Source organism: Lycium barbarum, chromosome 1 (assembly GCF_019175385.1).
Source record: "Lycium barbarum isolate Lr01 chromosome 1, ASM1917538v2, whole genome shotgun sequence".
Taxonomy (NCBI): Eukaryota; Viridiplantae; Streptophyta; class Magnoliopsida; order Solanales; family Solanaceae; genus Lycium; species Lycium barbarum.
Genome location: NC_083337.1, coordinates 989,113 through 1,123,444, shown reverse-complemented (window position 1 = coordinate 1,123,444; position 134,332 = coordinate 989,113). Strand labels below are relative to the sequence as shown.

At 34.7% G+C, this 134,332-nt stretch overlaps 12 protein-coding genes, 1 long non-coding RNA gene and 5 other non-coding genes across 20 annotated transcripts; 2 read left to right on the top strand and 16 right to left on the bottom strand.

Annotated features, from left to right (window-relative positions):
* Positions 1-18,171: 18,171 nt before the first annotated feature.
* On the bottom strand, positions 18,172-25,214 carry LOC132628253 (26S proteasome regulatory subunit 8 homolog A). The gene is made up of 9 exons (XM_060344024.1): positions 24,916-25,214; positions 23,052-23,149; positions 21,261-21,485; positions 21,091-21,153; positions 20,814-20,977; positions 19,708-19,864; positions 19,504-19,602; positions 18,903-19,013; positions 18,172-18,679 (listed from the first exon to the last, which is right to left on the bottom strand). The coding sequence occupies exons 1-9, from the start codon at positions 25,112-25,114 to the stop codon at positions 18,539-18,541; spliced, it is 1,257 nt and encodes a 418-aa protein (XP_060200007.1). The 5' UTR covers positions 25,115-25,214; the 3' UTR covers positions 18,172-18,538.
* Positions 25,215-29,339: 4,125 nt separating this feature from the next.
* Positions 29,340-32,515, bottom strand: LOC132628244 (protein LHCP TRANSLOCATION DEFECT). Its single transcript, XM_060344014.1, has 2 exons — positions 32,183-32,515; positions 29,340-29,809 (listed from the first exon to the last, which is right to left on the bottom strand). The coding sequence occupies exons 1-2, from the start codon at positions 32,444-32,446 to the stop codon at positions 29,552-29,554; spliced, it is 522 nt and encodes a 173-aa protein (XP_060199997.1). The 5' UTR covers positions 32,447-32,515; the 3' UTR covers positions 29,340-29,551.
* A 5,878-nt stretch (positions 32,516-38,393) lies between these two features.
* Positions 38,394-38,882, bottom strand: LOC132626930 (uncharacterized). Its single transcript, XM_060341972.1, has one exon. It carries the CDS (start codon positions 38,880-38,882, stop codon positions 38,394-38,396), a length of 489 nt encoding a protein of 162 aa, XP_060197955.1.
* Positions 38,883-48,492: 9,610 nt separating this feature from the next.
* On the top strand, positions 48,493-59,760 carry LOC132628225 (microtubule-associated protein TORTIFOLIA1-like). Its single transcript, XM_060343991.1, has 8 exons — positions 48,493-49,119; positions 51,131-51,452; positions 54,830-55,021; positions 55,861-55,963; positions 56,046-56,102; positions 56,199-56,644; positions 56,724-57,536; positions 59,102-59,760. The coding sequence occupies exons 1-8, from the start codon at positions 48,752-48,754 to the stop codon at positions 59,297-59,299; spliced, it is 2,499 nt and encodes an 832-aa protein (XP_060199974.1). The 5' UTR covers positions 48,493-48,751; the 3' UTR covers positions 59,300-59,760.
* A 191-nt stretch (positions 59,761-59,951) lies between these two features.
* Positions 59,952-63,698, bottom strand: LOC132628234 (probable serine/threonine-protein kinase PBL23). The gene is made up of 5 exons (XM_060344002.1): positions 63,177-63,698; positions 62,316-62,497; positions 61,752-61,941; positions 61,036-61,427; positions 59,952-60,391 (listed from the first exon to the last, which is right to left on the bottom strand). The coding sequence occupies exons 1-5, from the start codon at positions 63,337-63,339 to the stop codon at positions 60,086-60,088; spliced, it is 1,233 nt and encodes a 410-aa protein (XP_060199985.1). The 5' UTR covers positions 63,340-63,698; the 3' UTR covers positions 59,952-60,085.
* A 989-nt stretch (positions 63,699-64,687) lies between these two features.
* On the bottom strand, positions 64,688-68,220 carry LOC132628216 (protein PLASTID MOVEMENT IMPAIRED 1). Its single transcript, XM_060343979.1, has 2 exons — positions 66,432-68,220; positions 64,688-66,008 (listed from the first exon to the last, which is right to left on the bottom strand). Exons 1-2 carry the CDS (start codon positions 68,008-68,010, stop codon positions 64,927-64,929), a joined length of 2,661 nt encoding a protein of 886 aa, XP_060199962.1. The 5' UTR covers positions 68,011-68,220; the 3' UTR covers positions 64,688-64,926.
* A 3,229-nt stretch (positions 68,221-71,449) lies between these two features.
* Positions 71,450-71,529, bottom strand: LOC132619380 (small nucleolar RNA R21). Its single transcript, XR_009574707.1, has one exon. It is a non-coding gene; the product is annotated as a small nucleolar RNA R21 (small nucleolar RNA).
* A 259-nt stretch (positions 71,530-71,788) lies between these two features.
* On the bottom strand, positions 71,789-71,868 carry LOC132619371 (small nucleolar RNA R21). The gene has a single exon (XR_009574705.1). It is a non-coding gene; the product is annotated as a small nucleolar RNA R21 (small nucleolar RNA).
* Positions 71,869-72,408: 540 nt separating this feature from the next.
* LOC132619391 (small nucleolar RNA R21) lies at positions 72,409-72,491 on the bottom strand. Its single transcript, XR_009574709.1, has one exon. It is a non-coding gene; the product is annotated as a small nucleolar RNA R21 (small nucleolar RNA).
* A 255-nt stretch (positions 72,492-72,746) lies between these two features.
* Positions 72,747-72,826, bottom strand: LOC132619374 (small nucleolar RNA R21). The gene has a single exon (XR_009574706.1). It is a non-coding gene; the product is annotated as a small nucleolar RNA R21 (small nucleolar RNA).
* A 204-nt stretch (positions 72,827-73,030) lies between these two features.
* LOC132619385 (small nucleolar RNA R21) lies at positions 73,031-73,113 on the bottom strand. The gene has a single exon (XR_009574708.1). It is a non-coding gene; the product is annotated as a small nucleolar RNA R21 (small nucleolar RNA).
* A 5,754-nt stretch (positions 73,114-78,867) lies between these two features.
* LOC132628204 (vacuolar protein sorting-associated protein 22 homolog 1) lies at positions 78,868-84,056 on the top strand. The gene is made up of 7 exons (XM_060343961.1): positions 78,868-79,026; positions 79,125-79,235; positions 80,861-80,996; positions 81,296-81,450; positions 81,993-82,100; positions 83,331-83,420; positions 83,578-84,056. The coding sequence occupies exons 1-7, from the start codon at positions 78,976-78,978 to the stop codon at positions 83,680-83,682; spliced, it is 756 nt and encodes a 251-aa protein (XP_060199944.1). The 5' UTR covers positions 78,868-78,975; the 3' UTR covers positions 83,683-84,056.
* A 517-nt stretch (positions 84,057-84,573) lies between these two features.
* Positions 84,574-88,744, bottom strand: LOC132628208 (protein FATTY ACID EXPORT 5-like). The gene is made up of 3 exons (XM_060343968.1): positions 88,411-88,744; positions 86,537-86,624; positions 84,574-84,815 (listed from the first exon to the last, which is right to left on the bottom strand). Exons 1-3 carry the CDS (start codon positions 88,607-88,609, stop codon positions 84,743-84,745), a joined length of 360 nt encoding a protein of 119 aa, XP_060199951.1. The 5' UTR covers positions 88,610-88,744; the 3' UTR covers positions 84,574-84,742.
* Positions 88,745-97,154: 8,410 nt separating this feature from the next.
* On the bottom strand, positions 97,155-104,507 carry LOC132628197 (purple acid phosphatase 18-like). Its single transcript, XM_060343951.1, has 5 exons — positions 104,196-104,507; positions 99,761-100,429; positions 98,684-98,872; positions 98,525-98,613; positions 97,155-97,653 (listed from the first exon to the last, which is right to left on the bottom strand). Exons 1-5 carry the CDS (start codon positions 104,331-104,333, stop codon positions 97,434-97,436), a joined length of 1,305 nt encoding a protein of 434 aa, XP_060199934.1. The 5' UTR covers positions 104,334-104,507; the 3' UTR covers positions 97,155-97,433.
* A 3,923-nt stretch (positions 104,508-108,430) lies between these two features.
* Positions 108,431-114,197, bottom strand: LOC132628178 (reactive Intermediate Deaminase A, chloroplastic-like). Of its 3 annotated transcripts, XM_060343933.1 has the most exons (7): positions 114,125-114,197; positions 113,279-113,473; positions 111,559-111,674; positions 111,415-111,459; positions 109,689-109,762; positions 109,540-109,589; positions 108,728-109,289 (listed from the first exon to the last, which is right to left on the bottom strand). In XM_060343933.1, the coding sequence occupies exons 2-7, from the start codon at positions 113,457-113,459 to the stop codon at positions 109,183-109,185; spliced, it is 573 nt and encodes a 190-aa protein (XP_060199916.1). In that variant the 5' UTR covers positions 113,460-113,473; positions 114,125-114,197; the 3' UTR covers positions 108,728-109,182. The 3 variants fall into 3 exon arrangements, with proteins under 3 accessions (XP_060199924.1, XP_060199916.1, XP_060199909.1); XM_060343941.1 differs by lacking the exon at positions 114,125-114,197 and having other exon boundaries at positions 108,431-108,762; positions 113,279-113,539; XM_060343926.1 differs by lacking the exon at positions 114,125-114,197 and having other exon boundaries at positions 113,279-113,541.
* Positions 114,198-116,237: 2,040 nt separating this feature from the next.
* LOC132626921 (protein translation factor SUI1 homolog 2-like) lies at positions 116,238-123,474 on the bottom strand. The gene is made up of 4 exons (XM_060341964.1): positions 123,449-123,474; positions 122,380-122,517; positions 118,228-118,301; positions 116,238-116,734 (listed from the first exon to the last, which is right to left on the bottom strand). The coding sequence occupies exons 1-4, from the start codon at positions 123,472-123,474 to the stop codon at positions 116,349-116,351; spliced, it is 624 nt and encodes a 207-aa protein (XP_060197947.1). The 3' UTR covers positions 116,238-116,348.
* A 4,094-nt stretch (positions 123,475-127,568) lies between these two features.
* On the bottom strand, positions 127,569-128,129 carry LOC132626917 (protein S40-6-like). The gene has a single exon (XM_060341951.1). It carries the CDS (start codon positions 128,127-128,129, stop codon positions 127,569-127,571), a length of 561 nt encoding a protein of 186 aa, XP_060197934.1.
* A 309-nt stretch (positions 128,130-128,438) lies between these two features.
* LOC132628172 (uncharacterized) lies at positions 128,439-130,973 on the bottom strand. The gene is made up of 3 exons (XR_009578042.1): positions 130,223-130,973; positions 130,040-130,101; positions 128,439-128,502 (listed from the first exon to the last, which is right to left on the bottom strand). It is a non-coding gene; the product is annotated as an uncharacterized LOC132628172 (long non-coding RNA).
* Between the last annotated feature and the right edge of the window lie 3,359 nt (positions 130,974-134,332).

Below are 134,332 nucleotides of genomic sequence, written 5' to 3'. Positions count from 1 at the left end.
TTTGATGTTCGTTTTGTGATATAACAACAGAATGTAAACACATACAGTCAGACCTCTCTATAACGACATCCGCGTATAGCAGCACCTCTTTATGACTATAACAACTAAGATTTTTCGGAATCAAATTTTTACGTTATATTTTACTTCTCTATAACAACATTTTACCTATCACAGCAACATCCAACTTTATAGCAGTACACTCTTTGTAAAATCACCCCCCATATAACAGCTATCTGCTTTTTTTGGTAATATAATTATTAACAATCTTTATAAAAATAGAATATCTATGATTACCAATAATAAGCAGTATAGATTTTGACCAAATATTTAATTTGATACCTTAATATACTATATTTATGACAGAATATTATATATAATACATATGTGGAGTTTGATGCAACACTTCCGATCATTGAAGCTTTCATTGATGAAGATATTGTTGCCCATGTCATCGGAATGGGAGAACAAGCTCAGGAATATGGAAGTCTAAGTCGACAATGAAAGTGCTGACGAAGAACCTCAACCTATTGTTACTTGACTGGAATAGAAGATTCAATGGTTCAACTCTTAGATTTCCTTCAAGGGAAAGCAATTGGATACCCGTTTGCTGAAAATTTAGACGCAAATCTTCGTAAATTCAAGCATTTTATCACCTCTAAAGATTGGATTCTACGAGATAAGCTACAATAAAATTTCTCCCGTCAATCTTGAAAGAATTTAATTTTCAAGTATTGTGGATTTAAAATGTGTGCCTTGGAGCTTAAAACTATATACATTCAGTTATGAATTTATTGAAATTGTATTAACTTTCTTTAATGTTTAGTTAGTGAAGCATTTTTATCTTTGAGATTTAAGATTTAAATAATTTGTTATTTTTTTTTTCACAACATTAAAAAATAAAAAATAGATTTTATGCATATATTTTTGCCTATAACAACTAACTATTATTTAAATGGCAAACGCTGTTATAGGTATATAACAACAATTCTCTATAACAACTAAAAAAATTCGGACCCAACGATGCTGTTATAGAGAGATTTGACTGTATTACTATCTTTCTACACAAGTAAGTTTCTTAATATGTCAAAATTTATTTGGTTGGCATAAATTTATGTTTATGGTAAGCACCAACTTTGATGCTCGAGATCAATACCTAGGCATAGAGAAAAAGAGGAAACAACAAGTAATGGCATTTATTTATGTGTTTTTCCAAAAGAAACAAAGCACTAATGATGATGTGAAGTTGCTTTGGACATTACCCAAAAATGTGTGGGGGCAGTAAATATCTCTCTATTCTTAATCGTAGATCTCAGGGGTATGCATATTTGTCGAATGACGACAAAATCATACTCGCCGGCTTTCTTGTTTCGATGTAGCTTGAGTGCTAGGTCAATTCACATAATTCTACCTAAATTTTGTATTACATGATAAGAAAATATTTGTGTCACGATGTTATCATTTTTTAGTAAGAAGACAAGAAAAAAATAGAGACCTCGATTTTGTTCCTATTGAGCATATGATACCCGCGTTAGGGTTCGAGTAATTCAAATTCTAGTTAGTTAAGGCTTATTAAAGGGAAAAGTGCTCCCTACAAGATTTTTTTTCATTTTTAAAGCTCGAACTTGAGATCTCTAATTAAGAGTCGAGAGAACTTAATCTCACCACAATGTTAGTGATGTAATATTGTGTTTCAAGCATAGAATCATGGGCAATTCGCAGAATTGCCCTTCTTTTGGGGTGGTCTTTAAATTTTGCCCCTCATATTTGAAATCTTTAAATTTTGCCCTTCAGCTAAAACCCATGGGTTCCAGGTTCGAACCCCCACTCAGTCAAAATTTTTAAAAAAATTCGCAAGACAAAGTTTAAATTTCGTTATGCCCCCACCGGCATACACTTGTTAAGGAATTACCAAAGTTATGCCAGACTCGGCATACTTATGCCTTATAGGCAGACTTGGCATAAGTATGCCGGGTCCGGCATAACTTTGGTAATTCCTTCACAAGTTTATGCCGGGGCCGGCATACTTATGGGCAAATTTTTAATGGGCAAACTTTTAGTTAAGCCTTAACTAAAAGTCTTTTCCTAGTTATGCCTTATGGGGCAGACTTTTAGTTAAGGCGTAACTAAAAGTATGCCCCATAAGGCATAACTTTTCCTTAAGACATAGACTTTGTCTTATAAGACAAATTTTTAGTTATGCCTTAAGGAAAAGTTCCGCCTTATGGGGCATACTTTTAGTTATGCCTTATGGGGCATACTTTTAGTTGTGCCTTAACTAAAAGTCTGCCTCATAAGGCATAACTAGGAATTTTTTTTTAGTTAAGGCTTAACTAAAAGTTTACCCATTAAAAGTTTGCCCATAAGTATGCCCCCACTGGCATGAACTTGTTAAGGAATTACCAAAGTTATGTCGGACCCGGCATACTTATGCCAAGTTTGCCCATAAGGCATGAGTATGTCGGGTCCGACATAACTTTGGTAATTCTTTAAAAAGTTTATGCCGGTGGGGGCATACACGCGACCCAAAGCTTGCCTTGCAATTTTTTTTTTTTTAATTTATGCTTGAGCGGGGGTTCGAACCCAGAACCTCATGATTTCTGCGTGAACGCTCAGGGTTGCAATGAGAAGGGCAAAAATTAAAGACCAGTAATATGAGGAGCATAATTTAAAGACCGCAAATATGAAGGGCAAAATTTAAAGACCACCCCAAAAGAAGGGCAATCCGCGCAAAAAAATGTAGAATCATTATATTATATATTATTAAAAGTGGGAAGCTCCTTAGTTGAAAGTTAGATTACAATAATACCCTTTAAATGTTAAATGACCAATTTGCCCTTTACCAAAAAGTAAATTACCTCTTATTAAAAAAGACTAATTAATGATATCCTAAGTTCATTACTAATTAAAATCCCATTAAATGATAAATTATGACCTCAGCCTTTAGTGCATGTGCCAAACTGCCAATTAATCACAATTCAAAACTTCTCCCCTTCTAAGCTAAAGTGTCCACGTTCAGTAAATTATTCATTTTCCTTTAATACTCCATTACTCTAATTTATTTTCACGTTATTTTCCTTTAATTCCCGCTTTTATATTACAGATTGTAGATATACAAACATATAGAGCAAACGTTCACAAGTAAATGTAAAATCATTTTTCCGACAGTTACTGCTTTTTACCCTTTCGTTTGACCAAAATCATTAATTATTTGGTTCTTTTCCCCTTCCTCCCTAATCCCAATTTAAGTCTCTATTTAAAATCTTTAATTGTCAAGAAATTAATAAGCTTTTAGTAAATTTCAAGGGTCAGACTGATCTTTTTGATAGTTATATTATATAAGGAGACTTATCATTTGTTAACATAGCGATAGAAAGACAACAAATCTGTTTAACGTAATTCATTGGAGATATGATAGTCTACTTGATCTCTTCCAAATTTATTTTTTGATGTCTTCTTCACGAATGTCTTTCCGTGGTGCTTTTGTGCCTTAACTGATATTGTATGGAATATCTTTTTCTTCGCTACTCATACTGGTATATTTCTTCTTGATCCTCCAAATATAGGGGTTTTGGTGATACATTAATTCATTTCACGTACTACCAGATCTTTTTCTCCCCACATGTTTATTACTTGATAATATTGATGTTCTTTAATTGACATAGAATTTGAAATTAATGAATCAACTCCTTATAAATGATCTTCATCTTGATATTGGATTGAATTCTATGGGTGAATTTCTTGCTGAAGTATTCTTTATTTATCTATTGTGCTTTTTACTGTCATTTTTTTTATCTACGTATTATTGCAAAGTGTCGATGTAGATTTTGGAAAGGCCAAATAGATGGACTTAGGCCTGACTTCATATGCTTATTCATTTATTTTTATTAATATGTTTTACGTATTATATATGGAGTTCATAGTTTAAATAATTTTGATTGGACAAAACTGTAATTATTTGCAAGTTCACAATTTTTTTTTACTTTAATTTGTTGACAAACTACAAAGTCATATGTAGCTTGCACAATTAAGCTTTTTCTTCTGAATGTACAATATGAGGTGTAGAGTTTAAGTTCAAAGTATATCTTAAGATTTAGATTTTCTTTTGACAATTTTGTTGCATGGGTCATTTCATGACCATAATTATAAACTGTATTTCTCTTTTAAAAAAACAAACTATTTACATCTCCTTTATGTTTATTTCTTTTTCTTTTTTTTAATTATTTTATTTTTATTTTTATGTACATTCTTGAAATTTAAGGATTTACATGAGTTTTCCTCATGATACTAAAATTAGGAGAAAAGTTACTTTTTCAATATGATTTACTTGTAGGTAGATATGATTCCTAATGGAAGAAACAAACTGCAATGTTATTATTTCATAATGTTTCTTGTATAGGCATATTGATCATTAGACTTTTAAAGATTCGTTAACTTAAAAAAATATTTCAATAATTGTTAACTATGTTTATCATAAATTACTATCGCTTGTTTGCATATTTACATTATGAACTTAACAATAATCTACTAAACATCCTAAGGAAACCTTAGATATATTTCATCGAACTTTTGCACAGTTCGCTGTAACAAAAATAAATGAGCTATAATTTCTTAAAGATAAGGTAGAATGTGAGTATTTTAATCATAGCCAACATTAATCCCATATTCAAATTAAAATAGTGAGTTGTTGACCAAAAAAATAAATAATCGTCAAACTGAATATTTGGAAGAACGATCAAATAGAGAAATTGTTCAAATATTACTTTATTGCATTAATTTATAATAAAATGAGCAACATGAATAAAACAACACATGATGGTAAACAAAAAGGTGGGTTTCAAACAAATGAAACACAGGTTATGCCAATTTTAATCTACAATAAAAGATGAGAAAATTTGACGTGTGCACAACTACATGCTATAACTGCGAATGAAGCAGAAGATGTACTATAGAAGCTTTTCCCCAAAAATTCAACTATCACAAATTTGGATGCGAAGGATATGCTTTTGCATTCGGCCAAAAGTAATTTTCAATATGTGTTTGCTTTATGATGATAATAAATATTATATAATATTATTTTAAAACGTTTATATTAATTATCATGGAATGCACGTGCAACACACGTATCCAGATACTAGTTTATTTTTAAAAGTAGAAACTCCAATTGTGTTTCAATTTGGGAGAGTTTATTAAATGTGTTTTTCACTAATTCTTTTCTTTAGACTAGTTTATTCGGCACGTGCATTGCACATGTATGCCAAATCATTCCTTTTGATGGTGGAGATAACTCCAGATTCATAATAGTGGGGATTAATTTATGCTCAATCAGAGGAGATACACATCACAACAAACATGGAAGCAGAAGTAGTGGCTATAAGGCAAGCATTATTATTTTGCAGGGCACAACAATACACAAAATTTCATATTGAAACAGATTCAAAGGTGCTACAACAGATAATTCAGAAACAATGGAAGCCACCATGGGAATTCATATAAATCATTGAAGCTATTCAAAGGGACATAGAGGTGTGTCAAGCTCAAATCACTCACATATTCAGAGAGGGGAATCAATTAGCTGATTTTCTAGCTAATTTTGCACTGGAAAACACTGGGAAATTCCAAGCAACCCGATTTGCGGACCTGCCAATAGATGCCAAGAAGATTATTAACATGGTTAAATCAAAAGTACCATATCTACAACTACGACCCAAAAGAATCCATGTTTGAATGAAGAATAACAAAAATGAAAATCGTAATCGATTAGGGATCTGGTATTATGCAGAACACTTGAAAATCAATGAAGTAAGATGGAAAGAAGATGGAAACAACAAAGATCTGTTTATAATTAGGAAAGATTACCACAGAGATGCAGATTGTGGCAAAATCAGTCATGGAAACCCATATCTACAATGGCTAAAAGCGCAGCAGCATGACGAAGCTCAAATGAGGTGGAATCACAAGGAAGGCGATGATATGGAAGACTTGATGATGAATATCATACAAAGATTGAGTGAAAATTGTCATTTTGGGGATGGTTGGATGAGTCTAGGAGCCTATTTGGATGGGCTTATGCTTATAAGCTGCAAACAGCTTATAAGCTAAAAAAATAAGTTGGGTAGTCTAACTTATTTTTTTTGACTTATAAGCTGTTTTCGGCTTATAATCTGCTTTAGATAAGCTAAGTCAAATGGGCTCAATTATTTTTTTGAGTTTATTTTAAGCACAAAATGACTTTAAGCTGGCCAGCCAAACACTCAAAAAAGCTGAAAACAGCTTATAAGCAACTTATAAGCAATCCAAACGGGCTCTAGATCTCCAACTCCTTATTTTTGGCTTTATTTTTTGCACTTCCTTTATTTCCGTTTTGTTGTCTTTTTGAACACCTTTTTTGTTTTGTCTTTATTTATCATAAATAAAATCCTCCAGTAACTAATGCTTAGTGGTAATTTATTTTAAAAAAATAATTTATTTAGGCTTCCTGAAATTGAAACTCGATTAACTTTTTCCGGCAATGAGTTCTGGTCAGAAAAGCTGCGTGACTCTTTGGAGGAGAACTTATTAAAGATAATGTGATATTTAGTTAATTAAGTGTAATAAATGTAGAGTATCCAATAAAAAATGACATGTATCCATATTAATCAGATTTTAACTTATTTTTCGCCTCACACATGCCTCCAACAGAGTGAACACACTCTTTGTGCCACCTCAACACCTAAGTGGGGCGATTTTTTCTACTAAAATTGGGGCACGTGCACACATGGTCTCTCCAAAAAACTAGATATTTTCTAAAGTTAGTGTAATATTATCTGTAGGAATCCATACTACAAGAGACTAAATGGTGCACTTTGTTAAAGATTGAGTTATTTACCTAAAGGACTCGGGATCAAGTCTCACTTAATACATTTTTTCCTTCTTTTTTAAGTGGTGAACCCATGTTCCAGAAATCCTAGATTCGCCTCTGCACCTGAGGGTGTATTAAATCCACTTTAAAATAGTTCAGGGGGTAACATGACCCCGTAAAGGAAAGGTGTGTACTTGGAGCTTCGGTCATATGGGGGGGAGGGGGGGAGGGGTGTACTTATGCCCTTTTGCAAATCTTATCTTAAAACTAAGAAATTATATGATTCTGCATACACGTGTAACGCACGAGCAGAAAAAACTAGTTTACCTAAAAATTTTATTACACGATAAAAAATATTGGTGTCACGATGTTATCGTTCTTTAGTAAGAAGACAAGAAAAAATAGAAAAAGTTGTTGTTTTCATTTGGTGTTCAGTACCCACTTCGAGGAGAAAATATTTGTGTCATGATGTTATCATTTTTAAGTAAGAAGACAAGAAAAAAAATAGAGAACTCGATTTTGTTCCTATTGAGTATCTGATATTCGCTTCGGGGTTCGAATATTTTTTTCCACGTGTACTGCCACTTGGAAGTCTTTGGAGTAGCTTTTGGAGTGTGATATTCACATAGCATATCATATTCTTCAATTCAAATTCTCGTCAGATAAGGCTTATTAAAGGGAAAAGTGCACCCTGCAAGAATTCTTTTCATTTTTAAAGCTCGAACTTGAGACCTCTAATTTAGAGTCGAGAGAACTTAATATCGTGTTTCAAGCATTGAATTTTTTTTAAAATTAGAAACTCAAATTGTGTTCCAATTTAGGAGAATTTATTAAATATGTTTTTCACTAATTCTTTTCTTTAGACTAGTTTTTTTGGCACGTGCATTGCATGTGTATGTCAAATCATTCCTTTTGATGGTTGCGATAACTCCAGATTCATTATTTATTTCGGCCTTTTGAAATTGAAACTCGGTTTGCTTTTTACGGCGAGGAGTTCTATCAGAAAAGTTGTGTGTCTTTGGAGGAGAAATAGTTAAAGATAATGTGATATTTAGTTAAGTGTAATTAACTGTAGAGTTTCCCATAAAAAAATGACATGTATCCATATTAATCAGATTTTAACTTATTTTTCACCTCACACATGCCTCCAAGAGAGTGAACATGTTCTCTGTGCCGCCTCTGAACATGTTCTCTGTGCCACCTCAATACCTAAATGTGTATTAATTCCACTTTAAAATAGTTCAGGGGGTAATTGGACCACCGAAAAGGAAAGGCGTGTAATTGGAACTTCGGTCACATGTGGGAGGGGGGCGTACTTCTGCCTTTTCCCAAATCTTATCTTAAAAAATAAGAAATAATATGATTCTGCACACACGTGCAACGCACGTGTAGAAAAATAGTTTACCTAAAATTTGTATTACCCGATAAGAAAGTAATATAGCCTGGATGACTGCAAGTATAACACACATCTGAACCCAAACGACACTGTCTGGCGTGCAACTTACCACACTGAGCGCATCGTGGAAGATATGGTCTCATCTGACCGGAATCACCCCTAAACTGGGAACCGGAAGCCCTGTAACTATGGCCTGACCCAGAATAGGTGGGTCCATCAAACCTCGGTCCTGGAAATTGTGAAGGCGCACTAGCCGCTAAATAGGCTGGATGCCTAGAAAACTGCTGTCTATGACCACCCAGGAACTCTTCAAAGGAACCAGAAGATCTTCCTCTCTTACTCTAGCCCCTATCAAGCTCTCAATCAGCTCGCTACTGCTGCTGCTGCTTCTGCTTCTGCTTCTCTAGGACCTAAGTATATGCCTGAATACGAGAGATATCCACACTCTCATGAAGTGAGGTCGTCATGCAATCATTAATCCCATGCGGCCCAAGTCCAATCACAAACTAGTGTACCCGATCCTCCATCTCCGCTACAATCGTAGGAGCATATCTGCCTAGGAGGTAAAGCAAAGATTGTACTCCCGAACGCTCATATTCCCCTGGTGTAGATTCAAAAATCTGTCAACTCGAGCCCGTCGAGTCTCCGCTGGCAGATAGTGTCAAAGAAAGGCCTCGGTGAACTCCTGCCATACAGCTGGAGGTGCATTAGTCCCTCTGGAACCCTCCCAAGTCTCATACCACTGGATGGCAACATCCCGTATACGGTAGAAAGCCAACTCTATTGAATCAGTGTCAGAAGTATGCATTACCCTCAATGTCCTCTACATCCGATCTATAAAATTTTGCGGGTCCTCATCTCGTTTCAATCCTGTAAATACAGGAAGGTCCAAATTGATGAAGTCTCGAACCCTGGCACGAACAACTCTGTCAGCATAACCATTACCCATACCCTGACGCTGGCCTGAGCAGCCACTAGCTGACTCAATAACCGAATAGCATCTCGCATATCCTAGTCGGGTGTATCATGTGGAGGAACTAGGGGTGCTGTATCTGCAGCCCCTCTGGGCTCCTCTGGAAGGGAAGGGTTCTGAGAAGACTAAGATGGGGCCTCACTTTGGGACTCACCTTGGCCCACATCTACCCGTAGCATCGGACTGGTACCCTCATCTATCACAGCCTAGCCTCTCTGGCTAACTGAAGCTCTCCTCGTCACAGGCATCACTGAAATCTGAACATGTTATTAGAAAAAACATCTTGATGATACGGCTCTAACGCACGATCTAAGATAAGAAAGAAGGACAATCATCCTCATGCCTTGTAGTCTCCTGTTTATAAGTGTTGTGCACAACACACCATAAACAAGACTCTGCTAGACACAACTTGTAGACAACCCTAAGACATAACTGCTATAATACCAAGTTTTTCACGATCCAATCTGGTAGGCCATGACGGACCCAAGCCCTACCTGCCGAGCACCGCTAAAACATGATTTCATAGCGTAATCGTACACAAGGGCGGATCACGAGTGTAATTAGATGGAAACCTGCTCGATTATAAGAGAACTATACTAAAAAGGGATGAGCCCGAAAGGACATATGTATATAACCATATTGGGCATAGCTGTACGGGCCGACAAGGCTATCATAGACACCTATACAACAAAATATAGGCCGAGTGCGCCATACAATATCTAACTGTACCACAACTGTCTACAAGCCTCTACTAGAGTACATGATATAATAAGGTTGGGACAGGGCCCCGCCATACCCATATGCACAACAAAAATATAACGTACCAAAACACGACAGCAACTCCGGAACAAGTGGAGTGCTCCAATATCAGCTGAACGACAACCTATTGATGCGCATCGTCAACCTGTCTATCTGAGCCTGCGGGCATGAAACGCAGCGTCCCCCAGGCGAAAATGTACAAAGTATGTAAGGCATGAAAGTAACATAAAAGAGACATAAAAGTACATGGGATTAAATGAATGCAACCTGTATATTTGAACTGCCTCTGAGGGTCAATGATATGCATAAGTACTGTATATAGACGTATATAACGCCTGCTTATATCTCTCTCTCTCTCTCTCTCTCTCTCTCTCTCTTTATATATATATATATATATATATATATATATATATATACGTATATAATGTTTGTCAAGCCTTTGTGGGCATCCCATCGGCCTCTGTGGGCATCCCATCGGCCTCTGTGGGCATAGTCATCATCATATGACCAGCTAATTAGGTGGTAGTGCGTATATAATGCCATAACCTTCCCCATAATCCATATAGATATAATATAATATTTGCGTATATAATTCCTGTGGGGTCATAATATATATATATAAAATGCATGAGTATGATAAGAGTACATCCTGAATCTGTCAGAGTGACGTAAGGTCGTTACAGCTCCAAACATCGTTATGAGATAGCATTTCCATCAACAAGTAACTCTATGAAGCACACTAAATCTAAAGAGGAGCTTGCTAAGAACAACATTACCAGGACATGAATCAACATAGAACATCTCTAGCTGCTAAGAATAGAATCATTATGGAGTAGCGTTACGTTTACGTTTTGTTCATATGGATCATGCCAAAAGGAGGAAATTTAGCCTTAACATACCTCAAGTCGCCAACACAATCCCACAATGAATCCACCGAACTAGTACTCCAATCCTATAACAAAGGAAGGTATTTACAAGCTTGGATGGTACTAGTGTATCATATATACCCAATGATAAATTGATTAAAAAACAAAACGGCCAGCTTTTCCCCTATTTCTTAACTATTACACTCATCCAACAGCCAACGATCAACACAGCAACCTCACATGATCCTCTTTAAACTCATATCAACAACATTTAGAGATATACAATAGAATAACCCGATATACGCTTTGCGTAAGACACCTATAGACCTCCTTCTTCTAAATATACCAAGCATAACAACCCCAACACAATCTCAACATCCACTACTACCGATACAATAATTTTGGCTCAACATAGGTTACAACTCAACATAAACTTAAGTTTATATTTGACCTTTCCTCCAACTTCTTTCCCTCCAAACCTATCATAACCATCACATAAACTCATAAACATAGAAATAAGATGGAATCTTACCTCAAGAACTCAAGAGCACTTCAATTCTAAGATTACTTCACCTAGAAGTATCCTCCAAAGCTACTACAAGGAGGAGAAACAAGCTTCAACAACACTTTGGAAACTTTAGGCACTTGATCTTCTCTTTTAATCCTTGATTTCACCTAGGGATTGATTAGTTATGTTGGAGAGGTTTCTAGAAGTGTTAGAGGTCTGGGCAATGAAGGAAAAATGAGATAAAATGAGGGGGTACGAAATATATAAAAAAGAAAGCTGGCACCGACTTAAATTTGCAGTCCACATTTACGGACCGTAAAAATTATATTGTCCGTATAATTGGACCGTAAAAAGCCAAAAATGGCTCACCATGCACCGTTATCATTTTACGGTGGGGGTCAACTAAATTCACGGTCCGTAAAAATTATACGGTCCGTATATCCAACCGTAAAACAAAACGTTTTTCGAAACACATTCTCGTCGATTTGTTTAACCTCTAACCCTTCCATCTCATATTAAGCATGAACTTAAACCCTCATATACTTAATATGAACAAATCTAATCTTATAAAACCTCGAAGATAATTTCGTATCCCAAATCTATAACAACCAACTCACGAAGAAACTTAACGTATAAAAGTACGAGGTGTAACAGAGAGGGGTGTTGGATTATGGATCATGGGCCGCTCCATGTGGGTTGACCTGATCCGGCTAGGAAAGATAAGTAATAGTGATTTAAAGAAGTTACTATATCCCTAAATTTCCTCTAGAACTGAACTTGGAAAGAGGGGGGGGGGGGGGGGGGGGGGGGTTACTTATGCTTTTTCCCAAATCTTATCTTAAAAAATAAGAAATTATATGATTCTGCATACACGTGCAAAGCACGTGCAGAAAAAACTAGCTTTACCTAGCATTTGTATTACACGATAAGAAAATATTCGTGTCACAATCTTATCATTTTTTTAGTAAGAAGACAAGAAAAAAAAATCTATTTTTGTTTTTATTCGGTGTTCGGTATACACTTCAAAGAGAAAATATTTGTGTCATGATGTTATCGTTTTTAGTAAGAAGACAGGAAAGAAGATAGACAGCACAATTTCAATCACGTTCTTCTCCTGACGGTTTCCCACTTAGAAAAAGACACAAATTAGTGCATGAATTTAGTTTGTAAAGATTTACTTTGTTTTCCAGTGAAATATTGTTTGGGTTGGAGCAATTCTTCAACAAAGGTATAACGATTTTTCCGCTGCACTAATAGGTAAACAATGTTGTTCTTACCCCATAATTTTTCCTAACAGGGGTGACCTGTATAATCGTCGAATGACGAAAAAGTCCTACTAGCCGGCTTTCTACGTTTCGATGTTACTTGATAGTTGATACCATAATGGAAAGGGAAATTGGAATTGCAAAAATTTTGCTTGTATCTCTTTCCGTGCATATACAAAATAAAGAATATTCTCTAACTTCCTAATATGTACACTTGTAATAATTCTAATAGCTATCCTATAACTAATTAAAATAACTTTGTAAAATAAAGAACAAAGAAAATAACAAAAATAATTGTCACATACACATGGCATTTGAAAGCTAATAGAATCATTTCCTTTTATGTTATATATGTACGGTTGAGATTGAAAGTTGATATAAACTCATCAATGGTGGAGATCTTTTGTGATGTTTGGGATAAGAGACTTTATTGAGTTCGATGAAGTCGATGTTGAACTGGTTTCATATGTGCAAACCATTTCTATCAGTTCTTTCTTAAGCCATTTCTATGAGTTCTTTTTTCTTCATTTCATTGTTGTGTTGATCTGTGAAATGGGAATTCATATTCCCAACAGGTATTTTGGTCAATTCAGTGATAATTCTACCTAAATTTTGTATAACATAATAAGAAAATATTAGTGTCATGATGCTATTGTATTTTTTACAAAGAAGACAAGAATTTTTTTTTAGAGAAAGCTATGTTTTTGTTTTTATTTGGTGTCAGGTAACGGTCTTGGGATTTGAGTGATTCAAATTCTCGTCAGGTAAGACTTATTAAAGACAAAAGACCTTCAAACTAGAAATTTTATCATCTTCAGGGTTCAAAAATGAGATCTATAATTAAGAATCGAAGGATCTTATTCATCTATCGACAATCGTTGTTGATTTAATATTGTGTTTAAAGCATAAAGTGTATTTTAAAAGTAGAAAATGTCTATTGTGTTCCAATTTAAGAGAATATATTAAATATGTTTTTCACTAATTCTCGCTTCTTTTTAGATTCGTGCTTAGATTGTTACAACCAAATTTAGTAATTTTAGTTAATTATAATAAAATTACTTTTGATAGTCCTATATCTTCTAGTTTGATGTTCGTTTTGTGATATAACAAAAGAATGTAAACACATATTAATTTCTAACAAAGTAAGTTTCTTAATATATCAAAATTCAATTGGTTGGCACAAATATATGTTATGTGTAAGTATCAACTTTAATGCTCGAGATCAATACCTAGAAATAGAGAAAAAGTGGAAACAACATGTATATGGCATTTATTTATGTGTTTTTCCAAAAGAAACAAATCACTAATGATGATGTGAAGTTGCTTTGGACATTACCCAAAAATGTGTCGGGGCGGTAAATATCTCTCTATTCTTAATCTTAGATCTCGGGGGTATGCTTATTTGTCGAATGACGAAAAAATCCTACTCGCCGATTTTCTTGTTTTGATGTAGCTTGGGTATTAGATCAATTCACATAATTCTTCCTAAAATTTGTATTACAAGATAAGAAAATATTTGTGTCATGATATTATCGTTGTTTTAGTAAGAAGACAAGAAGAAAAAAATAGAGAACTCGTTTTTGTTCAGTGTCCGAGACCCACTTTAGTGTTCGAGTAATTCAAATTCCATTAGGTAAGGCTTATTAAAGCGAAAAGCGCTCCCTGCCAGAATCCTTTTCATTTTTAAAGCTCGAAGTTGAGACTTTTAATTAAGATTCGAGAGAACTTATTTCAAAACAATGTTACTGATTTAGGTTTCAAGCATAGAATTTATTTAAAAGTAGAAACTCCAATAGTGTCCCAATTTAGGAGAATTTATTAAATGTGTTTCTCACTAATTCTTGTTTTCTTTGAACTAGTTCTCGGCACGTGCATTGCACGTGTATGCTAAATCACTCCTTTTGATGGATAACTCCAGATTCATCATTTATTTAGGCTTTCTGAAATTGAAACTCGATTTGCTTTTTCCGACGAGGAGTTCTGGTCAGAAAAGTTGTGTGACTCTTTGGAGGAGAACGAGTAAAGGATAATGTGATATTTAGTTAATTAAGTGTAATTAACTGTAAAATGTCCAATTAAAAAATGACTTGTATCCATATTAATTAGATTTTAACTTATTTGTCGCCTCACACGGTGTATGAGTTACTACAATTACTTCAGTGGAGCTGCTGTCGGTTTTTAAAAAGGTGGCGCGAAATCCATCGTTGGCAAAACATATTATAACCTCCAAATAGAACTTGCGTGGATCAAATACTTTTGAGACACTTCTAGTAATACGATCAATAGGTGTATGAGTTACTATAATTACGTCAGCGGGAGCTGTTGCCGGTTTTGAAAAGTGGCGCGAAATCCATCTTTGGCAAAACAATCAGAACCTCCCAATAAAATTTTGAGACACTACTAGTAATACGATCAATAGGTGCATGAGTTACAACAATTACGATTTTAAAAAGTCGCATGAAATCCATCGTTGACAAAACAATCAGAACTTCCAAATAGAGTTTTGAGAGGGGGTTGCTTATGCCTTTTCCCAAATCGTATCTTAAAAAGTAAGAACTTACATTATTCTGCATACAAGTTTAACGCACGTGCAGAAAAAACTAGTTTACCTAAAATTTGTATTATGTAATAGTGATTTGGAGAAGTTACACATCACTAAGCTTCCTCTAAAACTGAACATGAAAAAAGGGAGGGGGTTGCTCCTTAACCAGCTTCTACATGTATAAAGAAGATAGACAGAGCATAATTTCAATTACGCTCTTCTTCTGATAGATTCCCACAACAAGAAAAAGACACACAAATTAGTGCATTTAGTTCGTGAAGATTAACTTTGTTTCTAGTGAAACAAATTTAGGCTTTCGTTGTTTTTATCCCGTAATTTTTCCTTACAGGGGCTACTTGTATAATTGTCAAATGATGAAAAAGTCCTACTATCCTGCTTTCTAGAATTCTTAAAATTCCCACTTGAACAAACTACAATTCCTTCCCAAATGTATCTAAAACAACACTCTTTCAATATTGAAACTTTCTCAACTATTTTCTGCTTTATAGTGTTGACTTGAACTACTTCCTGGCAAAGCTCACGACTCATCACCCGTGATGAATGTCTCGAGTTTGAGTTTTGGGAATGGAGAAAGTTCTGAAACCGGAGAAACCCATGTTAGATGGGCCTTATGCGCGAATTTAGATTAATCGGGCCAGTGGATACTGATACCGGATGATTAAACTAAAAAGGAAATGAGACTATCCTTCTAGTGACTCATCGCCTTTAATCATGGTCTCGAGTTTGACTTATGAGGCTGGAGAACTCTCATTAGGTGGGCCTTATGCGCGAATTCAGATTAATTAGGTCATTGAGTACTGCATAGGTAGAAGAAGTGTATATGAGAGTTTTGGGACTGGTGATACTTCTGTTACGGAGTAACTCCCTCTTTATATGAGCTTTATGCATTAATCTGGACTAATTGAGTTACTGAGACCAAATGATTAAACCAGGGCTAATTTGACTTTTCTAATTTGAATAGATTGAAGCCATCAAAGCTTATTTGGGTTGACTTTAGCGATACAAGTAAAAGGTTTGACTATCGAATTTCAGGCAATTGAGATTTACCGCTTGCCTTTCCCTAAAAGCATGCGCTATGTGTAGTTTTTGTGCATTTAAAACATCTAGTTCGTGTGAGTGCATCAAGGCAGTCAATTGTGAATCCATCATGCGAGCGTCCAATTCCCATCATCCGCCCATAATTCATAAAAATTAGATTCCAAATCCAAATTTGTAGAATCTATGTTTTCATGACATAAATGATATATTGATGCCTTGAATGCGAAGGATTTACGGGAAATGTTATATAAAAACCGAGAGACGTGCATCACGAAGTGGTTGGAAAAAAGATTGAAAGGTCATTGATAGTAAAGCTACTCCATAGTACTAGGTAGACTCAAATTTGAAATTACGATATGAAATCAGTGATTTAAAATCATGATGATTTGGAGTTGAAGTTTTGTTTGGACATGCAATTTGAATTTCTTAAGTTGTATTTTTTCTCATAAATATAAAAACCCCTCAAGTTGTGAAAATCATCAAACCTTTCCCAATTCTTATACAATCTAACCAAATGAGCAAATTGTAGTTAATAACAAAATTAATACGCTACTAAAAGTCCTTTCTAAAAAATACAACATCAAGTGATCGAATTTTAGTTTAATAAAAAAAAATTGAACATGGATTACATAAGTAAATGCAGTTGGTAAGAATAAATTTGTTATGAATATACTACCAACTTGCAGATCTTTTAATATTTAGTATAAGTGATTGGTAAGCATGATTGATAAATATATCTACCAACTTATAGATTTTTTTTACAAAATATAAACTTACGGGTCAAGTTTTACATTTAAAATAATTTGAAATCCCAAATCATACCTTTTTGGAGAATTTGAGATTTGAAATCATGATATAAAGTTGGAAGTTGAAATTTTGTACAAATTGCATAAACAAACACTGATTTGAAATCATAATATGAAATCATGATTTCATATCGCATGGCCAAACGCCTAGTTGGAATCAGATCGTTGGGATATAAATGGCATGGATATAAACATTTGAGATGCGAATATTCACATAAAAGAAAAGAAATATAAAATTATGTCCAAAACAGAAAGTACCAACTTATACTAAAGAAGTACAATATATGTGTAAAAAACAATTTGAGTAGTCTGAATTTCATGATCTTAACAGAAACGGGGCAATTCTCCTTCTTTTGGGTGGTCTTTAAATTTTGCCCCTCATATTTGAAATCTTTAAATTTTGCCCTTCGCTAAATCTCATGAGTTTCAGGTTCGAACCCCCACACAGTCAAAATTTTAAAAAAAATTCGCAAGGCAGAGTTTAAATTTCGCTATGCCCCCATCGGCATACATTTGTGAAGGAATTAGCAAAGTTATGTCGGACCCGGCATACTTATGGGCAGATTTGGCATAAGTATGCCGGTTCCGGCATAACTTTGATAATTCCTTCACAAGTTTATGCCGGATCCGGCATAAAAGTTTTCCCATTAAAAGTATGCCCCCATCGGCATAAACTTGTTAAGGAATTACCAAACTTATACCTTATGGGCAAACTTTGCCTTGAAGCATATATATGTATTTTTTTTTTAACTTTTCAAAGTAAACTTTTAGTAATGTCTTAACTAAAAAGTGTGCTCATAAAACATAACTAAAAGTATGCCCATAAGGCGTAAGTTTTTCTTAATGCATAATTAAAAGTTTGCCTTATAAGGCAAAGTTTAAATTTTGTATGCCCCCTCCGGCAGACTTGTAGTTATGTTTAACTAAAAGTCTGCCGGAGGGGGCAGACTTTGCCTTGAGGGGCAGACTTTTAGTTATGTCAGATCCGGCATAACTTTAATTTTTTCTTAAAGATTTTATGCTGGATCCGGCATACATTCCCCCAGTCCTGCCTTGCGAAATTATTTTTTTATTTTATGCCTGAGCGGGGTTCGAACCCAGAACTTCATGTATTCGCCCATCTTTCCAAGCAAAGGGTAAAATTTAAAGACCACAAATATGAAGGGCAAAATTTAAAGACCATAAATTTGAGGGGCAAAATTTAAAGACCACCCCAAACGAAGGGCAATCCGCGCAAAAAAATGACAGAAACGTATGAGAAAACATCTACGGGCATAGTACCACATCCGACTCGACTCATAATTAAATCAAATGCAAGACTAAAAGCTCCTTAAATCAGCCAGAGAACAAGAAGCTATGCTTCTATATTTGCTGGCTCAAGAAGCTAGTGGTTCCACGCGTATACACATTCCTTGAGCACAGAATGTATACACGTTCAATATCCACGAGCAGAAAAGTCGACACAGTATATGCACTAAATTCCACGAGTAGAAGATTGTTGCCATTTTGGTGTTCCCCCCGGGCATTTATTTCCACAGCTTTCGCAAAGACATGTTCTTCTCCGTCTCTTTCTTCATTACCTTGGCAACTGCCATCTCAAAATCTTCTTGTGTCACGTGTACCCTCCTCTCCCTTAGTGCAAACATCCCTGCTTCTGTACAGACAGCCTGCAGATAGATAACAAGACACATCAAGAGCACGGAAAATATAAGGCAAGCAAAGATATCTCACATGGCACTTGATCAAGGAAAGCCACAGAAGTCCCTCAGATGCTAGATCACAACTACAAGTTTAATTGCTAAATAAGTAGGCTCCAAAGCAACCAAGTTGCTCATGAAAAGGGTATGCTAAATATCAATAAAGACAAACGGACATGCTATCACTACATGCCTTAAGTTCTGCCCCAGAAGCACCATTCATCTTCTCAGCAATTTTCTTCAAGTCAATCCCTCGCATCAAGTTCATCCTCCTAGAATGAATCTTCAAAATATCGAAACGGGACTGCAGAATAATGACCAGATAATTGATTAAGAAATCAACAGATTGTTCTAGAAATAACAACAAAAAGCATGCAGCAATGTGAAGAAGCATAGAGGAATGCATAGATATTGCTGTATCCTTCCATACATGTTTAAATACCTCTTGTATTATACTCCTTCTGGTCCTATTCATTTAATAGCATTAATCTGAAGGGGTAGTTACTTAGATTACCCCTATCTCTTCCTTAAGTGGGTAATAATGACTATGCCTTTTCGGAGTAATAAGGGTGGAATTGGAAAAGATAATTAATTCCAGACTGGTAATATTTCCAACCAATTTTTTTTTTTTTTGGCTAAAGTGATTGATAAAAAAGACGGAGTAATAAACAAAACTAGAGAAGTAAGCAATCAAGAAGAAGAGAGCTAAAGATCCAAGAAGCTGGTAACAGTATATTGAAACAATGCATGCTCTTGTTAACATCTTATATAATCTAAACTATGAGAAACCACACCTCTTCATTGGGATTTGGAAATTCAATCTTCCTATCAATTCTTCCAGGTCTCAGGAGTGCTTGATCCAGAATATCAATGCGGTTTGTAGCCATCAAAACCTGAAAGCCAGGAGAAGGTTTTTTTGGTTCAGCTTTACAGTCTCAGAACGATATACTTGTAAACAAGGAAATATATATGCAAGTGATCTAGCTAGCCAAACTTGCCTTAATTTTGTTTGATGCCTCAAATCCATCAAGTTGATTAAGAAGCTCCAACATTGTTCTCTGCACTTCACTATCACCATTGCCACTACCTGACTCCATTCTAGCAGATCCAATACTGTCTATTTCATCCATAAAAATGATAGAAGGAGCATGTTCCCTGAGAATAAATTCAACATAAGGCATTTCTAGAACTGAGCTAAATGGACAACAAGCGAGAGAGAAAACAAAGCACTCAGGTTAGGTTAATGTTATGTTAATACACCCGAAAAAGAAACAGCAAAGATTGTGCAAATAATTTTCCCCACTCTTCCAGAATAGGACTGGTAACAGTTTTTATTGAATTAAATGCTTCACGCCCAACTCTCAAGCAATACGATAGTTACTGACATTTGAAATCCACGAATTTTGATTCACGGAACACATGTCAGCAAAAGGAAGATGAAAACGAACTAAGACAGTTTGAATTCTAATGTAAGTGGCTAATTTATATGTGCCCCAAGAGTTTGATTTAATAAAATATTTTTGCATAATCACTTTTTAACTGATCAAAAGAACGTTTACTTCATATCATCACCCCCCCCCCCCCCCCCCCCAAAAAAAAAAAACAAACCCACCCACCCCTTTGTTTTTTGATTTTTGGATAACTGCGAAATCCATTATTTTCAGCTTTGGAACTTGGTGGATAATGAGCTCGCCCCTCTACCCTCCCTACTTAAATACCACACTTGGTTCACAGAAGGACTTGTACTTGTGACATGTACCTACCACTCATCCCATGATGTACGCTACCTTCATATCATCCTTAACTCTATGTAGAGTGTAAAATCTTCATATCAGAGAGTACTATCAAGCATACTTGAGCACTTCATCCATATCAATTATGAAGAATGAAACATGAACAAATTGCAGTAGCATATTGTAGGCTAACCCAATGTAAAGATCAAACTTGACCTTAGCAGCTTAACATATTGAGCATAAAAAATGGCTGTCCAATGAATTTGAGGGTAATAAGATCAGAAAGATACACAGACAGAATAATTTGGGAATAAACTTATGGACATTAGAGATACATTTGCTGAGTACCAAAGCAAAAACGAAGACCTAACCTGGCCATGACAAAGAGTTCTCTCACCATACGAGAACCTTCTCCAATATATTTCTGCACCAGTTCAGAACCAGAGACCCGAATGAATGTGCAATCAGTATGATGTGCAACTGCCCTCGCCAACAGTGTTTTCCCTGTTCCTGGAGGCCCGTAAAGAAGCACTCCCTGTCATTTGAAAAAGAAGAGATAGAATAAGCACACAGAAAATTGTCCAACCACTGTTATGCTTGAAGTACAGATTGAACAAATGGAGAAAACATGGTGAATTGTGAATATACCTTAGGTTGAGCTATTCCAAGAGACTCGAACAGCTCAGGATGTTTAATGGGAAGCTCAATAACCTAATGCATAAAAAGGCCAAAAATCAAAAAGATTACATGAATCTAGACCAAGGTCTCAGGATAGATCGTCAAAACTCCTAAAGGCAATAACAGAAAGAAAGGAAAACCTCTTTAATCTCTTTAATTTGCTGGTCAAGGCCACCAATCATGTCGTAAGTGGAATCAGGCACTTTCTCAACTTTCATTAGGTTGACCAATGGGTCCACTTTGCTGGGCAGAATTAGATGGAGAACGTAGCTGTCATTGCGGAGGGCTACTCTAGTTGATGGAGTAATCTTTGTAATGTCAATAATCTTATGAATGTCAACAACATATTTTCCTTCAGGATGAACCTGGAACATTACACAAAGATAAGAAGAATAAGCATATCGCAATTAATTAGAAATGTATTAAGGATATGAAAACTTATATCCAATCAACATTTCAAGTTGATAAATATTAGTATGTGGATCCACAAACAATGATAGAAACACTGAATCCTAATCATTGTGCGAAGCGCAAGGCTTTTCCCTGGAGTTCTGAGTTCTGACTGATATAGAGTAGAAATTAACAGGCTTTAAGTCAATTAATCTTTCACATTTTAGTAAGCCTAGCATCTTTGCTCCTCAACCCATCTTGTAAATCTTTTTCTTCATCTTTCATATTTGCATTAGAATCCAAACAAATAAAGCAGTAGCACAACTTTGGGCTACTAAAACATAGACTCACAGGAGAGAATAAAATCTTTATGAGTTTAGAAAAATATTCATCCTTCTATTTTTTTTAATGTACATAAAAAGAAAGAGAACATGGAGATCTATTTTTTTGGAAGAAAGGCATGCTCGAAGTGTCCAAATTTGTCACAGTAATGAAAATGTCTACAGTTATGTACATGAATTGATTTGAATGTATTTTGGCACAAACTTTATGCTTCTGTATATAAAATCTTACCATTCTCAACAGTAAAAAGCACTGAACAAGGTTATCAAAAAACGAACACTGGGAACAAGTCACAATAACATATCAATGATGAAACTTTCAGCCTACATGACAGTTGATTGTCCCCGTCAACTCAACAAACCATTATAACCTTTCATTTGTGACGATGCTCTTCAAAAGCATAATAAAAGTTGTTTTTACCTTGTTGTATTAATTTGGATTCTCATCTGTCATTACAACCACATAAGCGCTTCAAAAATATAACCACGTTTGCAAAAGGCATCCCACAAAGTTCTCCAAATGCACACTGTTACATTCTTTTTTGTTTTGGTCAGTAAATATGCGTACATGTGTGTGTATGTGCATGTGCATGCACTTACTAAGAGAATATACATTTCAAGTCAACGATTTCATAAATTTTACCGTGTCATCCCTGCCATAGGAAGCTATTCCGGTGCGAAAACTATTTCTTTAAGCAGAAAAAAGAACACAAATCAATTCGACTAACAAGAGTTATTCCATTCATCTGCAAGAGCAATTGTGAAGGGAGCAATATGGCCAGCAAACAAGTCAACCAAGCACATGACACATAAATGGTCGTGGCTACATGCATTAGGAACATAAACATTGTCGTGAGTAGTACACGCTAAATGAACCAAATGCATCCTTTGCCAAAGAAAACTCACAGAAGTGAACCAAAAGCACATGAACCATAACTGGTTGTGGATATGCATTAGGAAATAAACATTGATAGGAATAGTTTTTTGACATACGGACAGGAATAGTAGACGCTACATGAACCAAATGCATCCATTGAAAAGGAAAAACTCACAGAAGCTTCTGTAACAGCCTAATAGGAAAGCATGTGTTTGATGGATTTAATATGGTGGGGGAACACTTCAAATTGCATAGATAACAAGAAGATTTTTCTTTTTTGGGGGATAAGTTAGAAAAAAACAATGTTTAGATGGCTTACTTACTTTGACTAAAACTTTTGACTTCCCCATCACTTTAACAACTTCACCAACATATGATCCAGGCTCCTGAAGCAACTGTAATTCTTCCTTAAGCATTCTCACTGCACATACACACACGAGAGAACACATTTGATGAGCCAAGCAGAACAACATTTGATCCATAGACTGAAAAGTTCCAAATTACTACCCAAATGAAAGCATCCCCCCCCCCCCCCCCCCCACACACACACACCAACCCGGAATTATAGGAAGAAGAAGATTCTTATACCAAGAAAGGGGGAATTTACCTCCAAAACTCAAGAAATAGCATTGGTGTAGCTACTACAACAACAACAACATAATCCCACAAGTGAGGCCTGGGCAGGGTAGGATGTACGCAGACCTTACCTCTACCTTTTGAGAGGTAGAGAGGTTGTTTCCTATAGACCCTCGGCTCAAAAGACATTGGTGTAGCTATTAAGGCCCAAAATACATATGACCTTCACAACAACAATAATAGCATACCCAGTGAAATCCCACAAAGTGGGGTCTAAAAGGGTACCTTACCCCTACGACCCTCAGCACAAGCACAACCATGGCACACATGAGCTTCACATCAAATTCGTATAAAAATGCAGTACATAATAGCCCCAAAAAGTAAATACTCCCTCAGTCTCGATTTATGTGATACATTTTCCTTTTTAGTCTGTCCCAGAAAGAATGATACATTTCTAGGTTAGAAATAACTTAACTTAAATCTTCCCCTTTTACCCTTAATGAAATGATTTACAGCCACACAAATATCTATGCCTTGTTTTAGACCACAAGTTTCAAAAGTCTTCCTTTCTTTCTTAAACTCCGTGTCTAGTCACATATGAGCTTCACATCAAATATCATATAAAAATGTAGTACAGAATAGCCCCAAGAAGTAAATACTTCCTCTGTCCCAATTTATATTATACATTTTCCTTTTTAGTCTATCCCAGAAAGAATGATACATGTTTATTGTATGTAGAAATAATATAACTTAAAACTTCCATTTTTATCCTTAATGAAATGATTTACAACCATACAAATATCTATGACTTGTTTTAGACCACAAGTTTCAAAAGTCATTCCTTTCTTTCTTAAACTTCATGCCTAGTCAAACTATATCACTTCGGCTATTCAAGAAACGTCTCAATTATATCGTACTCACAACAACAACATACCCTGTGAAATCCCACAAAGTGGGGTCCAGGAGGGTACCTTACCCCTACGACCTTCAGCACAAGGACAGCCATGGCACATATGAGCTTCACATCAAATTCATATAAAAATGCACTACAGAATAGCCCCAAAAAGTAAATACTCCCTCTGTCCCAATTTATATAATACACTTTCCTTTTTAGTCTGTCCTAGATATTTAAAAATAATTTAACTTAAAACTTCCCCTTTTATAGTCACACAAATATCTATGACTTATTTTAGACCCCAAATTTCAAAAGTATTACTCCCTCTGTCACAATTTATGTGATACACTTTTCTTTTTAGTATGTCCAAAAAAAAATGATACATATCCTTATTTGGTAACCATTTAACTTCAAACTTTAACTTTTACGCTTAAAGAGATGATCTATAACCACGCAATTATCTTTGACTTATTTTAGACCACAAGATTCAAAAATCTTTCTTTTATTTCTTAAACTTCGAGCCCCAGTCAAACTATATCACATAAATTGGGACGGACGGAGGGAGTACTTTCTTTCTTAAACTCCATGCCTACGGAACTATATCACATAAATTGGGACGGAGGGAGGGAGTACTTTCTTTCTCAAACTCCATGCCTAGCGAACTATATCACATAAATTGGGACGTAAATTTGGAGGGAGAAAAGAGATAGATAGACCTTTGGAATTGAGTTCATTTCGTTGGGCTTCAAGTCGATTGAGATTATGAGTCTTTTGTCTGACCTGAAGCTGGAGATCATGAATATGCTGCATATAATATTGTCTTAGACCTTCACCAGTTTGCTTTGTCCCTTTTGCTGAACATCTATCTTCTCTCTCAGTCTCCATCATTCTCCTCTCAATATCCACCGAAGCCATTTGAATTGATGAGTTCTTGAAATTTCTTTGGTTTTGAGCTTAGTAAACAGACCAAAGGTTTCAATACTTCTTTTCTTGCTCAACAATTGTGTCCTATTTCAATTACTAGTAAAAGAAAATTAAATATTAGTAATATATTTAAGCTATAGGCACGGAGTTTAAGAAATAGAGGAAGACTTTCGAATTTTATGGTCTAAAATAAGTTAAAGATATTTGTGTGGTTACAAACTATCTCGTTGAGCGTAAAAGGTGAATTTAAAGTTAAATTATTGTCAAATAAAGAAATGTATTATTCTTTTTGAGATAGACTAAAAAGGAAAATGTATCACATAAATTAGGAGGGAGGGAGTATTTCTTTTTTCTACTACTCGCTCCGTCTTGTGTTACCGTTCGGATTTCGAGAGTCAAACAAGAAAATCTTTGACCCTAAATTAGTATGCCTTTTAAATATTTTAAATTGTTAATTGTTGTGACTTATAGTACTCCTACCGGAATAAAAAGAGTGTCTACTTAGCTTTTTTTTTCTTGGGTCAAAGAGAGTATCCACTTATCAAATTAAGAAAGAATTAATTTTATTTTTTCAGATTTGTTCCTATTAAGTGTTATGTGATCAAATTCCAATACCTATTTTATTAGGGCAGTTTAGTCAAATTATCTAGTTTTTAGGAGTTAGTATTTTCTTAAGAAGTGTGCAAATGGCTAAGTGGACACTTTTTTTTATCCGGAGGGAGTATATATTTGACTTATTCCTTTTTTCTAACAATTGAGGTTTTACATTTAGGCACATGGATTAAGGAATTCACTTACTCCTCAAAATTAAGATGTACATTGACTAAAATACCCTTAATTAAGAGGGGCTTTGAAACCATAACAAACATTAAATTTGTTCATTGGATTAAGAATGTGGCAAGGGTAAATTTGGAAAAAGAATAAAATATCTTCTTGATAAACTAAAAATCTCAATTATTTTGGACCAGCATTTAGAGGCTAAATCTTTAATTATTTTAGACCGGATGGAGTATTAGTTTTAGTGTAAAAGCCTGTTTGGATTGGTTTATTTTAGGTGCTTTTAAGCCAAAATAGTTTTTAAGTACTTTTATAGTGTTTGGATAAAATAAAAAAGTGTTTTTAACCATTATCTTTATGGTAAAATGACAAAAATAAGTCAAAAGCCATAAGCTAGAATTTCTAACGGAAAAAAAAGTTTCTCTGAAAGTATTCCTTGATCCAAATTATTTGTCTTTCAAAATTTCGTGGCTTTTGCTTTTATTTACATTATTTTTATATCTTATTAAATATTTTATTTAATTAATATTCCACAAATTAAAACAGTAGGTGAAATGAATTTAGTTTTTTGAAAGCTAATGCTTGAGATCGAAAATAATAATACATTTTTTCAGTTTACCAGCTGGTGTTTTATATTCATTTTTAGGACGTCCATTAATCAGAGTCATGCTATGTAATGTTCATTAAAGGGGAAGCGGTTCCTATCATAATTTTTTCAATTCTCTAGGCTCGAACTCAAACTTTTAATCAAAGATTGTGGGATCTTATTCATCTTGCCACAATTCCATACGGTTAATAATAATTACTCTGTGAACATATAGCTTCGTAAAGGAGAACTTCAATATTCCCCGGATTATCTTGCTAGAATACACAATGTGTCATGATAATCTTAATTAGCACTCGTAGGTGAGAGGGTTTCATTTGGTGGTGTGGGGTTAGTCTTTCATAAAATAAAATATATATTGCAACATCAACATCAACATTTAATTCGAAATTAACAAACCTAATTATCAATGCCAATGTCAATAACTTGGACAAATGGCGCCAGATATTAAACAAAGAAAAATATTCCCATGAATAAATTATTTTGATTTTTTATTTAGGAAAAAGAATTTTGTTAGAAGACGTGATCATGAAGAAAATGCCACAAAATATGATTGTGAATGAATACAACTGAACTACCCTTATATTCATTACCTAATAATTAATTTACCTATCATGAATTTTGTAAGTCTTCATAGGACCCCTTAACAGGAGGATTTATTTTTTCTTTTTATTGTTATGGTGTATGTAGGTGCACATTGATCACCTAAAATAAACCATCCAACTAATTTTCATATACCATAAGGATTAAGGAGTACTCTGGTTGATTTATTAAAGTTGGTATAAAATTTTGCATAAAATAATATGGTCAGGGATCATAACCATATTTTGTTTTTCCACTCAACATACACCCCACTCCGGATTCGTTTTTGTTGGGGTTTTACTAATAGTGTAAAAGATATTTATACATTACATCATTAGAAAACAAATACACGTAACTCTTTGTAACAATCCCTAATTTAACCTGAAAAAGAATAACATGCTATAACCGATTAAATTACAATTTTAGTGTAAAAGTACTTTACATTTAAATCTTTTCCTAGTAATTAGCTCCAGTTTGAGTTTGTCATACTTTAACCTGTCTACAAATTTAAATAAACAACCCAAAAAAGAAATAAGAAAATGTTAAGAATGAGCAGTGGAGATGCTCGATTTTCCAGTACATGGGTCGTTTGGTACACTGAATAAGGTGAGATATTCCGGAATTAAGTTCGGGATAAAGTCATACCTTCAATGGGATATCCCGAGATTAAGTTCGTGATAAATTTATACCTTCAACCAAATAAGGTATAAATTTTATCCCAAACTTAGTCTTGGAATCATAGGGGTCGTTTGATACGCGTACTAAGTTATCCCGGGATTATAATCTTAATCTTTTTAACATTCATTAACTTTGTTTTTGCATGGATTAAATGAAGTGTGCTTAAGAAAAGAGTTATAGCATCTAGGGGTGGGCATTCGGGCCATCGGATTGGATATGAAATTTTCGATTTGGATATTCGGTTTTCGGATTGAAGAAATTACAATCCAAATCCATTCGGTATGGATTGGATATTTTAAGTTCAGTTTCGGATTATTCGGTTTGGATATTTCGGATTTTCGGATTTGACTCTTGAGACTTAAGGAAAACTTATTATGATCGAAATTCATGTGTTAGTTCCACAGAGGTAAATTTAAATCTTAATTGCTCAGTAAAAAAAGCCTTCCCGTTCAAATTAGGATTAACAAATCCAAGTCATGTCCAACATAGTAAATCCATACCAAAAAAAGCATTCCGGAAAAGTGGAAATGAACAAAATAAAATCTATGGAAATGAACGAAATAAAATCTAAGTAGTCATCTAGAAAAATAACAACGAACTCTGCCGTGGCCCGTTGGTGACACTAACGTGAAACTTTTGAGACATGAGAAGTAAGAAAACCCTATATTATATTTAATTTAGTAGAGAATTGTATATTGAACTTAATAGTTTAATAGTAGGGCATTAGGTACTAATCCATTGGACCTTTAGAAACTAGATTATTAGTACTGGGCACATATGATATAGGTAGGGCTACATATAAGGTATAAAATTTTTGAATTTTTGAATATCCAAAAATCCGTAGTACTAAATCCATATCCAATCCGAAATCCATAAATTTTAAAAATAAAATTTGAAATCCAATCCATAATCCAAATATCCAAACCAAATATTTAAAAAGTTCGGATTTTGGTTTGGATTTCGGGTTGGCCCAAACTGTGCTCACTAGCATCTTCAATTCAACTTGAACCATCTTGTTAGCAACAATGCATGAATGATAAACATGACAAAATGGTCCCTTATGTTTGGAGTAAGTTCAAAGGAATCCCTTAATAATACTCTTGAGCAGTTTTAGTCCTTTAAGTTTGTTAAAAGTGAAACACTTTGAGTTTCAATCCACTATTTGAGGAGAACTGTAGGGAAAAAAAATTGAGGAGAACCAACAAGAAAGTCTCATCAAATCCGCGAAATCACAGCACAAAAAAAGTTTCATTAGAACAAAATAACAGAAGATGCACCCCAAAAAGTTGCACCAGACTCTAGAAAATAGATCAATTATAGCAGAAACTGTTAAAAATGCACCACCAAAAGTGAGTTCCCAGCAAATCCTTTTTTCTTTCACTGCTCTCATCAAATCCAACATACAAAATCTGTTAAATATTTGATGGAGATCAAAAGTGCTCACTTTTGACAAACTTAAAGGACTGAAACTGATCAGGAATATATTCAAAGGATTATTGTGAACCTATCCCAAAAATAAGGGACTATTTTTGTTAATTTCTCCCCCAATGAATATAGGAAACAAAAAACTACTGCTTCACCAGCAAAGCAAACTTTATAAGTACTCGAATGAACGGTACACTAAGTACAGTTTTGAAGCATGCAACGCTCACAAAAAAAAAAAACAGATAAATAACAGAGCTCACATTATAAAAGCAAAGAAGGAATTGTAAAAGGGCCTTGATCTAAAATTATGGCGGAAGTAAGAAGACGAAGAAAACTAATGCTAACAACAAAACTAGATACCCTTACGCCTTTTGGGCTTTAAAGTTAACAATAAAGTCTTTGATTTCATCGCTAGCAGCCCTGTCGACTGCAGTACGTCCGTCTGCATCTTTGACTGTGTAATCTGCTCCGGCTCTCAGTAGCTCTTCGATTTTTGGCAAGTCGCCTTCAGTGGAAGCCATCAGCAGTAAAATATCGACCGGGTGTATGTTTTGGCTCAAAAGAGCCTCCATCTTGTCATATGTCCCTTCAACAGCAAGCATGCCCATGTAGTTGAAGTACTGCATGAAGTAACACGAAATTCAGTGAGTTGTTTCCATGATAAACAAATTCTCTTTATGAAACTTTGGCCCATCTACAGAAGACCAGCATATTACTTCCAGAGGAATATCTCCAACCAAAGAAATTTCTCATTGTGTCACATGACAAAGTAGTTTGCCATGTCATACATGGGCTCAAAAAGTCATACACCCGCTCAAAGTTTCAGTAAAAAACACGGTTTTGCCATGTCATACATGGGGGTTGACGAGGCACATCACTGTCAAGTGGAGGTGTCCAAATGGTCACTGGGAAAGTTGAGGTGTCCAACTGAAAACTGATGCCAAGTTTGAGGGGCTATCCATGCATTTGGCCCATGACAAATGCAGCTTGCCACGTTATGGTATAACAGTGTATATCATCTTGAAATGGATCTCCACAGTTTCGTTTAGTTAGCATAAAAGGATAGACAGAATTATCAACATATCTAAACAGCTATGTTGGTCGGACTCTTCAAAGATACTGACAATTATACAGACTGATCAAAGGGTTCAAGTACTCATCTACTCAAGATACCAGGCACTTGATCTTGAAGGAATATGCCAATGAACTTTAAGCAGGGGACAAAGCTGGGGATGGCAAGGTTCTATGTACTTGCATTTGCTGTTAGAATGCTTTGATGGCATAGAATCAATAGTTGACACGCACAAAATAGAAAGAAGGGCTCTTTGAACAACTCCGGTGCTATAGAATCTCTTTCCAGAAGAGGGCTAGTCTAAAGGCCTTGCATTATGGAAGAAAGGAAGGACAACAGGAGGGGAGTGAAGAGAGTAGGCTGCATGTGACAGATTACACCATGTCGATTGTTGTTTCTTTTTTACTTTACTTTAAATTTAGCTCATCAGATTCAGTAACATATGTTATACACATAGTATTTGAATCGTTGAAAAAAGAAAAAGTTATCACACAACTGTTTTGTCAATTAGAGTTTGTTGAATGATATTTCACAGTAACTAATGTAGCTTTGTTATTCATACAGCTCATGACTTTGCTCAAAAAAGAAAAAGAAAAAAACATATACGATAAACCACTATAGTCTAGTACTTGAATCACCTACATACAATGTTAGAAAAATAGGAAGACGGAATTGAAGAAGAAAGACTTTGAGGTGATACCACTGTCCTTAAAGAGATATTGCATGTATATTCTTTAGGGAGTAAGAAGCAATTCCCTTCGGGATTCAACAAAGCCCTAGTATACTGCAGATTTTTCTTATGCTGCTTCAAAAGTGTCCTTATATATTTTTAAAATTTGAGAGAGAGACTTTTTAGAATAGTTATGCCCTATAATGAATAGATTGTCTGTTCAATTTAAGACCTCTATATATTACAAACTATCTAACATACAGAGTCAAGATGTGGCATGTTTGTTACGGTTCAACTGACCCGGCATTTTCGACACAGAGTATATGTATATCATCTATGTAAAAAATACTAAAATTTTCAACAACTATTTAAATTCCAAACGCATAATTCCAAAAGACAAAAAGGTGCAATAAGTTCAATACTAAAAATTTACTGGTCGAACAATTCTAGTTCAAATCTTGAATTCGACTATGTACCTACATAAACAGTCAGATGTAAGCATGTTTGCTACAAGTCAGATTTGGTGATAGACATATATATCACCAAATACTAAATTCCAGAACCCATAATTCCAAAAGACCAAAATCACAATATCCAAAATTTTATGGTTGAACACATTAAGCTTAAATCTTCAAGTTACGCATTCACAACAAATATATATATCATCTATGTGCAGCAACAACAACAACAACAACATATCCAGTGTAATCTCACAAGTGGGGTATGGGGAGGGTAGAGTGTACGCAAATCTTTCCCCTACCTTGGAAGGTAGGGAATCTGTTTCCGAAAGACCCTCGGCTCAAGAAAAGTAGGGCAAAAGGTCAGATAAGAATTGACGAAAGTAAAGAAGTCATGGCACAATACTATAAATAAGCATTATGAAGAAAAGTAACAGTAACGGCAGCAAAAAGTATCATCTATGTGGAATGTACTAAATTCCAAACTTATAATTCCAAGAGACCAATTTTTTTATGGTCGAACACATTAAGCTTAAATCTTGAACTCGAGTCTATACATCATTTATGCAAAAATTACTAAAATTTCAACAGCCTCACCTCCCTCCGGTTCAAAAAGAGAGTTCACTTAGCCATTTGCACGCCCCTTAAGAAAATACTAACTCCAATGCAAAAATAGTTAATTTGACAAAATTACTCCTAACTTAATAAATATTAGAATTTGATCACTTAACACTTAATAAGATTAATTCATTCTTGATTTGGTAGCATTTAGAGAAAATAAAGAAACACACACCTGCTCAACATCATCTCTATCAAAATCATCACGAGATTGACTACCATAAACACCAGCAGTTTCAGCATTTTGTCTGAAATTAAACCAACAAGTAGTTCTTGAACCACAACTTGGTCCCAATCTACTTGGTCTACACCATCCTATATTTTTCAATTTTGAAACACCCACAAAGCAAGAATTCAACTTTACTGGATATGAAGAAGAAGAAAGATTGGTTCTTGATGAAGAGAAAGTTAAGTGGAGAGTACAAGGAATTGAGGCCATTGTTGTTTTCTGAAAAAAGTTAAGCTGAAAATCAACTACCTTATCACTATGACTGTTTTTTTTGTTGTTGGATAGAACGGTGTATATTTTGTTTATTAAATTGGAGTGAGAAATGGTAACAACAACATCAGAGTGGCGCAGCGGAAGCGTGGCAGACAGGTCCCAGGATCGAAACCTGGCTCCGATAAATGTGAAAGAGAGCAAGCTTCCCAAACCACTTTTTCATTCTTTGTTTCTTTTACCTTTTTCACTGGAATAAGATTGGGAATGGCAATTATGTACTACTAAAAATAGTTTTTGAAATTAAAAATTATGTTTGAATTAGGGGTGGCAAATGGGTGGGTTTGGTTAGATTTGGATTGGTTGAAAATGGTTTGAACAAATATGGGTTGGGTTTCAATCCGCCTATAGTTCATATGGGTATAATATGGGTTGGGGGTGGGGGATAAATGAGTGGGTTGGTTATGGATTAACCTATATTATACAAGTGCAATATTATTTCAAGTGTACTGTTTATAATTTTTTCTTTTGTTAAATTAAATTAATTTTTATATATTTATAATTAAATATTATGAAATAAATTTTCGGGGGTGTGGAGTGGAGGGGTGAAATGGGTTAAAAATTATGTTTGAATTAGGGGTGGCAAATGGGTGGGTTTGGTTAGATTTGGATTGGTTGAAAATGGTTTGAACAAATATGGGTTGGGTTTCAATCCGCCTATAGTTCATATGGGTATAATATGGGTTGGGGGTGGGGGATAAATGAGTGGGTTGGTTATGGATTAACCTATATTATACAAGTGCAATATTATTTCAAGTGTACTGTTTATAATTTTTTCTTTTGTTAAATTAAATTAATTTTTATATATTTATAATTAAATATTATGAAATAAATTTTCGGGGGTGTGGAGTGGAGGGGTGAAATGGGTTAATTTTCTAAATATAGGTTGAAATTGCCACCTCTACAGTTTGAACATGCATTTTATTTGAAATATTGTGAGTGATTAAAGCTTTTCACTTTAAAAATTCATTTTCAAAAAAATTACTTCAATATATAAACAAACAAGAGTTTGACACAGAATTGATAATAAAATATAACTAGAAATTTTATAAGAGAAGACATTTTTTAGTGTAGGATCGACATAAACACTATTACGATTAAAATAGTCTAACGAGAAAATGTTTGTTCACGTTCGTAGTTGCATTACGTTTTTTTTTTTTTTTAATCGAGATTGGCTTGATCTTCAATCTACCCTAATGAAACCCGTGAAGACTTTTTTGTCCTTTCTTTTTTCCCTTACATTTTTGCGCGTTAAAAAAATAAATGGTCATTGTAGCATAATTTGTGTAGGGGTGACACGCAATTGTTACTATATCTATTTGTCAGAATGAGTCTTTACAGACATGGAGCTGCCACCTCTCTTACTGCTTCTTTTGCTAGTACATGTAAATGAAGATGGATTAAAGATAGACTATTCTTGCACAAGCTATTGGTGGATGATATTGTGTATAGCATTTATCAGCCAGGATGGTGGGGAGCATAATTTAAAATGTATTCATGCCAATTTAATAACTCTATTAAGTGTAATGGTCAGAACTCAGAACCAAAGGACCACCACATTTAGATGATTAAGTATATAATAAAATCAAGTATGAAAAAAAATCTAATAGTGAAGCAACCATGCTAAACATAGAGAAGAGAATAGTAGCAACACATAATACGATAACCAAAACAAAGAAAACAACAAGTAATAATAAAATCAAAGAACAAGATAGTATGTGCGGAATGATAACAATACTGATAAGGGAGACTAGACAATGCTCGATTACCTAGCTACTAACCTTCTCCCCTAATCCTCAACTTTCATATCTTCCTATGTGGGGCCATATCCTTGGCAAGTTGCAAGTATGTCATGTCTTGTCTAATCATCTCTCCTTAATACTTCTTCGGCCTACTTCTACCTCTCCTCATACCCGGCATAGCCAACCTTTCGCACCTCCTCACTGGGCATCTTTGCATCTCATCTTCACATGCCAGAACTATCTCAGTCTCGCCTCTCTTATCTTGTCCACCACGGGAGCCACTCCCACCTTATACCGAATATCTTCATTCCTACTCCTATCTCTCCTAGTATGCCCACACATCCATCTCAAAATTAAATCTGATTTTCTCTCCTATTTACTACGGCAACGAAGAATCGAATTGTCACTCTATTTCTTTTTCTTCTTGAAGAAGAACTTCTGAAGTGGATATTAGTGACAGGTTGGTACTTCTTCTCCAAGTGCAGGATAATCCCAAGGGCTTGTAGGTTTTCCTCTACCAATTGAAGCTCTCCCTTCACCCTGTGAGGATGGTGTACAGGGACCATGATTAGTGGCGGAGCCACATAGAGCCGAGGGTGTTCACCCGAACCCCCTCGGCGGAAAAAAACACTGTTTTTACAAGGTCAAAATTATTTTTTATGTATATATAGTAGATGGTTGAACTCCCTTAGGCTTCTTCGTATGTTTACTTTTTTATATTTTGAACCCTCTCAGCGAAAATCCTGACTCCGCCACTGACCATGATTCATAACTATTTTAGCTACTATAGGACACTTACCTAGTAAACACTTAGATTCGGCCCTACCCATTGGGGGATCTAACCATCAAATTTTGAAAAGTATTTTCAGGTGATAGAACTAATTTCATACATAAATGGTTGTTTGTTTGGATAGAAGTGTTAAAGTTGATAATAAGTGGTAAGTAAGTTTGGTAGAAAGGTCATGAGAAGCAGCACTTTTTCTGTTAAAACTATTGACAAAAAATATAAATTTAAAAGTTCTTCTATATAAAAATGGACGAATGATGAAAGTAGAAAAGAGATAATTAAAATTTATGTTCTAAGCAGAGTATTTCCAAGATTACAAAAGATTTTAGAGGTAAAATAATAAAAGATTTTGGTCAAACTAAAGGTGCTCATAAGCGGTAAAATCATAAGTTAGAGGTGACCAACCTATGACTTTTGGCTGATTTTGACTTATACACACTTAATTTATAAATGTTGTTTGTGTTATCAAATGTGTAAATAAGCTAAAAACAAATTAATTTGACCAGTTTATTAAATTAGCCGAACACCCTTTCTAGTATGTAAAAATCTATCAATGTAGATAAAGGACTCGATCTTTTGTATCTAATCCTACCAAATTGTAGAAAATAATGTACTCCTCCTCCTTCTTTATGTTCTTTTTAAAAAATAAAAAAATCACGTTCTATTTTATTTATTTTCCCCTCAATTAAGGATTGGAGTTGTGCAGTTCTGAATTACTCGTGACTTCACTAAAGAACTCTTTCATATTTCACATGACCACCGCAATAAAAAAAAATAAAAAAAAGAAAAGAAACTACAAGTATTAATTTCATGATTAAATCTCCTAATACAAAAATTTATAGAACATATATACTTTTCATCTCCCTAGTCACTCAAGAGAAGTTAACAAATAAAAGTCCTCCGAGCTATCGTTAATCGATTTAGAATGAATATGATCTTATTATAATGTAATATAATTCGACCCGCTAATAATGAGATTAACTATAATCTCATAGAATTTGTTCTCGATATGCAATATGCCTATGGCCCAGAGAAAACAGCTCATTTCTCAGTATTGAGTTATTGACTATTACCACTTGCGTTTGTCCGAAAATTTTATGGCGGCTATAGTGAGGTGCTACTATATGTGCATACGGATATTTCATATTTAGATCTCATTTAGCTGTTATAAACAAAAGTACCTAAACAATTATTTTTATGTGCTTTTATGTTACATATAAACGAAAACAATATACTTGTTAATTTTAAAATCTCAATTGATTTTCATATCTCATTAATTAAAAATTGAAAAAACTAATAAATCCATAACTAGTTGCACCATACCGATAAAGAATTAAATATGTCATGTTGATGTAAGAATTCTACAATTGTATGTTATTGTAGGTTGTTTCGTAAATTCCAGTTTCTCAGTGTTACTATAACACTTGAATTACGAAGAATTTTGTCAAAACTTTCAGCAAAAGGGAATTTAATAGTTTTCTCTTAAATGTTGTTTAAGAGCTTAACAATTGACTCTTCTATCTTACTCCAAGTAACAACTGACTCTAAACAAAAGCTTTTTATTTTTATACATAATATATTTTTACAAAATATTGTTACACAATATTTGAGTATGCTGTTATAGAGAGGTTTTACAAAGAGTATACCGCAATAATGAATGTCACTGCTATTATAGGTAGAATAGAGAAATAAAATATAACATGAAAAATCAGTTCCGGAGAAAATCAGGCTGTTACAGTGAAATGCTGTTATAATGAATGACAATTATAGAGAGATTTGACTGTATATACTATTAGCCTGTTTGGCCAAGCTTATTTTTTCTCAAAAGTGCTTATTTTTAAAAAAGTGAGGTGTTTACCAAGCTTTTAGGAGAAAATAAGTGCTTCTAGAGAGCAGCAAAAGCAGTTTTTTAGAAGCTAAAAAAAAATAGCGTTTGCCCAAAAACATTTTTTTAAAAAGCACTTTTGATAAAAATACACTTAGAAGTATTTTTTAAAAGTTTGGCCAAACACTAATTGCTGCTCAAAAGTGTTTTTTCAATTAATTGGCCAAAACACAAACTGGTTTTCGCCAAAAATACTTTTAAAAGACGTATTTTTCAAAATAAGCTGATTTTAGAAGCTTGACCAAACATGTTATATACGTTAATTTCCTTGACTTCTTCATGTAGCGGAAGGCATAATGCAATTTACCAATTCGGAGAACTCGGTAACTTTAGCCCAAACCTTGTAACTGCGTCAAAATCTACTTAATATGTATAAATAATTTATCCAACACTTAGTAAGCTACCTTTTCCCATAAACTCAAGATTGTAGCTTTGCCGCTGTTTTTGTGTGTTTTCTTCTTTATATTTTGACTCAATTTTAGTGAAAGTTGGCAATAGGATGTTAGCATCAACACCAAAAATAATAACTTTCTAATAAAAGGTGAAAAGGACAAACTTATCATCATCCTATTCTATGTTGAAATAAAATATAATGAATGCACAAGTAGTTAGAAGTTGAACAAATTTGAAGTTTTTTAACTGCAAGCACATGAATAAGGTGATCAGAGGGCCTCCTATCTTCATTCAAGCCTATAGTTCTCACATTATTAGATAAGACATAAGGTAAAGAAATCATGTGAAATTGCACTATGAATTAGGCCTAACCAAAATGACCAATTGTCATACCAAAACAAACACTTCTTTTCAACCTATCATGCAAAGATCTGAATATAAAGCTAATGGCTTAGGCTTGACAGTTGCTGAGAAGATTGCTGCACATAATCCTCTTGTTCAGATAGGCAGCAGAGGAACCGTTGGATCCCTCGTGTTACGAGAAATCGAGTACTTCAATAAGCTGCAACTAAACCATCACAACCGCACTCGCAAGGTATGTTGCTCGAATTCTCCAAAAATGTTGCCACACATATCTGATACACAGCCATCGACATTTTTGAAGAGTTTGAGTAACATAGCTCACAAGCCACATCAAGTTTCGGATGTGGCTTCTACTAGCAGTTACTCTAGACCGAAGCTCGGGTCTTTGGTCACAAATCCCAAAAATAAAAGGAGGAGCAGTAAGCTGATGGTGCCTAGCATGTGTTCTATAGTAGAAGTTGCAGAATGTAATCTACCAACTGCTATTTCAAGATTCACTTATAGGAATCTAAAGGCTGATGTTTGAAGTTTGCGTATACAGTCAAAACTCTCTATAACAATCACCTTTTATAACAATATTTCACTATAACAACCATGCTTTTTTGGAGCCGATCTTTCACGTTATGTTATATTATGTGTTCTCTATAACAACATTTCGCTAGAGCAGCCAAAAACCACCGGAACAAACAACTTTGTTATAGAGAGGTTTGACTGTACTTAGACCGAGCTCTCGGATAGCTTTGAGAAACCGAGCTTCTTTAGGCTATTTTTTATCGGGTTCGCCCAAGTTCTGTCCATAATTCTGCATTTTACGTCCGCGATTTCCACCATGTAGGGTCCCTTCCTGTCAGGTTTCAGGCTAACCGGAGTTCCATCTACTGAAATGTTTTCTGATTCTAGTATTGGAATTTGATGTGTTTTTCTATTGTTGTGCTTCGTCTTCCTGAACGATTCAGGGCTTTTATTGTTACGCTTAGATGTTGTTCCGCTGCTGCTTGCTTCGTCACTTGATGTTCTCGGCTTCATTCTCTTTGGACTTGTCGCGCTACCAGCGATGAAACCACAAACAGTAGGAGATTTATTCTTTTGAGTAGCCGGTTTCTTGGAATCTACTAATTCTTTTGACATCAAGGCACTGACTTTACCGGTGGTTCCCACTTTAATCGAACCTCCACCGACCTTGATGGCTTCTAATGTTTGAGCCATATTTTTCGAATTTTTTCAGATTGATCTATAGCAGATATTTAGTTAGACCCTGCGAGGAAGTAGCAATCAGATGTCAAAAGTTTGTATGATGGAAATGGAATGAAATACAGGGTCAAGATTGACATGAAACCATGGTTTGCATAAATTTAGTTCCTTCTTCGACTTTATGATATTCCATCTAGACACTATTATGATAGCACCTCAAAAGAGCTAAGCGGAGATTACGAACACAGCTCCTCTAGAAAAATGCAAATATCTTAATGTTATCATCAAACACACCCTCAGAGAGCTGTAGTATCCGCAATGAAAAGGCAAGCAGTAATAACCTATGTTGCTTGAACTCAACAAGCATGTTGTAGCACCCATGTTGGATATTTTTGAAGAAATAGAGCAACATAGATAATAACTAATACTCCCTCTGTCCCAATTTATGTGAAGATGTTTGATCGGGCACGGAGTTTAAAAATGAAAGGGGACTTTTGAAATATATGATCTAAAATAAGTTGTAGATATTTGTGTGGCTATAAATTATGTCATTAAGGGTAAATGGAAGTTTAAAGTTATATTGTTACTAAATATAGAGAAGTGTCATTCTTTTTTAAACTGACTAAAAGGAAAAAGTGTCACAGTAACAGGTAGTCATTGGAGGACAGATACAAAATACAACTTCGACGTAATAGTGATCTGGAAACCATAGACCGGAGCATAACTTTTACTACCCTACAAGTTCTACTAAAATTTTAGGCAAGTTAATTGCAATTTTGGAAAATGACAACATAAAGGGAGACAAAATGAATTCTTTACTAGGCAAGTAGTCAAGTACATAGCTGGGAGAAGCTATTATTTCATCCAGCTCTAAATATAAGTAAACTGTTATCTTTACTTATATTTACAGCTCAGATATATGATATGCTGACCAAAGGAAAAAGATCCAACACGAGTAGCCAATTAACTCATCATAAAGAGAAAAGCATAAGAGCTAAATTGAAATCTAACTGCAGCGAAAGTTTAGAAGTACATTGAAATCTAACTCTCAAAGCTGCCTCATTGGGGTGGTGGCCTGATCCACCTGTCAATACCCCAAGTTTAGAACTACATTGAAATCTAACTCTCAAAGCTGCCTCATTGGGGTGGTGGCCTGATCCACCTGTCAACCCCCCAGGCAATGAATTCTTGAACAGGGAAGAGAAAAAACGGAAAGAAGAGTTGACCATCTCAGTTTCGCTAGTAGTTGGACATACAATAAGAGGCCTAAAAAAGGTGGAATTATGTGACTTGGGGGGATAAAGGGGCAGATATAAACTGAAGATTTTGGGGCCCGACTATTTTGGATTAGTTTCACTTTGGGAGTAAAGCGGTCCCTATCAAATGTGACTCGATACCCAGACTCAAATCTGAGACATTTGGTTAAGGATAGAGGAGTACTTACAACTCTACCACAATATTTGGATGTGGGTTATCAACTAAAGATAACGCAAAGACGCATGTCCCAAATCGTATTCAAAATTATAAGAGGAAACCAGAATTGGAAAAAAACACAAGAAAAATGAAACTTTGTAAAGTCAAATGAACAGATAGATCTAAACTGAATGACCACAATGCACTAAATGTAAACCTCCGTGAATAACTCGGGAACCCCAACAAGAAACTATGAAAAAGATTAGCGATAATACTAATAAGTTTAGGATTCGAAATTTACCAGGAGAAGTAGAAAATGGAGCTCTTAAAAGTATTATGAGAAATCGGTCACAAAGAAAGATTTGTCAAACAATCCCCCAATAACAGAGGTCGTGGATTCGAGCCTTAGTTATGGAGTCATTTTTATTAGAAAGCTTTTTACTCCCGACGTGTGACTTTCTGACCCGAACCCCAATTTAGTGGAACCTAATACGTGTACCGGATACCGAGTGAAGAAAAAAAAAACTATAGATAACGTAAGAGCAATGTAACACCCATATCTCAAGTAGTATTCAAGATTATAAGACGAACCAAGAATTGGATAAAACATAGACAAATTGAAACTTTATAAAGTCAAATGAATAGACAGATCTAAACTGAGTGACCCCAACAAGAAACTATGAAAAAGATTAGTGATAAACAAAGTTCATAAATAAAGATTATGAGTCAAAGTTTACCAGAAGAAGCTGCAAATGGAGCTCTTGAAAGTAATATGAGAAATACAAACCCCGCAAGAATAGAGAATAAAAGATGAAAGGAGAAAAATACAAGACCGACCATACCATCCGCAAAAGCAGGAAAATAATTTAAAGTCTTTCTTCACGGGAACTCAATTGACTCAAATTTTCAGTTTTTGTGTCAGTTTCAAGGTATCTTGTGCTAGATGACGCATCAATCTCTATGTTCTGCTGGGGCCCATGCACATCACATTTGAACAATGTACTTTAATCCCACATTTTTATATTTAAAAATAATTTATTGAGATGAATTACAATCATGCAAATTTCTAAATCTGGCTTGAATCACACTTTTTTTTTTTTTTTTAAACTTCAAACGGAGGAAGTATCTAAATGGTCAACAAAAGAAGATTTCAGAGGAGACATATCACATCGGACAGGTTAACAGGTTAAGCTACCCTTTGATCTTTTTTTTTTTTTTTTTTTTGGTTGCTTATTTTATTCATTTTACTACTAGTTCTTGTGACTTCTTTTTAATCTTTTTTGTATTCTTCAATTGGCAAATTGGAACTTTCAAAATTGGCATCGAGGTGGTTTGGCTTGGAAATATGATGGTCCTACTCCTTTGGAGTTTGGACCCAATCTTTCTACTCATGTATCTTTGGCCGAATACTTGTTTTAATTGAGAGTCCGGAACCAAAATGCCAAAAAAAAAACATTTTAAATCAAAATATTCCAACAAAAAAAAAATGTTACCAAGCTACTTTTAGCGTAGTAATTTACTGCGCTAAAGCAGTTAACGGGGACGGCTCCGTTAATTGCTATAGCGCAGTAATTTACCGCGCTACAGTGTGCCTCTTTTTTTTTCCGGCCCTTTTGGTTAACCCTTCTTTCATTACACTTTTTAACGTACTTTGACCATAGATTAATCATGCTTCGGGACCCCGAAACTTCAATATTTTATATAGAACCCTACTTATTTTTGTGCGATTAATAAGATAGGATCAATACATCAAGGAAACACAAAAGTTCGGATGGCCGTTTTAGTAGTTGAAAAGTGCTCGAACGCTATTTTCGTTTGAAGGCTCGGCGCCATTAGCTTGAAGTTCTTTACGAATACTTAAACTTGTTCATTAATAATTAATCAAAACTTAGTCAAAATGGCAGCATTCATACAAAAAAAAAACTTAATTAAACATCATTCATAACCTTGAGTAGATGAAAATACTTAAACTTGTTCATGAATAAGAAACCCAAACTTTTTAAAATACAATCATCAAAGTAAGAAAAAAACTTAAAAAAACATTCATCAATTAATGCCCTTGAGTTGATCTTCCACCACCACCGCGAGATGTGCCACCACCACTAGATCTACCACCACGAAAGTTTCCTCCACCACGAGAGGTACTTCCACCGTGAGATGTAGTTTGACCAACATGTCGTAAGGGACACTTACGCTTATCATGACCAACATAATTGCAAAATGAGCATTTTCGAGTGTATCTCCCCGGTGGAACATCCATTTCATTATGAATATGCGAGTATGCATTCTTTCTGAATTTACGGATAAATGCTTTATTTGCAACCATTGAAAATGGATCCGGTTGCCAATAACTCTCACTACCAAGTGGGTAGAACCTTCCAGCATACGTTCTTGCATAATTTTCAACTGTATATTCCTCAGCTATGTACGGGGAGGCGTTCTTTCCCATTGCGATAAAACACTTGAAGGCATGAGAACATGGCATGTGATATGATTGTCACTTTCTGCATGTGCATGTTCTTGGAATCTCACAAATTGTGTGGACGTTACCTCCTTTACCTTGGTGCACACTTGCTGTGAGTTCAAATATGCGCTCTGCAGAGTTGTACTCCAACCGGTCATGTTTCTGAGCCTTATATTTGTGGTACTCGAATAGTTTTGACGGTTTTGGCATCCATCTTAGACCTGCTGTTGCATGTGCTTTGGCCTCTTTTGATCTATTGATGAACTGCTCCACAACCTGCTTAAATGTCATTCTCACCATTGCGGTGACGGGTAGTCCTCGTGCAGATTTCAACAAGCCATTGAATGACTCAGAGTTGTTTGTTGTCAGCATACCCCATCGCCTACCTTCATCCTGGTGTAATGTCCATTTGTCTTTATCAATTGCATTCAACCAGTGGAAGGCTTCCTCATTCGCCCGCCTAATAATGTCCATCTGCAGGTTAAACTTCTTCTCCCTGATGCTCTGGGGTTCGATATGCCTTTTGGAAGTTTGCCTTCAAATGCCTTAAACAATAATGATGGTAGGCAAAGGGTGGCTGTCACCCCTGCAAATTGAACATATTGTGCAATATGTCAGCATGTCTGTCTGATATCACACATATTCCCATGCGATCCTTAATAACGTGTTGCCTTAAGTAGTCCAAAAACATACCCCACGTACTAATGCTCTCATTAGCTGCAATTGCAAAAGCTAGAGGGAATATAGCTCCATTTGCATCCATTCCAACTGCTATTAGCAGCTTTATGTCATACTTCCCGTACACATGTGTTCCATCTATTGATATTACAGGCCGACAATGAGCAAAACCATCAATGCATGGTTTGAAGGCCCAAAACACAAAATCAAAAATATTACCGGGCACACCAGGCTTCGATTCGAGCTTCCATTCAACAACCGTACCATGATTGAAGTGTTGTAGAGCCGCCATGTATCTCGGCAACTTCTTGAAAGAGCCTTCCCAATTGCCGAAGACTGTCTCATGTGCACGCCTACGCCCAAGATACGCCTTCCTCCTAGTAACAGTTTTGTTGTATACTTTCAAGACGGCTCTAATACAATCTTTAATAGGGAACCTGAAAAAGTTGAAATATCAGCATATAACAACGAGGAACATTATATTAACACCAAAAAAAAAAATAAACTTAGGCAAAGGGGATACCTTGGGTTTTATCTAATGTCGCCAACTAATACACGCGCAATTAAATTAGTATTTAGATTGCAATGATCATCTAGGAGGTTACCCATATCACAAGTGTGCTTTGTGTAGAACTTTGAAATAGTCCACATCTTTTCAGCAGTTTCCTTACCACGGAACATCCATTCACAGCCATGATATTTTCGCTTACAGACTACTAACTTGTAGTTTATTATACAAGGCTTGGAGTAGTTTTGAGAATTTTAAGTCAAGTGGAAACTTAACATAGTATTTTGGGGGAGAATCATAGCCCAAATTATTTTCCTCGAATATAATTTGTCCGTCCCAGAATAAAGAAACTCTAATTCTTAGAACATCTGCCATATTTTGAATAATTTAGGAGGAATACAAAATGCAAAAACTAGATGAAATTTAGAATTTTTTGCCTTATACGAACTCGGTATTAATAAGATTTGAAGTTTGAATATAGAACCAACGCATGCATGCAATTAGTGTGTCTTGCAGTGTTACGTCAAATAAAATTAAGTACGGAGTGCTGCATAACGCATGAAATAACTGCGTTATGTCAGGTCCCGGTAGAATAGCGCGGTAAATTACTGCGTTATTCTGTCACAACGCAGTAAAATACAACGTTATGACCCTATAACGCAGTAATTTAATGCGTTATACCGGCATAACGCAGTATTTTACTGCGCTATACCGCTGCAGTATATTGTCACCTCAACTGTCAAACAGAAAAACGTCATGATTCGAATCAAACTTTATATAACGTAATAACATTCCACACAAAATTGAGTTACTATGTCATTTTTTGACCAATTTAGAGATATTAGTCGTGTTATATCGTCCACTCCAGCAAACATATTTGAAGCAATAGGTAGGACCTGGGAATTAGATGATGATGATTTTCATTACTCAAATAACCCTAACGACAGATTCAATCGAGAATACAATAACAAAATGAGAGAAGAGTGAGATTGGCGTGTTAGGGAGGCTGCAGCACTGGAGCACAAGTTAGCGTCATCAGGGCTTAAACGCCCAAAAAAACGCGCTATGTCAATGCCTCGCGGAACTCTACAAGAGTTTAATTTGGCTCTTAATCGTTTTCGCGAAGAGAACAATAGGATGTAAATACGTTACCATAGGGTAGAATATGGTATACATGGTAGCACAAGATTTAGATCCAAGTGAAATTCGAACTGTGAAATGTCCGATGAAGATTAATATTTTTCTTATAATAAGGTAAGTAGGTAGGGTCATAAAGACCCCCCCCCCCCCCCCGAGGGTACTTGGGGGTTTGCAACTATATAAGTAGCCCTTTCTTTTGTTATTAGACTACACCATATTCAATGTCGAGTAGTAGAAACTCAGCTTGGTCTTTACTCCTTCCAAAAGAACCAAATAGCAGTGATGAGGAGAGTTCAAATCATAGCAGTTTTTCGAGCGATACCAGTGATTTCAAACTAGATGAGCTAAATCCCCACCTTCTTATAGAGCGTAATGATGATTTCTGCAGTGTGAAATATTCAGATCCGCTGGAATATTATTGCGGTTTACGCCGAGAATGGTCACATCGGCTTGCCGAATCACAACGTCTTGTTCGTGACTTGGAAAATCTCAACGCTCCAATCCCAACAAGGTACTCCTTAACCATGCCTCAAGTAGGTCCAGAAACTTGCGAGCTTGCTGTGCAAAGGATTAGAAAAGAAAACAACAGAATGCTAGCAAGACGATGTAGATTTTACATGCTAAAGTTGGCCGAAGAACAAGCATCATCAACTGGTAGAGAACTAACTGCTACTGAAAAAAGATGTGTCTTAAGAAACCGCCAATATTTTTCTGAGGACGATATTGAGGACTTGTACTATGATGATGATTAAGAATGTTGTGATTTTAGTTTTAAGTTTAATTTATGATGATGCTGTTATTTTAAAGAATATTAGTGTTAAGTATTTTCATCTACTCAAGGTTATGAATGATGCAATTTAATTAAGTTTTTTTTTGTATGAATGCTGCCATTTTGACTAACTTTTGATTAATTATTAATGAACAAGTTTAAGTATTCGTAAAGAACTTCAAGCTAATGGCACCGAGCCTTCAAACGAAAATGGCGTTCGAGCACTTTTCAACCACTAAAACGGCCATCCGAACTTTTGTGTATCCTTGATGTATTGATCCTACCTTATTAATCGCACAAAAATAAGTAGGGTTCTATATAAAATATTGAAGTTTCGGGGTCCCAAAACATGATTAATCTATGGTCAAAGTACGTTAAAAAATGTAATGAAATAAGGGTTAACCAAAAGGGCCAGAAAAAAAAAAAAGAGGCACACTATAGCGCAGTAAATTACTACGCTATAGCAGTTAACGGAGCTGTCCCTGTTAACTACTTTAGCGCAGTAAATTACTGCACTAGAGGTAGTTTGATAACTTTTTTTTTGTTGGTGTATTTTGGTTCAAAATGTTTTTTTGGGGGGCATTTTGGTTCCGGACTCTTTTAATTGAACACGTGAATAAATAATAAACTGTTCATATTAGATATTTTCATCTTAAATATTAGCTTATAAGCCAAAAAAAATAAGTTGGGCTTCTCCAATTTTTTTTTCTTTTGGGCTTATTTTAAGCACAAAATGGCTTATAAGTTGGCCAGCCAAACACTCAAAAAAGCTGAAAACACCTTATAAGTTGTTTTCAGCAACTTATAAGCTAAGCCAAACGGGCTCTTAGATTAATCACATAAAATATGGCATATTCTTTAATTATACACTTCAACTTCATTTAGATCATGCTTGAGGTTTTACTACTTATTGAGGCTAATGCACATAATTAAAAAAATTAACATATTTTAACTGGTTATCTACTTATGCTATCTACGTAATAGGCCCTTGAAAAAAATGTGCAAAAGCTTTTTAAAAAATCTTGAGTCGATAGTCTAATAGAAACACTTTATATTTTTTTAGGTCCTCAAATGAAACATGTCGTAGTTTGAGCGTCAAAATAAAATTTACCAGCAAATTTGACGGGCTATCGATGTGTTCAGCCTATCTTTCATTATGTGCATATTGTGATGTATCTTATGTCCACCTAATTTGGATATTAGAAAAATGATCTTAATTGGAAATAATAAATATTTGCTGAAGTTAACAAAGCTGCTATCAAATATCTCCGGAGATTAGCATTTTTACGTGTCAAAAGTGTTTATTTAAATTGGAGTGTTTGACCAAGCATTTAGAGGGGAAAAAAATGCTTTTGATCATTTTCGAATGATGAAAAACGTTAGCTCCTTCCGATAATTGCTTTTTGAAAGTTTGGCTAAACATATTTTTCTGCTCCAGTCACAAAAGAGCTCAACTGCACTGTTTGTCGGTCAAATGGGATGGTCTTTAATATTTGTCCCATTCAACAAAACTTATGCCTAGTGGTACATTGATTCTTTTAGAAATTGAAATCAGGTGAAGCATAACTTATGAAATATTATGATGCAAAAAAATATAAATTTACGACCGCAAAAAAAATATTTATTATGAGAGACAAAATTTAAAGACTAGCACAAAATGAGGCCAAAAGTGCAAATGACGGTTTCAAATTTATTAGTCAGACATAAACTTCTATGCTCCTCGATCCTCATAACAAAGGTTTTTCAAAATAAGCAGGTTATGGAAACTTGGTCAAATAGCTACTAAAGAAACATTGTTTTCTTTTTAATAATTGAACAAACTATTGAATAAACTCTGAGCAGATCTCCTTTTAATTTCAAATATTTCCACCTACTCCACAACTTGTTGCTTCCTTTTGGAGTAAAACTCAAAACTTTCTTCCTTCACTTGCACAATTCAAAAATCTTCACTTCACCTCCCATTTTCTTCTTCCACTATGCTCCAATGGTCACTTATGTTTGAGGGTAGTTCAAAATAGTCCCTTAAGTATGCACCGGACAATTTTGGTCTGTTACGTTTGTTAAGAGTTAACACTTTTAGTCTGTCAAATATTTTACCGAACTTGGAATAAAGGAAATTAGCGGGAACTCACATTTAGAAGTACAATTTTTGTAATTTCTACTATTTTTTCTTTACTTTTAGAGTTCAGTGCAACTTTTTTAGGTGTAATTTTTGCTTTTTTTTTCTTTATTTTTTTAGTGTTTAGTGTAGTTTTTTATGTTGCATTGATTTGATGAGGCATTCTTGGTGTTTATCATCAATTGTTTTCCACTTTCATCAAATCTAATGAATATAAATTGTTTAATGTTTGTCAGAAACTAAAATTGTTAATTTTTGACAAACTTAATGGACCAAAATTGTTCAGTACATACTTAAGGAGTTTTTTTGAATGTATCCTAAAACAACAATAACAACATATCTAGTGTAGTACACAGGTAGGGTCTGAAGAACACAGGATGTATGCAGACATTAACTCTACCTTCATGGGGGTAGAGAGACTGTTTTTGATACACCCTTCGACTCAAATGAAACATAGTTAATGTAGAATTGCAAGAGAAATAAGACAATAAAATATCAATATACAAAACAAAAACAAAAACAAAGCTAACAATATTTATCATTTTCTCTAATAATTGAACCAAACTATGGAGTAGCCAAAAAATTTGGCTCCACACCACACCACACCAGTGTAGATCTCCTTTTCCTTTCAAATTTTTTCCATCTGCTCTCTAATTTGTTATACTTCTGTTTCACAATTCAAAATCTACATTACAATATGCCTCACTGACCTCCAAAAATCAAATCCACATTGTAAAAACACTGTAAAAATCCATTATTTTTTTTCCAACATTCACAAAAAAAAAAAAAAAAAATGGCTTCCCAAATACCCAAATCTTCAAAACCCACATCAGAAAAAACAGTTTATTCTTCAAGATCAAATTCATCATCAGTTTCAACACATTTAGCAATGATTGAATTAAAACAAAGAATCTTAACATCTCTTTCTAAACTCTCAGATAGAGATACACATCAGATCGCTGTTGAAGACTTAGAAAAAATCATACAAAACTTATCAAACGACGGCGTTTCAATGCTCCTTAATTGCCTTTACGATGCAACTAACGACGTTAAACCTGCAGTTAAAAAAGAAACCCTACGTTTACTCCCCACTGTATGTTCTTCACATCTCGAATCTGCTGCTACGCATTTAACCAAAATCATCGCTAACATTGTTAAAAGGTTAGTATTTTTTTTATTTTTATTTTTTTTTAAATTATTATTATTATTATTATTTCCTCAGTTTCAATTTGTTTGTCTGGTTTTGACTTGACAGGGAGTTTAAGAAATAAATGAGATTTTTGAATCTTGTGATCTTTAACTTGACGGGTAGAATGTTGGAATTGGAAAACTTACTAAATATAGAAAATGTAGATGTTCTGACAAAAAGGAAAGTAAGACACTTAAATTGGGACGGAAGGAGTATTATTATTACTCTCTGTTTCAATTTGTTTGTCTGGTTTTGACTTGACAGGGAGTTTAAGAAATAAATGAGACATTTGAATCTTGTGATCTTTAACTTGACGGGTAGAATGTTGGAATTGGAAAACTTACTAAATATAGAAAATGTAGATGTTTTTACAAAAAGGAAAGTAAGACACTTAAATTGGGATGGAAGGAGTATTATTATTACTCTTTGTTTCAATTTGTTTGTCTGGTTTTGACTTGGCAGGGAGTTTAAGAAATAAATGAGACTTTTGAATCTTGCGATCTTAAACTTGACAGGTAGAATGCTGGAATTGGAAAACTTACTAAATATAGAAAATATAGATGCTCTGTCAAAAAAGGAAAGTAAGACACTTAAATTGGGACGGAAGGAGTATTATTATTACTCTCTGTTTCAATTTGTTTGTCTGGTTTTGACTTGGCAGGGAGTTTAAGAAATAAATGAGACTTTTGAATCTTGTGATCTTAAACTTGACAGGTAGAATGCTGGAATTGGAAAACTTACTAAATATAGAAAATATAGATGCTCTGTCAAAAAAGGAAAGTAAGACACTTAAATTGGGACGGAAGGAGTAATATTATTACTCTCTGTTTCAATTTGTTTGTCTGGTTTTGACTTGACAGGGAGTTTAAGAAATAAATGAGACTTTTGAATCTTGTGATCTTAAAATTAACAGGTAGAATGCTGGAACTGGAAAACTTACTAAATATAGAAAATGTAGATGTTCTGACAAAAAGGAAAGTAAGACACTTAAATTGGGACGAAAGGAGTATTATTATTACTCTCTGTTTCAATTTGTTTGTTTGGTTTTGACTTGACAGGGAGTTTAAGAAATAAATGAGACTTTTGAATCTTGTGATCTTAAACTTGACAGGTAGAATGTTGGAATTGTAAAACTTACTAAATATAGAAAATATAGATGCTCTGATAAAAGGGAAAGTAAGACACTTAAATTGGCACAGAAGGGGTATTATTATTACTCTCTGTGTCCCAATTTATGTGATGCTTTTTCGTTTTTTGAGGAGTCAAGTAAGAAAATCTCTGACTGAGATTTATTCGTATGCCTTTAAATATTCTAAATTGTGAATTATTGTGACTTATAGTATTCACTCTGTTTCAATTAGTTGTCTGGTTTTGACTTGACACGGAGTTTAAGAATAAATGAGACTTTTGAATCTTGTGATCTTAAACTTGCTAGGTAGAATGTTGGAATTGTAAAACTTACTTAATATAGAAAATATAGCTGCTCTGACAAAAAGGAAAGTAAGACACTTAAATTGGGACAGAAGGAGTATTATTATTACTCTCGGTGTACCAATTTATGTGATGCTTTTCGTTTTTTGGGGAGTCAAATAAGAAAATCTCTGACCGCGATTTATTCGTATGCACTTTAAATATTCTAAATTGTGAATTATAGTACTCACTGTGTTTCAATTAGTTGTCTGGTTTTGACTTGACACGAAGTTTATGAAAATAAAAAAACTTTTGAATCGTGTGGTCTTAAATTAAAAGATATGTAGAATGTACCAAAATGCCCTTTAGTTTTGTGGTTTTCAACATGCTATGTGTGAAGTTGAAATTAAATAGTTGCCAAAAATGGAAAGAGACATTCTTTTCGAAACGGACTAAAAAAGAAAGTAAGACAAACAAATTGAAATAGAGGGAGTATTGTCTTTTTAAAATTGATCTTATAGAGGAATTCACGCCAAGCACATCTAATTTGTTTTCGTCATTCTTTGTTAAAAGGTTGAAAGATTCGGATTCGGGTGTTAGGGATGCGTGTCGCGATGCGATTGGATCGTTGTCGTCGATGTACTTGAAGGGAGAAGGTGAAAGTAGTGGAGGGGTTGCGTTATTTGTGAAGCCGTTGTTTGAGGCAATGAATGAGAATAGTAAAACGGTTCAAAGTGGTGCTGCTTTGTGTATGGCGAAAATTGTGGAGTGTGCTTCGGAGCCGAAGCCTTTATTGGCTTTTCAAAAACTATGTCCGAGGATTTGCAAGTACCTTAACAATCCAAATTTCATGGCAAAGGCTTCTTTGCTGCCTGTTGTTTCAAGCTTATCACAGGTTCTTCTTCAAGGCAGCTATTTGCTTACCTGAATATTAGTCTATGTTTTTATTCACTTATGAAATGTAGTGCTTATACTCTTGATATTAAGTTGGAGGCAGTTAACTTTAATGCTGGTGTTGTAGATGAATATAGAGTAATAAATGAATAGAAGTGTTCCTTCTGTGATAGCTTAAGGGGTTGTTTGGTTGTTGGTTAGTCATGCATGTATGAGTAATGTAGGGATTGGTGCTGGTATTAGTTACGTAGGTATTACTAATGCAAGAATTAGTTTCCCCTATATTAGTTTCATTTTTGAAATGTAGTGCTTATACTCTTGATATTAAGTTGAAACCAAGTGAACTTTTGTGCTGGTGTTGCCGGCTAATATTGAGTAATAAATGAATAAGCGTGTCCCTTCTCTAATAGCTTAAGCTTTATATGAGACAACTCGCATAATTCAATGTATTAAATCTCAATGCTTCTCTGCACCGAAGGGTGTGGCCTAGTGGTCAATGAAGTGGGTTGAGCACTATGAGGTCTCAGGTTCAATTCCCAGAGGAGGCAAAAGATACTAGGCGATTTCTTCCCATCCCATCTGACCAAGGCTTGGTGGATAGAGTTACACGGTGCCTGTGCTTGTGGGAGGTAGCAGGTATCACATATACCGTGGAATTAGTCGAGGTGCGCGCAAGCTGGCCCGTATATTTGGTCCAAAAACATGGGTGGGCACATGATGCCGTGTGTTGCAGACTTGAAACAAATAAATAAAAGTGTCATTTTTTCCAACAATTTCACGCATTTAGGCTAGGGGGTGCTCAGAGTTCAAAACTCGCTTGCTGTAAGATGTATCTATGCTTAATCTGTTCAATTGGAGTAACTTGACTACTGTAAATAGCACTGATCAATTTTTTTATTTTGTTAGCTCCCTAATCCTAGAATAGTCTTTTGTCTGTATAGGAGCTAACTAACCTACTTTGTAATCTTTAGCATCTGCTTGATTCCTTGTTTTAATGAAACTTCTTACTTCATCAACAGATGTATCTGTTTGCTGTATATTTATTTCAACACTTAAAGTGAGCAAAACACTAAAAACATTCTAATTTTTCTTAGTGATGTTTAGCTACAAAATGAGAAATCAAATACCATTACCTAATCCTTCCCTTCAGTACAATATTGAGAGATTGACTATAGGCTTTTTGGGAGGAATTAATGAAAGCCAAAATGCAGTCTTGAGAAGGACTATGAGCCTGTTTGGATGGGCTTATTTTAAGCAGCTTATAAGTTGTTTTCAGCTTATAAGCTGCTTTAGAGAAGCTAAGTCAAACGGGCCCAATTATTTTTTTGAGCTTATTTTAAGCACAAAATGACTTTAAGCTGGCCAGCCAAACACTCAAAAAAGCTGAAGACAGCTTATAAGCAACTTATAAGCCAATCCAAACGGGCTCTATATGGCATTTCCAATGTACTATTCACGTAGTGCCCCATGAGGAAATGATGATTGCAATGCCCAATGTGTCTGCTTGAATATTGTATGTTTCTGGAACTGTTTCCTTGCCATTATCTTTTGAGGTCAAATGCAGGCACTAGTCAGTTACTCCCGCAATCTCAATTTATGTGATGGTGTTTGACTAGGCACGGAGTTTAAGAAATAAAGAAAGACCTTTGAAACTTGTGGTCTAAAGTAAAGCATAGATATTTGTGTGGCTATAAATCATCTCATTAAGGGTGAAATGAGTATTTTGAATTCAAATAGTTTCTAAATATAGAAAGGTGTCATTCTTTTTAAGACTGACTAAAAAAGAAAGAGTGTCACACAAATTGAGACAGAGGGAGTATTATATACAATAATCTATATGTATTCTGCATAATTAAGATAGCATTTCTGCATCTCTATTGGTTCTCAAAACACTTATACCTCTGACCTTGTTTCAGGAAAATGAATATTAGTGGATTTAGTTGTTCCCCCAGCTGCATGTATCTTTAGGAGTGCATTCAATTATGAATTATTGTGCAATTAGCATAATTTGAGCATGTATGTGATGATCAGGCATAAGTGTGAGTATAGATAGATCTAAAGTAACTAGAGGGATTAGTCGGGGCTCAAAGAGACTCGGACACCCCGCGCTAATAAAAAATAAAAGTAACTAGAGGGATGAATTGCGTCTAAAAAGCAAAAAACACAGAGAAAAACATTTATTTTTGTAGTTAGTTAAATGATACTTTTGAAAAGGGCTGTGCTTTCTAGGACAAGATTTCTTGAAGTGGAAAGAATGATTTGAGATACGACTTTGACAGGAAGAATGTCCCATGGTTCCTAAAAATATACCCCTAAATAAATATGATGGTGTGAAAATAAAGAGACGGCCCCAAATTTGTGAAATGCTTTAAGAATAAATTCAAATTTCTCACTGGTGCATGGATCAATCAGATCAAGTTATATTGAAGGACTTCTTTATTCTTTTCTTAGTTTTTGCATAAACATCACACCACAATGAGGATTTCTCTACTCGGGAACTCTAGGCTATTCCTAAGCTCTTGGCTCATGACCTTTTGGGCCATTCTAGAATACTTGAGTCTCCGAAGTGAAGAGAGATACTGTTTAGTTACCCTAGAAAGTGAAGATAATGTTAAGGTGTCAACTCTCAAGATCCGTGACCAGCAAGGATTCCATGTTCTGCGTATCTAAAAGAAGTAGAGTAGCCGAGTCCTAAGCTTGCAGAATAACAACAGAAACTAAATCATCATTGTACATTGTCCGCATACGGTAAGTTCAAAAAGCTTTTGAGGTATGAACAATGCTAGGTATTTGTAACACAAGCTATAAAATCAAAATCGAATTGTAGTATTATACCACAGTTTTTGCATGTTTTAGAGGGTCATTAATTTGCCAATTATACTGATCGGAGAGAGAATAAGGACATGTTTGTTTTTGCTAAAGGTATTTTGTTAAGCGTACTTATAAAAAAAGAAAAAAATATGTGTTTCGTCAAGAATGTGATCTGGTTATACCTTTTCTTTATAGGAATGTGGTCTGGTTTTACCTGATATATCTATAGTTCTGTTATATTCATACATGTTTGGCTGCTTGTACATTATTCTTCAGCAATGACTTTTGCTTGCTTATGGTAGAAGTGGCCGAGATGACTCATCTTTTTTATTAGATTTATTGTCCTTCTCTGCAATGTTGGCAAAACCATACAAGTATTTGAATTTATTTTTTTTCTGAATTTTTGATCTCTCTCAATTCGAAAATCCAGGATTTGAATTGATGTCCTCTCAGTGATTCCTCCTTTCTCGTGCATGGTATTTGGCATCACATATAATGAAAGCTTACGTGTCATCTTTAAAGTGGTTCTGGCGATATTTAAAGCCTTCAGATAATATATTATTGCAGGTAGGGGCCATAGCACCGCAAAATTTGGAACCGTTATTGCAGACCATTCATGAATGCCTCAGCAATACTGATTGGGCAACTCGTAAGGCTGCAGCTGATACATTAAGCGCCTTGGCGTTGAATTCAAGCAACTTGATAGCAGGGGGAGCCACTTCCACTTTAACCGTGCTTGAAGCTTCTCGTTTTGACAAGGTACCTTCCTGTAGTAATTATGTAATGTAGTGTTAGGGTAACTTCCTAAATTAGTTTGAGGTGTAACTATAATCCTAGTTTGGTAAAAGCTTGGTTAACAATAATGAGATCATGTCTAGCCAATGTAGTATGGAGGACTATTCCCATTTGCATATTATGGACTGTGTGGCTGGAAAGGAACAAGACATGCTTTGAGGGGAAAAGATTGCAGATTGATAGAGTCAAAAACAAATGTATCAAAAACTTGTTTTTTTTTTTTTTGGTGTTATAGCAGTAATATAGATAGGATGGACCAATATTTGGACTTTTTGGATCTTTTAGGGGGGCAATGTAGTATGATTGTGGAGATGTGATAGCTCTGTCTTGTACTTGGTCCTGTACCATCTTGGGACCATATTAATAAAACTCTTACTTATCAAAAAAAAAAAAAAAAAGATCATGTCTAGCCAATGTTGCCCTAGTTTGGTATAAGTTTGGAGCTGAAGGCCAAAATCGAAGGTGCTAACGTTGGTGGATGATCTGTAAATGGTTGTACCTTATGTATGTCATGTAATGCAATAATAACACCTCTGTTGACACAATTATCATGGAGCATCTCCATATGAAATATACACTGGATTCTGATGAACCAAAATGAAAACTTGAATGAGATTAGATTAACTATAACCTTGAACTTGAAGTTTGAAAACAGATGGCAACGATATGCTAAATGTTAATTTTGTGGCTACATTCAACTCATCAAATAAGTATATGTTTTTTGTTTGTCATTAGAGGTAATTTTGTTCGTCATTAGAGGTAATTTTGTTCTTGCAAATCTAAAAGGTATTTGGGTTTTCCAGATAAAACCTGTGAGAGATAGTATGTTGGAGGCTCTGCAGCACTGGAAGAAAATTGCAGGGAAAGAAGATGGAGTCACAGATGATCAGAAAGCTTCATGTCTTGGTAAGCGGGGAAGCATGAGCTTTTATTTGCTGCTATAAATCTGAGAGATTTATTTCCTGCTTTAATGGGAGTGTCCTTTCAGATGGCGAATCTTCTGAATCTGCCGGATCGTCAGAAAGGAAGGACCTCCGAAATGCTGGTGAGTGGAATGCGACTTTGGTATAGGATTCATCTAAAACTTTTTCAAATGATTTTATTACCAAAACTAAGGATAACAACTTTTCTGATAAAACAGTGGGCATATTAAAGAAGAGAGCTCCACCTTTGTCAGACAGAAAATTGAACCCAGAATTCTTTCAGAAACTTGAAGAACGGAAATCAAGCGATTTGCCTGTCGAAGTGGTTGTCCCTCGTCAATGTCTTAATGCATCGAATGCACCAACTGAAGTAGAGTCTGAGCCAGACAAAGCAGAAACAGGACAGAAAATAGTAAGGACAAGCCAGCTTGATGCTAAGAACAGTAACACGGAAAGTCAAACTTCTGGGGTAAGTGGCAGAGAACATGATACTGTTGATGAGGGAGATTTGAATCAGAGGGAACAATCCAGTTACCGTGCTGGTTTTGCAAAAAATGCTGGCCCACCTGAAGGATTTATGGCTATCAAAGGAAACTGGCTTGCTATTCAAAGACAATTGTTACTTCTGGAGAGACAACAGGCTCATCTGACGAATATGTTGCAGGTTTGCCTAATTAGTTATTTTTTTCCAAAAAATGGTTTCAGTAGCCACTTCTCTACCAATAGTTCTCCCAAAATTGCAGGATTTCATGGGTGGATCTCACGGTAGCATGGTAGCTCTTGAGAACAGAGTCCGTGGCCTTGAAAGAGTTGTTGAAGACATGGCACGTGATTTATCTCTTTCAGCAGGTCGAAGAGGTACTACTTTTACGGCGAGATTTGATGAATCTCTTAATAGGCCGCCTCTCGGGAAGTATAATGGCTTCCATGATTACTCTAGTAGTACCAAGCTAGGTAGAGGTAGTGAAGGGAGCGTCCCATTTGGAGAGAGGTTTGTACCATCTGACAGTAATTCATTGGGTATGAGGGGAAGGAGTCCACCACGTAGATCTGATAATCCCGATGCTTGGGACTTTCATTCATATGGTAAGAATGGGCAATCAGGCTCTAGGAAAGGATGGGCCAAAGGAGCGGGGCCGGTTAGGTTTGGTGAGGGACCTTCTGCCAGAAGTATCTGGCAAGCTTCAAAGGATGAAGCAACCTTGGAGGCAATCCGAGTGGCAGGTGACGACAATGGAACTGCTCGAGGTACTAGAGTAGCTATTCCAGAATTAGAGGCTGAAGCACTAACAGATGACAATAATCTGCAAGAGCGCGATCCAGTTTGGACTTCCTGGACCAATGCAATGGATGCATTTTCTGTGGGTGATATGGATTCAGCTTTTTCTGAAGTTTTGTCTACTGGAGATGATTTCTTGCTTGTGAAGCTGATGGATAGATCAGGCCCGGTGATTGATCAACTGTCAAATGAGGTGGCAAGTGAGGCGTTGCATGCTGTTGCCCAGTTTCTTCTGGAGCCAAACTTGACAGACATCTGTTTGTCTTGGGTCCAACAGGTACAAATTTCTCTAATGCCCTCGTAGCAGCTTTCGTGGCTTTATGTTAATATAGTTTTCTTATCCCAGAGTGAGTCGTGAAAGTAGAGAATCTGTGCAGATGATTGCTTAAAAAATTCATATAGTTTTAGTATGATTTACTGTGACTAATAACCTATATTGATTAGTATCCTTTTGTTGGTTTGAGGTAAAAACATATTTGGACGTATTGTTCGGCACTGCCTTTCTAATTCGTTTTTTTGATACTATTAATGTATCACGACTGAAGGAACTTAATCTATGGGTAGAGATGCCATGCTGTTTGCTCTTGTCTGACAGTCATGGAGATATGAGGAATACTATTTTGATTATTAACCTGTATCAACATTTACTCCCTCTGTCCCAACCGATCCTTTAAGAACAGTGCTATCTAATCATGAATATTTTGTTATATTTATTACATTTGAAAATCACGTGAAAGCTTGTACATTCCCTTGTAATTAAAGAATTTCATAAGGACTATTGAAATTCACAGTTTTATTTATTTATTTAGGAAGGTGGGGTGTGAGGGCGGGGGGGGGGGGGGGGGTGAGTTCTGAAATTCTTCTCACTCACTTTTTTATTTGTGAAAGTTGTCTGTTGTTTTGAAATTGCACAGCCTAGAAAGGGAATTTCTTGCTTATTTTGCTCTCTTGACAGTGTGCCTTATTTTCTTGGCTTTCAATACATGTACTTATTTTGGGGTATTGTGTGTTCAATTAGGTAATCGGCTCTGACTAGTTCTTTTTGCTTTCTTGCTTTCATCAAGAAAATAAGCCACACTATGAAGAGAATTAAACAAATTTTTCTCTCCCTTTTGGATTGAGCTCAAGTAAATTTTGACTTTCCTGTAACATGTTGATAAATAAGATACAATCTGTCAGTTTTCCTTTTAGTTTGCCGCTGGAACTTTTTCTATTTTATCTAATGGAAAATTCCTGCTCAAACTGTTCATTTCCTTTTCAATATTATGCAGTTGTAAGATAACGGGAACTGCATCTTTACTGTAAAACTGACAAATGATACATTTATCACATTAATTGTATCTAGGAAGGGGGACTCAAATTACATAATACTTCAAGTATTACCATCTGGTGCTTAACCACTTAAAATCTAAACCTAAACCTTCTATCATCCATTTAGGCTTTTAAATGCTGTTCCTCTGGTGAATTATTCAATTAGGTAGGTCGTCTCTGGACTGCCAAACCATTCTGCTTTTAGTTTGTTTTTGGTTTATCTTTTGGAAAAAAATTGTGTTTGTATAGGGTACTGAACGAATTTGTTTTGTTTGTGCTGGAAGAATTGTTCTTGGAAGGGTAGCGGCTGCGGGTTCCCATGTCATAAAAAAAAAAAAAAAAGAATTGTTCTTGGAAGAGCCTTTTGGTTGCATTTTATTTTCCAAAAACCAATTTTCGGATTATATGCTTCTTCCAGAAATCATCCTCTATTGCATCTATGAAGTGTGGACCACTTAAGCTGAAGTTTAAATGGAATTAGCTTTTTATACCGACTATATCATGTCCCTTTTTTTCCCATTGTATTTTCAGTTGCTAGAAATTGTCATAGAAAATGGATCCGAGGCAGTGGACCTTCCAATGGAAGTGAAAAAAGAGCTGCTGTTAAATTTGAACGAAATTTCATCATCAGTAGACATGCCCGAGGATTGGGAAGGTGCAACACCAGAGCAACTGTTACTGCAACTAGCATCTGCTTGGGATATTGATCTGCAAGAGCTGGAGAAGTAGTTACCAGCTAAGCTGATTTGCCTGTTGCATGAAGTTAGCGTCTTGTGAATTTTCTTCCAATCTCTCCAGCATTTTTATTTGTATAAGTGTTTCACATTTACGATGAAATTTATGAAAATTGACCCACCACTTCTTATTCTGGATAAAAGGAATCCTAGGCAAGCTCAATATACTTGGAAGCAACCCTTTTCCCAGTTATTCTCGCGTTGCATGCAGTTAGTGTCTCGTGAATTTTCTCGGGGGCTGGCTCAATTTACTTGGAAGTAACTCTTTTCCCAATTATTCGCTCGTTGCATGAAGTTAGTCTCTCATGAATTTTCTCTGGGGCTTGCTCAATTTACTTGGAAGCAACTCTTTTGCCAGTTTACTAGTTCAGTTCGAAAACATTTCTGCATTGATTGATATTTTGAGATTTGAAGTAAATTGCAAAGCTTTATTCTTGTAATTCGTGTACTTTGGCAGTCTGCTTTGCTTGCAAATCACAATTTTGCTGTGATCTTAATGAAAATTGTACTCCTAGTGGCAGATTGTTCTCGCAGCTCCAATAGTGAAGAGTGGTCCATGCAAGTTAAATAAGGCTTATATTTTTCATATATAGATAATTGTCCATTTAACATTTGATAGAAGTGAACTTTGGCCATGTATCTTTGAATAGACTTGAAAAGCTACATGACTTTAGTCATCTATATGCATTATATATACATTTGCCTTATAAAATTGTTAACACAATGTACAAAATCTGAAGAAACTTCACTAGAAAAAAGTGTTGATAATGCTTAGAAGGCTTTAGTTTTTTGATGTATCAACATTAGCTTCATTAGTTTCAATGTTATCTGTTTGCAATGGGGATTTTGAAGTGTCTTCTCCAGCTTCATCATCATCATCCTCGTCCTTCTCCTTTTTCTTGTTTCCCGATAGATATGCCAAAGCAGTAACTACATCGCTGATCAACGGACGAACACTGGCTTCCTGTTGCAGGCACATTGCTGCAATTGCTAGAGCTTGGTATAGACCCTTTCTTGGATAGTTCCCTTCCAGCAATGGATCCACCATTAAGTGAAACTTTTTCTTGTTTCTGAACAATGGTTGTGCCTGCCAAGCAATTGGTATAACAGTTTAACTACACGGAAAGCATAAATCTTCTTTATACTATCAGGTCACCTAAAAGAAGATAAATACGGGTAAACTTGACCTAAAAGAAGATAAATACGGGTAAACCGCCTTTGAAAAGTCAGCAAGTTGCCGACTACAATAGGTTACTATCCGTTGATAGTCAGTGTATATAAGTTTGGCGAACGGTAAGCAGGGGCGAGTCTACAGTTCTAGCTGCAAGTTCGGCTGAACCTAGTAGATTTGGCTTGATTGTCTTAAGAAATTCATTTAATATATGTCCAAATTATTAGTTTAGATCCCATCAGTAACTCAAAAGGGTTGGAATCCGAATCTATAAACTTCAAATCCTGGATCGCCCCTTGAGTAATATTTGTTGCTATGTGACAACGAGGTCCTATGCTTAATTTGTGGAAACAATATCTTGTAGAATCATAAGATAACCTATTGTGGTTCGGCCCTTCTCGGCACCTTCCTACAGCGGGCAATCTGTGCACCGGGCTACTCTTTTTAGTGTATATAAGTTTGGCATGGTTCATAATGTAACAACAAAGTTTTTAAGTGGAAAAGTGAAGACTCATCGCTTAATAAGCATTTCTTAGTGACATTGAATTCTTGTAACTTACCCACAGAACAAGATTCTGTTCTTCACTTGGTTTTGAGGTGTCAATGACTCTTCTTCCTGTGATCATCTCCAAAAATACTACTCCAAAGCTATAAACGTCGGATTTCGAGGTCAATTGTCCCGTTGAAGCATACTCAGGTGCACAATAACCATAGGTTCCCATGACCCTAGTAGACACATGACTCTTATCACCAGTTGGACCTAGCTTGGCAAGTCCAAAATCAGAGAGCTTTGGATTGAAGTTCTCATCTAGAAGTATATTAGATGCTTTAAAATCACGGTAAATCACCGGAGGATTAGCTTTTTCATGCAAGTATTCAAGTCCTTTTGCTGCTCCTTCTGCAATTCTCATCCTTGTATCCCAATCAAGTGGTTTTTTACCCGGACCAATTTCTGCCAAAAAAGGTGATTATAGTCGGTCATTAATCAAAACGTTTGAACTTCTATACGCTGACGGTGTACCGTTCAGGATTATATTAGTGGCATTGTTATTATCAATGCTCAAATATGTTCTTTGAGACAATGTTTTAAAAATGTAAAACTATGTTGCTCGGACTCTCCAAGGATTCACCAAAAATGCACTACTTTTGGAGGATCCAACACCCTGTCCACATTTTTTAAGAGTCCGAGCAACATAGATGTCAACTACTTGATGGACATGCGTATTTTAAAGTTTTTGTAAGGAAAGTAAGAAGTGCTGGCATATTAATACATTACCAAGAAGGTGATCTTCAAGTGAACCATTTGCCATGTATTCATATACTAGTATTCTTTGGTCACCATCTGAACAATATCCTACCAAATTGACAAGATTAGGATGATGAAGAAGACTCAATATCAGAACCTCCACAAGAAACTCTCTAGTTCCTTGGAAACCATTCCTGTCAAGTTGCTTCACTGCAACATCCTAAAACAAAACAATAAAATAAGAACAAGAAGTTAAACCTTTAATCAGAAAAATCATTTAGACTCCCTAAATTTTTTCTTGCTATTGTGGAGTTTGAAACAAAAACAACAATAACTACGCCTCAGTCCCAAACAAGTTGGAGTCTGAAACAAGTACTCCTACACTGTCAAACCTCTCTGGATATTTTTTAGTTGCTATAGCAAAATGTTATAGAGAACATATAAATATAACACAACATGAAAGGCGGTTCCAAAGAAAACTTACATGTTATAATAAAATGTTGTTATTGAGGATGATTGTTATAGAGAGGTCTGAGCGTATATAATATTGAAGAGAGGGAGAAGGAGAAAAGAGATGAGAGGAAATTAAAGTACTAGATTCTTGCTTTCAATGTGGCCCTTGTACACTCTTCCAAAGCCACCTTCACCAAGCAAACGATCGTTGTTGAAGTTTTGAGTGGCAAGCTTCAACTCCAGGTATGAGAAGATTTCAGCAGAAATGTTGCCTTTTCCAAGTTTTGCTATTTCTTCTGCTATGTACTTCCGTCTGCTGCTATCTGCACACCAGGTTTACAATCTTTGATTTGTAAAATGTGAATTACAAGGATGTTTATCATGTGAAAGCCGGAGAAAACTGAGGTTATTCAATGAACTAATATCAATACAAGCATTTCATATGGTCGACTATTTTTATGTTGGTTGTTAATCTATCGCAACCCTTTTTAATGAACTTCCAACACGAGCATTTCCTACAGTATTTGGTTTGACTATTTTTATGCTGGTTGTCAACCTATTTCCAACACGAGCATTTCATATGGTGGTTCGACTATTTTTATGTTGGTTGTTAACCTATCACTGCCCTTTACAATGAACTTCCAACACGAGCATTTCATATGGTCATTCGACTAGTTTTATGCTAGCTGCTAACTTATAAAAACCCTTTTCAAGGAACTTCCAACACAAGCATGCATTGATGTGATTATTTTATGTTTGATGTCACCCAATGAAATGCATTTGATTCTATTATCAGGCCCCTGACTATTGAATTTATCAGCAACTAAGTTTATTATGATGGTTATTCAAGTCTGTTTTCCTGTTAGAATCCAAGTACAGAAAGGCAAAATCTTGTTCTAGATAATAGGAAATCATGCAAAAAATTTAAAAACTTAAAGACAATGCAATTCCAATTAACTTTTAACAAAAAAATAGATGAAACAAAAAGGGCACAAACATTACCAGTTCTAAAAGAAAGATTGTCAAAGGAAGATTGAGATTTGTTGTTTTTGTGTTCTTGATTGCTCTTTTTCAAAGTCTTTTTTTGAAGGTTTTCCTCATTTGTCACACAACATGTGAAGCAATTCATCTTCATTTTCATTTTCTTCTTCTTACCCAATGTCATACCTAATATTCACAACAATCATCAAAAATGAATTTCCCTCTTTTTTTTATGTCAGCGGATTTCGCTCATCAAGTTCTTGTTTGATAGGCCGTTGTCAGAACACCACAATATTCGTCTTTTTGGGGTTAATGTTCTCCGGGATTGATCCAAATATGTTCTTACTGTTGCCAAATTTAATGATGAAATTTTCAAGATAGGACATCAATAGGAACACATTAACAAATTTGATAATCCACATGAAGATTTAGAAAAAAATAAAAATAAAACCCCTTAGATCCCAGAAAGAACCAGTTTTCTTTCTGGTCTTCCAGGGAATCAATATTTATTTATTTTTTTGTGTTTTTTTGTTTGCCTATTGGCAAAAATGTTTGTTCTGTTTCCTTGCCCTTGAGACACAACAATTTGTTTGGTTTGAAAGGAATAGTACCATATGCATTTTGTTCACTCATTGGAGATTATTACACTTGTCAGAGAAATATTTCTCTAAAAAACAGGTAAAAGCATTTTTATAAGACTTTTCTATAACTAAATGAGCTTAATATATCTTTTTCTCTTTGGAACAAAATAAAAGCCCCAATCTTACCCAACACTTATGAGTAGGGTCCTTGAAATATTCTCTCTTTTTTAGCCATCTAATATTGGGCACCAACTAGCCAGACTAATTTAGCTTCGTGTTGTGTAGAAAGGAGGAAAATTTATTTTTCATTCTCAAGATTCGAACTCGAAAGTTTTAGAGCATGACCGTGAAACCATCCTCGCACATTTTTTCTGTCACTATTGTCATTTTCTGTGTGATTTTGTTTTTGATATGTCGAATGCCTATATGAGCTAGTTTGCAAATGTGTATATATCTAATTATCTTATCTGTGTATGAGCTAATATTTTGCAGATGTGTACATTTATGTTGCCGTGTCTTCACTACTTGCTTGTCTTCTTTCCTATTACTTTACTAGTTTACTGTTATCTTTTATCACTAAATGACTATTCAAAGTATCAAAAAATTTAACGACAAACGTCAAATTATAAATTGACAGGATAATTATTAGGCATAATATATAAATAGGCCCTTAAACTTGACTTCAGCTGGCATGTATGCCCACCAACTTTGGGTGATAAAGTTGAACAAGTAAACACAAATGCTGACCTGTCATTGATTTGGCACTGACATGACCCTCCAATATTTATGCGCCACGTCAGTGCCATGTCATCATTTGTGTTTACTTGTTCAATTTTATACAAGTTGAGGTGCCTACTTGTGCACACCTAAAGTTATAAGACATACTTGCCAGCTGAGACCAAGTTTAAAGGTCTATTTATGTATTATGCCTAATTATTATTACTCGTAGAATGACACAATTAATCACATTTACAATCGTTAAAAAAAAAAATACAAATAATGATGTCGTGCAATAGCACGGGCACTCTCCCATCTAGTTACTAAAGCAAACTGATAACCACAATTCAATATTTTCCTATTAGAAATGGAAAAATAGATCTGCACACCATGAACAAATGCAAAACATTATACAAATTTACCCCTTTTTGTTGCTCATTTCTTTCGGACGGGAAAGAATTACGAGAAACAATCTATATGATGAACTTGATATCGGGATTCCTTATCGATTTGAGCCACATATCCGCCATTACACGCGAGGATATGCTCCACAACAAATCTTGGCCTTTTAGTGGTGAACTTTTCTTTACTTTCTTCCCCATTTTACCAAGTCCATAAGCTACTAGCCATTGCATTGCTGTCAATTTCTGTTTTTCCGTGTCCCACGAGTTCTTCCTCTCTCCGCTCTTAACTTTCAATCCACCAATTGCCAAACATGCTATCTTAAACTTCTTTTCCTCATCATCATCATCAAAGATGTTCGTTTCCTCATCGATACGAACTGCTTGAACTAATGCAATCATAGGTCCTCCAACTGCCTCAAACTGCCTCAACGGGTCCCTCAATTGAACCACAACCAAAATCATTATACTATCGTTCTTTTTGTCATCTTCAGTCCAGTCTTCCAGTGGAACTGCAGAGTCGAGGGGGTGACCATCATCATCTTTCTTTGGGGAAACGTCGAAAGGGGCCTCTTCTTCTGCGATATCCGCCTGAATTTTCAATGCTTCGACTGTCATTGCCTCCATTTTCTGCAGTGTAAACGCGAGAATCTCATCCACTGTCAACGGTTTGTTACTTATGTTCCAAATCCCCGTAGAAATCCTCTCGTTTCTACTCGTGTTCATTGCTGTTGCCATTGATTTCACAGCTGCAACTGTCCGAGCAGCACTCGAGCTGGCCCCACCATCTTTATTTCTCCCTTGAATAATCGCTGAACGAATCCCTTCAAATGCTATCTGCTCAGCTGTTTTGCCTACGAGTTCTTCCATTGGCATCATCGATAAGATCTTAGACGTAAATTCTTCCAGCCCAGTAGCTGCCATCTTCTGGAATAACTCGAATCCATTTACAGACGACGAAATTGATGGAAGAACTAATGGTTTTGACATCTGCATTGCAAGTTTTGGTGTGTCTTTTCTTAAAACAATAGCATTAAGAGGATTCATAGCTACAAAAAACCCTCCATTTCTTGTTTGAACAACACAACCGAGCCCCTTTGCAAGATCTGGTATATATATGCCCGATTCTCTCTTTTCATTTTCTTCATCTCCTCCTGTTGAAGAATAATACAAAGTTATAGGAAACCAAATTGTTCAGGATTTGGCATTTGGTATTTATCTAATTTATGTCTAAATAGGATTTGTAGTCCTTGTTATATATAGGGATAGGTTTTCAGTTTCTAGTAAAAGTAGGTATCGTACTATTATAAATAGGGGTGTTCCTAGCTATTTTCATGGAGTGGAGACAAGAAGGAGAGAAGAACTGCAGATCGCACTACTAAAATAACAGGAACTAGCGAAGGGAAAATTCTGTACTACACGGAAAAACCCGTCGCTGATCCTATTAAGCGATGAATTAGCGTCTGTTAGCTAAAAACAATTTAGCAACGGATTAGTGACGTATTTTATAGCTAATTTTAGTTTTTTTGTTTTTGTAGTGAGAGATCAAGAAATTTATGAATAAATATTTTTCTTACCTCCTCCTTGCAGCTTTAACGCGGGGATTTCTTGATGATTATCCGTCTTGTTGAACTGGTTAACGCCTGAATCTTCAAGCATTTGAAGGAATTCCCTTGTTACGTTTTCCTCATCCGCATCCAACCTTTGCGAGTCGTTGTCATCCTCCTCCGTCTTGACTCGGTTTTCGTCTTTAAACATTGATTCAAGTGCTTTGATTTGCTGTGCAATAGAATCAAGTGCTGATAATCTCGTCAAATGCATCTGATCATGCACGATTTCTTTAACAACCTCGTGAGATGATACCGATTTATAATCAGAATTCCCTTCTGATCGCTCTTCTTCTTCTTTTTCTTCTTCCTCTTCTTCCACTTCTTTTGTTACTTCTTTTTTCTCTTCCTCTTTATCTTGAATTTCAACTCCTTTATCCACAACATCGAACTCGGGGAGATCAAGATCCTCTGCTTTCGACTCTGGTTCTTTCGACTCTGGTTGTTTTACAGGCTCGTCGTCTAGATTTAGCTCATCAATCCCTTGAAGATTTGCTGGTGTTGTTCCTGTTTGTGAAGGAGTCCAATTAGATGAACTTAAGCTAGACATTCGTGGACTCGGAACACTAAAAGATGATTTCGATTGCTTTCTAGCAAATGAAGACGAAGATGAGTAACTCTTAGCGTTTTTCGTTCCCCCTTCAGCCTGACTATAAATCCCAACTCCACCATCTTTCTCCATGATTTGAAATCCCAATTTTAGTACTAACTCTCCGCCTTTCGCCTTCCCTAAAAGAGTAAAAGTCGTGTCCCATTGGCGAATACGGTTCCCTTCAAAGCTCTTTTCTATTGACTCCTCAATCATTTCACTTAAATCAACCACGTTTTTTCCGAAATCAAGTTCTTCAGCATCCACTGCAAAGACATATATCACAAATGGACGGGGCTCGAATTTAAATCGAGCCCCACCACTACCACTACTAGTACCACTAGTAGGGGTATAATAAACATGACACCTTATAAAAAGTGTCTCTTCAAAATCAGCAGCTCCTTGTGAAACTCTAGATGGCATAGTTTGTACTGCTCCATCTTTAGTTTCCTTTTTTCGAACACAAACTGATAGTCGAAGACCGTTCATGGACGTTGGTAGTCCTTGAGCGGCAACGACTTCGACTGAGAATAAACAGCTCAGTTTTTGCTTACCAATGTGAGCCAAAGCCCGAATCGGTTTCCAATTCCATAGGCCTTTTTTCTCTGCATCCTTGCTGTCCAACTTCTTATTTAACTTTGTGCTGCTGCTGGTGCTTCCAGTGTTTTTTTGTTGTATATTGTCCTCGCTCTCGATGTCCAGTTTAGGTCGAGAACGCCATGGTGACAATGACATGCGCCTCGACCTCGGCTTAGGATTGACGACAAGAGGGTCAGTTTCGTCGTCATTTTTAAGGGATTCGACCGGAGGGACAGAATTTCGGGGGAGGACGAGGGAGGCGGTTCTTCGGGTTGTTGTACTAGTGTGTGATGGTGGTTGATAGAGGGTTTCGCTAAGTGCTTCGAGTTCTTGCAATAACTGTGTATTGGAATTCCTTCTACTAGTTGAGTAATCCGCCATTTGGAAATGAAATAGAATGCAAGAAGTGTATGATACAACAGATAACGAAGAAAAAAAGTTGAAAGTTGTCTTTTCTTTTTGTTTTGGAGAAGGTTTTGTGCAGTAGTTAGATGATTGGCTAGAAATGGTGGAAGAGATATGAGGGGAAGGTAGGTGAGAAGATTGATGTAGGTATTTGAGGATGGAAAATTCTGTATGAATGGATTACTTGGTGCTTTTTGAACCAGGTATTTGCATGGGTTTTGTATGTGAAGGATAAGGCAAGAACGTTTGTCTTTTTGTCTATCCCCATCACAAGTAGGGATCGAGCTACATCATTAGTTATTGATCCGACATAATAAAGTAGTTTTGGTCCATATTCTATATTTATTTGTGTCTAAAAATTTGACTTAATATTTGAATAAGTTTTCGGCCGAGTTGTCATTTTTAGTGATTTCCCCTCTTTTTATTTGTTTGCAATTTATGAATCTTTTTGAACAAATTGAAAGTCCTATGAGAAATTATTAGACTATAATCTAATATTCTGGACGTAAGACAAAAGTCTAATATTTTGCCAGTTTCAAATGCTATATTTGCATAGCTTTTAAAAATTGTGACAAAATTTAAATGATGGTCTAGAAAAGGGACATTTGCATAATCAGCCTATATATAATCTATTCTGAACCAAGTAAGGTGTCTGTCCTCGGGGAGGATCCATAATATAATTACAAGGGAGATTTCGCACAAATGTCCCTATTTTGGGGTGGTCTTTAATTTTTTGTCCTTCACCACTTTTGTCGCATCATAACTTAAATTTCGCTCGGCGTTGTTTACGTTTAGCTTTAACATATGTATCATAACATCCCACAAGTTATGCCAGATAAGGCAAAATTTTCAAAGCTCAACATTTTAAAACAACATAACTTTAAATTTCGCTCGGAATAGTTTACTATATGTATCATAACATTCACACAAGTTATGTTGGAAAAGGGCAAAACCTTCAACACTCAACATAATTTAAAAAATGCTACACAACTTATGCCGCATAACTTAATTTCTACAAAACTTGTACTGAGCGAGACAAAAAATGTTATATAATTTACGTCGAGTGAAAGTTAGAATACATTCATTAACTAAGCAGCAGGGTCAAAAATTAAAGACTACAAATATATGGTGCAAAAGCTCTTAGACTAGCGCATTTGAGGGCCAATCCGTGCAAAAAGTCGATTTACAAGTTCGACTCAAGCCAGCATATATAGCACAGGAATAGAAAAACCATAACAACAACAACAACAACAAGCCCAGTATAATCCCACCATGTGAGGTCTGGGGAGGGTAGAGTGTACACAGACCTAACCCCCATCTTGAAAGGTAAGAATAGAAACACCATACGAATAAAAAATAGAATTTAACCCCCTTGCTTTTCGTACAGGTTAGGAGGAATCGGTTTTATGTGATCGTTACTCCCTCTATTTCATTTCATGTGTATTGTTTGATTAGGCACCAACTCCCTCTATTTCATTTCATGTGTATTGTTTGATTAGGCACCAAATGTAAGAAGTTTGAATAAAGATTATTAAAACCTATGGACTAGAATAAGCATAAACATTTTTGTGCTATAAATTAGCTCATTAAGAATATAATAAAAAAATTTAAAGTGAATTGTTTCTAAGCAGATTTAATTAGCGTGGGAACTTTGCCACGAGCTTATTTTAAGTTCCATACATATGAAAAAGCACTTGGAAAATTAATGGGTTTTAAGATCTCCAAAATGTTTTGAAAATGAGACATAATGAGTTCCTCGTGAGCATATGCATTTTACAATAGCTTTGCGGTAAAACTGGAACAAAACTTTGAGCATCATTGTGAATTAGCATGGACCATAATCTATATGTAGACCTAATGGAGAAAAGTCCTAGAGCAACTGTAAAATGTCCTTTTTTTAATGTGTTGACTTTTTCATGAATATAATCCTTGCAAATGTGTATATTCTAAATCTAACGTCTTCAATATTTGTCTTTTCTTCTTGTCTAAGAGTAGAACAACCCAAAGGATAGTGTATTACATCAACCTGTTAATTTACTAATTTTAACATTAAAGACAATAGTTTCATACAGATAAAACGTTCACCTAGTAAATTAGCAGCCACTTAAATAAATTTAAATTCGTATCAACTATTTACAGAGTTTATTTTCTTAATCTATTGATTAATGACAACTTCATGCTTCAGGAATTTTCTTAGCAGCAGCAACTAATATTGCACAGAAGTTGAGCTTGTTTCAAAACTTTTAACAATTGAACAAACATCAAACTATCCATTGCCTCCATGTAAATGGATATAAACCTCAATTATTTTGGTGATTTGAAGGAAAAGACAAACTATAGAGAAGATTAGCTATGAATCTCTTTCTAGACGTCGAAATTTTCTTGCATCTTTAGCCTGCATATCCTGTGATTAATCAAATAAAGCTAAACATCTACCAATAAAAATACATTTACTAAAAAAATCGATCACGATTTAAATTATGGTCACTACAATCTTCCCAGCCAAACGGCCAAATTACTACGGTTATCCGAGTAGATACCATCAAACAAACTATAACCGATTTAATTGGTCATTGCAGTTTCACAGTGTGAATTTGTTCTTACTTACACATGCACGGCTTAAGCTTTGAGACAAGCATAGGACTACTGACAGGAACATCCAGGTATCATTCCTCACTGACTGTCTTTAGCACATGTCAATCAATCTACACGAGTTATTCTTGATTTGATTTTTATCAAGGTTGTACCTTTTTTCTCCTCCACTTCATAACAAAAAAGAGTTACTTCCGTTGTATGAATTGTGACAGTGTGCACACCGGATTTGCGCGAGTCAAATCAGGGTTGCACAACATCACAAGTCATACCAATGCATGTAACTCCTTTTTTTCTTCTAAAATGGAGAAGAAAAAAGGTACAATCTTGATAAAAGTCAAATCTTTGGATGCGACTCCTTGGACCATAATGAGGATGACAATTACAAAGAATGCAGCAAACACTGTTATGTACACTATTCACAAGTTCTCCACGAAGATGGGACAAGTATATCAAACAAAGTAAGCCTATGAACAAGTTCCTTTCACAATATATATTTACCATATAACTAGACTCTGGTATACAGTTATCTTAGTAAGATATTGTGATTGAAGGGTTGAATTTTACAATAAATCTCAGCTATATACTAAACAAGATAAGCATCATATGTATAAATAGCAGAAAATATCTTAGGTAAACTACCATATTACGGACTAGCAAAGCAATAGCACTCCAGAAGGATGCCTAACAAGAAAAAGACGCCATTTTTAAGCAAAAAACATAATACCCCACTATAGATATGGTAAAATTAAAGCAAAAAATAGTTTTTCTACCATATAAACTCAATCCTGTTAAGCAGAAGAGAGTTACAAAGTAAACAAGGAATCCCTCAGAATAAAGCTTTTCATCAATGGTCATCAGGCCACTACTTTTAAATTATTAAGCTAATTCATCACGGGGATTGAAAAAACTACTGAAAAACAACACACTTTATAACATATCACAGCAATAATTTTCTTTCAAGATGAGGTAAATTACCATATTACTGACAAAGAAAACATCAGTTCTCCGCAAGGATGGTGCCTAACAAGAAAAAGATACTATTTTTAAGCAAAAATGTTGTTTAGACATAACATCAAGTGCCATTGTACATGCAAATTAACACGCCACAGATGTAAAAATAAAGCAAACATATCAAATCAATCCTGTTAAGTAAACAAGGAATCCCTCAGAATAAAGCTTTTCATCAATGGATATCAGGCCACTACTTTTAAATTATTAAGCTAATTCATCACAGGGATTGAAAAAACTGCTGAAAAACAACACACTTTATAACATATCACAGCAATAATTTTCTTTCAAGATGAGGTAAATTACCATATTACTGACAAAGAAAACATCAGTACTCCACAAGGATGGTGCCTAACAAGAAAAAGATACTATTTTTAAGCAAAAATGTTGTTTAGACATAAACTCAAGTGCCATTGTACATGCAAATTAACACGCCACAGATGTAAAAATAAAGCAAACATATCAAATCAATCCTGTTAAGCAGAAGAAAGACTGAATAAGTAAACAAGTAATCCCTCGGAATAGAGCCTGTTTGGATGGGCTTATGCCTATAAGCTGTTTGCAGCTTATAAGCTAAAAAAAATAAGTTGGGGTAGTCTAACTTTTTTTTTTTGGCTTACAAGCTGTTTTCAGCTTATAAGCTGCTTTAGATAAGCTAAGTCAAATGGGTCCAATTATTTTTTTGAGCTTATTTTAAGCACAAAATGACTTTAAGCTGGCCAGCCAAACACTCAAAAAAGCTGAAAACAGCTCATAAGCAACTTATAAGCCAATCCAAACGGGCTCTAAAGCTTTTCATCAATGGATATCAGGCCACTACTTTTAAATTATTAAGCTAATTCATCACAGGGATCAAAAGAACTTCCGAAAAAACAACACACTTTATAACATACCACAGCACTTAAACAAAACTAAGATAAGGTCAGTTATCCTATTACACTAGAAGGATTCATCTAGCAAGAAAAAGACATCATATTTAAGCAAAATAAGATTGTTTAAACGTAATATCGACTGCCATTGTTCAAGCAAATCGACACTACAAGTTTTGTAAAATTAAAGCAAAAACTATCTCCTGTTAAGCAGAAGAAACTGAATAAATCAAGAAAAAGAATCCCTCAGAACAAAGATTTTCATCAATGAATATCAGGCCACTACTTTTAAATTATTCAGCTAGTTCATCACAGGGATTGAAATACTTCCAAAAAAAAAAATACATTATAACATATCACAGCAATAAATAATTTTTCAAATAAACCTGTCACAATGTAAATAAAGGGGGGTCACTTGTTATCTATTAATCAATAATTGGAACAGATAATTTGAGAAATTTCCAAATACCAAAAAAAAAAAACAGAATCTTACTATCACAAGGGCTAATGTAAGAAAAATAATGCATCCCTCAGAATTGATATTTATCTTCATTAAAGGTCAGTCTACTTTTAACGTTAAATATAGAAATCACTCATCACAGGGATTAAACGAAAAACAAAAAAATCAAAAAAAAAAAAAAAGAGAGCTGAAAAAAAAATGATATACTTCCTTTTTACAACTTTAAAAAAAAACAAGTATTCCAAAACAGAACAGTAAATATAGACATATGTCTTACTGTAAAACTCGATGGCAGTAAATTTTTCACTAAACATAACATAGCTGTTCCCCGGTATTTACACCTAACTAAACAATTTAGTCCAAAAAACAACAAATCAGAGTGAAAAATTGCAAGACACGTGTATTTCTTTCATTGGTATAAACACTTACAGTGAGATTTTAAAAGAAGGGTGCCGACGGCGATAATGGAGTAGAGGGTTTCGTTATATAATGGGGCAGAAGTGAGGGGTCAGTGGCACAGTAAGCCCAAATCTTGATAGAGGCCCACCATCTTTTTTGGGCCACCTAATAGTGAAGGCCTAATAAGGGGGAAATTTGCACAAATAGATATTGGGGTCCTTTGCACGATCGTCCTTCAAAGACACTGGTCTTTAATTTTTGCTCCTCATATTGTTGATCTTTAAGTTTTGTCCTTCGTCTAATACTTAAGGTTCTACGTTCAAATTCAGGCTCAATGGAAAAAAAATCGCAAGGCAGAGGTTTGTAGCAAAATTAGACATATTCGAATAAAAATTAGGCCTTACAGAGGTTTCTCTTAAGGCAAACTTTTATCCAAAATTAGATCTAAAGGCAAACATCTACCTTAAAGCCCAAAATCAGGTCTATTACGGCAAAAGTTAGGTCTTACAGAGGTTTGCCTTAAGGTTGACTTTTGCCCGAATTCGGCCTTATAAGGTTCAAACTCTAGCTTGGTATTTAAATTGGGTCATTTGCACTTTTGGCCCTATTTTGTAGCGGTCTTTAATTTTTGTCCTCATAACAAACAACTTGGTATCATGGACGACTAAGAGAGTGCCTCATTGAAGGACTGAAGCTGTCTTCCATGAGACCATCTGTTATATCCCGTATTTTGCACGTTCGGATAAATTGGGGTAATCAAGACAAGTTAAGGATAAGGCTACAATTTCATCTTGTTTAACATATAAGTTTTTCATGAAAATATTGACGCGGAAATATTGAGGAAGGCTAAGGGCAAAATTGGAAGTTTGGGGAATAAATTTCATAAATTGCAAATTGTCATGAAATAAAAGTGGGCTTGGAATAAAAGAAGAAGAAGAGATTTTTGGGCTTGGAATTGGCCAAGGGGGTGGCCGGCCACATGCTAAAATGGCCCAAGCCCATTTGCTAAATTAAGCCATGTGATAAATAGACAAAAGGGGGCCATAATTCAAGAATGTTCAAGAAAGCACAAAACAAAAGAAGAAGAAGAAGAAGAAGAAGAAGAAGAAGAAGAAGAAGAAGAAGAGAGCAAAGGTCAAGGGCCATTCGGCCATGACCATGGGAAATTGGGGTCTTCAAATTTGATCCCAAAAATTATTTTCTTCTAGTATTCCTACTAATTCAAGGGTCCTCTCCAACGTGGTGTAATCGTTGAAACAAGAAAACTGCTCTTTGTTGCAAAATCACAACTTTAGCTAAGTGGAGAAGTTGAAAAGAAAAGGTAAGATTTAATCCCTTTTATATGTTATGAAGGGTTTGTTTATGTTGGAATATGTAGAAATGGATAGAAATTATGAAAATATGGAAGTTTGTATGGTGGTGTGTATATGCATATGGGTCGTGTGTATATGTTGTGTGTAGGAAGGATGGGATAATTTCTATGTAGTAATATGATTGTTGTAGATATGTATTTTGTGATGGAAATGAGAATTTGATAACTTAAATTGATGTTGGAATTGTTGGGCTGATTTGGAAGCCAATATGATGTTAGTGTCATTTCTTTAATTGTGAGAATAATGTTGTTAGAATGTGTGTTGTTGGGATAGTTCATGAATTTGGAAGCAAGAAATGCATTAAAATTGTTTCTAGGGAAGTTGGGGAGTTTTTGGGTGAAGTGTGGTTTTGGTGGAAATGTTGGAATATTGTGTAGATTGTTTAAAATATTCTTGAATTATGGTTGAATGATCTTGAATTAGTAAATGAATATGTAAGCATTGATATTGACTTGAATGTACGTAGTTGGATTGAAAGTTGATGTACTATGTGGAAAAGAAGATTACTTATGTTAGAATGCATTTTGAATTGGATGGTTGATGTTGTTAGTATGATTCTTGGTATTGTTGTTGATGTTTTGGCCGAGTTGAATTCTCGGGGTTGATGAATTTATAGGGGAGGTGTTGTCCAAATTTCTGTAGACAAGTATGGATTTAAGATTTAATTCTTAAAGGCTTATAATGGATATTTGGTAATTGTGATCAATTGTAGATTTTGGAGGAAACGGGATTTGAGTTTGGACAAGCGTAAAAGGCAAATAAGGTATGTAAAGCTCTACTTTTTCTTTCTTTGGCATGTCCTAGTTATGATAGGCTATGATGCGAACCTCGGGGATCACTCTACTCCTTAAAATCCGAGCTTAATTTTGACCCTTATTCATTCAATGAAATTGAATCAGGTTTTGTTGGAAAAATGTGTTTAAACACCTTTTTACTCCAAAAAGGGTCTTGCGCCATAAAACGTTCATAACTTTCACAAAGAGAATCGGAATGCCCCGAAACTTTCGTTGACGCCTCCATAAGTCCTAATGTCCGTAATTTATGTGCGCCACCTCGACTTGACCCGAGGTGGGCCCACAATCTCCGAAACCTTCTTGTATTGTTTTACTTGACCTATTTCCGTACTATGATTAAAAGAAACTTTTGGTTATTGTTCCGACTACTAAACGATAGTTGTGTTAACTATTCCATTGAATCCTATGATATTTTGATATGTACAAATAATCTCAGCATTTTTACTTTGACATAATCCGTCGCAACATCCAAAGGGTACGTACTATGACTATCGTCTGATTTCTTTTCTAATGACCTACCGTTCGGACTATTCCATCGAGTCTTTCCAAATATTTTATGATGCATATAGTTTCTCACTACTCTACTCGTGGATGCCTCAATGCTTCCTTCACTGAGCCCGGGCCAGGATATGTTATCACGCGTATTCCACTGCATTGTTCGTCGTGCCTCGATGTGAGGGGGCAGGTATGACACGTACATGGGTTTTGGAGTTATGCTGTACCATGTACATATATTCTGACATTTGATGATATGATATGATATGTGCACACTCTGATATTTGATATGATATGGCCATCTGATATGTTATGATATGTTACGGAGCTATTCCCTACTCTGGAGTTATGCTGTGTTGTGGCGCCAGTGACGGGGTGGCGACCACGTTCTATCCACCGTGTCCCATAATGGGGCCGGATATGGCCTGTGTTTTGACATGCATTACCTATGTTTTATGAGTAAGCATCTTGATATTCCGGTTATTGCATTTATTTTCTGTACTCTCTGTTCAGGTTATGATTCTGTTTATTATGTTTCATGTTTTACATACTCAGTACCTATTCCGTACTGACCCCCTTTCTTCGGGGGCTGCGTTTCATGCCGCGCAGGTACACCCAGATGATGTGGAGTTATTATAGAGGATGTTCCAGCAGAGTTGGCAAGCTCCAATTATTCCTGAAGTGCTGCCGAGTCAGAGTTAGTGTGTATGTTTTCTCTGGATCGATGTTAGAGACTTTGCAGACAGAGTCGTGGGTATAATATGTCAGTTGTATAAGCGGCTTCATCAGCCGATATGTCATTTTGTATTATGAGTTAAATTCTATGTGATCACCGATTCTGTTTGATTTGGAAAGCATCGAAAAGAATATTTTGAGAGGTTATTATGTATTTTATTTTTATTTGATTTAAAAGTCTAATAAGATGTTGTGTGTCCCAAAGGTCTGTGGGTTCGCTCGGCTCCGGATGTGGGGTCGGGTGCCCATCACACCCTAGCGGAATTAGGGTGTGACACCATCTCAATATATGATGCTTTCTCTATCTCATTTGAAGTGTCTTAGTTTGAATAAGCATGGAATTTAAGAAACAATGGTAGACTTTTGAATTCTATAGTCTTAAATTAAAGATGTGTGGGTCCTTTAAATCTTGTGGTCTAAAAATTGCCAAAATTTACTAAATATAGAAAGAGGCATTCTTTTTGGGACAGACAAAAAAGGAAAGTAAGACACTTAAATCGGGACAGAGGAAGTAGATATTATGATGGTATCATGGAAGATTGAGGAGTGTCTCATTGAAGGATTGAAACAGTCCCCCATGATACCATCTCAGTACATATATATAAGATGATAATATCATAGAAGTTTGTTTAGGAGAGTGTGTTTTTTGAATAAATGAACATGACCCTCTATGATTGCCTACGTTTTTTTTTAGCCGAGGGTTTATCAAAAACAACCTCTTTATCCTATAAAGGTAGATGTCAGGTTTGCGTATATCCTATCCTCCCAAACCCCATTTGTGAGATTACACTGTGTATGTTGTTATTGTTGTATGAGTTTCATAGAGGATTGATGAGTGTTTTTTGAAGAAATGAAAGAAGTCCTCTGTGATACTATCATGATATAAGAGATAGGAGTCATACCATGTTGGTATCATAATTTTGGGGACATCCGGATAAATAGTTTTGGGGCATGACAATAAGGGGCATTTTTGGATAATTATTTTGCTCGCAGGGGGCATCTACGTTCTTTTTCCTTTATATTTTCGTATCATAATATTTCATAAGTTATGCTTCGCGCCCTTAATGAATTTATAACCCCAGATATAAGTTCGATTTTGAAGAGCAAAAATTAAACACCAACCACTTGAAGGGAAAACCGTGGAATTTCTTCATTCAAATTTTGTCCTAGCTTTTGATATTTGCACGTAGTTGGCCGTGTTAAATTAGTGAAAAATGGGCTAAAATATCCTCTGTTGAGCAATAGAGATGATAAAGAAGTATCGAGAAGCGAAATTAAAACTGGTGAACCGTAACTTGTAAGTCATGACAATCCGATGCGACTTCATATTATATTTAACTTAGTTATCATGTTGGATTAACATCAATCAAACCGGATTGTCATGATTTCAAAGCTATAAAAAATAAAGAAAAAAAATACATTTCAAAATTGTGCATGCAAGTCATGACCTAGTAGTACAACATCATGTTATATTCAACCGACTTGTCTTATTGAATTACTCAAAAATCATATTGAATATCATGATTTCAAAGCTACAAACAAGAAGAGAAAAAAAAAAAATTACTTTTCAGAATTGTACGACAATTTGGTATGACTTCGTGTTATATTCAATATAGTTAGTTTAAGGGTATTCAAAATAAAAGAATTAAAACATACGAAGAAGCTAAAATTCAATATCTGCATAAAAAATAATTTGACCTTATATACAATATAATTTCCGACGAAATTTTTTTGATAAACCCCGTGTAGTTTCACGTTATACTCAATCTAAGTGTACTAAGAATTGGATTTTTGGTCCTTTATATTTTTTTTTTCCACATTTATGATCCTTTTGCATGAGATATTCATCTTTTACACATAAAAAATTAAAATAAAACACATAAGAGATCTGAAAAAATCATTTTCTTAGTTTTTAAGTAAGCTGATCCGATAATTTTATTTTTACAAAATCAGTACATAAAATGCTGAGTAAATGAAATCTCTTACCGTTTGAATATAAAAAAAAATGACCATTTCATATGTCTTATGCGTAAAATACCAATCTCGTAAAAAAAAAAATCTCATAAAACTAAAAAAAAAGAAAAAGTTTGTAAAGTACTTAAAAAAAAAAAAACCTTGTTAAAAAATGTGAAGCCTTTTGTTTGAAAATAGAGTTTTTGTCCTTTTTTCGCAAACGAAAGAACAGCTAAATAGGTAAAGACGACCGACGAGGGATGAGGCGGAGACCGGGAATCGGAGGCTTACAGGGCGCCGCCGCAGCTAGGGTTTGTAACCTAAATTCACTTTTTTCTCAAAAATTTAGTTTTTTTTTTTTTTGTTTAATAATCTTTTTTTTAATTATTTTTGCGATCTTTATTTGAAGGATCAATATCGATTGTTAGGTGAAAATGTGGCAAAAATAAGAACAGATCTTATGAAAGAGCAGCTCTCTACTTTTCGATCTCAACTTGAAGACTTCGCTCGCAAACACAAGGTTTGACATTATTTTTTTTAATTGTTTAAGAGCCTGTTTGGATGGGCTAAAAAAAATAAGTTGGGTAGCTGTTTTCAACTTATAAGTTGCTTTATAGAAGTTAAGTTAAATGGGTCCAATTATTTTTTTGAGCTTATTTTAAGCACAAAATGACTTTAAGCTGGCCAGCCAAACACTCGAAAAAGCTTAAAACAGCTTATAAGCAACTTATAAGCCAATCCAAACGGGCTCTAAGTTACTTTTGGTTTCTCATCTAATAATTAGTTCCTCCGTTACGAAGGTGGAGCCAAAATTTGAAGCTAACGGGTTCTGAATTCTAATTGTTCTTAATTTACTGAGATTTAAAACATATTCAAACAGTAGGGGATTTGGATTTGGCTTCTGGGTCGAACTCGTCGCACGGGGCTTGTGTAGTGCGAGTTACCGTTTGCGAGCTATTGGACAGGAGCTGGGTTTACCTTGTGTGCACCTGAAGGGTAGCGGCTGCGAGTTCCCATGTCATTAAAAGAAAAAACATATTCAATGAGTTTTACGTCAAATACAAAGTCTTAACAAAGCTACTGGGTTCGGCCAAACAATTAACCGACACTCTAGTTCCACTTACGCTCCCTTTGTACTCAGTTGAATGATCTGTTAGGAGTATGATGGTTAAAGCATTTGATTTTGTGTAATAAGACATCCAGTCTTTTAACCCTCTGTTTGGATAGTCGTTACCCATGGTTACATAATGTACAGTAGCATTGTATTGTATTGTATTAATGAATATAATGTTTGGATAGACTGTATCGTTTGTTGTGGTTTAATGGGTAAATGAAATTAGTAACCACGCAAAAATCACCGAATCCGTGGTTACAAAAATTGAGTTTTTTCATGGTTATGCAACAATGGAGTTACAATGGGTTTACAACACCATACAATATAATTCTAAGAACAATGGAAACAAACATGGCAACAATGAAAACAATACAATAATGAACCATGGAAAACAACCATCCAAACAGGGGAAAGTCTCTAAAATAAAAACCTATGTATTGATAGATTACATAAAGAAGCGTATTGTGAATCATAAATTCTTTTGTTATTAGAAGTACTTGTAATTTGTAAATATTTGAAAAAAATATAGCTAAAGAAAAAACTATATAATTACCGAATAGTAATGGTTTCATTTATATAAGCTTGTTAGAAATATACTCCGAGGAAGCATGTATGTCTCCAAGTTATATTAACTTGGCCATCTGTTGATAATTTTGGAAAAGACATGAAGAAGATGCATTTTCAGCTATTTATGGTCAACTTAGATGTTATGTGCGGTTACCTTAGCAAAGGGATTGCAATTGAATTCCACCATTTGTATTTTTCTCAATGATAATGGTACTAGAGATACAATGTAGTTATATTGTCAAATACGTGATGTTTCTAGAGTTTGGGCAGCAATCAGGCTGGTTGAGCTAGATGGATATTTTTCTCTCTCTTTTCTAGCCGGAGTGTTGTAAAAGAGGTTTCCGCTGTGTGTTCTGCTTCTTTGGTACTTCCTAATTGAAATTTATCTACATGTTTTTAGTTGTTAAACGACACATTTAAAATAAAAGAAGAAAGTTTTGGTTACTCCCTGTTTTATTTTGCAGAATGACATTCGCAAGAATCCCGCATTCAGGGCACAATTCCACGAGATGTGTGCTAAAGTCGGAGTAGATCCTCTAGCATCAAACAAGGGTTTCTGGGCAGAATTATTGGGGATTGGTGACTTCTATTATGAACTTGGTTGGTACAACCTCCTCAGTAATATTGGTTTTTGCAAGGCATGCTTAGGAATTTGTTTTTAAAGGTGCATGAGAGGAACATAATATTATTTCACACTGCAGTTTGAGTGTACTAAGTTCCGGTGCTATATGACATCAAACTTAGATCAGTATTCTATCTAGTGGCCTGTGTCTGATATTTTGAGTAGATCGTGCTTAATTCTTGTCTTTTTTCTTTTGAATATCCATAATGGTTAAGTATTATTATTTGTTGATAAATCTACAAGAACTGGCCTTACATGAAACCACCTGTCTAGGCAGGGGTACAGATTATTGATGTATGCCTGGCTACTAGACCCCACAATGGAGGTTTGATAAGCTTGGATGATCTCTGTAAACTTCTTGGTCAGAGAAAGAAAGCTGTTCGCGAGACAATATCCGAGGATGACTGCTTGCGTGCTATAAGCAAGCTGAAGGTATTGGCTCAAACTTTTATGTTTCAGTTTGCAGCAACCGCACAAAAGATTGAGCAACTGATACTGAAATATACCAAATCATCTTTTTCCATTTAACTTGAATAGCATATTTAACATTTTAGTGCTTTGCGCATCTAATTATGAAGATTCTTCATGTTCCACCTTTGGATACCAGGATATTTGATTTTGCTAGTTCCTCCATGTAATAAATAAAGTAGAAAAAAGAATCTGTACAACAAACCACCCATGTCACAAAAAAAAGATAGTAAGCTGCGGGTCAAAATGTTCTGTCTGTTTTATTAAGTTTTTATAGGTCCTTAGAACATGAAGCACCCAAGATAATGGTGAATATATATATTGCAGGTCATCATTGCTCATGCAATTCCCCTCATTTAGATGGAAGATAGGAGTAATACAAAGCTGTCTAGAAACATGATTTAAAGTTTGTCATTTGACTTAGTAACCATTCATTCCTTTTGAACTGGTATGTTTTGATACGGTTGCTCGAACTACAAACGCTAACATCTAATTGCATCTTTCAGGTATTAGGTAGTGGTTTTGAGGTGATTACAGTGGGAAAGAAAAGGCTCGTCAGATCTGTCCCTACCGAACTGAATAAGGATCACAATGAAATTTTAGAGCTGGCCCAGGTATAACATTTCTTCTATTTGTTTCCTCCAGGTTCATTTAGTTAGGTAATTTCTCTCTTTGGATAATTTTGTTGTTAGGTAATTACCATGCAGGAAAAATTGCCACTTTCACTTGGGGGTCGTTTGGTTGCTGGTTAGGAAGTGAATTATTCATGTCTTAAAACCATATCTAGTACCATGTTTGGTAGCATTTTAGTTGATATGTATAAAATTTAACACACCAAGTACAGTATTTGGTTACCAGTTTATAATCCCGCATAATTAACACATACTCCCTAGTCCCTCCGTCCCAATTTATATGGTGCCACACGGAGTTTAAGAAAGAAAAGAAGAGTTTTAAACTTGTGGTCCAAAACAAGCCTTTGATATTTGTGTGGTTGTAAATCATTATAAAGTTAAATTGTTTCTAAATATAGAAATGTGGCATTCTTTTTGGGACAGACTAAAAAGGAAAGTGTGCCATATAAATTGGGACTGAAGGAGGATATAAGTTATGAAGGAATCTTTGTATTATTTTATGCAGGGTAGAAGATGAAATAAATTAAACCTGCGTAGTTAATCCCCACATTACTAATAACTGCATAACTCTAACTAGCAACCAAACAATGCTTTTAATTTTTTCATTTGCTTTATATTCAATTTGGCTTTATTACTTTGCAATTGCAGTGGAATAAGTAAGAAGATAATTTTGTTGGGATTCAAGGTAATCTCGTAATAGATTCACATAACATGAAAACATTAAATGAACGTTACAATACACGTGACAAATAGACTTGCACACCAACTACAATTACACCAGTGCTCCTCTCAAAATTACCCAGGCTTATTCAGCCAAAACATCTTATTTCTTCTTTAATTATTTGCTTTTGCGATGGAAAGGAGGATGAGTAGGGATAGGCACAAGATTGAAATGAAGTTGAGTGAGTCTAAGGAAATACTCATTGTTACTTTCTCGAAAAGGAAAAGAAGTTTGTTCAAGAAAGCGGGCGAGCTTTCAAATCTGACCGGAGCAGATGTCGGTGTTCTGCTCTTTTCACCAAGTCGAAAACCATACTCCTATGGCTCCACAAGTTAGAAAAAATAACGGATAAATTTCTTGAATTGAAACTAGACAAGCGCCAACGTGATCATGCTGATGTGGGCAAATCAAATGTCTTTGAGGCGTTTAATCATAAAAAAATATTGAAAGAGGAAATCTCATGTTATTGTTTTCTGGTGCCTTTGCTGCAGACCCATGGTTTCGTGACAGTTGATGAGGTACAAAGACGCCTAAACTGGTCTTCAGGTCGTGCAACTGATGCGCTTGAAACGCTGTTAGAGGTAAGTTTTTGATGTCATTCCTTCGTTCCTTCCGTCTTTTCCATCAAGGCTCTAAACATTTCCGTGACATTTACTTGATAAAAAAAAGGCTCTTACATTTCCTTCTAGATTTTCTTGTGATTGGAGCTAACAAATATGGCTCTCATGCATCCTACAGGAAGGGCTTGCCATGATAGATGATGGACACAGAGATGGCAAACGTCGATACTGGTTCCCTTGTGTGTCCTCTGTCTCCACCTATGTAGGGGCGGACACTCTTTAGCGTTTTCCTTCTTCAGATATGAGAATATTTCGCTTTGCACCGCGAACGTGGAGGATTGATTCCAAATAGAGATGCTACTTTCTTATATCTGTTTCCCGTGGTCCGACAAGCTTTTGATTTGCAGATATTGCATATGTTAGTGTGTTGCCCTATTTGTGTTATCCGTACTGTGGAATTATAGTGTTGAGTCATTCATTGTTGTACGAATCTTGTTTCATATGTCTGATACTGCTTGCCTGCTGACTGAGCTTTCTCCAAAATTGAACTTCATAGCATATTGTTATGGTGTACACTGCAAGCCAAGCTGGTACTATAAAAGTTGTGAAGAGTTGATAGTATTGAAGAAACAAATTTCTCTTGGTGTTTGCTGGAAAGTGTTGTTTTTACGTGTCACGAGTTAGTGATTTCGTTTGATAAACAGTGATGCTTCATGACAGGTGAAGAAAGTTTTTTTTTTTTAAAATATACCAACATGAAAGGAATCAAGGACGGAATCCGACTTTTAATTTTCAACTTGGAATATTTAACACTTCGTACTGCAAATTTGCAAATCAATATGTAAAGGAACATCTAAAATCCTAAGATAAATATACCAGAACTCGTCCAAGGAGCCACTAATTTATTTATATCACCTATGCACATGTGTGCATCCTTACCGTTTATCTAGCAATTTTAAATAGCAACCTTTGAAACTTGGGATAATGAGCCCGCCTCTCTCTACCCTTCTCCATTTAAATACCAGGCTTAATTCGCATGGTGCAAATAGGTTATTTAATGCTAAATTCATTGGACTAAAAGTTGAAGGTTGTAGGTCATAATTGATTTAAAACCCAGAAATAGCACCTTAGCTGCAAATTCAAATGCTGAATCAAGACAAGATGCCATGAAGAGTAACACAAACTAAAATTCTATTCATTGAGACAATGCTGTTCAATTCAAAAACAAAACAAAATAAGAAGTGTAGGTGTGGCCGTATACAGTAATTCACGTAAGAATCCAGCTCTTCTCAGTACACATAGTCTCGAACTGGAATTGGAACCGCAGTTATAGTGAAATGCCATTACTCGGCTTTAGACGGGAAATGATTTCCACCAGTAGCGATCTTATAAAGGTAAAATCCAGTCATTACCACACTGCAAAACGATCAAAATACGCTTCTAAATCAGATCAGCATTATTGATTTTTTTGACAACATTTTTCACAAGATTCTTATCTATGAACAGACAGAACATCCACCAATCATTAATGAAATAGGAAACTAAGCATGAAAGTGGTAATGTTGTCCACCAAGACTTAAGCAAATGACAACCAATTACACACACGCACACACACCTGGACTAGTCTACCGGATACATGTTATCTCGCACCAGCACAAGTAAAGTAATTCTGTCCACAAAGGCTTAGGTGGATGGGAATAAATCACCTACTGTTTTTGTCTCTACTGAAACTTAAATTGGTTTTTATCCAATTCACTGACGACTAGATCATACCTTTCAATTTTCGTTGGGATATCATGCAAATAGGCACCACCCCTTGCCTGATTTGCTTTGTATTTCATATTGATCATTTAAAGGCAGTAGTTCTCCCCAGACACTGAACCTATAGTTCCCTATAGTCCCCTAAAATGAAAAAGAGACACCACTGCATACCGAAAGGATAGAGGCAAAGGTTCAAGCTACTATAAAGCTATAATAACAGGTCAAATGTTCAGACAAGTAGAAAGTATGTGATTACTGTTAGGTACATCCTCCGTCCTAAGTTATTTGACACTTTCCTTTTTAGTCAGTCCCAAAAAGAATGACACCTATCTATATTTAGTAACAACTTCAAACTTCTCATTTTACCCATAATGAGATGATTTATAGCCACATAAATATCTATGACTTATTTCAGCCCACAACTTTCAAAAGACTTCCTTCCTTTCTTATACTATGTGCCTAGTCAAACACCCTCACATAAATTGGGACGGAGGGAGTAGTCTTTAGCACTGTTGCTTGGACTCTTCAAAAGTGCCGCCGGGGTGTGATCCTCCAAAAATAGTGCATTTTTTTAGGATCAGACACGAGTGAGGCCACATTTTTGGAGAGTACGAGCCACATAGGTTTTTGGTTGCTATTATCCATGAATACATGAAGCAACTTCAGTAGGCATGTTTTTTTTTCGTCTTCCTTAAATTCTAACAAGAGTCCTAAAAATAATTGTAGAGTAAAAGCAGAGTCAGATAAGCTAATTACTCAGTCTACAAATAAAATTGTCAGATGATCCATAGGATATGAAAAGAACTGCTGAACTTGTGAAGAAATTCAATGTTACTCATTTAACAATAGGTTAGAGATGAGAAACTTTCTTTCTGACTATTCGCTTTAGACGAAATCTGAGAAATCTTCTTCTTATTACAATTTACAAATAGACGATATCTGTGAATTTGCAGTGAAAATGTTGAGTGTGTCAAGAGGTCAAGGACAATACTTAATTTAACTATTATCAGACAGTTTAACTGCCATTTGAACTTTCAACGGGAGTCACGAAAAATGAAGAAAAAAATGTAGCATCTGACGTTTAGGAAATTTGACATTTTTAACTGCACTTAGCAACCTAATGGTCAGTTTGTACCCGAGGTAGTACCATAGACATTAGACAATGATAGAGAAACTTTACATATTATGATATGTAAAACTGTTACCTTTCTCCAAAAAATAAAACCATATATGCTATGTACTATGTATCAAATGAATCAAGTCACCAAATCTAATAAAGTATTTTTATGAATAAACTAAAAAGGTAGATGAAATACCGAAACCAAGAAGCAACTTAACAACAAAACTTGTATGGAATTGTTTATAGCTGTGGTTACCTGAGACCAGCAACAATGCCAGCTGGCATTATCTTTGAAGTTTGCAAGTACCGCTGTCCCATGACCCATGTTAGCACAGCAGCACAAACTGTTCCAAAACAAATTTAAGTTAGCAGAGGTACTTTTTCCGCCAAAATAAACAAATGAAAATTCGATGTGATCGTAAGAAAATGAATGAAGCTTTCATTTTTATCTTTCTGGATCATAATATGATATGCTAACATCAAACAAACAAAAACATAACACACTTACCAATAGAACTATGATGAAACAGCATGATAAGCTACAACAGAAGTAGGAAAATTTAAGAAATCTGGACATGGTGAAAGAGTTTTCTTTTCAATGCTCAGAAATATTTGAGTTATTTGTCTAAACTTCTTTTAAATCGCATGTGGAACAATTGATTAAAGTCCTAAACCTAGCGCATGATAAGCCTCAACATACGTGAAACAACATGAAGTTGGTGACTTAATGCTCAATCGCAGCTAGAAACTAACAATGCTAAAATTAACTTTCTTGGTCATAATATTAAGATTGAACTCGAAATTTCCGACTGCTGGACATCCAAGACTATCAGAGGTACCCAAACCTAGGATGTCCTGACTCCTCGTGGCTTTGATGAGTTGTTTTTTCTTTAGAAGCCTTCTTTATGCAACTCTTCAGCTGTATTAAGAGCTAATGATAAAGTGGTAACGGGTAAAATTGCTTTTATTTCCCAATGATTATCACGTTTTCCACGTTATCACTCTGGCTGTGGCGTTCATTTTATCTAATAGGGGATAATAAGCAAAAAGAATATGTGACAATTTTCACTTTTACCATGGATATAGCATGATCAGCATTGCACATTACTTAAACAGTGGCATTTCAACAAATAAAATTTTAAGATAAGGATACATGGAGGCAAATCACGGAAAGATACTTAATCATTTTCTTTCTATTTGGTCTAGTTAGTTCAGAACTAGAATTGATAAATCCTACATGATTCAGTACTTACTTGAACAAAATTTATCCATCAGTACTTACTCGAACAAAATTTATCCATCAGTTCTTCACATGTTTAGCATTCATTGTTCACTTCCCATAGCATAACAACCAAGAATTTCTCATTTCGTAGAAAGGTCCAATTTTAATGCTACCAAGCAAGTAGAAAAACGAAATGTAACATGAAACATAAGCAATTCTACCACGACAAGTTGCTAAACAACTAGACCATCAGCCTATAAAAGAATCAGAAGAGGAATAAAAACAATCCCATTCCAATATCTTATCCTTTGCTGCAAACCATACAGCTCACATAGACTTTATAGCACAGATACACATTCTTTAGATCTAAAGCAGAGCAGCAAAAATCAGACCTTTATACAGTAAATAAGACCAGGCCTCACAACTGTATCAACATGTCATTGGAAAAAAACCACGGGCAGTTCCAAATTTAGGCTGCAGGTTCTGATAAACACACTGCCTTCAATTCCAATAATATATACTCCATATGATTGGAAAGTTTTATATTGATAAAGAAATAGACTTTGGGCCTAACTCAGCCCAAAAAACTAGCTCACGAGGTAAGAATTGTCCAAAACAATACAAGGAGACCAAGTACCATCTGGCGCGTGGACAATATAAGATCGACCAACATCCAATAAACAATAAATTGAAATGAGTTTGGCTCTGATACAACGACAAACTCAACCCCAGAACTAGCTCATAAGGTGAGGATTGTCCAACGTCGAGATCCTATGTAGGACTCTAACAAATATAAAATATTTATCACATTTGCACTTACAAAAGAGTAAAGGGTATACATTTCAACTTAAAACAATTTCAATTGTTCTATGCATGCAATTATTAATAAGGGAATGAAAGGGCCATACCTGTTTCAAGAATCAAAGCAAAGTAAGAATTTTTACGCTTGTGAAATGCTTGAAGACTCAAATAACCAGCTAAAATAAGCAACAAACCAGTACCCAAACCTCCACCAAGTGAAGCTATACTTCCTTTTTTAACATATCCAAAAACTCCACCACACACAAGAATTAAACCATATGGGATTGTAAAACAAAAATCATGCATTTTTACCAAATGGGGTTGTAGAAAATATTGATATTTTGATGAATTTAGCCAAGATTTGAGAGATCAAGAAAGAAAAAAGACTCGATTTTTAAACAATCTTGATGCGTAAAACTTGAAACTTTCAAGTTCCAAGTTTTGGTCAAAGGCCAAAGGTCTTACCTAACCGCCATTATTTTTTTTGGTTTTAATGGTCTAAATTGTCCTTCGGATTATTGTTGAATTACATTCATGTCTGGTTGATTTACAGCTGAAAAGAAGAAGTATGTGAGGGTAATATTGTCAAGAAATATAGCTGCGGGCAGTCCGCACGCCATTTAAAATTAAAAATAATTGTTGGCACTTTTCTTTCTAGAAGAATTAATGTAAATAGTCGTCCATCCAAATACATAAAAAAAGGGAAAAGAATAAAAAAATGCTTCTTTACTTTGAAAAAAGGACTAAACAAATCCTATGTAATAAATTTGGATAAAAAAAATCCCTTCCGTCATTAAAGTTTTGCAAATACACCCCTTTCTTAATGGAAAACCCCAACATAACCCGATTTCATTTTTAAACTCGCTCTATTTAAATCCGACCCAATTACATAAAAAATCCATATGCGACTAACTTGTTCCCTAATCCTACATCTGGAGCCATTGGACACAGAAGCGGATAACCCATATGAGTTTTTTACAAATGGAGGATAATTTTTTTCCCCAAAATAGAAGGGTATTTTTTCATCCTTTTCCCTAAAAAAAAAAAAAAAGCTGACGGACGTAAAATATAACTCATATATAATATATGTATAATTGTATCTAATCAATATGTAATTTATGTAAAGCAAAAATCATGCATTTTTACTAAATGGGGTTTTAGGAAAGATTAATATCTTGACGAATTTAGCAGAGATTTGAGAGATCAAGAATAAAAAGAAAGTGTGAAAGTTTAAACAAAAGAGAGTAGTTAAAAAAATCCAGAGTAACGCAATAAATTATTGCGTTATTGGACTTAACTGTCTCAGTTAAATTCAATAAGCAGTAATTTACTGCGCTAAGGATACTTTGATATCACTTTTTTTTTTTTTAGAGTATTTTGGTTCACTTGCGCTTTTTTTTGGGTCATTTCAGTTCCGGACTCAGTCGGTAGCCATTTGACCCAGTGTACTTGTGACCCTGCGGGCAGTCCACGCGCCATTTAAACAATTTTCTGTCTTTTCCAAAAATACACAAAAATGGTTTGTTTATTGCAAAAAAATTGTCTGTTAGGCGATACCTCTTAACATAAATATTACTCCAAATCCTGAAGTGGGAAAGGAGAAGGGGATGTCCATTGTTGTGAGGCTAATGGTTTTATGAGTTTTTTTTTTTTTTTTAAAAAAAAATTATTCACAAAATTAAATGGTGTTTTCATGTTCAAATATAACTTCTAAATTATTATTTTCCCCCTTCAAATATCAACCAATTTATGTCCAAGCGCTTTCAAAACTGCGAATTCAATATGATTACGCAACACTTATTCCTCAATAATGGTTCTCAAATCTTCACTTTATGCCTATAAGCCCCAATTGCATCGTAGACATTAGAAAGAGAAAAAAGGGGTTTTTTGTTATATTTATAGTGTGTTATAAAATATATATATGAATGTCCATATAGCCTAGGTTTTCCACATGTCCTAAATAAGAATAGGTACATGTACATATAGTGGCATGTATGAAATGAAGAAAATGAAGCAACACAAGTTTGATTTTAACTCTTAGTGTTGTCATTGATGACTTCATCAAGAGATTTACCATCTCTATAAATAGATGGTTAAGTTCTCAATTTGTAAATGGATATCAACAAGAAGTGAAATACAATCTTTCCCTCCTTTCTACAAAGTTCTTAGTTTGCTTCTCTTGTTTATTTCCAAATATATAGTTTTATAACACGTTATCAGCACGAGTCTCTAATCTTTTATTTGAGTTTAGCCCATATCGGTACTACCGTCTTTGTGTCATCCATGCCTTAATGAAAATTAAGGTATTGTCCTACTCATCTAAAATAATATACTTATGCAGAAGTTTTTTGTTATTTAAGGGGTTGCAATTATAAATCATCCGGGAAACGGTTCACGACGGTGTATGTAATCAAGTATTGTTTGTAATTCTTCATGAGGTTTGGGTATCTAGTAAGTTATACTAGTATCTTATAATGAAAACAGTTTCCATCACAGGTAAAGTGATTTGAGCCTTTTGCTTATTATTGTTGGTTTAATATTTTTAATTCACTTCTAATGTTACATGCTATGTTTATATATGCGTATGTCGTGGTTAATTTGGTACTTGTTTTTAGAATGATCCCAGAAGTGACATTCATACTTCACAAGTCTAATGTATCACTACATTTATTTGTATTTATGGATCAGGATCACTAGAAGTGATGATTCATACATAGGCCTCCATATTGTGATTTATATTGAAAATATGTTAGAGAAAAATCTCTACATTATATGCATATCTCGATTTGCTCCTGAAGTAGCAATATCTTAAAAGAAATTTTAAGCTATCACAATTTGATATGCTTAAGGCCTGCACGTTCAGATGATTGTGTTCCATTTTTGAAGAATGAGAACTTTTGATATAAGCTATAAATATAGATCCATTCCCTGAAGTGAATGTGATAATATGTAGTAAAGCCTATAAATATAAACATGCATTTGATTGTGAAAATATCATGATCCATCTCCAGAAGAGGTAGAATAATTGAAAAGAAATATTCTGAATATTATATGCTTTTCTCCCGAAGTACTAAACTCATAATTTTGCTCCACGAGTAGCAAACTTTGAATTCTACTCCAGAAGTAGTAAGCCTATGTATTTTACTCCTGAAGTAGTAAGGTTTTTAATTCTACTCCTGAAATAGTACAACTCTGAAATCTACTCCCGAAGTAGTAGAATTCAGAAATTTACTCCTGAATTAGTCAACCTTTAAACTTTACTTCCGAAGTGGTAAAACTTGAAACTTTACTCCCGAAGCAGTAAAACTCTGAAACTTTACTCCTGAAGCAGAAAGAATTACCAAAATATCTGAGAAATACTCTGAAGCAATGTCTTCTTGTGTTTGAGCAAAATAACGAGCTATTGATGAGCGTCGTATTTCAAACACATTTAAATAATCAGGTTTCATTCCCCGAAGTGAATGAACAAATACCACAACTTATCTCCTAGAGGGATAAAATACAAAGAATGTAGATGTTATATTTTTGTGGTATGAAATTCAGACATTGCTACACGTACCTGTCGTACGTCGAAACATATTAAAGCATCATTTTAAGGAAAAAGGAAGCAGAGTAGAATGCTTTCTCCTATAACCACATTAATACATTATGGTTAGTTGTTATTGATTTCCTTGAAGGAAATAACAATTAATTTATCTCTTTATGAAGGATTTGATTATTATGTATTTGAGTTTAGATACAAAATACTCAGTTAATGATGAATCTCCCTGAAAGAGATGTTTGAAATATTGAAGTTTAGAATTCAATGTTTATTTCGTGACACCAGTAGTGTCGAAATTTGCTTTCATGGTACCAGAAGTATTTAAGAAATATTTGGTAATAGAAATTAATGATCAAAGGCTCCAGAAGAGATAATTATTTATTTACAAGTATCATGACACTAGCAATGTCCAAATAATATCCGATTATGATAAATAAATTGAAGTCTCTTGAAGATGTTATATATGATAATACCATTCATCGTAGATCATAATTGGTACGATCGGACACTGTAGTAGACCTGAAGTTTACTAACAATAAAAATGGTTATCATATTGAGACTACAAATGATCGGAATATTAAATATCTTCAAGTTACTATGGGTAAGAAATACACAAGTGAAATGTTACCCGAGCATGATGAGATCATATACCACGATAAACCAGAAGTTTATTAATATACAATTTCATGCAATAGTAAACCAGAAGTTTATTAAAAGAAATAACACTCGTCATAGTAAACTTGAAGTTTACGGGTACAGATAATTTTATCAGTTGACAAGACCATTTTGACCGTCCTGATTTAAATCTGATGTGCTAATTGAGTATTAAAAACATATTGAAGAACTAGAAGATTCTTCAAGAATTTGTTTGTGTTGCTAGTTCTCATGATAAGTTGATTACACCAGCTAATGTTGGGACTGAATCCCCAAAATTCTGAAAAATATAAAAGGTGAATGTGAGCCCCTTCACCTGCAATGTGATGTCTTAAATAGATGCATCTATGAGACGGTCACATGTATGTTTATTGTCAACTGGCAGTTTGACATTTACGAAGTTGCTTGCTCAAAATGATTGAGTTGGAAGCACAATTTTCAGAATATGTAATCAAGACAATCATCTTGATAATGCTGGTTTATATCTAAGTTGGTTTGGCATTAGATGCCTCCATAATATAGCCAAACCATTGCTTATGAGAACAGAGTTTCATATGTTGGTCTGAGATATGATATATTGCATACAACAGCACTTGTGTGCTTCAGATCAATAAATTTTGATAAATTCTCCCCTCATATTTGGTTCAGGGTCAGGAACTAGATATTTCCATCTTTTAGCATTTGATGTGCGGTACATGATTAATGGATATACCATGATGCACACAGATGGATTTTCCCAAAGAAAATGGGGACATATGTCACTAAAATAAGGGGGAGAGAATAAGCAGCTAAAAATATGTTGTGAATTATCATCAGTATGATCCTCAGATAATTCATCAAATGCTGGAAGCATTTGCTGACCCAACTATTTCATATTTCATCTGCAAAATGCTCCTAATGTCCCTGAAGGACAGAGTCTACAACATGCATAGAGCATGATAGACCAATTGGTTCCAAATATAATAATCCTTGAAAAAAGGGAGGAGCAAATGATCAAAATAAGGAGGCAAATTGCTCTTGAAGAGTCGACGACATAACACTTCATGAAACCTTATGCGAGGTTCAGGTACCTGAAAATAATGAAGTGATGAGATCTCAGTAAGTTATGTCGAATTGCGAACCGATATAACATGATATCTTGTCGACAATATTTTGATACAATATAGCGCGCAATATTGTATAAGGTTGTGAGGATTTGATTTATACGTCTCTTAAAGCATGTTGATGTGGAAATAATTACCAAGTAAAATGATGCATCTTGATAAACGTAATGTTTATTGGGCCAGCAGTCCAAACATCAGAAAATGTCACATTATTTATAATGATGGAAGTTGTCACAACCTATATGGCTTACTTGATAAAATTTATATGAAAATTTCTGAAGGATTCAAAATGCCTGAAGCATATACAAATTCTTGGGAAACTTGTTTAAAATCCTTAAATGGATTAAATGAATCAAGGCTGATGTACTGAAATCGCCTTAATGAATATTTATTGACGAAGGGTACAAATAAGATCATGTTTACCCTTGTCTCTATATGATAATCAGAACCTTTCAAATTATTATGCAAGTTGATGACTTGAATATTATTGGAGCTCTTGAAGAGTTTCCAAAAGCACTTGATTATATCTGCTGAAATGAGAAAATTGAAATGGTCCTGAAGTATCATATATTTGTGCAGTTGGTGCATTTATATATCTTGCTATAACTACAAGCATGATATAATTTACTCCAATATGGAGTTATTGAAATAGATCAACTGCATATTGCAAATGAAAGCCCTGACATGAATGTATTTGTCCTAACCAATACTGTCAAGTGTTTTGGACATACAGGGCATTCATCTAATCGACATAAGAATTCAATCCAGATGTGTTATCTATTTCCATGAAGGATTGTTGTCATGACATTCAAATCATAGAAAGACAACAACAGATTATGAAGCAAGTCATGATGTACTTGTCCTGATTGCAACAATATTATACGGCGATGATGCAACTCTATATGAGAAAGGAAGATGCAAATCATCAACCAGTTCGTCAAATGATAATTTAACAGATCTGATAAAAGCTCTGTCAATCTCAAGATATGATAAGTTGGTATACAAGATTTGTTACATCATCGTCAATAATTATGTGATGCTTTAATCAGGGGGAGCAAATACGCACTGTACTCTTTTTTCCCTTGACCAAGGTTTTGTCCCATTTGGGTTTTCCTGGCAAGGTTTTTAATGAGGCAGCTCTCAAAGCGTATTACTAGATATGTGTAATCTTTTTCCTTCATTAGGACTTTTTCCCACGGGGTTTTTTCCTAATAAGGTTTTAACGAGGCACGTCATCTATTAATGTTTTAAAGCAATCCGGGCGCATGTGGTATAACTGCCTTAGTGAATATTTGTTAAAGGAAGGCTACACAAATGATGCAATTTGCCCATGTGTTTTTATAAAGAAAGTAATATCGGAGTTTGTTGTACTTGCTATATATGTTGACGACATAAACCTTATTGGAACTCCTGCAGAGCTTAAAAAGGCAATTGATTATTTAAAGAAGGAATTTGAGATGAAAGATCTTGGAAAGACAAAATTATGCCTTGGTTTGCAAATTGAACATTTGACAAATGGCATTTTTGTCCATCAATCTGCCTATACAGAAAAAGTGTTGAAACGATTTTATATGGATGAAGCACATCCATTAAGTACTCCGATGGTTGTTCGATCACTTGATGCGAATAAAGATCCGTTCCGACCTCAAGAAAAGAATAAGGAAATTCTTGGTCCAGAAGTACCATATCTTAGTGCAATTGGTGCACTAATGTATCTTGCCAATACCACAAGGCCTGACATAGCATTTTCAGTTAATGTGTTAGCGAGACATAGTTGTGCTCCTACAAGGAGACACTGGAACGGAATTAAACACATATTGAGGTATCTAAAGGAGACTATCGATTTGGGCTTATTTTATTCTAGCAATTGTAGTCTCGATCTTGTTGGTTATGCCGATGCAGGGTATTTATCTGACCCACACAAAGCTAGATCTCAAACAGGCTATGTATTTATTTGTGGGGGCGCTGCCATATCTTGGCGATCTACAAAGCAGTCTATTGTGGCTACCTCATCAAATCATGCTGAGATAATAGCTATTCATGAAGCGAGCCGTGAAGTTGTGTGGCTGAGGTCAATGATACATCTCATTCGAGAAAAGTGTGGTTTGAAATGTGATAAAATACCCACAATCTTATATGAAGATAATGCAGTATGTATTGCCGAATTGAAAGGAGGATTCATAAAAGGAGATAGGACAAAACACATTTCACCAAAGTTGTTCTTCACACACGAGCTCCAAAAGAATAGTGATATCAACGTGCAATAGATTCGTTCAAGTGATAATATGGCTGATTTGTTCACCAAGTCTCTACCAACCGCAACTTTCGAGAAGATGGTGCACAAGATTGGAATGCGAAGACTCAAATACTTGGACTGAAGTTCTCATCAGGGGGAGTTAATACATGTTGTACTCTTTTTTCCATACAAGATTTTGTCCCACTGGGTTTTTCTTGTAAGGTTTTTAATGAGGCAACCAAAATGTATATTATTAGAAATATGTACTCTTTTTCCTTCACTAGAATTTTTTCCACTGGGTTTTTTTCTAGTAAGGTTTTAACGAGGCATATTATCTATCAATGGACATCCAAGGGGGAGTGTTATAAAATATATATATGAATGTCCATATAGCCTAGGTTTTCCACATGTCCTAAATAAGAATAGGTACATGTACATTTAGTGGCATGTATGAAATGAAGAAAATGAAGCAACACAAGTTTGATTTTAACTCTTGGTGTTGTCATTGATGACTTCATCAAGAGATTTACCATCTCTATAAATAGATGGTTAAGTTCTCAATTTGTAAATGGATATCAACAAGAAGTGAAATACAATCTCTCCCTCCTTTCTACAAAGTTCTTAGTTTGCTTCTCTTGTTTATTTCCAAATATATAGTTTTATAACATAGTGGCTATTGTTGCTTCCTTTTTAGATGTTGAACTACTTCTTTTTAGTAAATGAAATATATAGAATGGTGATCAATTAAATATTGCAAAGTCCCTATATTTATCACCGATCAGGATTGGACTATAATGAAATAATAACAATACTGATAGAAAGTGACAAATCCTAATGAATTGACCGTAAAAGTGGCTCTTAGCAAGAATTTACACTAGGATAATGACTAGGAAGAGTTGAAAAGCCTTATCGCATTATTAGAGGCGGAGCTAGAATTTTGAGTTTATGAATTCTAAATTTTAGAGAAAATACTTCCTGCTAGGTTCTAAATAAATTAGTTACATACTAAGTGAATTTTTAAACACAAATACTAGTCAAAGCTACTAGATTTTGCCGAACCCAAAGGCAACACTATAGCTCCGCCCTTAGGCATTACTATACCTAAGGGGAAGGGATTGCAGTTAGATAGTAGGCGATGGGGGAAAGCAAGCTGAAGATGCATAAAACGCCATGTTAGAGGTAAGCTGATTTGCCACTTTAAGAAAGTATTTTCGAACTAATGTCACTGCTAGTCTAGTGTCAGTGTTTTTCGAGTTATTAGCTGCTTCCGGAGCAATAACTTAGATAAGTCAGAGACTCTAGTAAAAGAACACGGACTTCACATCAATGCATTCAACTGCTTTTTGTATGAAATAAAGTATACCACTTAAGTGATTTGTTTGATGAAATACAGATGTAAAAACTACTGCAACTTGAAATTCTTTTCTTTCTGTACGAAGTGTAACTTCCATATCTTGATGCTGATATTGCATTTTCCTATTTGGTTGCCGAAAGACCAGGATATTAGACCAATTCCAGCACCAAATGACAACAAAAGTACAAACAACCACCTGATTATGTATCTACATGCCTATAGAATTCAGTCAAACGCAGGGACTAAGAGGCCATAAGAATCCTTCTCATTTCATGGTTACCTCCATTATTGCACCCTGAACCAATCAACGAGGTTATCCAAACCTGATCGGACCTCACTGATTCATCGTCCTCGTTCCTATGCCAAGTCCAACGGGCATGAGTTGAATTAACCATCTTAAGTTCGCCATGACCAAAGCTCGCTTCACGGAAAACCGACCATTCTGGTGGGGGTTGTTTGTACCTGTTGAAGGTGCCAAGTCAAATAAACTTCATTTCATATTTTAGGTTTTTAACTAACTATTCTAGTTTAACCACAGTTATCGACACGGAGAAGAAAAGAGAGTCCTGTAGCTCGGACTAGTAGCGCTTTAAAACTTCTATAACTCAGAATGAAGGGGGAGGCAGGAAACTTCTCTTTCCTATGGGGTAGTGTACTTGATTAAGTTTCCAGATCAGTTTAACGTGAGCTTTCGGCTTCACAAAGCCTGGAATAAGGGTGTGTTTGGTAAGAAGGAAAATATTTCCCCTTAAAAATGTTTTCTTGAAAAATAAGTGATTTTCTTACTTATTTTATGGTGTTTGATAAGTAAAAAAATAGTCTCAAGAGCATTAATATGTAATCTAGGAGAACAGTATAAGAGTGGGGGTCATGGGCGGTAGGGGTAGGGTTGTTCAGAGGTGGTGGGCATTGGACGTGAGGAGGAGATAATAAGCTTGTAATGCCACTACTTGTTTTCTCTATTCCCACAAGGGAAGGTGTTTTCCTGATTTTTAAGGAACTTGTTCCCCTAAAGAAAATGTTTTTCAAAATAATTTGAATTTGTCCAAACAAACATGGAAAAAATGGAAAACAATTCAGAAAATGTTTTCCTTTTATACCAAAAACACCCTTAGTGCTTGCCTTTTTACATTTTTACTTTCTCCTTCATTGTCACAATCACTCAACCACAACAGAAAAAAATCTTGAGCTAAATCCAGGGACAGAAAACATTCCAACTCCACACGAAATACAGAGACCATTAAAGAATTTCAACTATTTGGTGCTACAGCCTTGTCATGATCTGGTTAATGTGTTCAAGCTGACAAGAGAAATTACTACAAGAACACTTTACCTGTGAGCCAAACCTTCTCTATTTCCTCCATCGCCAATTGTAATGTGGACAGCACCACATGGATCAGTTTTACCCTTGTAAACTCGTTTCTGTTGTCAAAGAACTACACAATTAGGTAAAAGAAGCAAAGGAGAAACAGTATAAGCAATGAAGGCATACCGTGCGCTCATAAGCATGGACATGCCCACTGAAAACTATATCTGCACCAGCAGCATACAGCAAAGGCTCCATAGCTGCCATCATGTCATCACCTTCACATTGATGGGCTCTATTACTATTATACCATGGCACATGGAATAGCACAACTAACCAAGGTGTTCTTTTACGATCCACTTTTAGAAGATCAGCCTGCAGCGATGAAGGTCCATAATTGAACTAATTAGTAAGTAATCACTGTGATATTCAAAGAAGTATGGAATGCGAAAAGATTCTTAGTTTTCTCCTTATTTAATAATATACTGATGAAGCGATAGCTTTAGATTAGGCGGAAAACTTCTAACAGTAATAATCCAGAAAAAGTATATTCTTAGGGTGTGTTTGGTATGAAGGAAAATGTTTTCTTGGAAAAAAAGTGGGTTTCTTACTTGTTTTTTCGTGTTTTGTAAGTAAGAAAAACAATTTAATCCAGAAAGCATTTATATGTAATCTAGCAAAAACTATGGGGCGGGAGGGGTGGGGAGTGGGGGTTCGGGGGTGGTGAGGGGTGGGGGTTGGGGGCTTTGGGTGGTGGGGCGGAGACAATGAACTTGGAATGCCACTTATTGGAACTTGTTTTCTTTACTTCCATTTGGGAAATCATTTTCCTTATTTTTAAGGAATTTGTTTTCCTAGAGAAAATGTTTTCCAAAAACATGACAAATCAAACATGGGAAAATTGCAAAACATACCTCCATACCAAACACACCCTAAAGTCTTAAGTGTCTAACTGCTTAAAAAGCTACATGCCTCAGGTCATTCACTCTTCACTACATATACTAGGCTCTTTTTACGTGTAAACTCCAAAGTTTCTTAATAAAACACTGCACAAAAATATCTAAAGATCTAAAAGTATAAACAACAAAAATATCTTCTGTTTCATATTGGCACTTTCTAAGGATTGGAAATTTCCTGAAATGTCTATAAGTGAAACTGTAAAACAATAGGAAATTACTCCCTTTCATGGTGACTTCTATACGAATCATAAATTTCTACAAACAGATATTTTCCATTGTAGGAATAAATGAGAGCTCATCTAACCTTCAGCCAGCTATATTGATCAGAGTACTCATCATAAGCAGTATATGAACCGAGCATAATGATATGAACCCCAGCAACATCAAATGAATAGTAGAGATTTGAAGTGGACGCACTCTCCTCAAATGGCATTTTCCACCTTGAGTTATAAGAGACGAACCCATCCTCTAGAAACAGTATCCTTTCTTTTTCATGATTCCCTTGTGTTACCATCCATGGCCTAGAACTAGCGAGCGGCTGAACGAGTTGACCAAATGTGTCCCACCTGTGTTGTAAATAATCAGCATAAGAAAGGTCACCAGGGAGCAAATGAACATCGTATTTGCATTGGTCTATGTGGTCCAAAGTTGACTTGGTCCATTCAGTCTGGCCCAAATCACCAGCCACAGCAAAAGTAACTGGAAACTTAGAGGGTGGAGTTTTCATCTGGAATTCAGGACCTTTGCCTCCACATCTATAGAAGTACGTGGTATTTTCTTGCAATGGTCCAATGACAGTGTGATGTATCTTCCCCGAACTATATAAAAGATAACTATACTTGGTACTTTCTCCTTTATCTATAGCACTATATTTTCCGGGGGATGTTCCATATTCAACAATAGAAGGAGAAGACCCGTCATTGGTGACCCATGTGACCCGCATGTGTTTGTCCTTAGCTAATGAGATGTGAACCTGCAATGGAGAAAATCAATTTCCTTGATAAAATCCACACGCTCAAATCATGAACCCAAATGCAAAGTATATCACTTTACAGATCAAAAAAAGTTGAACAAACATAAATGACACAAAACTATACAGTTTTAGGCAGCTTAGAAGCTTTACCAATGTCATCGAATGGACCTAGGGCATACCAGGGCTAATTTAATTATACTTGTCATAAAAAGAAACACATATAATCCATTGTAGTAATTATATTTGTTGCCTCTATGAAGGAAGAAATATGGACTCAAGATTAGTATTGAGCCTCTTAAGGAACCCAAAGATGGTGGAATCTATATAAGCAGACCCACTGATTGTAAAGACATAACTGAGCATTCTATGGAAGCGTAACAAAACAAAACCAAAAATGATCATTAAAAGCCAACAATTTTCCTTTCTTTTCTTTAGTGATAATGATAAGTGTCCAGGCCAGCTTGTGCACACACTTGCTACTTCCCCGGCTCCGACCAATATAGGTACCAGTAACTCTGTCTACCAAAGCTTGGAGAAATGAGATAAAACCATCCACAATATGCGTCTAATCCAAACAGCCTAAGTTACACAATTACACTCTTATGACTAGACTAAAGTCTGGGATCTAAGTTACATACTTACACTTTTATCACTAGACCAAATCCCAAGAACCAAAGTTACACACTTATACTCTAACCCCTAGATCAAAGTCCACGGACACAAGTTACGCACTTACACACTTACCTACCTTTTTTGCTCTACTCTGGATTTAAACCATGGTCTCCCTCCAGATTCATTAATCACTAGGTGCTAAAAGCCAATTTATTCTAACAAAGGAAAAGGTCTAAATTTTCCCATGTACTATCTGAATTGCTCAATTTTGCTCCTTCGTTAAGACTTTTGGTCCATTCATACCTTTGCCTTCTGCATATTATCTCGTATTTATCTTTACCTTAATGAAGCTCTAGCATGAAATAGGTGGACTCCACGTGTCCAAAATACTTGGAAGAAAAGGTCTAAGTTTACCCTACAACTTCTATCTATAGTTTAAAATTACTCTCAGGTATGTCGGAGTTCTCTGAGGAGTTGAGAGCAAAATCAAGTCCCTTACCTAAGAGCCAGGTAAGATTAGACCAAAAGTCTAACGAAGGTCAAAGTTGCTCAATTTCGGAGAGTATAGACACAAATTCAACCATTTTCCCTCCAAACAAAGATAAATTTTACACCAGACAATATGATGTTTCCTTTTTGTTTTTTCACAACAGCAAGATGGATCCAACTCCACCTATATGACCTAACATAAAGGATAGCTGGTTCCAAGCCCAGATAACAAAGAAAGGTAATCCCACAGAAAAATGGGTTCAAATACTGCCTGAGTAGTAAACTTCCGATTCATTTTCCACAAAATTAGAGCGAAAATCAGAGCAAAAACAGAAGAAATGAACTTTCAGGGGTCGTTTGGTAGCTGGTTTGGAGGTGAGTTATCCGGATATTAACCCCTGCTTAAGTAATACAGGTTTAGGTAAGTTATTCATGTATAAAACTGATACGATGTTTGGTTTGCAATTTAGAAACCCGCATAACTAATACATGTAGCATAAGCTATGAGGTAATCTATGTATTATTTTATGCAACACAGAAGGTGGAATAACTAATAGTACATGAATAACTAGTACATGTATAATTAAGCACTGCATAACTAATCCCTGCATAAAATAACACATAGATTCCCTCATAACTAATCCATGTATTACTAATACTTGCATAACTCTAACCAGCTACCAAACGACCCCTAAACTTCCGGGTTTAAGCCGATTCATTTTCCACAAAATTTGAGTGAAACTCAAAGTAAAAAAACAGAAGAAATGAACTTTAAGTTCCACATAACCAACGAGGTAAAATGGGAGAATCATTTAACTTTGTGTATAATATTTACCTGCTGAGGTTGTGAAGAAGGTAGAAATTTATAAGTGTAAATAATTATAGTTTGTGTATAATCATTTAATAGGGGGTTGTGGAGGACTCAAATTAGGATAGAAGGCTAGGTGGCTTATTCTTTCACCATAGTAGTTGTAGTTTTGCTCATTTGTTTATTGCCATTTGATTTCTGCATTTGATTGCTGCTTATATTTGTTGGGCCGTTGTACTTTGATTATCTTATTTATCTATAGTAGTTAATGCTCCTTTCTTTCCGGACTGTTCTACCATGACTTTTTCGTTTTTGTTATTCCTTGTTTTCATATTGTTTTCGATATGCTTGGCCCTGTCTGACCTTTTGTCTTGTTTTCCTCTCTTGAGCCGAGGGTCTTTCGGAAACAGCCGCCCTACCTTTCAAAGTGGGGGTTAGGTCTGCGTACACTTTACCCTCCCCAGACCCCACATGGTGGGATTATACTGGGCTTGTTGTTGTTGTTGTTGTTGTTGTTGTTGTTGTTGTTGTGTATAATCATTTAAGTTAGATGAAGCTGGCCGGTTACAGCAAAATGGATTCAAATACTGACCCGAGTAGTAAACTTCCGAGTTGATTCAAATTGACGAGGTAAAGGAGAGAATCATTTAACTTTGTGTATAATTTTTACCTGCTGAGGTTGTAAAGAAGGTAAAAATCACAAGGGTAAAATGATTATAATTTGTGTATAATCATTTAAGTTAGTTGAAGCTGGTCGGTTACAGCAAAATGGATTCAAATACTACTCGAGTATTAAACTTCCGAGTTGATTTCTCAAATGACTCAACTAATAGTTATTATCTTAGAAAGTCACTTTTTTTGTCGAAGGAAATAAAAACAAGAAGAATGGTGACTTTCTGAAATAATAACTATCAGTTGAAAAAACCCGCAAACTTCCAAGTTTGATTTCTCAGATGTTCACTCAACTAATAATTATTATCTCAGAAAGTCACTTTTTTTTTTTTCTAAAGGAAATTAAAAACAAGAAGAATGTTGACTTTCTGAAATAATAACTATTAGTTAATCGACCATCTGAGAAACCTATAAACTTCCAAGTTGATTTGTTAGATGGTCACTCAACTAATAGTTATTATCTCAGAAAGTCACCCTTTTTTTTTTAATCAAAGTTCGGCTTGACTTTCTAAAATAATAACTATTACTCCCTCTGTCATAAGATATGCGATATAGTTTGACTATGCACATATTTTAAGAAATAAAAGAAGACTTTAAATCTTGTAGTCTAAAATCAGTCAAAGATATGTAAAAGCTAAAGTTTAAAGTTAAATTGTTGGGCAAGTAAGGAAATGTATCACTAAATAAGTCAAAGATATGTAAAATTTAAAGTTTAAAGTTAAATTGTTGGGCAAGTAAGGAAATGTATCATTCTTTTTTGATAGACTTAGAGCCTCTTTGGATGGGCTTCAAAAAAGCAGGTTATAAGCTAAAAAAAAAAAATTGGTGTAGTCTAACTTATTTTTTTTTAGCTTATAAGCTGCTGCTTTAGATAAGTTAAGTCAAACAAACCCAATTAATTTTTTGGGCTTATTTTAAGTACAAAATGACTTTAAGCTGGCCAGCCAAACACTCAAAAAAGCTGAAAACAGCTTATAGACAACTTATAAGCCAATCCAAACGGGCTCTTAAAAAGAAACTATATCACATAAATTGGGACAGAGTGAGTAGTTGAGTGATCATCTGATAAAATCAAATCAAACCGATTCAATTTCCACAAAATTCGAGCAAAAATCAGAGTAAAAACAGAAGAAATGAAACTTTAATATAAGTCAACATAATTAACCAGGTATATATATTTTTTACCTGTTGAGGTTGTGAAGAAGGCTTTTTATCCCATGGTAAATGGAACATTTTCCGAGGCGGTGGCCTGATATATTCGCCGGCAAATACTTTACCGGCGATAAACAAAATAGCCGTAAGAAAAGGTAGTAATATTTTCATTGTTGAATACTAATGACTGATTTGGTACTGCCAAAGTGTGTGTATATATATATATATATATACCAAACTTTGGAATCTTCTAATCCTTTGTTTCCTTTGAGTAATTAACAATCTTTAGCCATTTTATCCTTGTCTTTTTTGAAAATTAATATGGGGCAAAGATTTCAATTATACTCTATGATCATGTAGTTTGACTATTTAAACTTGTGTTTTTTAATATGTTTAGCCTTATCCCAAACACTGTTAACACACCTAATTTTCACTCACAGGTAACTTACACGTACCAAATTTTATGTGTTTTTAAAATCTTATATTAAAGATCCATAAATTATGTAAAAATTGTGTATGTTGCAGAATAAGATTAGATTCATAATTTGATTAAATAAGAGAACATAATTTTTTCATGTAAAATAATAATGTTATTAGTATAAGGGACAAACTTGTTCTTATAAATTTGTTATATAAAATTAAAAAATATGGATATTTATATGAATTAGGAAAAGACTCAAATATGTCGCTGAACTACTAAATGACTCATACACGACATTCGTAAAATGAAGGATTTACATAATGTCATGTGGCAAAATCTGGTAGTAGTAGAATTTTGTTAGTAAGTAATGGCATATATGATCTCAAATGATAACGGTAGTGGTATTTTTGACCCAAATTATTAATGAGTGGCATGAATGAACCTTTTATAATAGTTTGATAGCAAATTTGAGCTTTTTCCAAACTTTATAATTTAATGTCATAAATATGCCTAACATTTGCAGAGAAAATGACAAAAATGGTCTCTTATGCTTAAGGTTGGTTTAAAATAGTCCCTTAAATATGCACTTCAAGTTTTGGTCCTGAGTTAACATTTTTAGTTTGCAGCAATTTTTACCAAAACTCTGTCTGTTATCAGTCTCCTCCAATTTTTACCAAAACTCTGTCTGTTATATTTTACGGGAACTATACCAAAAAAAGAAAAAAAAAAGATTAACGGGAACTCACATTTAGAGGTACAATCTTTGTAGGTTTTGCTACTTTTAATTCTACTTCTAGAGTATGGTGCAGTTTTTTAAGGTGTATTTTAAAAAAAAATATATATATATAGTGTCTAGTGTAATATTTTGTGCAAATTTTAGGATTTGATGAGACTTTTTTGGTGTTTATAGTTAAATCTTCTTATTATTTTTGTCAAATCTAACAAATAGAGTTTAATAAAAATTTATGGAGACTACAAGTGTTAACTTTTGACAAATTTAAAGAACCAAAATTTGCATGACTATAATTAAGGGTCAATTGGTATTGTAGTCTTTGATAAGTTTATTTTATAGAAAAGGGTCAATTGGTATTGTAGTCTTTGATAAGTTTATATCTTTCTTATAATTTAAGAATATTACAGGAAATCTTTATAGAATCATTTTTTTTATATTCTAATCATAAAAGGTTATATTCACTCATTTCCTCAAATAATAATATATCTGAACTAGAAGAGCTGAAATTTAGGCTAATGCTTATCAAATTTAATTGCATCATACAATTAAGATGTTCATCCACAAGTCTAACCATATAACAGAATACATGCATTTCGTCACTTCAAAACAATACGAAAAAGGATAGAGGAACTTTTGTGTTAAAAGATTAGGCAGACAAGTTTGTTGGAACATGAAAGTGACATGATTAAACTGCCTAGGCTTGCAACATGAACTCTTTCATGTAATAGAAGGGTAGCTTTAAAACTTTTTTAGAAGACAGAAACCTTATATTGCTCTGACTCTTCAAAAATAAAGCTAAAAATCTTATGTTATTCGAAATTTTTAAAAATAGCGTTGAGTTGTCTGTCAGATCCTTCAAAAGCTACACATTTTTTAAGGATCTAGCCATATTTTTGAAGGATTCGAGCAAACATAGGAAGCAAAAAACTAAGTAGTTTGTTTAGTGCAGTTGATGCATATGCTTCAACCGGTTTATTTAGTGTGAGAAATCAAAGAGATCAAGGGTCAAATTCCAACCTACACCGAAAAAAAAAAAAACTAGGTGGTTCTTTCATATGCCTAAGTTTTAGTCGGCAAAGTTATTTGAATGGAAGATAACTAGTATTCAATGAAACAATCGAGGTATGCACAAGCTGATCTGGACAACATCATTTTAAAAAAAGGAGCTATTTTGAGCTTAATTAGATCTACACAACACTTGCATTTTGCAGCTTAAACATACATAAAACGCGCAACTACAATCACAAAAACTTGAGAATTTGAATAAAAGGTGTCAGCTACAACATAGGCATACATATGGATATTAGGTGATTGGTCAAGTAGGCAAGTTACAGTATCTTCAACACCTTACCAAAACCTAAGTTCCACAAAATGTGAAAAAAAATACTCCTAATACTAAAAGTTATATGTAGACCCAACACAAGCCTTAAATAATCAAAATGCTTGAAGTCATATCACAATTAGCTACACTCGTATTAATAGCCTAACTAAGCCAGTCCGGAACTAGATCTTTACCTCCTTGGATGCTTGATAATCATCCAATGACATCATGGTCATTTTCGGAGATAATCAAGTCATCCACATAGACTAAGACGTTAAGTTGCATACCTCCTCGGTGCATCGTGAAGGGAGAATAATCCGAGTACGACTATTTGAACCCATATTTCATCAAAGCACTTGACAATTTCGCAAACCAACACCGAGGGGCTTGTTTCAAGCCATACAAAGATTTCCGGAGTCGACAGGCTCGGACCAACAACACGAAATCTCGGTGGCAATTTCATATAAACTTCCTCCGTAAGGTTACTGTGCAAAAAGGCATTATGAACATCCTGTAATCAATTCCTTCCTCCTGTTTATTCCCGAAAATGACTAACCAAGCTTTATAACGCTTGATTTTGCCGTCAGACTTGTACTCGTTGTAACGAGGGATAACTTTGAGAGTGGGAGTCGTAGGTATGTCTTCTTGGGATACCCCTACGAAAAGAAGAGTTGAAGATTGTATGACTTAGAGAACGATGAATATTTAGTCTCAAGAGATATGGACCTCTTATATTCTCTCTCCCCCTTTACTTTCCACAAGCAAAATGAAGAAGGGTTTAAGCAGTATGTCTGACCGGATGTTCAGGTGGGCATACTAGTGCGATGTAGAGGGTTGTTTCCGAAATTTCAGGGGAAATTTTATTTATGGGTGTTGTAATTACAGATACGACGTTTTGTAATTACACATACGGCTAACTAAGTTCTACTCAGTTTACACCTTTGAACCAAATTGTTGTCAGAAGGTCTATAGTTTGGACTGATGGAAAAATAATTTAAATTCAAATGTTGACTTGATTCATCTATAAATCCATAATGTAATCCTTATTATTTGACGTAGAATTGGAATTTGTTTGATAGAGAGAAGACAAAGAGCACTTTGATGCTAGTTGAATGATGAAGTGATGTGGTGGACGGATGGAATTCCTCCATCTTAAATCAAATATCTCGAGTGAAAGAGTCCTGGAAACGAAGAAATTCTTAGTGGGGAGTCCTTCCACCCTAAATATGCCTACACATCACAATCTGAATTAGTCGGGTTAATAGGTTCCGAAAACCAAGAAATGATGAGTGATGAACTAGTGCAAAACAAACTAAGTAGAAGACAAACACCCTTAGATTTCTGTTCTGGCCTATCGACTAGAGAGTTGTAAAAATGGACGACCAACAAAGGGTTCACAAGCTTGTTAATTCCCAGCTGAATAGGATTTCATACACACCTCTTGAGACAATTCCCTTTTAACCATGATTAGGTGTGAGAAATTTCTATACAAAACATATGTGATTCATCAATTGGTCTGATATAAATACCCAGCGTTGATAAATTTTTACCTCTTGTTTATATATCTCATGCTTGTTGAACACCCTTTTGTTTTACTTTCTAAACCAAGATTTGAAGTCTAGCAAGAAGCAGAACTTGTTAATGACCCCGGTTTTGAGTCAAATCATAATACCCTCCATCAATGTTGCACATCTTTTTCTCTACTATAATGGGTTCTGTTCCTTCTTTAACGTTGTCCCTAATGTATAATCAGGCTCTCTGCAAAGACCAAACAGGGTATAGTAGGCTCAAAATATCAATAAGTTTCTCCTTCACAATAGTGTAGCACAATCACATTTAATATTCATGGCTGCTGATTCATGGCCGCTGAGTTACAGTATGCTCTTAAATAGCATTTATTCTCAGCTCTGGGAAGTTGGAACAAGGGCTCCCGAACTAATAGCTAACTTTCCGCTTATTAGATCTAACAAATTTAGCTAGGAAGTCAAAAGACTTTCTAATTATCAGAAGTTGAACGCGTTAAGGGGTGATCATAATGCTGCTATGCACTCGACTTCAATCTTTGCATTCATTGGGAGTGCTGCCACCTGATAAGTTGCCCGAGCTGGTGCAGGAGATGGGAAATCTGCAAATAGCTACGTTAGAGTTACGTATTCTCACATCGTATTGAATACATGAAGTAACATGCTAAAGCAGACATTCTTTATAAAGTGCTAGTTTTAGTCTATAAAGTGGACAAGTATTTAATACTGTATTTCCTTCTCTTGCATGCAAAACAGGCTTTGATTACTTTCTGCTCTTTCTTGCTTCGGTATAGTTTCTTCTCAGAAATTAGCAATTCCAACTATCACTAACAACAAAAATGACCATACTCTACATACACTTTGACTTGGAGAGTTCAGAACATTATATGGTCACTTTTCCTATTCTAAAGAACATCAATTCCGAGGTTTCTAACATAGCTAGCACAAACCAAAAGTATATACAAGCAGAGCAATCAAGTGCTGAAAAAGTTTTATTACGTCATCTGAGTACATATGGTCCATTACAAACAATCATGGTTGCTAATCACTTCTACCTTCCGAATTGTCACATATGCAAGTGCAAACCAGTAGACCTTCAAATGTTTTAGGCCAAGTCTCTCTGATATCCCTAACATAATTACCAAAAGGAAACTAGGAAGGATTTAGAATGAGCCTTCATGAAACCAAACAAGAAATATGCTATACTTTTATTGTGCTTAAATTTGTTCAGGTTTATCCTTTGTTTTTAGTTGAGTGTTCAACTCTTCAAGATGAGCTTGCTAGTGAGAAACAAAGGAAAGAATGTCATACTGATGGAATGCTGCAAAGCAAAACAATATACAAAAACTGAAACTAGTTTTGACAGTATCATGACTCACATTTAGCATAAATCTCATTCACTTTCTTGAAGTCGTTCAGATCAGCTAACCTGTAGAGAGAGAATTATTCAAAATTAATAATCACAATTCAAGACTATAATGAGAGCAAAGCCCTACGGGGTGGGAGAATAAATGACAAAAGACCATACAAGATAGTTGTCTTAACAACTGAGGAGTAGCTAGCGCCACTTTCTTTAAGTATCTCCCCCATATTCTTGAGAACCTGGATATATAGATATTAAGCTCAAAGATCTTAGAGTCAGCATTTTGAACTAAAAGGATGGAGTATTGACAACTAAATATAAAGCTCAAATCAAGAGCTGTTATTTGTCGGCAATCTACTTTTTTTTTTTTTTAATGGAGAAAAATGAGCAATTACAAGAAAATGCAGAACAATTTGTGAAGTTGGCTCTGCACCTGCCAGGCTATCTACTCTTCTTTTACGTTAAAACTTTTAAAAACAAGCTCTAAGTTATGTCTTATCACCACAAAGGCAAAGGTCAAATTATTCAATATGATGATGGCTTTAACTACCTCTTTAAATCACGCACAATTCGGAATGCATGACTACTCAGAATTATGAGGGTTGAGATTCATATAATATAGAGTATAAAAAGATGGGGAAATTTCAATAATGTACAATCTAGCATACAAAATTACACTTGCGTAGCCATATTTTTAAATTACACCCCGCATAGCCACTTTTTCACGATATACAACATTATACAATAATATACAACTTTATATACCTGGAGTAGACAATGTATCAACCTTGTATAAAAGTGTATAGTGTTTATACTCACTTTTGCACTTGTATACAATATCATACAAACTTATACAAGAGATGTTTACATTTACATATGAGGAGTTTATATGACATGTATAATAGGTGTTTATACACACTTCTACACCGTATAAGAGTGTATAATAGTGTGGAAGCTGCACATATTCTAAATTTGTAACAATCACTGATATTTGTGTTATACATGTAAGCTATAAACTTAGGAATATCACATGAAACAATTCACTACATACAGTTGCTTTCAGCAACGATAAACAAAGCCACAAAGCAACAGCAAAGCTATAAAAGTTGGCTAGCTCGGGTGAATAAAAAAATATTGGCTAATCCGGGTAAATATTTTCTTCAAAGTGTCATGCAGTGTTATTTTCCCTAAGCACCCTCCAACTGTCATGAGAATGATATCTTCAGATCAGGAGTGGCAAACGGGCGGGCGGATCGGATATGGGCGGGTCAAAAACAAATTAAACAAAAACGGATAAGATACCCAACCCGTCCATATTTAACACGGATAAAAGGTTAACCAGTGTTTCAGGAATAGACAGGTGAGACGACTCCCAGAAAGCACAAACTTATGACAAAAGCAGACAAATGGGTATTGATAATAGGGATGGATATCCATGTTATCCATATGGATATCCATTTTTAGCGGATAATATCCATAGTTGATCCATTTTTTAAAAGTCAGTTATCCAATCCATATCTAATCGGTCGGATAGGATGGTTACTAGTTCTTTTTAACCATTTTGCCAGCCCTACTTCAGATACATAGTTAAAGTTGGAGAAAGAGTTCCATTCTCAAATTTCAAACTATCACTATTTAGGATTAAGCCAAGAAGTCTACTTTTGGGCAGCACATTTCTTCACTATGATTTGCAACTGTAGGCAAGATTAATCTTCCACAAGACGATAACACATACAAGCCCAAGAGGAAAGAGTCATACCACATAACACCACATGCACCTCCTAGATTAGTTTATTTCCAAATAATATCCAATAACTATTAAGTGGAGCCACAGCTTTCAAGTACTGATATTAGCATTTTAATGACAAGTCACGGCTAAGTACAAAAATACCTGCTCTGTTTGATCCTCCACACTTTCTGAGACAAATTTCCCAGTCTGCATTCAATCATAAGTTAGTTAAAGATAGCATAAAACAAAGGCACCTGATGGAATTTGTACAGCATTTGCAATAACTGATGCGATAATAGCACAAACCTCTGGAATAAGACCCAGACATCCAGAGACGAAAACAAAGTTATTAGCTTTGATGGCTTGAGAGTATGGCCCTAGTGCTGCCGGAGCCTTATCAGTGTGAACGGCCTCCTTTATACCTAACGACATACAAATGTTCATTAATAAGGTAAAGAACTCTTTGAGAAATGAGTTAGAAAATAGGAAATTTGATGATGTGTGTGTATGTGTGTGTGTGAGAGAGAGAGCGCAATTTCTCTAAACCCTTGTATATTTATAGATATAATGATGCCTTAACAACTCCGAACCTCAAGGACTGACTTTTCCCACAAGTTCTATTCACCAACAATACAATGAAAGGCTAATTACAGATCATAAGTGGAATGGCAACATAAAAAGTAGCGGCAATCAACAAGATACAATTATCGAGTAAAAATTCTTTACACATTCAGCTTATATAACTTGAGAGCATTATCTAGTTAACTTGTTACTTTATCAGTTGTATCCCATTCACCTGCAGAAAGCAATTAAGTGTCAATTTTTCTGCATACAAGCATGAAAGTTCTTTTTTTCCCGGGTAAGCTAATATAAGTGTTTCTTTTTAAAATTTGAAACATGCAAGGTAAACAAAAAGAACATATTGCTTTTCTGAATAAAGATTATGGTCTATATTCAAAGTTGTAAACTGAACTCTAAGCTCAATTACAAGTCAGAAACACATTGCAAATTCCATAGAACTAAATACATAAAAATAAATAATCAAACAAAGAAAATGTCATAAATCACAAAACAATTCTGTAGCACAACATCAAAAACTATATCTCAAATCCAAACAAGCCCGGGTTTATTTTTCCCTCTATATCCATTCAGAAGCAACAAAACTCATCCATCAGCTAAAAAAATCCCAAATTTTATTAATATCTACATCAATATTAGATAAGTAAGCCTCTCCAGACCATACAAGTGCACGTCGAGCCCAGGCAAAGGTTTTTGCAGGATTGTCCTTCACCGGGGGTGGTCTTTAATTTTTGTCCCTCAAATTGGTGGTCTTTAACTTTTGCCCTTATCTGGTTTGCGAATTTTTTTTTTTCCTGAACTGGGGTTCGAACCTACAACCTCAGGTATTAGGCGAAGGGCAAAACTTAAAGACCACCCCAAATGAAGGGTAATCCGTGCAAAAAAAAAAAGTTTTATCAACCGCATCCACTGTTTGTTCAAATTCTTGGTAATTAGTATTCGGAAGAAAGATAGTATGAATCCTATTTAGTCTAACGCTCTCTTTCAAATTTTCTAGCGAAGTATTGTTTTATCTCCTAATAGCCATTCCCCTCTATTGGGCAGTACCAAAAACATAAATTTAAACAAGAAATGTAAGTAAATAAACAAAAAAAAAAAAAGATTCCATTTTTCTTTCTATTTTCCCCTCCTTGTTTTCTCCAAACCCCAAACGTAACTGTAATACTGAAATCAAGTATAGTCATAATTTGTTTTTCTGCCACATTTTTTTTTTTTTGAAATATGTAATGGTGGTTTTGGGCGGGGGGGAGGGGGGGGGGGGGGTTGGGGTGTGACTTGTAGCCTGTTTGGACGGGCTTAAGCTTATAAGCTGCTTTAGATAAACTAAGTCAAACGGGCCTAATTATTTTTTTAGGCTTATTTTACGCACAAAATGAATTTAAGCTGGTCAGCTAAACACTCAAAAAAGCTGAAAATAACTTATAAGCCAATCCAAACGGGCTCTTACTGGTATTAGTGGAAGTGCTTAAGCAAGCAAAGGGTTTTGATTGAGTTAGTGAAGACACACTAAACTTTGCACCAGCAATTGATACACAGCCAACTCCGAATGCTAAGGGAGCACGGCTGCGTAAGGCAGCAACGTCCATTGCTGGAATTTGGAAACGACTTGCTGCGGCTGCCCACGTCATTTTCCGATTCTGCTAATGTTTTTTTCTTCTCTCTGTGACCTTTTTCTGTTTCCTTATTGGCTTTGGCTTAGGCTTATTATTCCCTTCCTTATGGTATGGTGGTATATTTTAGGAATGTGTGGCATGGGCCCTAAAGGTAATATCTAGGCCCATTTATTGTGCAGCTCTCTTGGAAAAATAGCACGCACTGCGGCACTGGTCATCCAATTATCGAAAATGGCTCATCTATGCTATTCGTCAGTAATTTTGGCTCATTTATGTCATAGTTGTTATCAAAATGGGTCATTCATGTCATTTTTCATTAATTTGGGTCGGATTTTTTTTATTAATTGGAGATTTAAAATTAGGCTGGTTTAATTAAACAACGTGAACCACTAATTCGAAGTCACATGTCATATTTGGTATTATAAAACTGGTGTTAATAAAAAATGGCATGAATGAGCCATTTTGATAACGACAATGGCATAGATGAACCATTTTATTAACGGCGATGACATAAATGAGCCAAACTATTGACGAGTGGCATAAATGAGTCATTTCCGAACCTTTTCCGATTGAAAAATAAGAACGCTATCGGAGCACGGCTGCGTAAGGCGGCAACGTCAAGCGACGACTTGCTGCTGCTGCCCACGTCATTTTCCGATTCTACTAATGTTTTTTCTTCTCTCTGTGACCTTTTTCTGTTTCCTTATTGGCTTTGGCTTATTATTCCTTTCCATTTGGTATGGTGGTATGTTTGGCATGGGCTACCGGTCCTATAGGCCCAAAGGTAGTATCTAGGCCCATTTATTGTGCAGCTCTCTTAGAAATAGTACCCATTGGCCGTTCATGCAGCCATTTATCGGCACGCAATTGAAAAATAATCACTATTATGGAGTTTCAAATTATAGAAAAATTTCATGATGATATCCGAAAGTTTTATGGTAGAATTTGAGCTTCGTTGACAGTGGCTATTTTTAAATTATAGAGGCTGAAAAGTGCTCATTTATGGATTTTACCTGGAGCTTGTTGCTACGTCATTTAGAAGAAAAAAAAACGTTTGTTGGCCACTTATAGCAATGAATGTTAAAATATATGCAACGTTCATTTAAATGAAAACATAATGTTATTACACTATTCAAATATTAATAAAATTAGGCAAAAAAAGACTGGTAATATTCCACTTTTTCTTTTCATTTCCTTTTTTTCTTCAAGAACCGAACTTAAATGCTAATATTGAATCAAGTAAACAAATCTAATTTATGCTTAAATAAATTGGTTGCATCATATATGATGTATATATGCTTTGTCCATTGGATTCTCTCAACCTGGATTTTTAACAAGTTCATATGAATCCCTATATTATTCTTCAACATCGAATGGATCAAATTTCAACCTAATCTATATCATTATTCTTTGAATATTTTAAGTTCCATGCCTAGATTAAATTAGTGAAACTCTTGGTTTGTGAAGCATGATACATTTGTTTAAGTGCCTAATGCAAAGAAATAAGCAACTCCTCACATTTGATCCTTAGAAATGTCATAAAGCCAACACTAAACTTTACCTGTTCATTCCTACTGAAAAGCATGAACTAATTAATAAGTAATCAGAAAAAAAATCACAAAATCTTTGACCTTTTTTGTCTTCTGGAAGAAACCCCTTTGTTTAATGATCATGAGAAGCATGAATTAATTGATAATTAAGCAAAGTCATATATCGTGAAACACGACAATTTGATGGCTTCCCTTGTGAAAACGAGATCAATTCTATCATCTATGCACTAGCAGCACAAAAGGTTTTTACATAACAATGTTAAAAATAATATGTAAAGATACTTCATAATAATTACTTTCATTCGGCTTTATGATCTACATTAACTGTAAAATATTTATTTTCCTTTTTAGTTTAATAATATCCTATAGAAGATTTGTTTTCTTTCTAAGTTTATGATCTATTTTAATTATAGAATATTTATTTTCCTTTTACGTAAGGCCATAAGAAAAATAACATGTTCCTTTGATATTATTCCTTTTAGTTTTATGTCAAGGTACTTCCACTTTGTGGGGTTTCATTGGATATGTTGCTGGCGTGAAAATATGCTAGTAATTTATTGTCTTTTTCTTAATGAGAGTAGATATTTGAAAATCTTTATATTCACATCCGTGTTTACGTCAAAGTATAATGATTTACTGTCATTAGATAGATGAACATTGAGGTAAAAATTGTATGTTAATTAACTATGATTAAGAGATAAAATATATGTCACATGTCATTTATTCATTGATTTGACGGAAATATAGAGTGCAAATATGTTTTCTCTTTCTTTCCGTGTCTTAAGTAAGTTTTTTCTTTCTTTCTGTGTCTTGATTGCTCAAAACACTACAGTATTTATCTTCCCCGTGAACAATTTGGTGTTGGGGTCAATTTATGCGCATCTCAACTGTTTCACTGGATGCCTGCTATCTCCACCAGCATTCAATTATTTCACCGAATACCTGCTATCTCTCACTAGCATAAATACCGAGTAACTTTACCCACCAAACTAGTGCACAGATGTAACTGTAACAAGAGATCTATGTTCCCAAAATTACCTTTCATAATCTCCTTTTCTTATTTCCATCATGCCAATTCATACCTTTTAAACTATTCTCTTGCAAAACTATTTTCTAATATGTAAAATTGCCCAACTTATTATATACTTTGCATGTCGAGCAATTTGATTCAAGCAGATAGTGAAGGTTATTCTAATCATATACACTCTTGATCAAATAAAACAACATTTACTCTCTGTTAATCTTTGTCAAAAAGAACCACATGATAAGATCTCATGAGGTGTTCAAGTCTACAAAACAAAAGATACAACTAGCACAATCAAAACCCAACTACTATAATACTATATGTCTAAATTTAGAAACCATGAATCTTGATTTGTTCCTTCTTAACAATATCAGCATTCAAAAGGAACTGTGTAACATTCTTTCGTTGATCGCCCTGTAACTGTATCACCTTCCCGAGCTCCTTGTCCTGCACAACATTGCCATTGCAACAAAACTCTTTCTTGAGGACTTTAAGTATTTTTTCGTAACTAAACTCCTTCTTCAACCCTTGGATCGTCGTCACGCTTTTCCTATTATTCCTTTGTTGTATGCGAATACGCACATACTCCTTAGCTCCAGGGGCACCTACCTCCTTAGCCTCCGCAAATGGATCAAAAGTTGTTGGGAACTCAAGGCCCGTGGAACCCGAGGCCTTGGGGCCCGGTGATCCTGGGCCCTTGGCCTCGGCGAATGGATCTAGTTTTTTTTGTCACAATACTAGAATCTTCTCGTATGTCAAGCGTACTCACCATTCATATATAATCAAGAAAATTCATTTTTGTTCTATTTACACAATATAATTTTCCGGCAAAAAATATTCAATTGAACCCTCTTGCCTCCCTTTAATTCCACCCCCACCTACACACTTATTCCAAGGTTTCATATCCGAGTTCTTGGAACAAAAAACTTTAAGATAAGAATCATTTTACTTCTTTAGTAGATTAACCCGACACAAATCTGATATATTGGGTCGTAGCATTTTTGTTGCTGGATGATTAAATGAAGAAAAAGATATTTATGGGATAGGTACTTGATAATATTTAAATTATTTCACCTGCCACAATCGGCTTATTATCACAGCTAGGGTGTACATGGATAGGGTTGGTTTGGGTTTTTCAAATACCAAATCAAACTAATTGTGTCGGGTTTTTAAATCTACAAATCAAATCAAACCAATAAAAGTCGAGTTTTTCAACTTCGAATTTTTCGGTTTTCTCGGGTTTCAGGTTTTTTCTAGTAAAGTCTTCATATAAAACATATAACTTGTGCTTCAAATATTTCTTTAGTCCTAGTATAATACAACTATCTAATTTAGGTGTTTCTTAAGAAAACAACACAAACTGTGCGATGAGTGATGACATTGTACTAAAATATTTAACAAAAAAAGATAATGAAATCGCTATGCTATAATGAAAATAGTCAAAATCTAAAAGTACTAAGTCATGCTAAAATAAGTATAGTTAATAAGTATTAATTACATGACTAAATATTATTAAAGAAAAACTAAATTCAGTTATGTATTTTCACTGTCTAAATCAATATAAAACTAAGAATAGATATTCAATATTATTTTTACTCCTAGTGTTAGAATTGAATTTCTTTTGTTAGCATTGGTATTGATTTGGGCTTTATTTGAGTCACTAATATCTATGAGCTGTAAAACTTAATGGATCATTCAAAATTTTAAGTCCAAGCTTGAAATAATACGTGAAAAGACAAAAACTATGAAAACATTTGAGAAATATTTATAAAGTACATTACAAATAAATGTTTTTATGTATAAAATATTTCTAGAAATTGTATACATGTAATGTCGGGTTGGTTTGGTTCGGTTTGACTTTTTTAGTTAAAACCAAACCAAATCACTAGTCGGGTTTTTTTCTCGATTTGACTCGGATTGTCGGTTTGGTCACCAGCACATATATTAATGAACTTTCAAGATTTACGTACAGATGAAAAGGAATCGCACTACTTTTTACTTCTAACACCACCAAGGCTAGCTCACATGGTCTAAATTAGTTCGTTGGATATTTGTCATCTTTCACCGACATAAGTATCTACGAACAGATGAAAAAAACACTTTCTACTTAAAAAAGATCTTTGAGACCACCACCATGATTCAATTGATACCCAATACAACTTTTTTCATTACTAATCAAATCCTATTGCTGATGCTATATGATCATTACCGCCATCATCTATGACCACTAAAGACCTTCGGATCAAGAGAAAACATGAAGTAAAAAGACCAGATAAGGACAAACTATTCAAAGCAATATGAAAATGAAACTAACGAAAGCAAAAACGCCATGATAAAGCAGTCTGAAAGAAAAGAGCAGTAGCTACCACAGACAAATAAGAAAATCAAATAAACAACAGTTAGTAGTAGGAATCAAAGGTCAATAAACTAAGAACAAAACTGTGACTACTGGTACGAAGGGATAAGCGGGACTGCCTACTAGCCTTCTATCATAATCTAAGTCCTCCATAGCCTCATATTAGGGTCATGTCCTCGGTAAGTTGAAACTGCACCACGTCCTGTCTAATGACCTCTCCTCAATACTTTTTCGGCCTCCCTCTACCTCTTCTGAAACTGTCCATAGCCAAACCTCTCACACCCCCGCACTGAGGCATATTCGTCTCTCCTCTTCATGCCCAAACCATCTTAACCTCTCTTCCTGCATCTTGTCCTCTACCGATGCCACTCCTACCTTATCTCGGATATCTTTATTCCTAATCCTATCTATCCTAGTATGCCAACACATCCATTGCAGCATTCTCATTTTCGCAACTTTCATCTTTTCAACGTGAGAGTACTTGACTGGCCAACCAAATTTTCTTCCGCTCCGAATTCTCAAATTGTTGACGCAATGACATAAAATGATCGTTCACTATCTATTTTTAATTGATTACACCTGTACTAACTACATCTCCAAACTTTCAATTTTAAGTCAATTTTCCCAACAAAAAACATTACCTAGTTATATTTGTCTGTAATATTGATTATCACTTTATATAAAGAAAATCTACATATACCTGATATTTACAGCAAATTAATGTGTAAAAAAGTTGTATCATTAATCAGCATGCTTTACCATTATCCTTTTAAAAAATTGCTCTACTTTGGCCTTTTCTAGTCAGCCGATGTTTTGAACTGAACTCATCGATAGTTCCTAGGCAATGAAAAAAAAAACAAAAAGGAATCAGCAAATGAGGAAAACACGTGTGTTTTTTATTAACTTTTGGAAGCTTTCCCACGCCTAAAACCAACTAATTTTGCCTTTTTAAGTAAACTCACTTAATGCAACATCCGCGTGACTAATTGCACTAATCATGTGAGTTTAAAATTTGTAGTTATCTGGTGTAGGTGAGTGTTTTGTATTTATAGAGGTGATGTTCATGAGAGGAAAGACACGTAACAAAAGAACAAGAGTGCTACTAATATAAAAACTCTCTCTCTTTTCCTCATATGATGAATGATCAAAGACACTTTTTGATAAGTCTTTCAGTTCAGTTCTAGCAATTCATTCATACAAGTTTTATACAAACTTGCAAGCTCCATCTCTTCAATTTAATTTCTCACTTCAAGAATGTTTGTAAAAAAATATTCTTGCAGGGGTCATACGTGCTCCCATTGTTCTACTTTTCTGACGTCTAAATCATTTTCGGGTTTACTCAGTAATTTTCAGACCCTTCTAAAGCTATAACCGCTTTATAGATTTTTTTTAAAAAATTTGAACTGCATTTCATGGAACAACATTGTACTTGATAGGTAGACCAGATTTTCTTGTTAGTGTGAACTCGATTTGCTTGATTCACACACACACCCATGAAAACAGGTATTTTTCTTTTTCTGTAGCTAAACAATAAAAATCCTTCGCTAATAGCGAGGTATTATCATAAGATTATGTAAGCTATGGGCTATTTAGCAACCAATTTCGGAGCTAGTTATCATCAAATGCTTGAAGATGTTAAAATAATGTGATGAGAATAGATTTGAGAAAAGGACTTCCATTTTTAGTCTTCTGTCTATTTATTTTATTTTCCTGAAAACATTAGAATAAAGCTAATTGAAAATGAAGTAAATTATTAATTGTGTCATAAAAACCCATATGGCCAAGCCCTAATCGTCTCCCAGATGATCATATAAAATATCTTACAATATAGTGGAGGCAGTTACTTAATATAGACAAATTTGAAAGCTAATTCAAATAACATATAGTACTACTACCCGAAAATTTGGATGTAATGTCGACTATTGTATTGCCCTTTTGACAATCAACCAAAAAAAAAGAAAGGATATTACACCTTATATACTTAACATCTTAATTAAGATTAGTTACCAGTCAGATAAATAGATTTATGCCATTTGCAGAAAGCCTGGAGAACGTGCCATGACGTCTTTTAGCAGAACCTCGTGGTATGTATAAATGAAAAATATTAAACACCTTCTTTAATTTTTTTATTTGTGAAAGTTTGTCTATATACATAGAGTTAATTAGGGTGACTAGATTATTTTGGCCAAGCGAATTAATTCAAGTCGTTATTATCAGAGCTTCATCGAAGTCACCTTGAAAATTTGGTTTTTGTATTTGTAAATTGAAGAATTTTTCTAATATTAAAAGGTTAATAGGTGATAGAGCGTTCTCTAGTTTCTCTAATCGGTATTATTATTATTATTATTACTCTTATATTATTTTATTTTTCGATTTATTATAAAATGTTGTTTCCTTTGCTTTAGTTATCCTATTATTTGTTGTTGATACTGTCCCTTTCTCTATTATTTTCAACATGACTACTTCTCCATTGTATTTCTTTCTCATACCTGATTTTATATGCTTTACTTGAGGTGAGGGTCTATCGGAAACAACATCTTCACAAGGTAGAGGTAAGACTGCATACACACCACCCTCCTCACATCACTTGTGGAATTTCACTGAGTATGTTGTTGTTGCATATGCAATATGCATGTAAGATGCTTCTTAGTTTGACAATAATCTGATTCTTAAGATTTATAGTCTAATTCTACGTTTTTTTTATTTAACATATTGAAAAATATTAGAGATGGAAATACAAATTCAGTAGGTGACTTGTTCCCCAATCACATCATCAAGTTTTTTTTTTTCAAAAAAAAAAAAAAGAAGGAGAGTGAATAAAATGCAAATGAAACCTATTATTTTACACATCTATAGGATAAAAGTGAGGTCTTTCTCTCTCCTTTTAATTGCTTACACATTTTTCGAAGCTTGATGTTTATAAGCTGCTTTTAAGCAACGGCAACATTTTTAGCGGAAAAAAAAAAAGAATTCATTTTTACTTCATTGACTTGATTGAAATTTGTGTTTTTCAGAAGGTGGCTTCATCGCCAAAAAGCCAGTGGATTAGCAACACCCATCAACAATGAAGAATTTCAAGAAGAAGACATTTGTGGTTGTAATAATAATAATAATAATAATAATAATAATAATAATAATAATAATAATAATAATAATAATAATAATAATAATAATAATATTGTTAACGAGAAAAATCAACTCCGTTCCAAGTTCATTATCAGGTACTAAAGATCCAAGAAGGCTAATTCCCACAGCAGTCAAGATGATCCCAAAGTCAAAAAACAAGAATTCAGTACAAGATTCCAAGACCGTTCATCACTTTGCCCCAGTAAAAATACCTGATTGGTCAAAGATTTATGGGACAAGTTTAAAGAAAGAAATTGGTAATTTTGTGACAAATAATGTTAATTTTGGATGTGATGATGAAGAAGAAGTTGAAGAGAATGCGATGCCTCCACATGAATGGCTTGCTAAAAGCTTAGGAGAAGGCAACTTCTTCTTTTTCAGCGTGTGAATGTGTTGGAAGAACTTTAAAAGGGAGAGATATGCGTAGGGTGAGGAATGCTGTTTTAACATTAACTGAATTTCTTGAATAACATTCCAGTTATCATCAATGATTATTGGAGGGTGGTTGAAAAAAGGTTGAATTGGTCCCATATGAATCATTCCTCACCCTGCGCGGATCTCTCCCTTTTAAAGTTCTTCCAACACGTTCACACGCTGAAAAAGAAAAAGTTGCCTTCTCCTAAGCCTCTTAGCAAGCCATTCATGTGGAGGCATCACATTCTCTTCAACTTCTTCTTCATCGTCACATCCAAATTAACATTATTTGTCACAAAATTACCAATTTCTTTCTTTAAACTTGTCCCATAAATCTTTGACCAATCAGGTATTTTTACTGGGGCAGAGTGATGAACTGTCTTGGAATCTTGTACTGAATTCTTGTTTTTTGACTTTGGGATCATCTTGACTGCTGTGAGAATTAGCCTCTTGGATCTTTAGTACCTGATAATGAACTTGGAACGGAGTTGATTTTTCTCGTTAACAATATTATTATTATTACAACCACAAATGTCTTCTTCTTGAAATTCTTCATTGTTGATGGGTGTCGCTAATCCACTGGCTTTTTGGCTATGAAGCCACCTTCTGAAAAACACAATTTTCAATCAAGTCAATGAAGTAAAAATTGATTTTTTTTTTTTCTGTTAAATATGTTGGCGTTGATTAATTAAAAGCAGCTTATAAACATCAAGCTTCGAAAAATGTGTAAGCAATTAAAAGGAGAGAGAAAGACCTCACTTTTATCCTATAGATGTGTAAAATAATAGGTTTCATTTGCATTTTATTCACTCTCCTTTTTTTTTTTTTTGAAAAAAAAAAACTTGATGATGTGATTGGGGAACAAGTCACCTACTGAATTTGTATTTCCATCTCTAATATTTTTCAATATGTTAAATAAAAAAAACGTAGAATTAGACTATAAATCTTAAGAATCAGATTATTGTCAAACTAAGAAGCATCTTACATGCATATTGCATATGCAACAACAACATACTTAGTGGAATTCAACAGTGATGTGAGGAGGGTGGTGTGTATGCAGTCTTACCCCTACCTTGTGAAGATGTTGTTTCCGATAGACCCTCACCTCAAGTAAAGCATATAAAATCAGGTATGAGAAAGAAATACAATGGAGAAGTAGTCATGTTGAAAATAATAAAGAAAGGGACAGTATCAACAACAAATAATAGGATAACTAAAGCAAAGGAAACAACATTTTATAATAAATCGAAAAATAAAATAATATAAGAGTAATAATAATAATAATAATACCAATTAAAGAAACTAGAGAACGCTCTATTACCTACTAACCTTTTAATATTAGAAAAATTCTTCTATTTACAAATACAAAAACCAAATTTTCAAGGTGACTTCGATGAAGCACTGATAATAACGACTTGAATTAATTCGCTTGGCCAAAATAATCTAGTCACCCTAATTAACTCTATGTATATAGACAAACTTTCACAAATAAAAAAATTAAAGAAGGTGTTTAATATTTTTCATTTCTACATACCAGGAGGCTCTGCTAAAAGACGCCATGGCACGTTCTCCAGACTTTCTGCAAATGGCATAAATCTATTTATCTGACTGGTAACTAATCTTAATTAAGATGTTAAGTATATAAGGTGTAATATCCTTTTCTTCGTGGCAATACAATAGTCAACATTACATCCAAATTTTAGGGTAGCAGTACTTTATGTTATTTGAATCAGCTTTCAAATTTGTCTATATTAAGTGACTGCTTCTACTATATTGTAAGATATTTTATATGCACATGTTGGCATGATCATAAGGGTTTTTATGACACAATTAACAATTTACTCCATTTTCAATTAGGCTTTGCTCTAACGTTTTCAGGAAAATTAAAAAAATTCAATAAAAAGAAATAGATAGAAGACTAAAAATGGCAGTCTTTTTCTCAAATCTATTCTCATCACATTATTTTAACATCTTCAAGCATTTGGTGATAACTTGCTACGAAATTGGTTGCTAAATAGCCCATAGCATACCTAATTTTATGATAATACCTCGATATTAGCAAAGGATTTTCATTGTTTAGCCACAGAAAAAGAAAACACTTGTTTTCATGTGTGTGTGTGAATCAAGCAAATCAAGCTCGCACCAACAAGAAAATCTGGTTTACCTATCAAGTACAATGTTGTTCCATGAAATGCAGTTCAAATTTTTATTTTTATTTTTTTTAAAAAAAAAAAACTATAAAGCGGTTATAGCTTTAGAAGGGTCTGAAAATTACAGAGTAAACCCGAAAAAAAATTATACGTCGGAAAAGTAGAACCATGGGAGCACATATGACCCTTGCCAGAATATTTTTTTTCAAACATTCTTGAAGTGAGAAATCAAATTGAAGTGACGTAGCTCGCAAGTTTGTATAAAACTTGTATGAATGAATTGCTAGAACTGAACTGAAAGACTTACCAAAAAGTGTCTTTGATCATTCACCATATGAGGAAATAGAGAGAGTTTTTATATGAGTAGCACTCTTGTTCTTTTGCTATGTGTCTTTCCTCTCATGAACATTGTCTTTCCTCTCATGAACATCACCTCTATAAATACAAAACACTCACCAACACCAGATAACTACAAATTTTAAACTCACATGATTTGTGCAATTTGTCACGCGTACATTGCATTAAGTGAGTTTACTTAAAAAGACAAAATTAGTTGGTTTCGGGTGTGGGAGAGCTTCCAAAATTTACTTAGAAACACACGGGTTTTCCTCATTTGCTGATTCCTTTTTGTTTTTTTCATTACCTAGGAACTAGGGGTGTTCATGGTTTGGTTAAAACCCGATCCAAACCGAAAACCAAACCAAACCGATTAAATAAATCGACATTTACTTGGGTTGGGTTTGGATTGGTTTTAAATTTTTAAAAACCGATAGTATTTGGTTTGGTTATGGTTTTACTAAAAGCAAACCGAAGAAAAAATCGAACTGAACCGACAAATTTTATAAATACTTTTAAATAATTTATATACATTTTAGCAAAATTTTATTTATCTCTAATATACTAATGAACTTTATACCTTAAGCCCATTTTAAAAAGAAATCCATGAATTCAAACTCATATTCAAAGAAACAACTATGAGATTTACCTAGATTTATTTTTTGTATTTCTTATAAACTTCTTTTCACTTAATTAAATTATAAATCCTAAGACATTTTCTCCATAATGCAAGAAAACTATAGCTACCACAATAAAAGGATAATAACGAATTATAAGTTGGAAAATGATAGAAATTTCTCTCCTATTTGTAGAAAAAAAAACATGAAAGAGAGAAATACAGTTAGTTTTCTTAAAAACCGAAAAACTGACCCAAACCGAACTAAGCCGACTACAATCAAACCGATAGATATGTATTATATTTGGTTTGATTTGGTTTTAATAATTTTAAAAACCGACTAGATTAGTTTGGTTTTGGATTTAACCCAAAACAGATCCAAACCGACCCATGAACACCCCTACTAGGAACTATCGATGAGTTCAAGTTCAAAACATCGGCTGACTAAAAAAGGCCAAAACAGAGAAATTTTTTAAAAGGGTAATAGTAAAGCATGTTAATTAATGCTACAACTTTTTTATATATTAATTTGCTGTAAATATCAGGTATATGTAGATTTTTTCTTTATTTATAATGATAATCAATATTACACAGAAATATCACTATGTAATTTTTTTTGTTGGGAAAATTGACTTAAAATTGAAAGTTTGGAGATGTAGTTAGTACAAACGTAATCAATTAAAAATAGATAGTGAACAATCATTTTATGTCGTTGCGTCAACAATTTGAGAATTCGGAGGGGAAGAAAATCTAGTTGGTCAGTCAAGAACTCTCACGTTCAAAAGATGAAAGTTGCGGCAATGAGAACGCTGCGATGGATCTATGGGTACACTAGGAGAGATAGGATTAGGAATGAAGATATCCGGGATAAGGTCTGGCATCGGTAGAGGACAAGATGCGGGAAGCGAGGCTAAGATGGTTAGGGCATGAGGAGGAGAGACACAGATGCCCTAGTGCGGAGGTGTGAGAGGTTGGCTATGGACAGTTTCAGAAGAAGTAGAGAGAGGCCGAAGAAGTATTGGGGAGAGGTCCTCAGACAAGACATGGTGCAGTCCAGCTTACGGAGGTCATGACCCTAATAGGAGGCTGTGGAGGACTTAGATTAGGGTAGAAGGCTAGTAGGTAATCCCGCTTATCCCTTCGTACTAGTAGTCGCAGTTTTGCTCTTTAGTTTATTGTCCTTTGATTTCTACTACTATCTGTTGTTTATTCGATTATCTTATTTATTTGTGGTAGCTACTGCTCTTTTCTTTCAGAATGCTTTATCATGACGTTTTTGCTTCCGTTAGATTCATTTTCATACTGCTTTGAATAGTTTGTCCTTATCTGGCATTTTTTCATCATGTTTTCTCTTGAGCTGAGGGTCTTTCGGAATCAGTCTCCCTACCTTCTGAGGTAGGGGTAAGGTCTATGTACACTTTATCCTCCCCAGACCCCACATTGTGGGATTTAACTAGGTGTGTTGTTGTTGTTGTATTGTTTTCTTAAATTATTAATGAATTTTAACTATTAGATTTGTTCGTTAAGTGATTGAGAACATAAATTTCATGTTTTTAATGACTTTCCTTTATTATCATAGCATTCATCACATTACTTCTTTCCGTATTTTTTCCCTTCTTTGTTCATTAATGGGAAAAGCATCCAACAAAGATTTAACCTTTATTATTAATTAAGCTATATAATTAAGATCATTTTAACTACTAAAGATTAGCTCACAAAGAGCAAGCCAATCCCAAAAGTTTCTAATCAGTAAATCCTTGAACACTTAACTACTCCCATTTTATGAGACCTATAACATTTGTAGACCTAGTACTTGCAAAGTAACAAAACAAAAGAAATAGCAATTAGAAATGTGCATAAAAAAACTGCGATTACTTTTCATCTTTCACCGGCACAAATATCGACAAATTTTTAACATTTACGTATAGATGAAAAGAAATCACATTACTTTTTTAGTTCTAAGATCACCAAGGCTAGTTGAAACGATCTGAATTATTTCATTGGATATTTTCCATCTTTCACCAACACAAGTATTCAAGACTTTTAAGATTCATATACGGATGAAAAAAACACTTTTTGCTTAAAAGGAAAGAATATCTCTAGGCCACCACCATGATTCAACTGGGACCCAATTCAACTTTTTTTATTACTAATCAAATCCTAATGCTGATGCTCTTTGATCATCACCGCCATCTATGACCGTCAAGGTCACTTTGTGCTCGTCTAATTATTTCACTAAATATTTACATTTTTCACCAATATAAGTATCGATGAACTTTTAAGATTCACATACAAATGGAAAGAAATCACATAACTTCATATGATGCTCTTCCAATACCAGCTGGCACAACCTCGATTATTTCACTTGATATTTTCATCAATACAGATGTCGACGAACTTTCAAGATTCATGTATGGATAAAAAGAAACCACATAAATTTTTGTTTAAAGAAAAAAATAACAAAATTTCCAAGACCGCCATCTTGATTCACATTGGACCCAATTCAACATTTTTCAAAGACCCTCCAATGATCATTGATGATATTTTGCACATTATTCCAGAAATCCAGTTTTTGTTAAAACAATATCTCTTACTCTGGTTAGATCTCTTCCTTTTAAAGTTCTTCCAACACCTTCACAAACAGAAAAAGAAGAAATTTGCCTTCTCCCAAGTCTTTTGGCAAGCCATTCATGTGGAGGCATCACATTTTCTTCAACTTCTTCTTCATCATCACTTCCCAAATTACTATTATTTGTCACAAAGTTACCAATTTCCTTCTTTACACCTGTACCATAAATCTTTGACCAATCATGTATATTTACTGGGGCAGAGTGATGAACAATGTTGAAATCTTGTACTGAATTCTTATTTTTTGACTTTGGGATCATCTTGATTGTTGTGGGAATTAGCCTTCTCGGATCTTTAATACTTGTGATGATGAACTTGGAACTGAGCTGAACTTTTTCATTAACAATATTATTATTATTAGTAGTAGTAGTACAACCCCAAATGTCTTCTTCTTGAAATTCTTCATTGTTGATGGGTATGGGTGTCACTAGTCCAATGGCTTTTTGGCTAAATAAATTGTATGATACTTCGTTTGATGAAGCCATCTTCTGAAAAACACAAATTTCAATAAAGTCAACCAAGTAAAATGGAATCTCTTTTTTTTTTCTTTCAAAACTTTGACGCTGATTAAAAGTAGTTGATAATCATAAAGTATCGAAAAACATTATTAGGTGTTGTAACTGATTTCACAAATAATTAAGTAGTTACGTGTAGAAATGCTAAAACTGATAATAAGCGGTCTCAAAATCAATCCAAGATAGGAAGAAGAATGTTTTTGGACAAAGGTTCAGAATTCAAATAATTAATAATTAATCATACACTAAAATAAATGGTGCATAAGCAAGATTACTTACCAGAATGTACTTTTTTCTTCAATTGAAACTTGCAACACGAGCTTATTACTTAGAGATTCAAAATCTACATATGAATGATAATTATACTCATAGAAAGTAGAAACAGATGAAAAAGTCGGGGGAAGCAAATTACTTTATAAAAACTTTCGAAATTATGAAAAGAATTTTTTTCGTACTTTAAAATCCTCTCAGCAGAGAGACAAAAATGTGTAAGCAATTAAGAGAAGAGAGAAAGACCTCCCAGAGATGTCTTAAATAATAGGCTTCATTTGTATTTTATTCATTCTCACTCTTTTCTAAATAAAGAAAATACTGATGATGTGATCGAAACAAGTCACCTACCGAATTTGTATTTCCATCTCTAATATTTTTCAATATATTAAACAAACAAACAAAAAACGTAGAATAAGAATATTATATCTTAAGAATCAGATGATTGTCAAACTAAGAAGCGTCGTGCATATTGCATATGTAACAACAACATATTCAGTGGAATTCCATATGTAAGGCGGAAGGGTGGTGTGTATGCAGTCTTACCCCTACCTTGTGAATATGTTGTTTCCGGTAAACTCTCGACTCAAGTAAAGCATATTAAATAAAGTATGAAAAAGAAACACAGCGGAGAAGCAGTCGTGTTGAGAATAATGGAGTAAAGAACAGTAGCAACAACAAATATACAATAACCAAAGCAAAGGAAACAACATGTCATAATAAATCAAAAAATAAAATAGTAAAAGAGTAATAATAATAATACTGATAAAGGAAACCAGATTATTTTGTTCACCCACCAAAATAATCTAGTCACCCTAATTAACTCTATGTATATAGACAAACTTTCAGAAATTAAAAAAACGTGTTTAATAATTGATATTTCTCTAGGCTGAAAGACGTGATAGCACGTTCTCTAGGCTTTCTGCAAATGGTATAATTCTATTTATTTGACTGGTAATTAATCTTAATTAAGCTACTAAGTATATAAGCTGTAATATACATTTTTGCTGATTGTCAAAAGGGCAATACAATAGTCTAACATTGCATGCAAATTTTACGGTAGTAGTGCTCTATGTGATTTGAATCAGATTTCAAATCTATCTATATTAAGTGACTGCCTCCACTATATTATAAAAAAATTTACATGCACATGTTCATCTAGGAGACGATAAGTGCGTGGCCATAAGGGTTTTTATGACACAATTAATAATTTACTTCATTTTTAATTGGGCTTTGCTCTAACATTTTCAGGAAGATTAAAGCAATTCAATAAAAATAAATAATAGAAGACTAAAACTGAAAATCTTTTTCTCGAATCTATTCTCGTCACACTATTTTAACATCTTCAAGCATTTGATGAGAATTGCTAAATAGTCCATAGCTAACATAATCTTTTGATAATACCTCACTTTTAGCAGAGGATTTTTATTGTTTAGCTACAGAAAAAGAAAAACATTCGTTTTTATGTGTGTGAAGTCAAGCAAATCAAGCTCGCACTAATAAGAAAATATGGGCTACCTGTCAAGTACAATGTTGTTCCATGAAATGCAGCTCAAATTAAAAAAAAAATCTATAGAAAGATTATAGCCTCATAAAAGTCTAAAAATTACCGAGTAAACTTGAAAACGATTTGGACGTCAGAAAATTAGAATCATGGGAGCACGTACGACCCCTGCAAGAATAGTTTTTCACAAACATTCTTTTGAAGTGAGAAATCAAATTGAAGAAATTCAACTTGCAAGTTTGTATAAAACTTGTATAAATGAATTGCTCGACCGAATTGAAAGACTTACCAAAAAGTGTCTTTGATCATTAAAGTATCTTTCATCATTCATCATATGACGAAAATTAAGAGAGAGAGAGAGTTTTTTTTTTTATATTAGTAGCACTTTTGTTCTTTTGCTACGTGCTTTTCCTCTCATGAACATCCCCTCTAATAAATACAAATAACTCACCTACAACATATAAGTACTAATTTTAAACTCACATGATTTGTGCAATTAGTGACACATACGTTGCATTAAGTGAATTTTACTTTGAAAGACAAAATTAGTTGGTTTCACGGGTGGGAAAGCTTCCCAAAGTTACTCAGAAACACACGTTTCCCCCTAATTTGTTGATTCCTTTTTGTTTTTTCATTACCTGGGAACTATCGATGAGTTCAAGTTCAAAGCATTGGCTGACTATAAAATTGCCAAAGCAAAGTGATTTTTTAAAGGGTATTGGTAAAACATGTTGATTAACGCTATAGTGTTTTTATATATTAATTTGATGTAAATATCAGGTATATGTAGATTTTTCTTTATTTATAATGATAATCAATATTACAGACAAATATAATTGTGTAAGAAAATTGAATTAAAATTGAAAGTTTGGAGATGTAGTTAGTGTTGTATCCCTTTTTAACTAGGTCAGAATTAGAGTACAACATATTGATGATTCCTAAATTAACTAACTTAAGGAATCGCTACCTAATTAATTTAGAGGTGAATTAGGACACCTATCAATTACTTAATATTAACTCCGTAAGGTCCACTAACGTTAGAGATTATAAGGTAGGGGTTCAAATAATCCTAAAAAAAAGGTGTTAAGCACCCTAAATGATCCGTATTAGAACGGTTAACCAACCGGACTTGGATTAATATTAAAGCTCAATTAAATAGGCATATAAGATATACATAAATGTATTTAAATGACTATGGAAATACTTGATTCTTGGTTGAAATAAAGATAGAAATTATTTGAACTTAAGCAAAATATTAGATTACATTTTTTTATCTTAAAGAGAATGAGCAGATGAGCTTCGGTACGCATGCTTGTAAAAAAGAATCTTGGTTAATTGATTTAAAAATCCAAAATTAGCCCCAAAGTAATAAAATTCCCTTTCGATGTTGAAAAATGAGCGGTCTGCACGCCTTGTTATATGAAGCATTTGCAAATTCTTTTGAGACGGCCAAACAGATTTGAAAAAAAGATGTATGAATTACGAAAAAGGTTGTGAAATCATTTCCCATATATAGTCATTCATTATAATAGCATTCACTATAACTGCCTGATTTTCTCCGAAACCGATTCTTCGTGTTATATTTTACTTCTCTATAACAGCATTCTACCGATAACAAGCAAATCAAGCTGACACTAAAAAAAAAATCTAGTCTACCTATCAAGTACAATGTTTTTTCATGAAATGCAGCTCAAATTTATAAATAAATAAAAAACTATTAAACGGTTACAGCTTCAGAAGGGTCTGAAAATTACCGAGTAAACCGGAAAAGATTTGGATGTCAAAAAAGTAGAACCATGGGAGAACGTATGACCCCTCAAACGATATTTTTTATAAATATTCTTGAAGTGAGAAATCAAATTGAAGAAATGCAGTTTGCAAGGTTGTATAAAACTTCAATGAATGAATTGCTAGAAGTGAACTAAAAGACGTACCAAAAAATGTCTTTGATCATCATATGTAGTAAAAAGGAGTTTTTAAATGAGTAGCACTCTTGCTCTTTTGCGATGTGCCTTTTCTCTCATGAATATCACCTCTAATAAATACAAAATACTCACCTACACCAGATAGCTACTAATTTTAAACTCATATAATTCAACCTGTCTTTTGGAAGCTATATAAAAAATAAGGACAAAAAAGAGAAAGAATAGGGAAAAAATTACAGAATACTTGTTTCTGCAACTTTTCCCATTTAACCCTATATAATGTGGGTAGAGGGTAATCATTATTAATCACTAAGCCACACTCTTGAATGCATATAAATTTGTTAATTAAACTAACTGGTTATTTTCCTCTCCCTTTTTTTCCTTTGGCACGCTCTCTTTCTGTACTTCAAAAAATCAGTTTCAACACTTAAATACTTATTAGCAAACCAATACCAAACCAAATGAACTCTTAATTACTGTAATTAGTTTGAGGATGCAACAGTCACAAGAATTACCATTCACAACATCTTAAGGTATAATTAATTAGCTATTTACAAAATGCACTACAGTCAAACCTCTCTATAATTGTCATTCGTTATAGCAGCATTTCAGTAGAATGACTTGATTTTCTCCGGAACTGATTTTTCATGTTATATTTTACTTCTCTATAACAGCATTCTACCTGTAACAGCAGTGGCATTCATTATAGCGGTACACTCTTTGTAAAATTACCTCTCTACAACAGTCATACTCAAATGTTGTGTAATATTTTGGGGTGAGAAAGAGTCAACTGTTAAACTCTTAGACAATCTTTAAGTGAAAGCTATTAAATTACCTTTTGCTAAAAGTTTGGACAAAATTCTTCGTCTATTCAAGCTTTTATCACTAAGAGACTGGAATTTACGAAACAACCTACAATTGTAGAATTCTTATGTCAAACTTGAATTATTTAAATTCTCAATTAATTTTCAATGCATACGTTCCTTAAATTTTAATTCTTTATCGGTAGGGTACAACTAGTTACGAATTTATTAGAAATTTATTAATCTTTTCAATTTTTAATTAATGAGGTATGAAAAACAATTGAGATTTTAAAATTAACAAGTATATTATTTTCGTTTATAACATAAAAAATACAGAAAAATAATTGTTTGCGTATTTTTGTAACAGTAAATGAGATCTAAACATCAAATGTCAGTATACATACATAACAACACCTCACTATAGCAGCCATGAATTTTCGGACAAACGCTATCATTATAGAGAGGTTTGACTGTATATGTTAAAATTGGGGAAATGGGGAAACGTAAAGAACTTTTTAAGTAAACATGATTTGTGCAATTAGTCACACATTGCATTGAGTGAGTTTTACTTAGAAAGACAAAATCAGTTGGTTTCAGGGGTGGGAAAGCTTCCAAAGTTACTCAGCAACACACGTGCTTTTCGTCATGATTCCTTTTTATTTTTCATTATCTAAGAACTATCAACAAGTTCAAGTTCAAAACATAGGCTGACTACAAAATAGCCCAAGCAGAACAATTTTTTGTAAGATTTTTTTTATATAAAGGGAAAATTGACTTAAAATTGAAAGTGTGGAGATGTAGTTTATACAGGCGTAATCAATTAAAAATAGATAGTCAATGATCATTTTATGTCGTTATGTCAACAATTTATGAATTCGGAGCGGGAGAAAATCTGGTTGTTATTGTTTTCTTTAATTACTAAAGAATTTTAACTGTTAGATTTGTTCGTTAAGTGATTAAGAATTCACAGTAACTATGTTAACAGTCATTTTTTTTGTCATAATAATGTCAACGATCATTTCATTTTTATAATGTCAACAATTATTTGTGTTGTTATGTCAGCGATCATTTTATATCGTTATAATGTCAGTGATCACATTATGTCATTATAATATCAACGATTATTCGTATCGTTATATTAACGATCCTTTATGAAGTTATTTCAATGATTTGAGAATCTGAAATGGAAGAAATTTTGTTCTCTTTAACTGCTAATTACTTTTAACTGTTAGATTTGTTCGTTAAATGACTAAGAACTTAACGGTTACTCCATCTTAAAAATCGTTACTTTTATATTCTATAAAATGATCTTTGTTCTCGCACCCATTAATCAATACACCACCAATGTAATTTAAAAGTTAGGTTGTTCGAATACATCAAAAATATGGTCGGCTATGAGTCGCATTCTTAAAAAATTAAATATTAATAAAGAACTCAATATGGATACGATAACATCCTAGGAAGGTTCGAACAAAATAGATTTCTTTTTATGTTTGTTTTCTTTTTCTTTTTCTGGTTCTTTTTAACTACAAGGTTAGTTCACAAAGAGCAAGCCCATTCCTAAGTTTCTAAATTGTGAATCCTTGATCACTCAACTTGTCCCATTATATGAGATCCTATAACATTTGTTAATTGTAGACTAGTACTTAAAGGAACTGCAATTTCTAGGGC

Excerpts from the sequence above, each read along its gene's own strand:
- LOC132628216 (XM_060343979.1), bottom strand. The coding sequence starts at position 68,010 with ATGGCGGATTACTCAACTAGTAGAAGGAATTCCAATACACAGTTATTG. Across the intron at positions 66,009-66,431 it reads GTTAAAGCTGCAAGGAGGAG|GAGGAGATGAAGAAAATGAA; the intron begins GTAAGAAAAATA and ends ATTCTTCAACAG.
- LOC132628253 (XM_060344024.1), bottom strand. The coding sequence starts at position 25,114 with ATGGCTTCGGTGGATATTGAGAGGAGAATGATGGAGACTGAGAGAGAA. Across the intron at positions 19,603-19,707 it reads AGGCATCAAACAAAATTAAG|GTTTTGATGGCTACAAACCG; the intron begins GCAAGTTTGGCT and ends CCTGGCTTTCAG. Across the intron at positions 19,014-19,503 it reads TTCCAAATCCCAATGAAGAG|TCCCGTTTCGATATTTTGAA; the intron begins GTGTGGTTTCTC and ends ATTATTCTGCAG.
- LOC132628204 (XM_060343961.1), top strand. The coding sequence starts at position 78,976 with ATGAGGCGGAGACCGGGAATCGGAGGCTTACAGGGCGCCGCCGCAGCT. Across the intron at positions 79,027-79,124 it reads AGGGCGCCGCCGCAGCTAGG|GATCAATATCGATTGTTAGG; the intron begins GTTTGTAACCTA and ends CTTTATTTGAAG. Across the intron at positions 79,236-80,860 it reads ACTTCGCTCGCAAACACAAG|AATGACATTCGCAAGAATCC; the intron begins GTTTGACATTAT and ends TTTATTTTGCAG.
- LOC132628208 (XM_060343968.1), bottom strand. The coding sequence starts at position 88,609 with ATGCATGATTTTTGTTTTACAATCCCATATGGTTTAATTCTTGTGTGT. Across the intron at positions 86,625-88,410 it reads TGCTTTGATTCTTGAAACAG|TTTGTGCTGCTGTGCTAACA; the intron begins GTATGGCCCTTT and ends GTTTTGGAACAG. Across the intron at positions 84,816-86,536 it reads GGCATTGTTGCTGGTCTCAG|TGTGGTAATGACTGGATTTT; the intron begins GTAACCACAGCT and ends ATCGTTTTGCAG.
- LOC132628197 (XM_060343951.1), bottom strand. The coding sequence starts at position 104,333 with ATGAAAATATTACTACCTTTTCTTACGGCTATTTTGTTTATCGCCGGT. Across the intron at positions 98,873-99,760 it reads ATCAATATAGCTGGCTGAAG|GCTGATCTTCTAAAAGTGGA; the intron begins GTTAGATGAGCT and ends TCATCGCTGCAG. Across the intron at positions 98,614-98,683 it reads TCCATGCTTATGAGCGCACG|AAACGAGTTTACAAGGGTAA; the intron begins GTATGCCTTCAT and ends CTTTGACAACAG.
- LOC132626921 (XM_060341964.1), bottom strand. The coding sequence starts at position 123,474 with ATGGCGTCTTTTAGCAGAGCCTCCTG. Across the intron at positions 122,518-123,448 it reads TCTTTTAGCAGAGCCTCCTG|GTGGCTTCATAGCCAAAAAG; the intron begins GTATGTAGAAAT and ends GTTTTTCAGAAG. Across the intron at positions 118,302-122,379 it reads CGTTCCAAGTTCATTATCAG|TTTGTCCTTATCTGGTCTTT; the intron begins GTACTAAAGATC and ends TGCTTTGAATAG.
- LOC132626917 (XM_060341951.1), bottom strand. The coding sequence starts at position 128,129 with ATGGCTTCATCAAACGAAGTATCATACAATTTATTTAGCCAAAAAGCC.
- LOC132628225 (XM_060343991.1), top strand. The coding sequence starts at position 48,752 with ATGGCTTCCCAAATACCCAAATCTTCAAAACCCACATCAGAAAAAACA. Across the intron at positions 55,022-55,860 it reads AAGCTTCTCGTTTTGACAAG|ATAAAACCTGTGAGAGATAG; the intron begins GTACCTTCCTGT and ends TGGGTTTTCCAG. Across the intron at positions 56,645-56,723 it reads ATCTGACGAATATGTTGCAG|GATTTCATGGGTGGATCTCA; the intron begins GTTTGCCTAATT and ends CCAAAATTGCAG.
- LOC132628234 (XM_060344002.1), bottom strand. The coding sequence starts at position 63,339 with ATGACATTGGGTAAGAAGAAGAAAATGAAAATGAAGATGAATTGCTTC. Across the intron at positions 61,942-62,315 it reads ACATTGAAAGCAAGAATCTA|GATGTTGCAGTGAAGCAACT; the intron begins GTACTTTAATTT and ends GTTTTGTTTTAG. Across the intron at positions 60,392-61,035 it reads AACAGAATCTTGTTCTGTGG|GCACAACCATTGTTCAGAAA; the intron begins GTAAGTTACAAG and ends ATTGCTTGGCAG.
- LOC132626930 (XM_060341972.1), bottom strand. The coding sequence starts at position 38,882 with ATGGCTCAAACATTAGAAGCCATCAAGGTCGGTGGAGGTTCGATTAAA.
- LOC132628244 (XM_060344014.1), bottom strand. The coding sequence starts at position 32,446 with ATGGCCTCAATTCCTTGTACTCTCCACTTAACTTTCTCTTCATCAAGA. Across the intron at positions 29,810-32,182 it reads ATAGAGATGATGTTGAGCAG|TACTTCAACTACATGGGCAT; the intron begins GTGTGTGTTTCT and ends TACTTCATGCAG.
- LOC132628178 (XM_060343933.1), bottom strand. The coding sequence starts at position 113,459 with ATGACGTGGGCAGCCGCAGCAAGTCGTTTCCAAATTCCAGCAATGGAC. Across the intron at positions 109,763-111,414 it reads TGGAGGATCAAACAGAGCAG|GTTCTCAAGAATATGGGGGA; the intron begins GTATTTTTGTAC and ends CTATATATCCAG. Across the intron at positions 109,590-109,688 it reads GTTGTTAAGACAACTATCTT|GTTAGCTGATCTGAACGACT; the intron begins GTATGGTCTTTT and ends CTCTCTCTACAG.